At 47.7% G+C, this 121896-nt stretch overlaps 1 protein-coding gene across 6 annotated transcripts; it reads left to right on the forward strand.

Annotated features, from left to right (window-relative positions):
* The first annotated feature begins 15773 nt into the window (after window positions 1-15773).
* On the forward strand, window positions 15774-120603 carry Cracr2a (calcium release activated channel regulator 2A). 6 transcript variants are annotated; one of them, XM_040738163.1, is made up of 19 exons: window positions 15774-15994; window positions 30733-30959; window positions 58098-58347; window positions 61359-61470; window positions 62550-62736; window positions 65615-65761; window positions 78357-78447; window positions 82109-82204; window positions 84303-84490; window positions 89103-89174; window positions 92615-92660; window positions 94479-94585; window positions 97526-97859; window positions 104177-104309; window positions 107259-107340; window positions 107419-107533; window positions 115742-115843; window positions 117944-118020; window positions 119495-120603. In XM_040738163.1, exons 3-19 carry the CDS (start codon window positions 58132-58134, stop codon window positions 119577-119579), a joined length of 2190 nt encoding a protein of 729 aa, XP_040594097.1. In that variant the 5' UTR covers window positions 15774-15994; window positions 30733-30959; window positions 58098-58131; the 3' UTR covers window positions 119580-120603. The 6 variants fall into 6 exon arrangements, with proteins under 6 accessions (XP_040594097.1, XP_040594099.1, XP_040594100.1 ...); XM_040738164.1 differs by lacking the exons at window positions 15774-15994; window positions 30733-30959 and adding exons at window positions 55074-55234; window positions 55330-55515; XM_040738165.1 differs by lacking the exon at window positions 30733-30959.
* Window positions 120604-121896: the final 1293 nt, after the last annotated feature.

Genomic DNA, 121896 nt, shown 5'->3' on the forward strand with positions numbered 1-121896 from the left:
TCATCTTCCATCTTTCACTGATGCCTTCGGGAAAAGACATGTGCGTGTATATGGGTGTGCACGTGCACATACATACACAGGGTCACATGCATACACATGTACATGCACACACCCTCATGCACAAGGGGTCAGACATCAAGGATAAAGTAGACGTTGGTGTGTATTCAGCCAGGGCTCTCTCTCACCATGGTTCTTTATGAGGGAAAATGGGGCTAGGGATACATGAGCAATAAATATGTGTTTCTAATGTTTAACTCTGTTTTGGCTAAGAGCCAAGATTGTAGATAAGAATTGATTTCAGCTGGATTTATACCATCCCTAGCATCAAAGAGATTTCCTTTTAATGTTGCTGAAAAGGATTGGGCAAACCTGGCACGTGGCCCCAGAGATTCTGGCAGGGAAATGAAGTGTCCACAGAAATGGTAGACAGGTGGAAAGGGCATGGCCCAGGCAGGGCTGGCTGTAGCGAGGGTCAGTGTGGAGTGGCATAGGTCAGGAGGAGAGAGAAGAATTTGTGTCATTACCTTGTCAGGGGTGTATCTTCTCACTCTGAGTTTCCATATCTTCCAGGGATCATTCATTCTCTGAGTCCATAAGAAGCTGCAGCTTGATGTGGTTTGGGTAGGTTTTGGCTTTTCTTTTGTCTTGCGGATTTATTGAGATACACTTGCTATACCTTAAAATCTACCTATTGCAAGTGAGCAACTTGATGACTTCGAATACAGTTTTAGAGTTGGACAACCATGGTTACTATCCATTTTTATAACACTATCGTCCTAAAATCCCATTAGGTGTGTTCTCTTGAGGTGAACTGACTCCCCTTTCCTCCCCAGGTGGTCAGCAACCTTCCTTTCATCACTGTAAAGTGCCTTTTCTAGACACCGAACACACAGAGGATCATGCACACAGTAGAGCCTTTGAACTTGGCTGTGTAAGCAAACTTTGAAGTCAGTTGGTGTCCCACTATGTACCAGTGTTGCCCAATCAGATTGCACTAAATGTCTGGATCCATTTCCCCAGACATTTGCATTATTCCTAGTTATGCTACTGTGAACCCTCACACACAAGGTACTTTCATTCCTTTTGGACTGTTTTCCCCCAGTGAGATTTCTGGACCTCATTGTCCTGTGCATGTGTTCGTGCAGCTCTCTGCAGTGAACACAGTTATAACACGACTTGCGTTTGCGTCTCCTGATGAGTAATGCTGACTAACGCTCAGCACCTCCCCCAGAGTCTGGGCAGCTCCCTTATATTTTCTCTGATGAAGTGTTTGCTCAACTCTTTCATCCATTCTTAATCAGGCTATTTGTCATATCAAGTTTAAAACCTCTATTTACAATCTGGGTATAAATCCTCCCTTTCACGTACATTTTGTAAATATTTTATCTCAATCTATGGCCAGTCTCATTGTTTAATATGGGTTGGTTTTTGAAGCACAGAGGCTTTTAAATTTAATTAAGTGCAATATATCAGGATTTGTAAGGTTTTCATGGCTCTTGTTTATGGATCCATAGAGATTATATAAGATTCCAACAAGATTTTCCTCCTAGAAGTGTCACAGTTGGAGTTGTGGTCTAATTTTTACTGTGTGAGGTAACTCATCTCCATACTGCCCATCCTGCTTCCTCCATGTATATCTGGTGACTCCACCTTTCTTCTCAGAGTTTTCTCTGCCCGGAAGTCCCGCCTATACCCTCTGCTTAGCTATTGGCTGCTCAGCTTTTTATTGTACCAATCACGGCAATACATCTTCACACAGTGTACAAATATCCCATGACAAGATCATGAGCATGCAGCAACACAATTCACTGAAAGTTGATGTCTTAATCATGTGACGTCGTCTAGTCTGTGACCTGTGTGTCTTAATTTATGAATCTGACCCTGCCCCTCATTTCCATTTCCCTTCGATAGTTCCTTATGGTGGACACACAGACTTCAGGTTTAGGCGTTTCTTCTTCTCCATAGCACCCATTCAGTGAGGTGAATCTCCCCACCATTGATTTCTTTCACCACACCCTTCAAATTTTGATTAAGTTGCATTTAATTTTGATTTAATTAAAATATTTACTTTTTCTGTGTGTGTTCCTCTTTTGTATGTTTGGAGTGTTTCCTTCCCCCCCGCCCCGTTATTGATTTCTAATTTGATACCATTGTGGTAAGAACATACTTTGGTATGATTTTTTTTATCCTTTTAAATTTGTTATGGTTTGTTTATAGGTCTAGAATGTGTTCTGTTGTGGGAAGGGTTCCATAGGAGCTTGAAAATAATGGACATTTTACTGTTGCTGGATGAAATAGTCTATAAATGTCAATTAGACTCAGTTGATTAATGGTGCTATTCTGCTTGCTGTGTCCTTATTGATTTTCTGCTTGTGGGACCTCAATCATTGAAGGGTGGGTGCTGACATCTGCAGCCACAACAGTGAGTGTGTTTATTTCTCCTTTTAGTTCTATCAGTCTGGGCCTCGCTATTTTGACACTCTGATGTCAAGTGCATGCAGCAGGGCCTGAACAATCCTTCATTCTATCATTGTCATTCTCATCATACTCCTGTTAATCTTTCATATTTTGTAGTTCACTTTGCATATATCAGTATAATTACTGCACCTCTCTTTTGCTTGGTGCTATCTGGTATCTCTTTACTCTTTAATCTATCTGTGCCTTTAAAGTCAGTTTCTTATAGATGTATAGTCAGGTCTCCTCTCTGTCTCTCTGTCTCTGTCTCTCTCTCTCTCCTCATTGTGACAATCTCTTGTCATTTATATATCCAGACCATTTACATTTAAAATCAGATCAATTCCAACCTCAAGTATAACTTTCTCTTACTTTGTTCATCGGTTCAATGTCTCTTTTCTAAAATTTCCTCCTTTTCTGCCTTCTCTGGTTCACAATGATCATTCTTTGTGATTCTATTTCCTTTTCTGTGTTAGCATACCAAGTGTCTTTGAAAGTATGCTGCCATGATCACTAGGACTATCTGGTGCCTAGTCCAGATAGTGGGAATATACCAAATGTGCCCAGTCACTCTGAGGGCCCTTAAGGTATAGACCTGAAGAACCTGTGAAGGAAGCCACCAATAAAAATGTGAAAAATGCTGGAGATATGATTCAGTGTTCAAGAGCACTGGCTGCTTCCAGAGGACCCAGATTTGGTTCTCGGCACCCCCATGGCTCTTACAAACATCTGTAGCTCCTGTTCTAGAAGCTCCAATGCCCTCTTTTGGTCTCCACAGGTATGTGGCACACAGACACACATGCATACAAAGCACCCATACACATAAAATAGAAAGGAAGAAAAGGTATATCCTTGAACAGTACTCCAGTTTGCTTTCTATTGCTGTGATAAAGACCATGACCAAAAGCAACTTGAAAAGGAAAGGGTTTATTTCAGTTTGCATGCCTCAAGTACAGTTTGCCACTTTGGAAGGCAGCGCAGGGACTGAAACAGAGGTCATGGAGAAACATGGCTTACTAGCTTGCTCCCTATGGTTTGCTCAGTCTGCATCTTACACAACCCCCTCACCCAGAGGAGGCACTGCTCACTATAGTCTAGGCCTCTCACATCAATTATTAATTGATAAGATGCCCCATAGGCTTGTCTATAGGCCAATTTTATGGGGGACTATTCTCAATTGATGTTCCCTCTTCCAATATAACTCTAACTTGTGTCAGTGTGGTGATATGTTGTTTATGATTTATTAAAGCCACTGGAGATTAAAACAGCAAAGCAGCCATACTAGTTAGACACAGAAGTCAGGCAGCAGTGGCACACACCTTTAATCCCAGCACTCAGGAGACAGGAAGACGGATCTCTCTGAGTTCAATACCACCCTGGCCTGCACAAGAGTGAAGAGAAACAGAGCTCATGCCGGTAATTCCAGCACTAGGGAGGTGGAGACAGGAGTGATATGGTTGGCCAGAGAAAGGAATATAAGGTGGGAGGAGACAGGAACTGAGAGCTTTTGCCTCTGAGGAGTCATGGAGACAGGATTGCCATTTCAGCTGGGTAGAGGTAAGATCTACTGGCTTGGCTGCTTTGTTTCTCTGATCTTCAGTTTGAAGCTTGAACCCCAGTATCTGTCTCTTGATCTTTATTTATCATGTTACATGTCAGCTTGAGAAACAAACAAACAAAACTAACCAAGATGGCTAGGAGATGGAAACAATCTAAATGCTAAATGTCCTTCAACAGATAAATGGATAATACAATGTGGTGAATATAACCAAAGGAATACTATTCATCTATAAAGAAGAACAAAATCGTGAAATTTGCAAGTAAATGAATGGAACTAGAAAGTACTATACTGAATGAGATAACCCAGATCCAAAACCACAAACACTACATTTTATCTCCTATATTTATACCTCTTTTTTTTAGCTCTTAATCCTCAGATGTGAATATATCACCTGGAGTAATCTCTGAAACAAGTGAGTTAAAGAAGACCATTGGGGTCAAAGGAACTCTAAAGAAAGATTTAGCAGGTGCTGTGGAGGACATGGGCAAATGTATAAATGTCTTATGAGGTGACTCTTGTGGGAAGTCACCTGTTCAGTTTTTGACTACCTAGGAATGTCTTTACTTTGCCTTCATTATGAAAGATCATTTGGCTGGATATAAAATATTGGTTGACAGGTATTTTTTAAAACTAGTTCGAAAATGAATGTCATGTTCCCACACCCTTGTTTTGGAACCGATTCATTTGTATAGTTTCTATCTTTTTATTGAAATCTTACTCACTGCTTTAATACTCTCCCTACAACTTAAGTAGAGTTTTCATTAGCTCTGGAACATATCTACCAAGGTTGCTTTCCAGAGTTTACCTGCTAACCCAACATCTAGTGACATTCAGAGGTGGTTTCTGGTGCATGTTTGATTTTCTCCTGAACACAGTTGTATATTTTTTTGCATGGCTTGTACTTGGAAACTGTGTGTTGTACATATTACATTAAAGCCACCATGGATTTACACGTTCTCTTGAGTGGCAATGGTGTCCTGTGTGCTTGTATATTAACTTGTTTGACCAAGACCTCAGTCTTCCACCTCAGCAATATGAGTCTGTGGATGTGGAGGTATTGTGGGGCAATGTCCCATGAGATAAACCCTTCATCTTGGAGCAAATTTCATTAAGAGGCAGGTTGTTTTAAGGGGAGCTAAAAGCATTCCATCTTATATTTTGTTAAACTCTAGAAGTAAACAATTCAAAGGCCTCAGGAAGTTCCTGAGACTGACCAGATTCACTTGGGTCCTGTCTACCCCACCCCCACCCCCTGCCAGTTAAGCTACCTAGGAGGGCTGCTCTCAAATTTGATGATGTGCTTGTCTGCTGTGCTTTCTACTCCAGGTTTCCCATCTCGGGAGCTGCCACCACAGTAAGGTGGTCTTTTGATGACACAGTGTCTTTGAGTCATTTCTGTTCTTCTAACTAACCCCTTATTCATGCTCATACAAGTAACCCCAATAAAATACTGGTTTGTGAAGATGGACTTTGGTGGTACCCTCACTTTGGCCTGTTGTAGGCTCAATGTCTGGGGTGAGTAGGTGTTTATTCACATTCTTCCTGGGGAACAAGGTTACACATACACTCCAATGCTTGATTTCTTTATTTTTAATTCTGGTAATCTAATGTCACCACTTGTCTGCCTAGAGGCTTTTCAAGTAAGACTCCCAGTCCCTGCTGGTGGATCTGTAAGTGACCTGAAGAATCCCTGTAGTTTGTAGACCCTTCCACCAAGGCTGCCTTTGTTTCTAGTTTCCTCTGGGGTCTCTAAGCTCCTGTACATGGATGGCCATCCCCTGGCCAGGGTGCTTAGGCTGCTCCTGTCTGTATAATAGGTGCACACAAACTTGAGCTAGCCCATGACACTCCAGGATTTTATCATCCCCACCAGGGCTGCTTCACGTACCCTGATAAAAACTTACCAGGCACCTGGCCAGGGGTGGTCGTGCAGTTTCTGACTAGAGGAGCCACTGGCCCTATCTGTCTCCTGCTTCTAAGGTTGCCTCTTAAACTAGCATACAAATCAAGTGAGAGTGTCTACTAGTGGCCAGAGGCCTTGATGACCTGCCTTGTCCGGGTGAGCTATCAGACCACAGCGCTGGAGAGAGGAGTGGGGATGAACTAGGAATACTGCAGATTCACACTGATTTCACTCTAAATGCAGAAATCCCCATGAGAAATCACATCTCAGCTTTTGCCTGCCACCAGTCAATTTCCAGAACAGCATGGTTGTTCTTGGCAGTTTTGAGCAAGTATTGTTAATAAGAAAGCAGCTTATTAACCTCTTGTCTCTCTGATACCAGCAGCTGTTCTCTGAGCTGGGTCTTCTGACCCAGAGGGTGTGTGGGAGGGGAGGGGCTCTGGGCAGAGCACTTCCTAGTCCAGACTCTGTCACCTATAGCTCTCTCTCCAGTCCACTCTGGGACAGGAACTTTCTGCATTTCCTTCCATTTTGAACATGTTAATGCCTGACACAGCTCAGCACCAGCTGAACTCTACACGGTTGATCTCCAAATTAACCAGGGTCTGGAGAGATGACTCAAGGACTCACTGCTCTTTCAGAAGACTAGAATTTCCTCAGCATTCACATTGCAGGCTCACAGCTGCCTATAAGTTCAGCTCCAGGAGACAGCGCTCTCTTCTGGTCTTTACAGGCAATAGTGCTCTCTTCTGGTCCTTATGGGCAACTGTGCGTGCACACACACACACACACACACACACACACACACACAACTGTAATAAATATTTAGAAAATTAATCAATCCTACATTTTCCAGGGTCCCGGTATCATTTCTACCAAAATGTTGTGCCCAAGGAAGATAATGTGAGCAGGTTCCTCCTAAAGTGAGGCAATGGAGCGTATGGCTCAGGTAGAATGAAGAGAGAACATTGTTTTTCCTTTCTTCTGTTTCTTCATCCTCCTCCCTGACCTCTGCATTCTCCCTCCTCAATTTGAGAGTCCTGACTGTGAAACAGACACTGGACAAGTTGTTTTTTATGTGACGTGTCTCATTTGCTTTTCACTTAACAGATAGTCACACCCTGCCTTAGAGAGATTTTATAGATGAGGAATTTGAAGAAACTTCCTGGATCATTTAAAGCTAAATACATATTAAATCTCCACCTATCAGGCTGGAGGATTGACTCAATGGGTAGAGGTGCTTGCCCTCTAAGCCCGATAACCTGAGTTTGGTCACCAGAAACCAACAGAAAAGTAAAAGGGAAGAACTAACTTCACTAAGCTGCTTTCTACGTGTTCTCTCTCTCTCTCTCTCTCTCTCTCTCTCTGTCTCTCTGTCTCTCTCTGTCTCTCTGTCTCTCTCTCTCAAGCCATTTTAAACACTTACCATCTCTCAACCTCCTACCATGCCACAGCCACCCAGTGAACAGCTTAGATGTGTGGTGGATGTGATCATATCTTGGTCAGGACTGGGATTAGGGAAACTCCCCTGGTTGTGAGATCCCAGGAACATCTTCTGTCTTCTTGTAGTAGGCAAGACAGAGCTGCATCTATCACTACACTATCACTATTCGGGTAGATATGGCAGGGAGGTCCGTTTAGGCAGAGATAAACCAGGTTAGCAAGTCATTGTTACTGGAAAATTCTGCTGGGCTCTGTATAGCCTGCTTGTGGGAGAGTAGTGAGAAGCTCACATGGGCAGGCTCTTGAGTGTCATCCTAAAAACACAGAAGCTATAGCCATGGAAAGGTGTTTGTTGTTCTCGGAAGAGGTATGCCTTGGGCTGGGCTTTCCAGTGTCATCATTTGGCAGCTATGCTTAGGCTGGAGGGCTAGGTAGAGGAGAGACCCAAAGTGGAAGGCCAACGTCATAGTCAAAGTGAGGGCATGAGAGTCTAAGCTGTGGTTGTGCTTAGGAGAGGCAGCTGTGAGCTATAAAGATGAAGGCATTGCAGAGGAGGCTCACTGCACTCAGGACAGGATGCATTTGCACAGGCTTTGGAAGTAGCAGTAAAATTCTGCCCTAATGCTGATGTTTTCTATATTCTTAGCTTTTTTTTTTTTTTTTTTTGGTTTTTACGAGACAGGGTTTCTCTGTATTGTCGGAGGCTATTGGTCCAGCCCAGCCTCGAACTCACAGAGATCCGCCTGCCTCTGCCTCCCGAGTGCTGGGATTAAAGGCGTGTGCCACCACCGCCCGGGTATTCTTAGCTTTTTTTGTGGTGTCTCAATTGTTTGTCCTAGAAATAATATCAAGCAGATGTTGTTTTGATCATTTTTGTATTCTAGTGAGTCAAGAGATAGCTGTAGATTTTCTAAATAGATCAATTAATTTGTATTTTATCTTTTTTAACTCCAAGTTGTTAGACAGGATAATTTTTTATGCCTAAAATCTATTATTGGCTGAGTGTACCAATTTAGAAATACCAGTTCTTGTTTTCTTAAAACCACTGATGGTTCCTGACTTAACAATAGAGAAATTAAACAATTTGGGGCTACTCCATGATGCCATCGCCAGCAACTTCTCTTCATCTTCATTTCTTCTGGGAGTTGGATGGCCCCACCAGACTCTAGGCTTGAAGACGTTCGGTGACATATATCACCCTCTACTTGCTGTGATTCTTGTTTCCCTGTTTATTACATGAAAAGTCAGAGGATCACGGCTGGATTTAGGTGTCTTGTACCTCTTCTGAGACCATTTATTTACTTTAGTGTGTGTGTGTGTGTCCGGTGAGTTTATGTGCACCACATGCATGCAGGTGCCCATAGGGGTCACAAGAAAGCGGTGGTTGCCCTGGGGCTGGAGGTACAGGCGATTTGTGAGCTATGTGATGTGGGTGCTGGATGTTGAATCTGGTTCCTCTGGAAGAGCAACAAGTACTATTAATTGCTGGCCCATGTCTACAGTCCTGGATTTTGGGTTTTATTTAAATATATGTGCATATATAAGAAAGCAAAATTAGTAAAAATTTGTGTGTTCTTCCATTCCTCAAATATTTTGTGAACTGCCGGCTGCTAGAGATGAGTCACATATTTCACCCACGACTCTGTCTCTACTCTTCTTTGCTTCTGTGGCAATGTATTGTGAATCTTGGGTTATGTTTTGTTTATTAGCAGATTTGGTTTCTTTAGAGAACAGCATGATACCATGATTTCACACACACACACACACACACACACACACACACACACACCTTCCTCTACTTCAGAAATATGAGCTTCATAATTTTGTGGCAGAAAAAAAGAAGAATCCATGTCAGAGAGTTCCCACACAGGTAGCACCATTTGGGGTGGAGGTAGAAGAAAATTGTATTAATCAGACTGCTCATAACTGTGACAATTACATGACGCAAGCAACTTTGGGGGAGAGAAGGTTTATTTTGGCTATGGTTTCTGACTTTGTTAATCCTAGGCTCATGATGAATGGCTATTCTCCTGATGGCAGAGAGGAAGTAAAGGGAAAATGACAGAAAGAAGCCAGGGACAGGATGTCCCCAGTGACCTGCTTTCTATCCCTGGGTTGTATCTCCTAAAGTTTACAAAACCTGCCAAGATATCACCAGGTAGGGATGAAACCCTAAACATGTTGACCTTTTTGGGACACAGCACATCAAAACCATAATAAAAGCCACGCATCCAGGCATGACTACCACGGGCTGGCATTTATTGGTTGAGTTACTTGGGGCCATCACTCTTCTGTGTTGTTCAGGATTGGCTCTGTGACTCCTGTTAGGCTTTGTAACTTGTGGTGGTTTGAAAGAAAATGGTCCTCAAAGGGAGTGGCACTGTTAGGTGTGGCTTTGTTGGAGGAAGTATGTCAATGTGGGGATAGGTTTTGTGGTCTCCTGTGTTCAAGCTATTCCCAGTGTCACAGGCCATTTCCTGTTGCCTTCTGATCAAGAGGCAGCCAGCATGCTGTCATGCTCCCCACCATGATGATAATGGACTGCACCTCTAGCTCTGTAAGTTAGCCACCCCAGTTAAATGTTTTCCTTATAAGACTTGCCATGGTTCTGGTGTCTCTTCACAGCAGTAGAAACCCTGACTAAACTATAACTCCCCAGCTCCATCTGAGTGACACAACGTCTGACTGCTGGCTGGAAAGTAGAAAACCGCTGGCCATGTCTTGCTTGCCTGGCTTCTGGAGGATTCCTGATTTGAGACTCCCATAAAGGGATGCCAAGTCTGGGAAAGAACTTCAAGGAGGGCCTCCATTCCTATCTTGTTCCTTCAGAACAGCTATGATGAGCATGTAGCCTGACTTCCTCGCATCATTTCATACAAAATCCCACCATGTCCCTGGTGGAGAAAGCCAGAGGATGTGAAGACAGGATTGCGTACTGGAGCTTTCAGCAGCCGTTGGGCGGGGCTCTGAGAAGTGGGGCTGTGCTTCTGCATGGAGCCGGGAGAGCTCATACGGAAAGATCTGTTCGTTTTCTTTGGCCTCCGCCTGATGGGGAAACAATTGTAGCCTCTTCTGATAAGGGCAAGAGCTCTCAGAGGGATTTCTGCACTGGGACAGCTGGTCTTTCTGCTTTTCCTTTGAGAGGACCAAGAAATAGGAACTGAGTGAGAAAATCCAAGCCAGAGCTTCCAGAAAGAATGCTACTACGAAGCCGAAAGACTCAGGCAGAGGTTAGTATATATGTCTGTAGGGGAATCCCTATGCCTTTCAAGCCCACATACACCCCCACCAACTCCCCCTCCCCCATTGGGTAGCCTAGTTATGGCTTGGACATGGTTGGAGTGTGTCTTTGAAGGCCCATGCAATAAAAGGTTGGTCCTGTGTGGCGATGCTGTGAGGCAGCAAAGCCTTTAGGAGACAGCCCAATGAAAGATTGCTAGCTCATCCATTGGGAGAGCCTCTAATAGAGAAATGAGGGTAACTTTCACATCAGACCACAGTTTGAGTCCTAGACAGGTGGTTGTTCAAAACAGAGCATGCCTGGCCTCTTAATTTCTCCTCACACCATTCACCATATTGTTTTGTATCTGGGAGTCCCTTACAGAGCTAAGCAGACTCTTGAGCCTCTAATACTGTGAACCAATAAGCCTCTTTTCTGGCCAATGCCCCCAGCCTTAGGTATTTTGTTCCAGCAACAACAAAAACAGAAAAACCCAATCAGACTAAGACACACCTTCCTGAACTCCAGAGGAGAAAACAGCTTATGCTACAAGTGCCTAAATGTCACTTATTCTGATAGTCCACACAGAACCCCTTCCTATTACCTAGTTTCCTGTAACCCAGAGAAGAGAGGAATCACTATTCAGGATTTCCATCGACCTACTTCCACTACCTGGTTCTCTATGCTCATCCATCATTATTTTCTGCCCAGTTTCTGAGATCTAGGGCTCCCCCACCTCACCTGTGCTCTCTAGTCCTTCTTGCCTATTCTTGACCTTGGGTCACGGGCATTTGCTCCCTCTCCATCCCTTCTTGCTGCACTAGATTCCTAGCCTCAGTCTGGGAACATCTGAGAGCCTCTCCATGGTTCTCATCATTTTCAGCACCCCCCCCCAAACAAAAGTGAAGACAAGCGACAAGCAACAAAGCCCCTATTCTTGACTGACCTTCAGACTCCCGGGACTTGCCCCATGCGTCTACCCGTTCTGCACTCACTAACTGATGACTCAAATGCCTGCTAGATGTCATGCATGTAGGTCAGCAGGATGCAAATCCGTCCCCAAACACCCACATGTCCTTTGCATGAATAGCTCACTAGCTTTGTCTGTCACTTGCTTTTCATCATGGATGACTTTCACTGTCCTTTTCCTGAAGTTGGCTGGGTCTGACTAGGCAGAGACAACAATAGGCCAACAGGAGTTTGAAAAAGCAAGGAAGGCAGGGAAAGAGACACATTGAAAGAGTAGGGCTTCAAGAATACACATGTTCTGGGTATTCCTATTATTGCCAAGACATGGCCATGGGCTGCAAGGCTGTTGGGGTTATAGTTGCTGTTTAGGGCTACAGTTTCCCCCTGGACAAGAACCAAGGCTGTTCTTCTAACATAGAGAGAGTGTGCATGACTGGCTAGCAGCTGGGAAGGTTACAGAGCTGGAGAGCATTGTCTGGATAAGTCTTACATGGCCAGGTCCCTCTCCTAACTCCACATTTCCTGCCTTCCCATACTGCACGGCACTGGTCAGCCCTGTGGCAGACTTCTTGCAATGCTGAATGATTTGAAGGAGAAGGCCACACTCAGAATCAGCTACCTAATTTGCGTGGTCCAGTGTGGAACAAGGATTGTTCAAAAACAATTAAGATCATCCAAGAAATTGATAGCAGAAAATTAGATCAAGCAAGTCCTTTTTTTTTCCAGACAGGGTTTCTCTGTATTGTTTTGGAGGCTGTCCTGGAACTCACTCTGTAAACCAGGCTGGACTCGAACTCACAGAGATCCACCTACCTCTGCCTCCTGAGTGCTGGGATTAAAGGTGTGCGCCACCAACGCCCGGCAAGCATCAAGTCCTTCTAATTACAAGCCCTACATATGAGTGCATAGGTCACACTCCAATAAAGCTGGCCTTGCTTGGGCCTTATTTGCCACCTAGGGGATACCAAGTAAAGAATAAAAACCATTAAAGTTGGTCAACCTTGGATCATGAAGGCTGTATCATCATGGAGAATGGGGAATCAAGGATCCTGATCTTTCTTGCATTCAAGCCCGGATACATAGCATAGGTCCAGCCCTGCTGCATCTCAGTTTCCTGTCTATACACAGGTGAGCCACCTTCCCTCCATCTCTTCTCAGCTGTGGGAAGAGAAAGAGTGTCCAGTGCACCAGCTGACCTTTGGCTTATTCTCAGGCTGCTTCTGGGAAGTTCTAGAAAGGAATCATGTCTGCAAATTGTAGATATCACCATAAAGGCACAGTTGGTGTTTTGTCATGAAGTGTCCATGAGATGGAATAGACCAACATCCCCAAATGACAGCCATGTTTCTGTTATTAGACAGGATGTCATTAGATAGACTAAGTGCTACTAGACACAGCTCCAAGGGGACAGGAAGCAGAATGGTGTCAGATACAGGAGCACATGGGATTAGGCGAGAAAAATCAGGGAATAGCAGTTCCCTATTGTACGTAAAGAATGCAAAGGGACAAGTCAGGGACCCGGTTAGGGGACCATCCCTAGGAAGGCGTGTTCACGTTAAGATAACATATTTTTCCATCCCAGAATTCCTATCCCTCACTGTAGGCCCTACCAGTTAAGCCAACTTGACGTTCATTTGACTGGGTCTGCCACCTTTCAAGGGTAACTACTTCTTTTTCTTCTCTTCTGTGTTTTTTTCATTCAGATGCTGATAGAACCCAAGGATGCTTTGTACCTCCTTGCTCTTTTTCTAAAGCTGCCCCTCCCCAGCCATGGGCTTCCTGCTGCCATGTAGCCGACCACTATGGCAGCTTACAGTCTCCATTTTCTTCTGGGCAACTGCAACATTTACAGCTTGCCTGCCCTGGAGCTTTCCTACGCACTGCGATAAACTGTCCTCAAGTTTCTGTTTATGTCACTTTTAAATTCTCTTAGAGGGGAGACGAAGAACCCCAGGAAGGGACTCCTAGTTTCCCCAGTGTTGCATGGTGGCTCTGCTGGGACTCCCGGAGAGTCCTTTTTTTAATTGGCAGAGAAAACTGAACATGTTCCTGTAGACCTAGATGACATCAACTAGTCACAGCCAGTCTAAGCCTGTTATTCCACCTGGGAGGCGATAACTGACCATGACAAAAGTCACCAGCAAGAAAGGAGAACTTGACATTTTCTTCTAGACCAGCTACCATTCTAAACCCTCTTAAAAGACATTTGCTGGGATGCCTAAAACACCCTCTTTAACATTTATTTTATTTTTACTTTTAGGATTTTTATACATGAAGACTATATTTAATCTTTTCCACCCCACACTCCTTCTACTCCAGCTCTTCTCATGTCCCCAAAAGTCCCTCTCGACTTATGACCGAGTCTTCTTTGATTATTGTTGTATAGTGCACTTATCCACACACACACACACATACATATAAATACAACCTGCTGAGTTCATTCAGTGCTGTTTACATGTTCATGTGTTTAGGACTGACCACTTGGTGTTGGATAGGTAACATATCAGGGAACTTGTCTTAAAGAAGACTCATTTTCCCTATCTCTATAGATATTAATTGCCTGTAGCTCTTTATCTATGGGTAGGGCCTTGTGAGGCTGCCTACATCCATGTTGGGATGTCAACTGATGTCATTGTGCCGCCTTGTTTGGGTGACCATGGATGCAGATTCCTGTCATATATAGAAGAGAATGTTTTGCAGCAGACATCCTGGTCCTCTGGCTCTTCCAATCCCTCTTCCCTTCCGTGATGTGTCCTGAGCTTTAGACACTGGATCAGAAAGTCCATGATGAAGAAACTACTGCCCTGTTAGCCATCCCCTGACAAGAGGTTCAATAACTTGCCAAGGTTGTAGCTGCCAAGACGGAGCTCACATCTGTGGGCTTCAGTCTGTGCTCTTGACTGCTAGAGTCTTTACCAATTAACCAACTAAAATCTCATGAAACTGAGAGGTGAATGACTGCCATCCGGTGGGATGGCTGTACACATGGAAGGCAACCCAGCCCTGCAAAGTACGGAGTGTTAATCACAAGGATGACCATGGCCTTAGGTGCTTCTGACTTGATATCTCGGCCTCAGTTTTCTTTATAGAATGGGAATGAGATGGCTTTGCAGTCACTTCTTGTCTTGGGTTCTGATGAAGAAAGGGCCTCCTTTTTAGGTATAGCTGATAAACAAGAGCAAACTATCCATTTGGCACAACCTAGAGACTCAGGTTTGCTACCTAGCTGTCCAACCCTCACACTTATATGTCATATCGCCCCTTCCCAACACTGGGGGCCAACAAACAGACACACTCCAGAACATGGAAGAGGAAGTCAGAGCATAGAGGGAGAGATTCCAAGGAAGGCAAAGGAAGGGGTTAGAGGATGCTGGTCACTTCTGAAACTCCTGAGATAGGGGACGGTGAGCTAGCCGCTGATTGGCTGCAAAAAGAAAGGATAGATTGTGGTAATTTGTGCCAAAGAGTGTGTGTTTCTGTCTGTTTGTGATCTGGGTTTAGAGTGTGTTTTTATGTGTGCAGAGCAGGGGTACTAATGTATAAACTTGCTAGGGGAGAACACCTAGAAGGGACTAAGCCTTCTACTGAGGGAGGTATCTGGAAAAGGGCTTCAAGTTGGCATTTCAGGGAGCCTGGATGAGCAGGATTCCAACACGAAGAGAAGGAAGCAGAGGGGCATTCTAGGCAAAGACAGAGGTCTCTACAGCCAGAAAGGGCAAGCAGTGTTTGCAACAGGTAGCATTCCTAGTGCTGCATTGTGTGTTTGAGCGTCACCAGGGTGGAGGCTGGAAGACGAGCTTGTGGCTTGGGAGAGTTCAGGGAACCTTGTGGACCAGGCTGAGGGGTTATCCTTTAGCATGGAAGCCTTTGAAGATTCACTGAGTGCTTTGTTAAAAAGCACTCGTTGCATGGGATTTAATTATACAAGTATTCTAGTCCACTGTAGAATACATAAGAAAGGCAGGCAAGCATCAAGAACAAAATCCCTTCGGTTTCTATGTGCAGAGAAAGCAGCTGGAGCTGGTTTTTCAGCAGTGAAAGTGCTTTGTTCTGTGAGTTCACAAAGCTCAGACTGGAGCCTGGCTTTTTGTGCTAAGAGAGGCTCTGGAGACAGAACCCCCTGGCTCCTTGAGCAAGAGCCCTTGAAGGACTAGCTGAGGGAGGGCACAGGAAGCCCAGGGCTCTACGCTATCAGCAGTGGCCCCGCCTTCGCCACCTAGGCTGCAGGCAGTGGCAGTCACACGTTACTTTTCTGGGCTGGGACCCCACCGTGGTACAGATCCTGGAGCCTGTGGAGCCAAGAGCTGCTAGGACTGGACCAGGCTCGCAGCCTGGTGGCGGGGAAGGGACAGTGGGACAGGTCCGACTGGCCGGTGGATTTCCGACAGCTGTGAGTCAAGAAGGCAGGGGACAGCTTGGACACATGCACTAGACACCCAGCCAGGTAAAGGGAGGAAGGTCTTGGGAGGCCTTGCCCCGGCCCCTCTGCTGGGTTCAGAGGCCAAGTCGTTTCCTTCCTGCTGAGCAGTGAAGCCCATGGAGATCACGGGAAAGGCTGGCCCCGGGCTGCATTGCCACAGAGACAGGCACCTCAGCCTTGACTTCCCCAGGACTGGTTCGACTCCTTTCACCCAGTTAGACTTTCTGCCTTGCACTCTAAAGAGGAATTATAGGAACCCAGGAGCACTAGGGTTTAGAAAGAACCCCCGGGGAACCCTCCAGACATCCCCAGACTCTGCTTTACAGAGGAACCAGAGGCTCAGAGTGATAAAGTGACTAGAAACCCACACCGCTGCCTGACTGGAGGAGGTGCTGGGAGCCCACGTGGGCCGGCACAGGGCTGAAAACCTCAGAGACAGCTAAAAAAAGACGGGGGAAGAAAAGGAAAGGAAAGGAAAGGAAAGAAGAGGAGAGAAGGGAAGGGAAAAGAGAAAGAGAACTTTCTAGAGTAGAGGGAGAGGTCAGACAGTGGGTGGCTCCTGGGGCTTAGTTTCCTCCCGCTGTGGTCTGACTATGTGACTCAGGGGGCCTGAGCTGCCTCTGGCCCAGGGGTGTGTGTGTGTGTGCGTGTGAGCACACACAGGTGCACCACACCCTGGTGTACCAGAATATGGTGACTTCTACCCTTGATTGTGGCAAAGTCTCAGCATCCATATGTCTAGCCTCAAACTTCAGAGTCCCAGGGTGGGATTTGCCATTTGCCTCTATGGAGGAAATCAGGAATCCCTAAAGCTTTAGCCTTTGACTTTGTCAGGCTGGAAGTGTCAATGAGTGGGTGACACAGAGGTGACAGGTCAGGAGGGAGAAACTGACTGGCACATAAGGTGGTAAGTCCCCCGTCTCTGGAAGAAGCCAGTGCAGTGTGCAGCCAGGACAGCTGTCCCGTATGAAGACAAGAGTTTGGTTTGAGGGCCCAGGTTCATGACCTTCTTCCGGTGGAATGAACATGCATGTCTTCCTGGGTAACAGTCACAAATTTTTGTTTGGGGATGCTGAAACAGAGATGTGACCTCTGAGGTCCCTTGGCCTCGAGGTGATATTATACTGTGAATGCTCCCCAAGGCTGAGACTGCAAATGCCAGCATGCCTGTCTGTCTGTTTTTACATGAGTGCTGAGGCTGGAAGTCAGGTCCTCATGCTTGGATGGCAAGCACTTTAGCAACAGAACAAGTTCTGTGTGTTTGTGTGTGCATGCGCATGTGCACGCGCTCGCACGCAAGTGGGAGGGGCATCTAGAGGAGGGAGGGCCGCTCCTTCTGGAAAGTGTGGGACTGGCATGACAAGCTGGATATGGTCCTTAGTCCAGATCTTGAGGAGGAGGCTGAGTCTGGATGCTTCAGGGAGAGGGGCACCTGAGTTAAGTCTTGGAGGTTGTGCTGAGGAACCAGGAGAAGTAATGACAAGTGCTGTGCATTGGCTGGGGCAGAGGGCAGAGGGCAGGGGCAGAGGGCAGAGGGCACGGGGTAGGGAGCAGGGGGTCTTGAGTGTCCAGGGAATCTGAGTTCTGTGATAAGTCCTATGGTCCTGGGCTCAGAAACACATGGCATCTGTGGCCATTCTAGATGGAAGCCACTGCTCCTTGAGGTGACAAGAGACCTGGGAAGGTGACTGTGTGAACTGAGCAGGGCTGGTGGGAATGCAGAGTAAGGCACTGTGCACCATCAGAGATGTGAAAGTGGTAGATGGGACTCAATAACCCTGTTTAATCGTCCCAACAACAACCCCCTTACATCAGCATTGCCCCATACTGTAGGAGAAGAATCTAAGAGTCATAAAAGGTTAAGCAGTTTGTTCGAGGTCACATGGCAAACACGTGGAGACAGGGATCTGAGACCCACTCCAGTAACCAAGTAAGTCAGTGACAGCGTGTCAGGACCCAGACACTTAAGACTAGGAGCGGTGAGGGGGAGCGTGTGAGATGTTTCCAAAGGTGAAAGCACTTGCTGTTGAGCCTGGTGTCCTGAATTCCATCTCTGAAACCTATGTGGCAGAAGAAGGGAACTAACTCCTGAAATTTATTTTCTGTCCACATACATGCTTAAATGTTAAAGAAAAGAAAAGAAAAAGAAAGGAATTAGGAAGGAAGGAGATCTGAGAAGATAAAGACTCGATCCCAGTCTTGGGTACAGAGGGAGCCGGGTCAGCTTGTCAGCCCAGCCTGTAGGCAAGCCCAGCCTTGGGACAAGAACTCAGGGAACGCTTGCGACAGTTGCATGGCTTGCTGTTGGGAGCCTGCAGGCTGCTGGGGCACTGGCATGGTGGCCTGGAGAAGGTTGGCAGGGGGTGAGGGTGTCAGGTAGAGTGTCTGGGGACTCAGCGTTAGTCATCGAGTACCCAGCACCCTTTGCTTTTCTCCACACAGAAAGATTACAGTGCTCAGCGGATTCCTTAGGGAGAATTACTTCTGTTTATCATAGTTTTCCAGAGCCTGGTTCCCTCCAATGTTGCCCTATAAAAGGACTAGATATACGGTTGCAGAATATTAGGAGTTACTGTGTGAGCAGCGGAGCAGAGTCACAGCATTGACCAGAAGGACAGATGGGGAAACTGAAAGTTTAGAGAGCTGGTCTTTGGTCAGTTGTCAATGACTGACAGAAATGGGTCTAGACCCTGTGGCTTCCAGCTCTCAGGTTTTGCCTTCTCCTCCTCCACAGGCAGATGACTGTGTTAGATAGACAGCAGCCTGCAGGCCACCACACAGCCCAGGGCAGTGAGCAGACAGCTCCAGCACCAGGGGGACCACTTACAGCTGGTGTCCTCTTTTCTTCAGCTCATAAACAGACACACACCACACACACATACACACACACACACCACACATACATACACACACACCACACATACACACACACACACACACCACGCATACACACACACACACATACACCACACATACATACACACACACCACATACACATACACACACACCACACACACACACACCACACACACCACACATACACACACACCACACACACCACACATACACCACACATACATACACACACACACCACACACACATACACACACCACACACACACACACCACACACACACACACACACACACACCACACATACATACACACACACCACACACACACACACACACACACACACACACACACACACATACACACACATACACACACACACCACACACACATACACACACATACACACACACACACACACATACACACACCACACACACACATACACACACCACACACACCACACATACACACACACCACACACACCACACATACACACACACACACACACACCACACATACACACACACACACACACACCACACATACACACACACACCACACATACACACACATACACCACACACACACCACACATACACACACACATACACACACACACACCACACACACACTACACATACACACACACACACACATACACACACATACACCATACACACATACACCACACACACACACACACACACACACCACACACACACACACATACACACCCCACAGTACATCGTCTTTCCAGTGTTCATATCACTTCTTTGACCTCCCACAGTCTTGTTTCTTCTAAGAGTAGTTTGACAAGCCAGTTTACTGAGAGAGCTTCAACCTGGTCTGTTTGAGTGTATGGGATCAGGAAGCCCCAGAAAGACAAAGCATGCGCATGGACTCGCAGAGCCCACAGCACAGACGGAGGAGAAGCCCAAAATGAGTGACTGTGGGAGCAGAAGGAAAGGCCAAGTGGGGAGGAAAAAGAAGCAAGACTTAAGAGAGTTCATGATGTGGACAGCTGCAGAGCCGTCTCTGGGGACATGCATGTTAGAAAGCTGGGGTCCCTGTCGCGCAGGAAGCAGATGGATAGCCAGGTCGACATAATGAGTACAAGGACAAGGCAACTTTATGGAGTACTGTCCAAACTATGTCACTTTGTGGTGGCAGGGAGAACACGGAGGAGAATGTAAATCCTGCCACTCAGATGGTCCTCATGACAACCGTGCCCAGGATGTCACAGGTGCGTCCTAGGGACTTTCTGGCTATTTCTTGGCCGAAGCTTCAACACACTCTATGGAATAAAGCCTCTTTTCTGTTTTGCAGCAAACTTAGATGGGGAAGAGGGAGGACACTCTCTGTCCACTTGGTCCTTCCTCCTCTGTCTCTTCGCTTGGCGATGGTGGAGGCAGGGTTCAGAGCCAGGCAAACTGACTCTTTTAGAGCCCTTGTCATAAGCAGGGTTTTCCCCGCTGGGACTTTAGAGTCACCCTCTGGGCTTTGTCCCCCGCCCCTCAGCTGCTCTGAATGGCTTCTTTCAGGTGACTTCTCCTGTGGCCACAGGAGGAAGCACATGGCAGGCCTCATGCTCTGCCAGCTTCACACTTGTGCAGAACAGTTGACCTTGGCCATCAGCCTGCTCCGTTCCGGCCTTGTTAGTGAGGTGTCCTGTCAGACTCGGGTACTGAGGGCTGAGGCAGGTAGACTGGACTCTTGAAGAGGGAGTCCCGAAGGTCCTTTCCTGCCTGGGCGAAGTCACATGTGGGTGCCCCTTGCTGCGTGGAGAGCATAAGACTTTCTCTCGTGGCAAGTTCTTCTTCAGAGAGTGTGTTCCCTATGTCCATTTGTTTTGGCACCCTGCCCTGGCTTCCGCAGAAGGCTGGCGGGACACTTTCTTCCCTTGCTGCTTGTTGACACATCCTGGACAGGTGACTCAGGGAGGGATCTACTGGTAGGGAGGAGTTCAGGGCTGTGGAGCCAGACGCCGGCATACTCTAGCACACCCACACACTTCTAGCAGATTCTGAGAAGTAGTAGCAAGCTCCAATATCCAAGGTTGCTATTGGCACATATCTGGGTCAAGGATCACTCCAAAATGGGGTTTACCTAGGATGGATCAAGAAGGAGACCAGGTCCAAGAGTTGTGGGAGGGCAGGCATATCAGCTGGTTTTCTGTTGGTTGTAATGTAACACCAGACTGTGTAAGTCTGAGAAAAACAAAGGTTTATTCTGGCTTATCATTCTGGAGGTCGCAAGCCCAAGGTTCACAGGCCCCACTGGTTCTGTGTCAGACTAAAGACTTCTCACTGCTGTGACAAAATACCCTACAGAGGCAATTTGAGGAAGGCAGGGTTTGTTTTTGCTCCCACTTTGGGGGTACAGTCCATCATGGCAAGCATTGTAGCAAGAACAGATCTAGCTATGGCAGCAGGAGAGGAGGCAGCTGGTCCTATTTCTAACATTAGACTTGATTCAAGATCCCACCCTCTTGCTAGCTATGGTGGTACACACCTGTCATTGCAAGTACTCAGGAGACTGAGGCAGGGGGATCCCGAATTTGAAGTCAGCCTGGGCCACATAAAAAGTTCAAGACAAACCTAAGCTACACAGTGTGATCTTGTCTCAAAATGGACAGAACAAAACAAGACAAAACAATCGCAACACACACACACACACACACACACACACACACACACACACAGCTGGGATGCTTAGTGTGCAGCCTTTGCCCAGCACACACAATGCAGGCCCTGGCTTCAGCTCCAGCAGCAGCCCAGTGTATGTGTGGTAGATTCCATCTTCTTTTTATCTCTCAGTGCGGATTAAATTTCAGCACTTGAAATCTTGGAAGGCAACAGGTCAGTGTATACCTAAACTACAGCCATGGAGATAGTACTTTATCCAGCTGTGAGACCGGTGGGCTCAGCATCCTGATTCATGCTCCTAGTGCCCTCCTGGATCTGTGGTTTCTGTGCCCTGCCAGAGTTAGCCAGAGAAGGGACATGGGTAAGGCTTGGCATGGGAGCTGCAGGTGCACCAGGACCCACTTGGCTTCCAGTGGGAAGTCCCTCCTTCAAGAAGATGCACTGTGGTTCTGACCAGGCTGCTGCCTTTGTTCCTCTTTTTAACTAACTCTCAGGAGCACCTAGGAAAATAGGAGACGGGCTACAATGGCTCAATTACCAGTGCAGGCAAGAGGAAAATCTCCCATTACCTGCAAGATTGGTTTATTTTCACTTTATTTACTTTAGAGATTGCTTGGTGTGGAGCCCTGGGTCAATTTGGATCCAGTCAGTGTTCTAGTCTATGGATGGAGCTGTCGTCTTTCTCAGTGATGGAAAGGAAGGCCTGTAGGTGCGGGTGGTGGGAGGGAACCGTCTTTGCCCCACAGCTGGAGGTTGGATGCAGAAAATGCCCCACTCTTGGCTCAGAGTTTGATGGAACTACACTCATCCGGTCCTTAGGAAACCCTGAGTTAGGCACTATGGTTATTGCCACCTTACACAAGCAGGGGCTGGGACACAGAGAGGTGGAATACATTTCCCAAGGTCACACAGCTAATAAGGGACTGAGCTGGGATTTGAACTCAGTCAGCTCAGCTCCAAGGCCATTTCCCCAATCTTTCTTTTGTCTACCTTCTCTGAATGCTTAACTTAGGACCAGTTCTGATTTTAACCAGCCACGTGTCCTCAGCACTGGCCCACTAGAACCAAGTTCCTTCCTCCTCGGTGAAATGAGGAAGGTCCCCTGCCTGTCTATCTCAAAAGCTCTGCCCAGGGATTGGAACAGCATGGTGACCAAGGCTCCCTGTGATGGCTTTACCTGTTCAAGGTTTTCTGTTGAACTCCGTGGCCTGGGTGCACTCTGTCCCTTGCTGGGTCTTCCCCGTGTCAGCATTGGTCCCAGGTTCTCCGGAAGGCAGGGACGAAGGCGGCTACCTCTCTAGCACGTGTGCTACTGACTCAGTTCTTGCATTCAATAGATGAATCCAAGGGAGACACAACTCAGACTGCAAACTCAGAGATTTTTGTTTGTGATAGGCAAGTGAATGGGGCATGTCCCCGGAGCTTTCAGAGGTGTGCACCTAGAAGGATGGGCAGCCTCCGGCAGAGGGCAAGTGGAGGGTGATCAAGGAATAACCTGTGGGCAATGCAGAACTTCATGAGAAATGCCGGGTCAGCAGGCAAGGAGTTTCGTAGATACTTAGTGTTTCTCTTGGAGTGTCCCTGGAGGGGAGCATGCCCCGCCCCCCCCCCACTTGCACGGGCTGGTTTCCAGCAGAGCTCTCCACTGAGCCAGGGAACTTTAATTTAATGCTGTAGCATTAGTGTAGGGGCAGTGGGAGATGCTCTGGAGCTCTGGGAGTCAGGGTGGCTTCTAGAGTACCAAAGGCCATGGCTGTCAACCTTCCCACCAGGGACAGCTCAGGCCTTCCCTGTGGCCACAGCAGGTTTTACCCTTCTGGGAACACAAAGGCATGAGGGAAATCCACAGGAATGGTTGGACATGCTGGACTTGCTTCCTGTGGTGGTGTTTTACACTTGGCCTTGTTCTGGGCAGGACTGACCCATCAGAGGCTTTCTTCCCAAGGTGAGGTTTTGTGGTGACAGAGACAGCAGCCAGGGTTCCCGGATGAGGGATGAGCACCAGGCAGAAAAGCAGTGAGGGGACCAGGTTCTCAGGAGTTTAATTTCTGTGGGTGGAGCCATTTGAAAGGGGAGAGGCTACCTGGAAGGGTCCACTGTTCTTCACAAGGACCCTTGTGTCTTTCTGTGGTGTTGTGGCCTGACTGGCTTTCTAGGAGATGGACTGACTGACAGTCATCCTCAGTAAAGCTATCCAAGCACTCAGGGGAGGGTGCAGGAGGGTTCTTGAGTTTGAGGCCAGCCTGGTCTACATATCAACGTGTATGGGAGGGAAGACAAAGAAAGAGTTGGCAGTGAGATCTCACGTCGGCCAGATGGCGACCGTGGGACACGAGACCTTTGGTGCTGTGTCTCTCCTGACTGACACCTCCTTCCCACAGACCTGCCCTTACACTGTTTGCTTTCATCTCTTTGGTTGGCTGGGGGCTGGGATTTGTTTTGTTTGTTTGTTTTTGTTTAAAAATTGCATATGTAACATAAAATTTACCTTTATAACTAGGGTATTCACATTTCAAACTCTTAGGGTTGTGTTTAACACTGGCTGTGGGATTGGATGTCCCTGTCTGAAATGGTGTCTTAGTCTCCCTCCTTGGGGCCGGGACTTACTCTGGGTTCTCTGATTCCCCCTCATTGGTCTAGACAGTGTTGTTATTATATAAAACCAACATAACTGTCTTCCTGGGCACATTAGCATCTACCCAAAATATTCTTCCAGATGATGGATTGGGGTATATATCATGTGAACCATGTTCCATTAAGATTCACAACTGGAGCCTTGAGCCAAAAGGATTTGCTTAAAAATAGCTTAATTATATGCCATAGATAAGCTCCTAATGGAATTTACCAAACTACTAAATTAAGCTTTTCCACTAATCACAAGCATATTATACAAGCGTGAGCTTAGCTTTGACTATAGTACCCCTCCAGGCCTCTGGAGAATTGCTGGATCTTTCCTGGTATGCAGAGGCTGGGTCACCGTCCCTCTTCCTGTTCTCAAATATGGCTGGTTGGCTTTTCTGCCATCTCTTCCTATCTTGCTGTAGTTGAAGTCCAAATTTGCTCAGGTAAAAGCTGTCTATTCCCAGAGTGTGTCCCGACCACAAATGCTACCAGCTCTATCTACTTCCTGTGACTCCTCAAGGCTCTCTCTCTAGCCTCTTCATCTTCTGGGATGTGTCCTTCAGCCCACTTCCTGCTTCTTGCCATGACCTCTCCATTGACCACACCACCCCTGCTGTGTTGCCCAGAACTCAGGTTCTAGGAGTTCAACTTGGCTTGGACTGAGCCCCAGGGTTCTGACTTCATAGTGCAGCTTAGGTCTCCCCACGTCAGTAGGGGAAGTCACCAGACATCCAGTAGACCTTCACAGTTCTATGCCCAGGACAAGGCCGTGTGTCGTGTCAGCGTGTCTTAGCATCCTCATTTCACCAATGAGCACAGCAAGCCTCAGAGAAGTTAAACAGGATCTGGATTCCTACATTCAGACTGGTGGGATATCTACACCGCAGGCACCTGGCCTGTGCCACTGATCCCCCGAGACAGCCTGGCTCCCTCCAGGGGAAAGGGAGCCCGCAAGGTCTTCTTTGGACAGCAGGCTCTCTGCTGACTTCCTTCCTCTCTTCTCTGGTGACAGTCACGCTACAGGGCCTAAGCCAGCTGTTTATACTCCAGCCCTGGCTTAGGTCCATAAATGCGGCCAGTTAACTTTCTCTGCCCCAGTCTCTCTTGCACGGACATTCACTTGGTGCAGCTACCCACTGGGGCTCTATCTGCAGACTGTGAAATGTCTGGGGCTGGGCTATCCCAGAGAGGCCCTAGAAAGAACATAGTAATGCCTACAGCTGACTGATCTGTTGTTTCTCAGGGGGCACCCTGCCCAGTGTTTGTGTGATACCCAGTGCGTGGCTGATGGTGCTTGGCCTATAAACTCCAGGAAGACTTCCGAAGCCCTCAGCTGGGCTCCTGAGGGAGAGCTCTCATTTTCTGGTCTCTGACATAAACTCAGCTTTAAGCCATGTTTCCTGCCCTCCTGTCTGGTCCCAATCGCATTGCATACAGCAATGTTATGGGAGTCTCAATGCTGTTGCCTCACGACTTGGGCCCACAGAAGACTGAAGTGGGCAGGTGGGCAGGTGGGCAGGTGGGCAGGTGGGCAGGTGGGCAGGTGGGCAGGTAAGTCCTAGGACCCACCAGTAGCACAAGGTGCTGGCAAGAAGAACCTGCCGAAGCCTGGCTTCACCACTCACTCTCTGGGGGTCTCAGGCACCTCAGTTGTAAAACAATGGTCCTTCATGTCTCTGAGGGAGACTGTGAAGATGTAGTTATGCATTGGCAATGGGAAAGTCTTTAACCAAGATAAAGCCTTTTAATTAGTCAAGGTTTTATTTGGATTGGTCGTATAGTCCAGGCTGGTCTAGAATTTGAAACCCTACTGCTTCAGGACTCCCAGTCTCCAGGATTGCAGGAATGTGCTGTTATGCATCTTGTCAGCCTTTAAAATAAGAGTCATTTATCTTACTCTGCTGACTTGTAGTGCCCAGCCACTCTATGCTGGGTCGCAGTAATGATCTGTGTGTTAAGACAGGCCAGTCAGTGCTGGCTCAGTCCTCAATGGCTTTTGTGACCTGCAGAGTCCAGCAAGGGCGGTGAGGCTCGGTTACTGCCTCATAGCCCAGAACTCCCAGGCTGACAAATCAGGACTCTCGGAAGGAAGAGGTCCAGGCTCTCTGGAACCCTGGGCTGTTTCCACCCGCACCAACTGAGATGCTGGTAAAACAGAGAGGGAGTTCTGCAGAGTTCAGAAACAAGGTTGTAACAATGAGCTTGGTGTGTCCCGACAGCCAGAGCCTGCCCTCCTTTCGCAAATATTTGTTGAGGGGTGTGGAGGGTGAAGGCCACAATGCAGGATAGAAAAGAGGGGTTCCAGGGAGTGCATGTGAATGGTCGGATACCTGTGCACCTGACCGGATGTAGATGCCAGTCAGACCTGTCCTCTTGGTGCTCACCCTGTGCAAAGCTCTGTACTCTGAAGGGAAAGCAGAGGCTCGAGCAGCATAGCCACTCACTTAAGGTCGCAGGGTGACTTAGTTACTACTGTGACACAATACTTGACCAAAACTACTGTAGGAAGGAAAGGTATATTGTGGCTGTATGGATTTTACTTGTACAGGGATGCCTAGAGGCCCATTAAACTAGGGATTTTAGAATCTGTCAGGCTGGCACCACTAAGGATCACACACAGCTAGTAAGTGGGAATCAGAATCCAAGTCTAGGCACAACAGCTGCAGAGCCCACTTCAGCCACAGTGTACATGGTGAAAGTGATGTTCCCTACGATGCTGTCTGCTGCTCACGCTGCCATTACCAGGCTCTGCGTTTCCATTTTTATAGCAAAACACAGGTTTTAAACACTAGGTCTAATATAGTCAACCATGCATTTAGCATTTCAAATGAAATTATGGCAGTGGAAACATGTAGTCTCCTGAGCTGTAAAATGCTCTACAAATAAGATCAAATTATTATGTCTAATGTACGATAAGATGGTTTGCCCAAGGTCATGGGGACATCAAATGGTATTGCCAGGGTGTCAGCTCTGGTTGGTACCGCAGGGCAAATGACAGAACCAAGAAGCCTGTGCTGACCTTTATTGTCCCTTCCTGTTGCTCGGGCTTTTTTCTTCCTTTAAGCTCTTAATGAAGCTGAGAGTTACGCCATGGGTAGGGGTGAGGGTGGTGGTGGTGGTGGTCTCTCAGGATGGGGTTGTGGCGGTTGAGCTGGAGGCAGAGCTTCGGGGCAGGTGGGTGGAGAGAAGAGGCTGGACTACACGGGGAGTGGGCCAGTAAGGATTTTATAACCCTATAAAACCCAGGCAATGTGTTATAAAAACAAAAAAAAACAAAAAGCAGAGTTAAACCGGAATTCAGGGTTCATTCCTCCGGTGTATACATATACAGATGCAAATATTCTTAGTAAAGAAAACAGAGGTTTGTTGGTTTAAAAGATCCAAGGACTGAACCTGGACCTGTGGAAGGTGTGCGAGCACTGGGCTCCACAGCAGACGCGTGATACGAAGGGCTGCAAAGCAGACACAGTCTTTGCTGAGAATCATATAGCGCTTGTTGGCTTATTCATTCACTTTCAAAGGGATTCGCTTTCCAGATCAGAAGCTGCGCGGGGACTGTTCCGTGTGTTTGCTTTATTTATTCTTCACAACGTCCTTCTGTGTCTGGCACCATTGTGTGTGTTTTTCAGATGAAGAAATATACACTTTGAGACATGAAGTAACTTGGCTCCAGTTCCCCGGACAGTAGGAGATGCAGCGAGATAAAGATATATCTTAAAGCAAATCTGCCATTTCCTCAAGACACGCAGAAGAAAGCCTTTTCGTTTTCTCTGTTCTTAATCTCTCAGATCTTCCATTTAGGTCTTCTCTCTTCCTCTTTGAAATACATTTCAGAAACTTTCCTCTGACGAGGGCTGCGCTTGGCAGTTTTCGTTCTCGCTCCTGGCTAATGCCATTGTTTCTTTGTTCTGAGGGGGTACAGTCTTTACATGTTGGAGGTGTTTCACCCTGCTCTTCTGGAATGTTTGCTGCTGATGAGAAGCAAGCTACTCAAATGTGACCCACTGTAAAGTAACTAAACCTCCGTGCTCTTTTTTTTTTTTTTTTTTTTTGGTTTTTACGAGACAGGGTTTCTCTGTATTGTTTTGAAGGCTGTCAGTCCAGGCCAGCCTCGAACTCACAGAGATCCGCCTGCCTCTGCCTCCCGAGTGCTGGGATTAAAGGTGTGCGCCACCAACACCACTGCTCCGTGCTCTTTTTAAACCATCCTATTGGGAGTGTAGGGTGCTCAGTGGGTAAAGAGTGAGGATCCAGGTCAGCTCTCTAGGACTCTGTAGCAGTGCGAGCCAGTAATCGCAGCACGAGAGTGTGGGGGCAGGGAGAGCCAAAGGGATCCAGAGGCCTCCATGGTCAGTCGGTCTAGCCAATCAGAGAGCACAGGTCATTGAGACAGTCCTTGTCTCAAAAATGTTACCTGCTTTCCACTACTTAACAAGCTTTCTTTACTCTTAAGCAGTTCAGTATCCCTGGCCTAGAGAATGGTGCTTCCCACAATGCACTGGGTCTTCTTCTATCAGTTAACAATCAAAACACAGAGATGCCCATTCAGGCTGTCATCTAAGGTGACTTTAGGTTGACATTTAAAACTAACCATTGCAAGGACTGGAAGGATGGCTCAGCAGTTAAAAAGGGTAAATATTGTTCTTTCAGAGGACCTGAGATAGGTTCCCAGCAACCATGTAGATAGCTCAACACCTGTAACTCCAGCTCCAGGGGAATGTGACACTTCCGGTCTCTGTAGGCACTTGTATTCCTGTGCACATAACTATATACATACAAATAATTAACAACAATGGAAACACCTCACCATCACAGACAGGAAGTGGGGCTGCGGGGCAAAACCCTCAGGGTCCACACACAGTGACCGACTTCCTCCAGCCAGGTCCCACCTCCTAAAGTTTCCACAACCCCTTGAAAGAGTGTCACCCTCCGAGGACCAAGTGTTCCAACCCACGAGTCTATGGGAGGGGGCCATGCAAACCATAACAGACACGTGATTGGGGAGCATTTAAAATGCTCTCGATTAGTTGTTTTGAAATGCCAAGGCAGTTATTATCAGCTCTAATTGTCCTGCTGTGTTGGCATTCAAAGTAACAGTGTGGAAAACTGCAACATGACTGGAGGTATGAAGAAGAGAGTCACGTGTCACTCAGCTTTCCATTACTGTAACAGATATGCGTGCACGAGTGTACAAGTGCATGTGTGTGCATGAGTGTACAATGCCTGTATGTGCATGCGTGTATAAGTGCATGTGTGTATGAGTGTACAAGTGCATTTGTGTGCATGAGTGTACAAGTGCATATATGTGCATGAGTGTACAAGTGCATGTGTGTGCATGAGTGTACAATGCCTGTATGTGCATGAGTGTACAAGTGCATGTGTGTGCATGAGTGTACAAGTGCATGTGTGTGCATGAGTGTACAATGCCTGTATGTGCATGAGTGTACAATGCCTGTATGTGCATGAGTGTATAAGTGCATGTGTGTGCATGAGTGTACAAGTGCATGTGTGTGCATGAGTGTACAAGTGCATGTGTGTGCATGAGTGTACAAGTACATGTGTGTGCATGTGTGTGTATGTGGAGACCAGAGGGTGTGTGTGTGTGTGTGTGTGTGTATTTCACAATTACTTTATTCCCCTATCAGTGGACATGGAGGTTGTTTCCTGTCTTGGTTGTTGATTAAAGTGCTTCAAATTATCAAGAAAATGCAGAAATATATTTAAATCATTGGATTTTTAAAACATTTGTCTAAATATTTCTATTCTTTAATTTTGAATGATCTTCCTGCTATCTTCAAATCTTCATTTTTGAGTCCCTGGAATCCAGAGAGGAAAAATATAATATATCAGAAGAGGTATAAAACATAAATAATGGAAATTAAACACATTGTAGGGTGTACCATTATATGGACAGAAAAAACAAAAAACACAAAAAGTGGGCCTCAAAACTGGGAAAGGACTGAGGACCCTGAAAAGAAGGAAAGGAACAGAGATCGTGTGATATTGAAGTCTGGGGATGCCATAATCAGTATCACATGTTTGAGAGTCTGGAATGATCTTAATGTATACATTACTTAGGATAATCTTAGCTGCATGTTATCCCCCCAAAAAACCAACTCAATGAATTGAAATGATAGTAGTTACTACATAGACAGCAAGAAGTCTGAGGAAGGTGAATGGGAGTGTCGGTCTGGTCAGTGACTCAGTGATACCGTTAGGATTGTGGTTTCTTCCATTCTGCTCTCATGCTTCTGCCTCTTGGTCACAATGTGGCTGCAGGATTCCAGCTTAATGTATGAGATCACACCACCATCGGACGAAGGATGCCTGGGACTCCCGGGTAGCCTTCTTATGTCTCATGCTAGGAGAATAGGTCAGGGGCTCCCCAACCTTGTCGACAGCCAGGGCCTTGCTTGTTTTCGCGGGCTGAGGCTCTGGGGCAGGTGGTGAGGTTGCCACAGGACAGACTGAGAAAAGAGGAAGGAATGGCTGGAACTGCATAGGAAGCAGAACTGTCTCATCCAAAGCCTGCTCCAGGATGAATGTTCAGCTGCTCCAAGACCTGTTCTGCCCTGACAGTCAATGGTGAATTTCTCAAAGTCAAAGCAAGGATCTCTTCTGTCCATTCTACCCACAGGCCATGCACTGACCTCAGCTGTCCATCAGGAGGCTGGCACTGAGCCACCAGCTGCTTATCAAGGGCGGGACAGTGGTGACGTGCCACTCTTCCTATATGAGCCCAGCTTGGACCTCTGGTGGACGCTTGACACAGCCACATTTTCCCCAGGACAGTGTCTCTGGAGGACTCTGGGAGAAGCAGGGTTCTGGGCCCTGGGATTCAGAAGGAGCTCCGAAAGAGTCCAGGCAAGTGTGCATGTGGGTGTGAGGTTGTTCCTGGGAAATATGGGACTTCCTGGATATCAGGTATGCTAAAAGCTGGGCCGAATAAATGTTCTGTATGATGATAACGAGATCTCTTCTCAATCTCCCTCTCCCTCCCTCTCCCTCTCCCTCTCCCTCTCTCTCTCTCTCTCTCTCTCTCTCTCTCTCTCTCTCTCTCTCTCTCTCTCTCTCTCCTGTCAACTCTAAAGTGTGTTTCTGAGTCACCTAGTGCTACAAATGGGTCATCACCCACCCCAAGTCCTATATTCTCCACCAGCAAAAGGGGTGGGTAGACTTGGACCAAGGACAGCAGATAATGGCCATAGGCTGGGTGTTCCCAGGATATAGAAATTGGAAGACAGCCTGGAATCTTAAAGTATGCCCAGAAGACCTGGCAAATGTTCCTCTACAGGCACAGGTTTTGGGAGCAGCTAAAATAAGAGTCAATGGGAGGGGGAACCCATGAGGGGACAGCATAGTGGCAGGCAGTTGAGAGTGGCTTCTGGGATATCCCCTGGTGGGGCAAGAACACATGAGATAAGACTCAATTGCCCCTCATGATTTTGTTGTATTTTATGTCTCCCTAGAAGCTTCCATCAGAATGTCACCTGCTTCAGAGCAGTCATGAACTATTTTATTTCTCCTCTAAGTCTCCACAATTGCAATATTCAATCACGGTTTCTTGAGGCGCTCCTATAAAACAATCTGACCAGTCACGATTCTAGCGTTTCCCTTCACAGTGTTGTCATCAGTCTCTGTTGAGAACAGGCTAAGATGTGGCAGTGTCAGGCCTGAGGTCACTCTGAGGTCGACTTTCCTAGGGCTGTTGTAAGGAAACACAAGCCGGGTGATTCATAACACAAACATCCGGTCCCCCAGAGTTGGTGGCTGAGAGTTGGACATCAAGGTGCCTGGCAGGCTCTCGCTCCCTCTTTGGTGTGTGAGGCCCCTCCTGCCTCTCCGTATTTATTGGCCATCTCCACCAAGATCAGATATCCCACAGCTTGCAGCCATATTGCTCCAATTGTCTCTGTCCCACACAGCACTCTAGAACCCATGTGTCCTTTCTTGGGACAGCTCATTAGAATGCAGTCATGTTTGCTTTGGGGCCCCTGCCCCTCCAGCATGGCCTCATCTTAACTGATCGCACACACAAACTACTTTCTAAATGACATTGTGTTGTGAGGTACTGGGGCTTCACTAGAACCTTTTGTATGGTCAAAATTTACCCCAATAACATTAGTTTGTTCAGTATGATGAGGACATAAGGAGGGGAAAGGGATAAATGTCAACTGTGTCCCTTTGTGCTGCCTCGAAGTGTGAGGGACAAGTAAGGGCCTCTACTCCCGACAAGGTCTAGAGAAGTGTGCTGTGGCTGGGGTCCAGGGTACTACCCCACAATGCCACGCTCAAGAAGAGAAACTGTACCTTCCTGTCACTTCCCATGTCATAGGACAAGTAGGGCAGGGACCATGCAGAAAAGGACAAGGCAGCCTTAAATGTTGAGGGACGCTTGGAAACACCACCTGCCCAGCGCTGGGGATCTTAGAAGTCCCCACTGTCTTGGGGAGTTGAGTCTTGGCAGAACTGAAAATATCTCCCCTAGGAGGCTATGGACGGGTCCCTCATCCCTGGGAGACAAGAGCAACCTGATGCTCCCCAAGCCTGAATCTCAGTCCCTCTGCTCCCATCTTTGTTCCCCGACATCTGAGAAGCCCTCAGTCCTGAGGCCACCAGGCTATCAGAAGCCTGGCTGTGTGTTCTCTCATGCTGAGTATTCATTTCCAGGCCTACTGGTTTAAAATCAAGTTATTCCAGAAGGTTGTTAGTGAGATGCTGCCCCTGCTTCATTTACACATCCTGACCTGTCCTTTTAGTAGTTTCTTATGCACCCTTCCAGATCTGCTTTTTAAAATCTGTGTGTGTGTGTGTGTGTGTGTGTGTGTGTGTATCACAGTGCACAAGTGCAGCCCAGCTCTCTCCTTCAACCATAGGGGTCCTGGGGATCAAACTCAAGTCATCAGGCTTTGTAGCAGGCATCTTTGCCCCAGGCTGGTGTCAAACTCATCGTCCTCCTGCCTCAGCTTGCCCAGTGTTCTGTCCATTTCCTCGCTGTAGAGCCATACATAGCAGATGGCCCACACTTCTAAACCTCACCTTTTCCCCTTAACTCATCCTCATTTCTTCCCATGCAGCTTTCTCAGGGTCCTCCATTTGTTGAGACAGTGTCTCATGTAGCCCAGGCTGACTTTGAGCTCACTCACTATATAGCCAAGAATGACATTGCATGCTGGGATTATAGATGTGTATCTCCTGGTCATCAAACCCAGGGCTTTGGACAACCCTCAGCAATCGAGCCACATCTCTAGCTGGGAGATTCCCCATGTGTAGCACCCCATTGTAGGACAGCTGACAGGGAATTTTAAGTCATTTAGTGTCATAGGTAATGCTGGCCTGAGCTCACTGCCATTTTGTGTCTTAACATGTCTGAGTTACCTTTGAAGTAGTCAAAGGACCCAGAATTTAGCTTCTAATACCACGCTAGCAGCTGGCAGGCCCAGATACCAGCTGTCTCTACAAGTAATCCTAGCCTAGCTTCCTACTTCCAACTGACATCTTCCCCAACGCCTCTTCCAGTGTCTCATGGTTGGACCTGAGTGATGATGATGGCCTGTTGGCATCGCAGTAAGATTAAGAAGGAAAATTACCCTTAATGCTTACGTCATCCATAGAAGAAGATGAGAGCCAAGGAGGCTGATGTGTTCAGTTCAGAATGGGGAAGGCTAACTTCTCTGTAAATGGCACTCTATCTTATTTGACTAGCTGGGCCATTTCTTTCTTTGTCTTAAACCTCGAGCTTGCTTTGTGTTGTGAGGTCCATTCCTCCATCTCAAAGGCAGAAGGGAAGGAACTGGGCTGCCTGGTTGTTCTAACATTGTCTGGGTAGTGGCTTAGTAACTAGCAATAAAAAATGGGTAAAACTACGTGTGAGTTATTTTTCTCTCCGCTGCAATCAAATAGCATAGAGGCAGGAGGGTTTATTTGGCTCCCTGTGGGGAAGGCATGGGGGTGGCTTTTATCATTGGTGGTGGGAGCCTGCAGCATGACTTGCTGCTGCCATCTCAGTGCACCAGGAAGCAGAGAGCTTCGGCCCGGATACCCTTTATAAATCACAATCCCCTAGCTCTACCACCCTATATCTGTCAGCAAAGCCCCACATCTAAAAGATTCCAGAACCCTCCAAAGCAGTATCACCAGCTAGGGAAAAAGCATTCAAACTCACTAGCTTGCGGAGTGCAACCAGAATCTCATGTGTGGTGATATTAGGTAAGGACACAGCCCCAGAGAAGAAGTTTCACCACCATCCATAGCTCCTTTGGACCCCAAACATAGATATTGAGCAACCTCTTCATGCCAGGCCCTGCTGGTTTGAGAGATAAGATGAAAGAGTTACATCCTGATGCCTACAGCTCTTTTAGGACGGAGTAGCAGCAAACTGCAGTGTTACTAGGTAAATGTGTCAGCTCGTTCTTGAAACAAAAGAAATCACCCCACAGTCAGGAAGCTGGCAGTTCCTGACTTTCTTGAATCTTCACCATTCTTTCTTTCTTCTTCTTCTTCTTTTTTTTAAACAATGCCTGATGCAGGAAGGAAGTGGGGGCCCGGAAGGGGAGGATGTGCGCTAAGGTGTTGAGCCATCCTGCCCACAATTCTGATGTCTGGCCATGACAACGGCCAGATGGGCTGAGCCTGGTTTCAGTTTTTCAGATCCCTTCTCTAGCCTGTGAGCCAGGTGGCCTCCTCGTTGGACATTCACGTCTTCCCAATGAAGGTAATGAAACCAGGCAGCCACTGGGCAGAGGACGGGAGGGTCAGGACCAGAAGGCATGACTGATGGGTCGCAGTATTCTGCAACATCCTCAGAGGTGGGATCTTCAGACTTGCAGGCCTGAGCTGCTCGTTGCTTTCGTGGCTTTGTACTGATGCTACTCCCACCCTCCACGGCCCCCAGTTTGCATTCGGTGTTATCCTGAGTAACTGAGTTTTGCTTTGAGCTGATTTTTTCTCCGAGTGCGTCTGTAACAAACCACACCAGCCTGCAGGCAGAGCGGGAGGGGAAGGAGCCTGCCGTTTCTCAGACAATGCTCTGGTCTGTGGTCACAGCTGGTGCTGGCAGGGACACTGTAGAAATGAAGGTGCTGAAACAGCTTGCTGAGGTCTCCTGCTTCAGATGAAGGAAAAATTTAAAAGTACTTGTGGTGGGTTGAAAAGGACAACAGACTCCTGGTGGGGTCCAGACAAACGGCATTTCTAGTGACTGTCTCTGTGCTGATCTCCATGTGGTAACTCGAGATGTGTCCTGTACCCTTCCTGTCCTGAAGGAACTAGTGATGGGAAGGGAACCAAAATACATAGCTTACTCAACCCTTTCCAGCTTTGCTCCTTAGAGAAATTAGCTGTAGTCCTAATGAGGTCAGTGCTGCCCCCTAGAGGACAGAGTCTAAGTTGTCAGAGAAATTATACCCGAAGCCATAATTTTGCTAGAAGTATAAATGGCATACGGGTAAAGTCTTGAGGTGGTGTGGATCCTTTCCCCTTTCATGCAATCTGTCTATCTGTCTATATTAGAGCATTTCCAAACACTCAGTGAACTGCAAGGCCTCAGTGTAGCGTGCACTTCCTGTGAAAGCAGGAAGTCACCCATTGGTTTCAGCATTGGGGTGGAGGTGCTTCGGAAGTTGTTAGGGTCAGAGTTTGGGCTCTTGCAGTGACACAGCTTGTCCACGTGTCCCCCTATAAGACAACAAAGAGACAAATGAGGAGAAAACTCAGTGGAATAAGTGTTTGAGAGCCTGAGTTTAATCCCCAGTATTCACAGAGGAAAGCTGGGTGGGGTAGCAGCTGCGTGTAATCCCGGGGAGATAAAGACTAGCAGATCCTGGGGAGGGGAGCTCACCCGGCAGCCAGCCTATCCTAGTCAGTGAGCCCCAGGTCCCACTGAGAGCTCTTGGTTCCTCGACATTCACCTCAAGGGGCTGGGGAGGTAGCTTGGTTGGGAGGATTGCCCAGCACACTTAAGACCCTGGGTTCCATTGCCAGCCATGCTCGAGACCCCACGTGGTGATGCATGTTTATAATTGGAAGGCAGAGGAGGGGGGCTCAGAAGTTGAAGATTATCCTTGGCCGCATGACAACCTCGAGGACAGTCTGAGATTCATAAGATACTGTCTCAAGAAAAAAAAATCATCCTGGGACCCTGCCAAACCCCTCCCACCTCTACGTCTCTCTCTACACTTTTGTTAAAGAGAATGGTAAAGGTTGTGCTGTGTCTCCATCATTTGAATGAGACTTTCAGATTGGGGTGTGTGTGTCGTGGCCTGCGCCACATCACAGCATAGCCCCTCCTTGCGGCGCTGTGCTTGTATAAGAGGCCTCGCCCATGCACATGAGTAACGCCCTCCTTCGCTTTCTCCCCTTTTCCATTTGTAGTCGGTTTTGGTCATCCGTGCTTCCGTTAAAGCTGTTTCCTTCTTCCTCTCCTCACACACAGGCTGAAAAGGGATTTGTCATCCCTTAGCCTTACGCTGGAAAAACACATCCTGGGCCTCCTACACGGACCTGTTACTCACCTTTACTTCCTATGGGAAGCCATTGGTCTTCCATTCAGTTTAATGTGTCCATTGTCAGGCCGTGTTTGCACTGACTGCTCGGTCATACGACTCAGGGCAGTCATTGTGACCATCTTCATATTGGCTTACATGCCATTAAAAATTGTGAATTTGGGGGCTGGAGAGATGGCTCAGCACCTAAGTGCTCTGGCTGTTCTTCCAGAGGACATGGGTTCAATTCCCAGTACCCACATAGTGAGCCACAACCACCTGTAACTTCAGTCTCAGGGATCTGACACTCTTTTCTGGCTCTATGGGCTTGTGGTACACAGACATCTGTGCAGGTAAAACACCTATACACATAAAAATAAACAATACAGCTTTTTAAAAAATACTGAAAGTTGTGGGGTGATGGGGGAAGTCCTTCTGTGTATATGCTTATCTTATTGGTTGCTGAATAAAGCACTGTTGGCTAGTAGGGAAGCAAGGTAGATGGGACTAAGAGTCAAGGAGGATTCTGGGAAAGAGAGGCACAGAATTACGATGTAGGACGCTGGAGAATTAAGAGGTCCGTAACCTTTCTCTGGTAAGAGACATGGAAATACTCAGATTAGCAATTATAGGTTAAATATTAAGTCAGAGCTAGCCAATAAGAAATCATAGCGAACAGCTGACAGCTCCATAATTAATATAGTGTCTTGTCGAGGGAAGTCCTGTGCATTTGTCAATAAAGTACTGTTGAGCCTATAGGGAACCAAGATAGGAGGGACTAGGAGTCCAGGAGAACTCTGGGAAGGAGAAACACAGGGAGTCGAGATGTAACGCCATTGGGGTAGGAAGCCCGGAAACCTCTCCGGTAAGAGACATACTTAGATTAACAATTATGGGGTAATTACTTAAGTCAGAGCTAGCCAGTTAGAAACAAGCAAGGCCAACAGCTTCATAATTAATATAGCCTCCTGTGTGTTTATTTGGGACTGATGCAGATCTGGAACCAGGCGGGCGGGAAGGCTCCTCTCAAGAGTGTCTTGTGTGTTATTTGGGGGCTGGAACTGCAGCAGGGCCCAGGCAGCTGGAGAGAAGACTACACGTTACAGTGGGGTTTTCCCCCTTTAAAACTACAGTTACAGCTAAATGATACAGATAGTGGAGCTAGTTCATCTAGAAATCTTATTCCAGGAGGTAGAATGTGAGTGCTTCCAAATATTTGCCATGGAGATGAAGCACTTGGGATACCATAGCATTAAAGGGTCTCTAAGGTTGGGAACATCTGTGTGGAACTGTAGCTGATTGCCTGAAGTTGCGTGACTGAGCCCTTGACTTTCTGGTGCTCAGTCAGATCGTGAAGCAGCATGTATAGTCCACTGTCCCACACTGGCTCTTTCGTGAATGTGGGCAGATCATTATGTCCCACCCTCTGAAGGTCTGTTGACACTTGCAGCATCATTGGGAGGGTCTGCTGTTGAAGTAAACCCTGCATCCCTTCCTGCAGACTTCTCCAAAGGGATCATTGCATACCGTCTTCAGGCCACCAGTCTGGACTGAGAACAGTTAACCTAGAAGTGTGCCTAGTTAATGATCAGCCAGTTTCTCATGTGTGGAGGCATCTCCAGGATGCAGGAGTCAGCTCCATGCCTTGCTTTCTGCCGACTTACACAACGTAACTTTCATTAATGATGCCCAAGAAGCAGAGTCCTCCCTGATTCCAAGGCTGGCTCAGCAGGAGAGGAGCTGAGAGGCTTCCAGACGGCCATACAGGAACTCACAGACTGCATTAGTGGATCTTGTATGTGACTCCCAGACCTGATTTGGAACAGTGAGCTCAGAAAGGGCCAGTAGTGTGGGAGCAGAAATGTCACCTGAGGATGATTCTGTTTTCTAAATGTATCTGGCAAGAAGCATCTAGGGACAGCAATGTCTTGACTAGGGGAAGGGGCAGGGCCTGGTTAAGTTTTGGGGGGGTTGGGGAAGGAGAGTAACAGATGAGTTATTCTTAGTATCTAGTTGTGAGCTTTGTTGACATTTGATGACCCATTGTCCTTGAAATGAACAGATGACATAGGAATACATTTGTTTCATTTTGTAAGAATAATGATTTTACAGAGGGAGAGCTCTTTCTTCCCTGAATGGATGAGATCATTTGATATTGCCAGGTAGATCTCCTTCCCCTAATGATTCTCTGACTCTGCCTTTGTTTTCATGCTGTATATGTATGTGTGTGCATGTTTGAGCATGTGTGTGTGTGTGTGTGTATTTGTGTGTGTCTGTGCATGTGTGTATGTGTGTGTGTATTTGTGTGTGTCTGTGCGTGTGTGTGTGTGTGTGTGTGTCTGTGTGTGTGTGTGTGTGTGTGTGTGTGTGTCTAAATCTTGGTTCTTGTCTGTGAGAAACAACATGCAATGTTTGCCTTTCTTTTCTGTCTCCCATTTCCCTCTGCTCCCATTCCCTTTAGACTCTTTCCTCCCCTGGTATGGTCCCTGCCTATGTGCTTATCTTATTCAGATCCTGCATATGAGAGAACACAGGCAGTCTTTTGTCCTATTTAACAGCATAATGATCTCTATGTCCATTCATTGACCTGCATGTGACAATTCTGTTCCCTATGGCAGAATAAACTCCACCATGCAGACATACCACACTATGATTGTCACTTTATCTGTTGTTGACCAGCATTTAGACTGATTCCATATCTTCATCTTCACCATTGTGACTAATTCTGCAGTAAACATAGATGTGAACATGTCTCTGTGGTACCCTGGTACAGAGTCCTCCAGGTATGTTCCCAGGAGTGGTATGGCTGGATCATGTGACAGTTTGGTTTTAGTTGGGTTTATCCTGTCTTAATGTTGAGAGAGATGCTGGACACAGACTAGAAAGAAGCTGTGGGACTTGAAGACTAGTTTTGGAATCCCCTAGATGGGAAAGGGGTGAGGGAGAGACCGTCTGGACATTATCTTGCTTCTGGAAATCCTATCACCATTCTAGCCCATTAGGTTGGGTAAGGAGAAGAGCCTGCCCCATGAGACTGTGATCTGGGGCTGAGATTAGGAACGGGGATAGAGCCAAAACCAACACAAGGATCATTGTCGCTATTGCTAGCCCCTCCTGGGGCACTTTCCCTAGAAACAACTGAGCAATAATGATGTCTCCGTCCTGCTTGGCAAAACTAGGGAGCATCTCCAGAGTGGCTGGATGGGTAGATAAAGGCATACTAAAAGATTCTCTGAGTCATGGAGAGAAAAATGACCTCCAAGGAAAGGGCATGGCAGACTCCAGACACTGATTGTTCCTTTAGGCTCAGCCACAAGAAACCCCACTGGGAGCCAGACAGACAGATCTGGGGCCTCAGAGGGCTCAGAGTCCAGCAACAAGACTCGGAGGTCAGGATGCACCATGGATCACTTAATCAGCGTGAGCAGAAATACTGAGGAGGGTGCATGGCCCTCCATGCACAAGAACATACAACCAAAGACCTGGAGCAATGTGAAGATCCTGTTGTCCAGCCCAAGCCAATCACAGGTGAAATCCAAAGCTCAGAGCAGGGAAAAAATCATCAAAGGTGGCCTGGGCTAGTTTGTGAATGATATGGGAACAGAAGCCACTTCTATACCACCCCACCCCATCCCAATCTTGTTTTCATTGGAGCCTGGGAAGGGTTGACATATGTAGTGAGGGCCAGCTGTATCAGCATCTTCATGGATTTCTTTAGACCAAGAGGCTTTTAATGAGGAATATAATGGATAGGAGAGGTGGATACTGGTCATAGCCTGCCTACATGACCACAGTCCTGTATTCGTATAGGCAGGAGCTATTCTAAGTAAAGGGTTAGTCCCCTGTGTTGTCATCAGAGATAGTAAGCATGCACAATGCAGTTGCTAAGAAACTGGTCAGCTCTCAGCCACAGCAGAACACTATACCTCCCAGCCCCGTTCCTTGCTTCCGTTCTCTTAGTGTCTGTGCTGGTCTATGTTAGGGCTTCTTAAATGTTTATCCTCATGAGCTATTTTCACCTGAGATATTTATATGTGATCTGGGCTTATAGATATATAAAATAAGAATACAAATGAATATTCACTAGTAGTAAACCATAATAAAATTTATTTTAAAACAATTATTTGATAGCATAATCTTTCTATTTGTTAAAGAGGAGAGAGATTTTGCATACCAGTAAGGCAGCTGTGTGTGTTTGTTTTTACACAAAAAGTTGTAAAAGTTTACACAAAATATTGACTGAATATTTGACACTGTACCTTTAATCAATATTTTGACTTTAACCAATACTAAAAATGCTGTGTCTATAAATACACAGTAAAAAGTAGCAGAAATATGTTTAGGGTGCTTTAAGAAGTCATTGGAAAGTCTGTCCTAATTCCAGGCCAAAATTCATTTTTAAATGAAACTCAAGTCAGCAATTCAAACACCAATTAAAATTTTGTTACTTCCTAGTTAGTGTGTGTGTGTGGTGTGGTATGGTGTGTGTGTGTGTGTGTGTGTGTGTGTGTGTGTGACATCATGTGTATGGAGATCAGAGGACAAGTTTCCAGAGTCCTTTCTTTTACTGTATGAGTCCAGAGGACTGAAGTCAGGCAGTAAGGCTTGGCGGCAGACACCTTGTCCTTCTGAGCCTTGTCCTTCACCAGCCCTGAACACGAGTTTCTAAAACCAGGCGTATAACACGGCACAATTTAGAGCGATAATGATTTAACATTAAGGAATGTGATAGGAAGAGCCTTGGTTTCCCACAATTAAATCATCGTGTTTCTATGGGACGAGAAAGTGCTGCATGTGTAGTTCGTGACGTGCAGTGGTCTGTCATCCGAGCTGAGATGTTCGGGTTGCATGCTTCAGGGTTGTCTGGTGTGATGGTGTGCACGGCACATAGTGCACTCATTCTGTGTTCAGAGACCAAGGTGGCTCAGAAGTCATGCCACGTAGCATGGACAAGCACTGACGCATAACACTTTGGATTCATTGCATGTTTGGTTTTTGAATTAATTGTTGGTCATTGTGTGTTCAGAAACCTGTTAACTGTTACCAAATTTCTCACGACCCCCAAGCTCCATTACCCAATCCTATGCAAGGCTGCAGCCCACATTTAAGAAGCTAGAGTCCAGTTCCTAGATCTAGATTGTGGCTCTGTGCTGGTCTGGTCTCTGCTTTCCTCGCCTTACCTCAAGCTTCCATACGGCCTTCAGAATGCTCAGGACTCTCTGATGACTGTCTGTGTGGCCCTGGGCATGTTACCTAACAGTTCAGAGCATAGAGTGAGGATGAAGATGGACAGTATCCCACAGAGTCTGTCAAGGCAGCTAAGGTGTCTGGCTTAATGCCTGCAGTATGCTCCCATATGAACTCCCATTCTGAAACCCACTCTACAAGTAAAGGAGTAGTCCTGTTAGAATTCAAAGAATCCAGGAGCTCACTGAGGTCTGCATGTGCTACTCACTGTGCTGGGAACCGGGCTTCTAAAGGTAAATGACCCTCAGATGTAAACAACCAAGTGTAACATAAGTGGAAGCAATGACCTTAACAAGAAATGCAAAGGCTGTGAGAATAAGCTGCCAGGCCACTTGGCACAGGCCAGAACCTGACTCTCTGGACCCATTCCCACCCCTCCACTCCATCCTGGGATGACGCCAATCATCCGCTTCCATTGTCCTGATTACATCCTACGCTTCTCCCATCCTCCTGCCTCCTTCTCACTCCTCTGACCTGACTTGCCCTCCTCGTCTTCTGTATGCCCACCCCTACTTCCCAGCTGAAGCCATTACCCTCATCGTTGTCCGTTATTATCTGTCCTAATTTATTTTGAAAATTTTTATCATAAAAGTAATAAATGTGTATATAAAACAGGAAAGAAGAAAGGACCCCCATAAGCCCAGTAAGCAGATAAACACCACTCACCCTGATTTTCTTCTGTTCTTTTTTTCAGTCTCTCTCTCCCTCCTTCCTTTCCTCCCTCCCTCCCTTCCTCCCTCCCTCTGACTGGTTTCGGTTTCTCATGTACATTTATTTTAACTGGGCTGTAAGGTACTGAGACCAGAAAATGCCCATGTGCCGGTGGCTTCATGCTGCCATTACTGAACACAACTTCTTGAACCTGGAGTCCCTTTATAATGGCTGATAGGAAGCCTCCAGGTGAACTTGCTTGGCTTTGAAACCTACTTAATTCCTGCTGGGAAGACACTCTCTGAATCTGAGAACCAGGAAGACCTGGCCAGTCAACCCTGCTACAGAGTGGTTTAGGAGAGGGACCTGATCTAGCAGCTGACTGGGTCCTGGCCTGGGGTGAAGTGGATTCTAGATCCTGTTCAGATTCTCCTAAAATGCAGTCCCAGTTGCTGCCATGCTCTGGTCTTGCTTTAGGGCAACACAGTTGATCTTGGCCACTTTAATCCCCTGTAATAAAAAGCGCTTCTGAGTTCCACCCAGAGGGGAGCAGTGAGGTTTTGATACAAACTCTTGTTTAGACTACAACTCAAAAGGCTCTGGGGCTAGGCCCAGAAAGAGAAATAATGGCCGTTTTCCTAAAAGCTCAGTGTGAGTTGCCGAGAACAGGGCCAGGAGGGAAACTCACACTCCGGCCACAGGGGAAAGGGAAGGAAAGTGAAAAGGATAAGCCTCAGGAGACCTCCCAGGACCCTTTAAGTCACAGGTGGAGATGGAGAGGCAGGCTGGGATACGCTGCTGGGTTTCTGTCCTTTGAGACAGAATGTAGGGAATCCCCCAGTAAGGCTGGCATGGTGTGGGAAGCAGCCGCAGCGTGATGAGCCAATTTGCTGTCTGAGTTTATTATTTGGGTGTGACAGGATGTTTGTAATTCATAGGTCTCTTCCCCGTCCCCCCACCCCCTTGAAAAGGAATGTGACCTCGTGGAGGCCATTTGTAGGCAGAGTTTTCCCGTCCCGCGGCTGCTTCCCAAATAACCACAGAAGAGTCTTATTATTAATTATAAATGTTCAGCCAATAGCCCAGGCTTATTACTAACAACTTAACCCATTTCTACTCACTGATCTATGTACTGCCACGTGGCTCATGGCTTTGTCTGTCTTTCCGCATGTCTCGCTTCCTCTGCGTCCCTGGCTACTCCACTGACAATGCCCTTCTTTCTCCCAACAGTCTCAGTTTGGCCATGCTGCCTCTACTTCCTGCCTGGCTACTGGTCAATCAGTTATTTAGTAACCATTGAGAGTAATATATATTCACAGTGTACAGAAGAGTTATCCCATAGCAGCCATTTCTAGAATTCGATATCTAGGAAAGTTTGTGAGGGTCAAGAAAAACTCATGAGGTTTTGACTTCTGATAAAAGATGTGGGAGATCAATTCGAAGTGAAGACTACCTGGAAACGAACAAATCACTGATTTGGGTTGGTGCTGAGAAGCCTCTTGTTTTTGGAGCAATGGAGAGCAAAGAGGGGAGAAGATGGAGAAGAGGGAGAAGAGGGAGGAGATGAAGAAGGAAGAAGAGGGAGAAGAAGAGGGAGAAGAGGAAGAAGAGGGAGAAGAGGAAGAAGAAGAGGAAGAAGAGGGAGAAGAAGGAGAAGAGGAAGAAGAGGGAGAAGAAGAAGGAGGAAGAGGAAGAAGAGGGAGAAGAGGAAGAAGAGGGAGAAGAGGGAGAAGAAGGAGAAGAAGAGGGAGAAGAGGAAGAAGGGGGAAGAGGAGAAGAGGAGAAGAGGAGGAAGAGGGAAAGGACAGTGTTTGCAGCTTACACACCATTGAGAAGAAGTGAAGGGTGGAGTCTAGTGACTCCCTGGTCACCAGAGAGGACAGGAGGAGTTGGGAGCCCAGCACCTTGCCTAAGGTCAGGACTGAATTCAGTACCCACGTGGCAGCTAGCAATTGTTAGCCACTACAGTTCCAGGCGGCACTTTCTACCCTCCCTGGGCACTGCATAGACATGGTGCATAGATCTTCATGCAGGCAAAACATCCGCTCATAAAATAAAAATAAATCTCGAAAAGTTGAAAACCATAGCAATGCACTTAGCACCTGGTGACCACCAAGAATGCGGCAGGCCCCTGGCCGAGGGCTCCACATGGTGACCACCAAGAATGCGGCAGGCCCCTGGCCGAGGGCTCCACATGGTGACCACCAAGAATGCGGCAGGCCCCTGGCCGAGGGCTCCACACGGGGTTTGCTTGATTACCTTCACCGTGACTTCACCATGGAGGCGGTGTTTTGTACATGTTCAGAGACTAAAGCAATCTAAAGATCACCGCTGTGGGCCCCGCACATGCTGCCCTAGTACTTAAACCTAAGGCTGCTTAGATTCAAAGCCCTGTGTTATTTGAACAAAGAAAACATAACAATGCCCACTGGAGGGGGCACATGGGAGCTGAGCACAGGCTCTCAAGCCTCTGTGTAAGGCTCTCGTCACTCATTTGAAGGCCACTCTGCCAAGCTGGAAGGGCTTGAAGATAAACATGTCACGTGAGAGGGTCCAGGTGAGACATCTGCAGTGACAGACCTAGCCTTCCACCAGCTGTCAGCCAGGAGCTGCAACTGCAGGCATGTTTTTATTGCAAATGAGATAGTGCAATCTTTGAAAGTCATATGAGAGTGTTGGTGTACTGCAGATAAGACGGTAACTCATAAATGATGAGTGTAAATGGCAGACATCTTTGTGGACCCTAAAATGCCATATGAAAGTTTTCTGGTTATCAGTGTTGACATTATTCAACTAATGATGTGTACAGGGTGTTCACCGTAGTCTGGATTACAGAGACACTCCCTGGAAAAACTAATAGCACCTGAAGGATATATTGTGAGCCAAATTATGTGCCCCAACTGGACCAGAGCACCAGGAAAGTCCTAGGGGGTGTTTGTGGAGGTACTTTAGGACAAGCTCAGTGTGCAGGGCCCTGACTAGCCAGATATCTTCAGCGCTGGCCACCCTGCCCAGTGTGGACACCCGGCTTCATGTTCAGCCTTGAGCAGTCTGAGTGTTTCAGAGCACAGATGGAAGGTACTTAGCAACCTGAAGACAAGCCCAGGACAGGTAAGAGGCCAGAAATCTAGTCACCACCATCTGGAAAAGAAAGGGATCACTCCCGAGGCAAGCTCCCAGGCATGGTTCATTCCCTTTCTAAATAGGATCCCTCCCAGGAACATCCAAATCTGGGTCTAGGGAGACTGCTCAGGGGGTAAAGCACTTGCTGTGCAAGCGTGAGGTTCTGAGTTCTGACCCCAGTGGTGAGTACTTGCAATCCCAGTGCTGGGATGCAGAGGCAGGAGGCTCCCTGGGGTTCACTGGCCATCCAGCCTAGCCAAATCTGTGAGCTCCAGGATCAATGAGAAACCTTGTCTGGAGAAAACGAAACGTTTGAGGGGCAATTAAGAAAGATGCCTGATGTCACCCTCCAACCTTCTTGCACACACACACACACACACACACACACACGCATCCACATGCCACACCCACACTGACACCCACACTAGACAAATATGAGCAGGATAGAACACCTGCATCCATCCCTTTCTAAAGTTGGGCGTTGAGCCCCACCTCCTCCTCCAAAGATGGCTCTGACATTTCAGCCACCAGCTGTCACCCCCCCCACACACACACCCTTGGCATCCTGCCCTATAGAACTGCTGTGTCATCCAGCCAGCCATTGAAGCTCCTTCATGGTGATTTTGCTAGCTGGCTCTGTCATCACTGGTTGTGCCCACCCCTCCCCCAATTCCTAGCCTTCTGTGACCTCTCCAGGAGATAATCATATACAGACTTGGAACACCTCTCAATGCCTGGGTGGTAGCCCACCTTGTTCCAAAGATGGGAAAGGGGGCCATTTCCTTATTAGAAATGCACACCCTGTTTGTAACTAACTTTTTATTTTGCTGGGCCCACCATCTCTTCTTTTAGAACATGCGTCTTTTGAGAATCAGGCTGGTCTCTGGCACTCTCAGTCTCCACTTCTGAGCATCTGTCTGACCTCTCTTGGCTGTAATCAGGGACAATGTCTGGCTGGATCCTAAGTGAATGGCTCCTGTCCCTCCCCAATCCTGCCTCTCCTGATGTTGGCTGCTTGCACACGGCCTTGTCCTTTTCTTTTACTTGAGCAATTCCAAGTTACTGCAGTGAATGGGAGTTGGCAGGTTGGGGGAAAGATGCATTCAGTAAGTGCAAGTGTGACTGAATCCGAGGTAGGAGCCCAGAGGAGGGGGCTAGGTCCTGGGGTATCCTGTTGGCTGCTTCTGGCACAGACAGTTTAGGGAAGAAAGGCCTTATTTTGGCTCACTCTTTCAGAGGATTCAGTGCACAGCTGCTTGTCTCATACTCTCCAGAACATATCACGGTGACAGGAACACGAAGTGGTAGGGACTTTATGGTGGACAGCAAGCAAAGCTAGACTGAGAGAGAGAGAGAGAGAGAGAGAGAGAGAGAGAGAGAGAGAGAGAGAGAGGAGGACATGGAGGAGGTGGAGGAGGAGGAGGAAGAGGTGGAGGAAGAGGAGGAAGAGGACGACGACGAGGAGGAGGAGGAGGAGGAGGAAAAGGCGAGCAGGGTCAAGATATCACCAAGGACATGCCCAAGTGAGTGACTTCCTCTCTGTAGACACCACCTCCTAAAGTTCTCAGGATATTTCATATTCAAACCATAGCAGGTGCTCAGTAGCTCCCAGAAGGCTCCAGCTACAAATAGAAGCAAGGTCAGTTACAAGCAGTCTGTAGAATAATGGAACACACACTGGCCTAGAAGAAAGGGACTTGAGAATCCTCTTCACCCACTAAGACTTGTGTCTTATGTAACCTTGAAAAGGCCTTGTAAGTCTCAAAGGGCATGTCTTTGTGAAATTGCTTCATAAACCTGGAAATGGCATCACCCTGCAGTCTGGCCTCTGCCTACTGGGTTGAAATGTGTTTCTTACTCACTTAAGTTAGAGAGGTCAATATTGTTATTTACAAAGATGTTTTTCTCCCCGTTTCGTAAATATAGTAATAGACTGTAATAAAAAATGAGAAAATATAGCACACTGGTTCTCAACCTTCCTAATGCCGTGAACCTTTAATACAATTCCTCATGTTGTGGTGACATGCCTTCCCCAAGCTATAAAGTTGTTTTCATTGCTACTTCATAACTATAATTTAGCTACTGTTATGAACTGTAATGTAAATATCTGACGTGCAGGACATCTGATATTGGAACCCTGTGAAACTGTTGTTCAACTCCCAAAGGAGTCAGGACCCCCAATTTGAGCACCGCTGATATAGAAGACAATCAGAAAAGCCTCTTTAAGATTTCCAGCTAGACAGAGCACCGCCATACTAAGAGCTGATGCCTAACTAGCGGAACTAGGCCACTAGGGTCTGTACTGGGCTTGTATTTTATCTGCAGTCCTCTCTGTCTCTCTCCCTCTGCCCACCTTGTCCTCCCTGTCACCAATACAGCCTCCGCAGGGCCCAGAAGCAAGAGATCTGGCTAACCACAGGCTGAAAACTCTGAAACCTCGAGCCAAAAAAATCTTTCCTCCTTCAGGGACTGAATAGCCAACCAAGAAGCACAGCTATTAACATCTGGCATATATGGCCTTTGTCATGGAAGCACTTGAGGTGTCTGCAGCTGGGAACAGGGCAGGGCAGCATTTTCCCTCAGTCCTCCCACTACCCTGGCTTTGCTGAGGGCTGCTGGTGGGAACCAGCATAAGAGGAAGCCTCCCCACTGTGGTTGCTGGCAGAATCCTGGACTCAGTGAGCACCCAGTAGGTGTCTTGGAAGAAGAATGCCCCCCCCATCGCTTTTCACTGACTATGCTTATCGAGTGTGTGTACTTATTGCTTGTCCCTCCCCATGGTGTGTGCGTGCTAAAGTCACCTGCTGCTGACTCCTGGCATGGGGACGGTGGCCTCACACAGAACTGGGAGCACTGGATGAGTGTTTGCCTCACTTGGATTGGGTGCATGAGTTCCAGAGAAGCCGGAGTCTTCGATGCTATCCATCCGGTCTCCCAGATCTAGCTGCAGCTTGAGCTCTGGCTTCAGTGTAAAGAACGAAAGCTAATCCCATCTCTTATTGCTCCTTCAACATTTCAGGTATGCTATCAGTCCATGCTGCCTAGCACGGTGGCCAAGATATACTGCAACAGTCTTTCTTGGTTCAGTCTATCCACTCTAACCCCATGCCTTCCCTGTTCCAAAGCCTATTCCTCTTTCTAGCACTATTTTAGTCTACTTTCTGTTACCCTAACAAAATACCCATGGCTGGGTACTGTTTGAAGAAAAGATGTGGATGTAGACCATTACCCGCAACTGGATCATACATAGCATCCTGGAGAGATTGCTCATGAGAGTAAGAGATCACATAGCAAGACAGGAAGCAGAAAGCAGTTCAGGGTTTGGGCTTTGGCTTTTGCTTTTGTGAGAACTAACACCAGTCCAAGGGTCTTGCTTCCAGTCAACTCCCATTAGGCACCACTTCAAGGTCTCCCCACCTCAATATTGGCACACTGTGGACCCAGTTTCCAAAGTACAGGCTCTTGGGTTTCAACCACAACCAAATCACAGTGAATCCTTTTTAGTGGGCTTTCTTGTAAACCCCACTGCATCTCTGAATTAGGCAGGCCCATGGATCTGGCTGCAGTCTGCATCTTGCCTTCGAGGTGAACTTTGGTGCTGTGGGTAGCATCAGCAGAAGGCAGTAATTTCAGGAGGATTTGCAGAGAACTGCATCTTCTGGCATGGCATGGACCCCAACAGGCCGGGCTAGGGCTGCTAAGCAGGCTTCCCAGGGAAGTACCCTCACCTTCCCCCTTCTTCTCTACAACTTGGAAGAGGGGGACTAGGCCCATTTCCCTCTGGGATTTTGCATCCTGCTCGGAGGGGCATTTTCTATCACCCTTTCCCTAGGTGCAATAAAGCCCCTTCCACTGGATCTCCAGTGACAAAGTGTGATTGAGTTCTTATGGGGCTTTAAATGGGATTCAAGCCACCAGTAGCAAAAGACCCTCCCTGTGTGAGGAGCTGCCCTTTATCAGTCACCAGTCACCAGGGCTGAGAGCTCCAGGTAAGCAAGCGACAACAGGCCTAGAGGTTTCCCCTGTCCTCAAGGCTCTCAGCCATAGACCATGAGCATACATACCACTGCCATTGCTGCTTTAGTAAAGTTACACGGGGAGTGGTTCTAAACCCACCACAGATGCTACACTCCATGGATGTCCAAGCCATGGCAGAACATGCTGTGATACTTCTGTGTAACCGCAACACTGTCTCTCAAAGGCTGCAAAGCATGCATAGAAGAGTAATGAGGACGAATGCTGTGCAAATGATCATTAGACTGCACTGTGTAGTTGGAAGTTTTTCTCTGTCTCACCCAGTCCCACTGGACTGGTTTCTCTCCCGCCTACCGGGTACCCCCGGCCGCTTATGAAATAACACTCTGAGGCTTACTATCGATTGCAATTGTTTGGCCAATGGTTCAGACATATTACTGGCTAGCTCTCTCTTATAAATTAACCTGATTCTATTCATCATGTATTGTCATGAGGCTGTGACTTACTGGTGATACTCCAGCATGTTACTCCTTCGGCAGCTACATGATGTCTCCCCAGCCCTGACTTCCTTTTCTCTGCACCTTTGTTTGGATTTTCTGCCTAGCTGCATTTTGTCTGGCCATTGACCAAAACAGCTTTATTCATCAACCATTAAAAGCAATGCATATTTGCAGCATACAGAAGGACATCCCTATCAGCCTTGTTTAAGGAATAATAACAAAAGTGCCTCTACATGCTCAGCACAGACATTATTTAATATTGTTACTCACTGGTCAGTTGACTATGCTGAGGGGTAGCCTTGTGATCTAGAGAACTGATTCCATTCCTAGTGGATCAGTAGTGAGATCTTAGGCTTGGAAAACTGAACACACCAGGCTATGTTGATGCTGGGATTAACTGAACTAAGACCTTCGAAGCTACTGGAATGGAGAGAGCTATTTTGCATATGGGAGGATGAGCTATTTTCTTGTGAGAGGATGTGAAGGACCAGGGGGCAGAATGCTACAAACTGAATTACAACTGTGTCTTCCAAATTTCCTGCGATGAACCTGACTCCCAGTATAAATGGCAATAAGAAAGGGGGCCTCTGAGAAGCATCGAGCTCAGAAGGGCTACCCACAGAGATGGCATTGATGGCCTCATGAGAGGCTCAAGAAAACTCTCCAGTCCCCTCTGATGTGTGAGTGCCAGTATAAGAAGCCAGTATCTGCCACCGGAAGAGGGATAACACCAGAACTAAGCCATGATGGTGCCTAGCCTTGGATTTCCCTGATTCAAGGAACAAATAAGGAATGAGTTTCTAATGTTCATTGTCTACTCAACCCATGACATTCTTGTTATAGACGGGAGCCAAGTCATTAAATCCTAGTAGGACTTAGCATAGACAAAGGGGAAGGAAGTGTCAGAAGAGAGAAAGACAGAGACAGAGGCAGAGACAGAAAGAGATCACAAAACTGAAGAGGGAGCTGGAGACCATGCAGGGTGCAGCCTCTTTCACAGTGACTACTCTGAGGAAATGGACCCATTCCTGTTACAGTCAACCCACTCCCAAGGGATGAGCGCTAACCACTTTACCAGTCATCACCTTTCACTAGTACTTCAGCCCGTGAACCTTTGGGGCAAGAACTACATCCAAACTGGGGGATGCTCTTTAGTTCAATTTTACATCTGGTCATAAAATTCACAGTTGCAAGGCTGGAGAGATACTCATGAGTTAAAACCATGTCCTGCTCTGCAGATGACCAGAGCTACTCAGTTCCCAGCACCCACATCTGGCAGCTCATGATTTCCTGTAACTTCGCCTCCAGGGTTTCAGGTGCCGTTTTCTGGCCTCAGTAGACACATGTACTCACACACACAGAGACACAGACACAGACACAGATACAGATACAGACACACACACACACAGACACAGATACACAGACACACAGACACATACACAGATACAGACATAGACACAGACACAGATACAGACACACACACACAGACACACACACAGATACAGACATAGACACAGACACAGATACAGACACACACACAGAGACACACACATAGACACAGATACAGACACACACACAGATATAGACACAGACACACACACACAGACACACATATAAAGTTTCTTCAAAGTAGCAGTTATCTTCTCTTCTATGCTGACTATATACCAAGTATTGTGATGGTCACAACAATTCTGCAAAGTAAAATCTCATAGTTCCATATGACAGGGAGAGAAAAACTGAGATGTTAAAGAGGATGGAGCTTTGAATCCACGGTCCGCCACTAAAATGATTACTTAAGCTCCCGGAAGCAGGATTTGGAGGCACTGCTCTGAACCTGGTGCTGACAGGGCGAACCAAATTAAATGAAAGCTCCTGTGACAGCATTATTTGCCCATTTGGATGATCTCCATGACAACCGGCTTTTCTTAAACATTTACTAATACCTTCTGATTCAGAAGTTGGGTAATTGAGAGCTGCCCGACAACGGGAGTCAATCATTGTGTCCTACATGGTGGACAAAGAACAGGCCCCATGCAAGTTGCCCTGTGACTTCCTGATGTGCACCATGGTCCACACCTGCTGTCTCCTACCCCACCAATAAACAAACAGACAAACAAATAAACAAATGTAACAAAGACCGGCAAATGACCCAAGCCAGAGTTAAACTGTGTGGAGAATTATTGGGGAAAGCTTCATTTGGGGTAGCACCTTGGAGGTCTCATCAGACCACGTGTGACTCTCGTCACATCCTCTGTCCCCTTATTTGTGTCTCATTCCCTTGAGACAGTGTAAACTCATCAAGGACACAACACTCTTTTTTATTATTTTAAGTATGTTTTTATTTAAATTAGAAACATGCATGCTTCAAATGTCAATCCTGGCTCCCCCTTCTCCCTCCACCAGCCCCACCCACACCACTCCCTCCACCAATCCCCACATCATTCCCCAAGGAGGGTAAGGCCCTCCTTGGGGGTATCTCCAGAGTCTGTCATTTCATCCAGGGCAGGACCTAGGCCTTTCCCCATGTGTTCAGGTTGAGAGAGCATCCCTCCATGTGGAGTGGGCTCCCAAAGTTCATTTGTATGCCGTGGTGAACACTAGTCTACTACCCAAAGCCCCAGAGATTTCTGAGGCCTCCTCACTGACACTACATTCATGGAGTCTGGATCAGTCCCCTGTTGGCCTCTTACTCATCGGTCTGGGACACAACACTCTTGAAATCCTCTCTCCTTCTTCCACGGCACCTACCTGGTTTGATGGTGTCCCCATGGCTCGGGAGAGAGACTTGAAGACTTCTTTGAGAAACAGTTGGGGCATCATGATACAAAAGAAAACAGAGGCTTTGTGAGCCCAAAGCTGGGATTTGAGGGCATAGGGCTGAAAGGTCACTGAAGGCTTGGAAAAGAATGATTTAGAGCTATGAGAATCTAGGAGCATGCATTCTGTAGCAAATATGCAAAATGCTCCTGAGTGCTCAGGCAGGATAGCTGTCCTGGCATGGACTCACAGAAGCCCAGCCCTAGAGGGGTATTTCCGTGTGGGTGCTTTCGAGAAGGAATATGCCCAGGAGAGTCCAATAAGAGGGAGGGGAGCAGGCTGCAGAGGGCAAGAAGCCAAAGCGAGAACTGGGACAAGGTTCCAGCCTCTGGTCTTGCCAAGTGTTCAGGAGTACAGCTCACAGCCTTTGCCCTCACCAAGACAAGGGTGGGTCACCAGTTGAAAGCCCTTTAGAAGCGCTGAGGAAACTTTCAGGCATTTTGGCCTTGCCTCTGTTAATCAAATAGCCCCAGGAGCCTGAATCTGCTTTATGAGAAGTGCAGGTGCAGGCAATGAGAAGTGAGAGCACCCAGGAGCCCAGCCATGGCACACAGATGTTCCAGAGTGTCTGAGTGGAGCATCAGTCATGACACATCCATTACTGTGGGCCTGGGGTCTTCACCACGATCAGCTGCGCCACACTGACGTAAAGCCATGGAAAGCCACGGTCTGTGCGTGGTCTCATCTCTGAAGCAGAAACCCTCTGCCTTTTCTTGTTTTCATCACAGTGTGTTTGCAAAATCAAAAGGCAGGGTATGTAGAATCCTGTTGACAAGATGTTATGCAAAGCCAGGAGCTGAGAGTCCCTTTCCCTCATCAACCTGGAGTCTGTATTAGTTCCTGTCTCGCAGGCATCAGAACTGACAGCCTTTGAAAAGAGTTTGTTCACATTAGGAAGAAAGCAGCCACTCTTCTAATGTTGATAAATTTTGCAGCAGTTTCTTTAATATATACCAGCCGCCTTGAAACACATCTAATTAAGCAGCAGATAGCTTACTGGGACTGCACTTGGCTTTGATGTGCTCATCAGGGTTGGGAGGGAAGTATTGGGAAGCTAATCATAATAGGACTAGCTCTTATAAAATGCCTTTTATCTTCAAAGTGGTTTACAACCACTAATTATTAGAGGAATTAGGGTGAATAGCAACCATCTTGGTGAGACCTGAAGCCATTAGCTGGGGTCTTTAATGTATCATATAATAGTTCAGGGGAGCGTGGAGGGGGGTGTTTAATAACAGCTGTCCAAACCTGGAAGAATTATTTCATAGAGGTAAGACAGCTGTTCCGTGTCTCCCTGGAGGCTAGAACATGGAAATTGGACCTAATTTGCGGAGAAAGGATGCTGACTGGAGGATTGCATAAGCTACAGCTGGCTGCCAGAGGGAAGATGGTCTTATCAAAGGTGGCTGTAGACACATGACCCTTTTGGGGGCTGGTCCCTTCCTGGTGGTCTGGTGTGGGTGAGGTCACGTCACCGTGTTCCATCCATCTGGAGAGTCTGTGTTAGACTAATGACCTTTGATTTTTTTTCTTCATGAGCTTGCTCTCTGTCCCTCTCTCTGTCATATGAGAGGGGACGAAATGAAAGCCCATGAAGATATCTGTGACTGAATGAGAAATGAGAACCTTCCTCCCGTAGTCGTGGACACTTAAACCCTTGCTCCCCAGGTCCTCAGTTGGTGGCACTGTTTGGGAGGTTTAGGAAATGCAGCCTTGATGGAGGAAGTATGTCACTTCGTCACTCCGAGATTAACAAGCCTTCACTGCTTCTGGCTCTCTCTCTCTCTCTCTCTCTCTCTCTCTCTCTCTCTCTCTCTCTCTCTCTCTCTCTCTCTCTCTCTCTCTCTCTCTCTCTCTCTCTCTCGTGCTTACGATTCAGGACCTGAGCTCTCGGCATCTCGATCCAGCTGTCACCCCCGCCTCTTTCTACCTTGCCTCCCCACCATGGTGGATTCTGGAATCGTAAGTGAAAATAAACTCTCCCTTCTTTAAATTGCCATTTTATACCAGCAACAGAAAAGTTACTAATTTATATACTATTATATATGTGTGTACATATTAATACGTGTGTGTGTGTGTGTGTGTGTGTGTGTTTCATTAGTTTGACTTACTAAAATACAACTGAGGTGGAGGAAGCCAGTTTGATTTCAACAACATATGCCACAAATCTGTTCTCTCTCTAGATGATAATTTTTATCCCCAGCACTGCTTGCCCTGTTTCCTGCATTTTACAGACGGGAAAATAAATTGTGAAGGTGTCACCTAACTCATTGATGGGGGCAGGATTTGAACCTGGGACAACTTGGCTCTCCCCATTCTGCTGTGCCACCTCCCAGAAACTCAGGTGTGATTGTCACTTCACCCTTAATTCTCTCCCCAGCCAAGAGCAGGGAGAATGAATGCGTAGTCTGTCATTTGACAAGAACTGTCTGCTTTCAGCCACGTCACCTCTGAGCTTATCATTGAGAACCCCACTGCACATGGGGTTCTCCTCCCACTGAAACCTGGATTGTTCAAGAGATTTGAATTGCTCTCAGGGATCCTTTGGAGCTTTGATCTTCTAGCTGCAGAAGGGACTCAAGAGGAAACCAGGTGACTTAGTGGCCACCTTCAAGTTGGCAGCAGGTACAGTGGGAGAGAAGTAGCCACTGAAGCCAGATTAAGAGAGAAATTCGCTTTAACCCCCCCAGGAGGGATTTGGGTTTGATCTACAAACTTTCTGATTGCACAGTTAAGCTGTTAGAATTCCTCTGGATAACAGAAATCTTCCTAGAAATGTTTAAGGACTGGATAATTTCCATCTGCATGTGGAGTGGTCTTATGGGATTGTTCTGGAGGAGAAGAGTGGCTCAGAAAGTCAGCGACAGGCAGGAACAAAGTGTGATCAGCTGGGGGATGTGTCTCAGGGGGATGTGCTTAGCATGGCATGGTCCTGGGTTTTGTCTTCAGTCCGGAGGAAAGAGGGAGGGAGGGACGGAGGCTGGAAGGCAGGAAGGAGGGTGGAACTTAGCCTGTCTTTTTGTGACTGTACTGTCTGTTGATCTAATGAAAAAAAATCTTTTAATTGCAAGCATTACTATTGTGTGTGCCTGTGTGTGTACAAATGCCTCTATATGAGTATAAAGGTCAGAGGACAGATTTAAGGAGTCAGATTTTCCTTTCTACCTTTACCTTGGTCCTGGAAATTAAATTTGGGTCACCAGACTTGCATGACAAGTGCATTGACCCACGGAACCATCTTACCAACCCCTCTAACAGCAAATCTTGGAGACAAGAACCCTGTCTGCCTCCAAGGTCAAGGCTTCCTTGGGCTCTCTCCAGGTGGAGGCAGCTGAGCTGAGAACAGGCATTCTCCTTTGCTTTGGGATGGAAGCAGCAATGTTTCCACTGTTTTGTCTCCTGCTGCCTTTGGAAAACCCAACAAGCTGTGCAAAGATTTCAAGTCAAGCCAGGCTCCTCAGGGGAAGGGAAAGACGACTGGACAACAGAAGATAAGTAGCCTTTCCCAGGAGCTCTGCCCTATTTCTGTGTGTTTAGGGCAGAGATTCTCAACCTTAGGGTCAAATATCAGATGTCCTGCATATCAGATATCCTCTATGATACACAACAGCAGTAGAATTACAGTTGCAAAGTAGCAATGAAGTGATTTTATGGGTGGGGGGTTACCACAACATTTGGAACTGCACAGTCTGGAGGTTTCCACTGGGAAATCACTTATGTTCAGTCATTTTTCTACTTGAAAGAGTTAAATGTCAAAGGGTTCTGGGTTAAACACAGCAGATTGAGGCTTGTGATCCAGAGCCACAGCTGACCCAGGTTCTGTTCCCAGCAGCTCACAACATCTGTAACTTCAGTTCTAGGGGATCCAATGCTCTCTTCTGGCCTCTATGGGCACTACACAAATATGATTTACAGACATACATTTAGACAAAACAATCTTACACATGAAACTGCATTTTCATATACATATGCAATAGACTAGGCTATATTGTTTAGGCCTGAGGGGGAAGAAGAAATGTAGTGGTCCCAGTACAATCGTAATTCTTCATCTTCCTCCTCCTCCTTCTCAATACACTTGTAGATTTGTGTGACTATACATAAGTACATACATATATGTGTATGATGTGTGTGTGTGTGTGTGTGTGCGCCCATGAATGCAGTCAGTCTTCCATACATGGAGGCTCTGTATCCAACTGTACATGGGTGTGCTTTGAGCAGTTGTAAGTTTTTTCTCTAGAATATATAGTGTAAGAACTGTTTACATCACACTTACACTGTGGCAGACATTCCATCTCCAGATGGCATGTGGTTGGAGACAGGTGTGGTGATGCACATGGAAGACTGAGGCAGGAGGATCACAAACATGAGGTCAGCTTGGGTCACACCATGAGGCCCTGTCTTGCATAAATAAATAAAAATATATGGTAGGATATGCATGAGTTATATATAAGTACAGCCCATTTTGTATAAGGAACTTAAGCACTCAGGGATTTTTGAGCAGAGTGAGGAATATGGAGCAATCTCTCGGGGACTGAGAGACCACTATGGATCAATGAATAAGTTAACAGATCCGTGAGTTTGTCATGGATTCACACGTTGCACTCAGGAAATAAAGGCAGTGATCATATCTGTCCACATCCCAGATCTCCCTTTTCTCATCCCTCCTCATCCTTTATCGCCTTTCTGTCCTGCTTGTTTCCATTTTCCATAAATGTGATCAAAATAATGACAAACTTGGACAACAGCTGTCAACGAATCTCTGTAAGTGAATCACGTGACGTGCATTCTTCCTTGGCTTCTTGTGTGACTATTTTGAAATCTGTCCATTTTTGTTACTCAAGATCCAGTTCATTGCCCATTTTTTTCTGAGTAGCTTCTGATGTGCTCACACACTACAATTTGTGTGTCCAATCATCTCCGTTGGTCTTGTGTAGCTATTTAAGTTTGGAGAGTGTAGGGCACCCTCTAGCCCAACCTTTTCAATCTCCATGTGTTTCTCCCCTCTCTCCTGATTCTCTCTCATTTGACAGACAGGCTGATCTCTCAGCTATCCCTGTAAAGCACACTGGTCCTGAGCCCTGATAATTAGAGTTGGCTGCTAAGAGAAGTCAGGACATGCCAGTGACTCCATATTTCTCCCTTCCTGCTCCTTTTTGGTCTTTCTCCACCCTAATCATACACTTCTCTTTCCCACCTCCCCTGTTCAGGTTCTGAAGAGCCACAGAGAAATCTACAGGTCTGATGGCCACCCCCAAGGGAAGGGAAGACTCCAGCTCCGAGATACCAGGTCATGGGTGGCAAAAGAGTGGCGCCTGCGCAGAGCGTCTGGACCACCCCGAGAGGTTGGAGGCAGAGGAGCAGGTGCCAGACCAGGTTGTCATGTGGAGGAAAGCACAGGAATTCTTCCAGACATGTGACTCTGAGGGCAAAGGCTTCATTGCCAGGACGGACATGCAGGTGAGAGGAGTCCCCGCTTTGAGCTTCACATGGGCTACCGCCGCCAGTACGTACTGTGTACAGATCCTGGTCTCTGTTCAGCTAATACCTCTTGCCTGCTGTTGGGCTGTATGCCTTCCCTGGTTCTACCCCAAGACTACAGGACATGGTGGTAGTCGCATGGCGGGCTTACTATATACCACATGGGTTTGAGGATGTGGCTCACCTGATAGAGTACCTATCTAGCTAGCAGTGATGAAGCCCGAAGTTTAATCTCCAGCACCACATAAATCTACATGAATGGGGTGTTGTGGCACATGCCTGTAAATCTAGCGACATAGGAGGTTGAGGCAGGACTGTTGGCTCAAACCCAATGGGTAGCTCAGTGAGATCTTGTCTCAAAAATAAAGTTAGAAGGAGATGGGGATGTAGTTCAATGTTGGAGCACTTACCTAGCATCTCAAAGGCTGCTAGTTCAAGTCCTAGTACTGAAAAAAAGTCACTTATGAAATGACCTTTAAATTTTATACAATTTCTTATGTGTCACTTGTTTTGTCTTTTTTTTCCCTAGCCACTTAAAAATGTAAAAACCATTCTTACTTCACTGACCATACAGACCTAGGCAATGACAGGGTTAGCATTAGGAGTATCATGCATAGGACACTGCTGCCTTGTTCCTCCATCCCTGTGTCCTCTAAGCCTCTCCCTACAATGAAATGGTTCATTCCCAGAGGTTGAGAAGGCCCAGTCTATACCAACCAACCTCCTAAAGCCAAGGACATCGCAGTCTGTCATGGGATGGAGACAGATACAGGCTCAACTCTCCCAATGATGCTCAGAATAGCTGAGCCACACCACAGGCAAGAAACAGGTCTGGTCAGACTGCTGTGGACACCCAAAGGAAGAGGGTGTGTGCACTTCTGGCCTTAAAGATGGCTCTCTTCCAGCTTCTTCTCCAATGTGAGTGTCACTCGAGCATGGGTGAACTGTGTAACCTCATGCTCGGTGAAGGTGGCTGAGCCTGTCTGAAGACCCTTCTCTGGTTCACACATCTGCAAACTTAGTATGGCGCCCATGTGTTCATGTGCACACAGGCAGGTGTAGAGGGTGAAAAGCCGCTTGAGGGTCCTGCTGACCTTGGAGTCTCCTTCCTGATCCTTTTCCAGCTAAAATATAATGGAAACTATCAATTTTCTGCCAGATCCAGCAACCTGAAGCTCACTAGAAAGGGAAGAAATCTAATCCCGAAGAAAGCACTGGGATCTGGCTGTGATAGGAGCCAGGGAAGTTTTATCCTACCTCTAGGAGGGGATTTCTTTCATTTCCAATGGAGCAAATAAGTTTCCTACTTGCAAGACCAACACTCCCCCACCCTGAATTCTCTTCCTGTGGTTCTTGCCACAGCTGGTTTATGGACTGTTGATGTCTGCTAGAGTCTTTGCACGCACTTTCCCTCTCCTTCCTTTCTTGAAAAACTTACTCATATCTAATTCAGTTCTTCCAAATGGCTTTCCCATTAGCCTCTCTTCCCACTTGGTAACATGTGCTAAATGCCAGTGTTAATGCACAGACCAGCCAAATGATGTTTTATGGTTCATGAGCTGAAAGACCACGAGCCAAGCGCTGCCCATGTGTGTCATGGGCTGTCACACCTGCCGACTCTGACTGTCCACATCTCTTGAGTCCCTTCCTGCAAACCCCTATGCTTGCTGGTTAAGGCTGTCAGTCACTGGCACGGGAGTGGCTTGTGCAGCCGGCTCTTGAGTTCCTGAGGAGAAGGCAGGCCAGCTCTGAGAGGTAACAAGTCTCTTGGGGCTCCTCACTTGGAGATGGGTTGTTAGGTACAGGAGGACTCTTGCTTTGGCCTGGGGCCATTTCGCACCAGACAGACAGATGCTAGTGGGAAGTGTCAACAGCTCAGCTACCTCGTTCCTCATGCTGTCAGTGGGTGCATGCTCTAAATCTCCAAGGCCCTCCCCAGCGACCTACCTCCACCAGCTAGATCTCACAACTTCCTGAAACAACACCATCAGTTAAGGAACTAAGTGTTGAATCCCGTGAACTTGTGGGAGACATTCAAACCAGAGCCAAAGGGGACAGTTGTGTGACACTGTGTGCATGTGGTCACTTGAAGTTAGGAGAGGATTTACCCAACATCCTCGGGGCTAAAGAACCAAATCTGTCCACAACTGCTTACGAGAGTAGTGCGGGGCCCTGGGACAGAAGACCTCCACTAAGGGAGACCCACATAATAGGGGAGGTAGCATGGATGAGGAAAGGGGGTACCCAGAGGAAAAGACCATGATGCAATGCCATCAAACCTGGCTTGTCGGGGTGGCTGTGTGAACCCGTCTCTTCCTCTCTCTGTCCTTTCCCGCTATTATTCATTTATTTTTGTACTAAGGGACATACCTGGGGCCTTGTGCAGGCTACATAAGTTCTCTACAATTCAGCTACATCCTCAGCCTGTTTTTACTTTTGATTTTGAAACACAATCTGACAAAGTTTACCCAGGCTGGCCTTGAACTTGGCATCCTCCTGCCTCAGCCTCCCAAGTAGCTAGGATTACAGGCCTGCGGCACCAGGCCCCTAATACCCCTCCTGCTTTGACTGAGTGGTTTCCAGATGCCGGACATTGTGTCCTACCTTCCCATCTGTGGTCTCACTTGGATTCAGAGCACCACATCCTCTAGGAATCTATCTAGAGCTGCTCAGTCCTTGTCAGTGCTAAGAGTGCCAGCTTTGAAGTCAGACCTGCAGTTGACTCCTTGGCTATATGACTCTGGGGCTGGCAATTTAGCTTTAAATGTCATCTTTAAAATGGGAATAATAATGAGAGTTCAATGCAAACTGATACACACATACATATGTTTCTTTATAAATCATAAAGATGCATTTGTTGGCACCCATCAAAGGGTCCCTGCAGAAATATGAAAGGGAGGACAGTGTTTGTGGCTTTGGCAGGCCTAAGCTAAGCTCTAGACCCCCGTGGCCATCAACACGCTGACGAGTGTGATCTGGATTGCTCTCAGAGGTTGCATAAGGAGCTGCCGCTAAGTCTGGAGGAACTGGAACATGTGTTTGATGCCCTGGATGCTGATGGTAACGGCTTTCTGACCCCAGAGGAGTTCACCACTGGATTCAGTAAGTTCTAATGGGTGCTGTGGACAGGGCCGGAAGCCTCCCCGCAGCTGTGTGACACATATTCCTGTTCCCTCCACCTCTTTAGGACTCTGTCTCCAGAGCTTCTCTGCTCTTCCCTTGGAGGTGCAGAGACAGAAGTTAAGAGAGAAGATTATTGGGCTCTTTTCATAAGCCTGCCTTGACTGTTCATACCATGGCATCCTCTGTGCCCATGGACTGTCACTGGGCTCGCATGTGGGAACTCGCATGTGGCAGATTTAGCATCAACAGGAAGCTGTGTCAGGATTTTCAGCCCCATCTTTCCAGCCTTGATAGACAAAATAAGCAAGCAAAGGTGTGTGATAACAGGATAGCTCAGCCTAAGTCCAGCTAAGAGGTGGCAGCTATCAGGGAAATTCCTAGGTTTGAATAGTACAGTCATTCTCAAGGTCCTAGGAGGAAAGAGAACTAAGATCTGGGAGTATGATAAAGAAGCCAGATCCTACCTCCAGATGAGATGAAGCAGCAGGCCAGTTTCTCCAACTCTCTGCTTCCTGCAAAGGTCCGTGTTATTTCCTTAAACAAATTGGATGCCTTTCCTGACCTCCTGGAGCTTTACATTGACTTGAGAGGATGGAACACATTGCTGTCATGGCAGCTGGCATGAACATCGAGAAAGTTGCCTATACATGTCCGGAGGTGCTGACGGTGGGGACAGCAAGGCAGAAAGAGGAAAAGATATGCTTTTCTTCTTCTTCTTTTTCTTTGGTGGTAGTACGTGGGCTTGAACCCAGAGCCTTGGTTATACTAGACAAATGCTCTACCACTGAGCTACATCCTCCAAAGACATATGCTCTACACCTCATTTTAGAGATCCACAGAGTTGTCAGCCTACTTCCCAGACACTATCTCAGTCTCTGGTATCTCTGTGAGAATGCAAATGGAGTATAATCTCCAGATGCAGCGACCATGATCTTTGCTATAGAGGGACCCTTTTCGCCTCTTTAGAGCAAACTTTGCAGGATTCCCAGGAAAAGAAGAAGCCAAGTCCTTCCGGGATTAGGAAGTCTAATGCAAGTCCTTTCTCTCTATTCTCCTAGGCCACTTCTGCTTTGGTCAAAGTAGCCAAAGGGAGGAGGAAGCTGGCAAGCAGGTGGCCGGCCAGCTCCAAGAGGAGAAGGTGTACCAGTCTAGGGGGAATGACGGTGTGGAAGGCACCGAGCATGACGAGGAAGCACAGTTCCAGGTGCTGATGGATAGACTTGGAGCCCAGAAGGTTTTGGAAGAGTAAGTCCATGCTGGGCTCTGCCCAGTCCTACTCACCCCTCTCCTACGCTCTCCACCATCCTCACTTCCTGCTGTTTATGTCATCATCGCAGACCTTGGGTGCCCCGTGTCAGAGATGGCTTGGATATGTGTCCATGCAGGCTGGGAATGGTTTAATGATTGGAGGGAGAGTCATGCCTTCAGGAAGGGAAGGGCTCAGGCTGGCAAGTGATCCGGCAAGGGCAGCAGAGAAGCGTCCTGTTCATAAAAGATCAGTTTCGTGTCAGGGGAGAGAAAGGCTGGTGAAAGTGTGTGTCAGGCAGGAAGGAGCCAGGCTGAGGCCCAGGAGGGAGTCTGGCTGGTGGAGGAGGATGGGTAGGAAGTAAAACTTGCTACCAGCAGCAGGGCAGGAAGGTGGGCTGTGAATAACCCAGAATGAGTCTCAGGACATAGGCAGGCACTGGGGGAGCTCACTAGTCAGACTCGTGACTCAGCTTCTCCTAGGACAAGAGGCTAGAGGCCAGTTACCACTGCCAGCGACTCCATAAAAGCCTCCTGCTGTAAGAAGAGGAGGAAGAGGGCAGTGCCAAAAGCAGGCCACTGTCACAAATAGCAGGGACTATCAGCCACCTTCCTGAAGGACTCTCAAGTCAGTGCTCACTAGATGTCACACTGAGATTTTTTTTTACTCTTTTGGTCTTTGAGAGCCTGCTACTCAGCTCTCAGATAAATCACACAGTCTTATTCTTTCTTATGAATAACCGGACTTGGCTTATTTCTAGTCAGCTTTTCTTAAATTATTCTATCTTTGCCTCTGGGATTTTACATTTCTATATTTCTGTATATCTTTTCTTTCCTTACTTTGTGGCTGGCTGTGTTGCTGGATGGCTGGCCCCTTGAATTTTCCTCTTCTCCTTTTCTCATTCCTTGATCTTCTCTTCATAGATTTCTCCCCCTGCCAGCCCTACCTATCCTTTCTCCTGCCTTGCTGTTGGTCATTCAGATCTTTATTAGACCAATCGGGTGTTTTAGACAGGCAAAGCAACACAGCTTTACTGAGTTAAACAAATGCAACATAAAGGAATGTAACACATCTTTGCATCATTAAATATTACAGAGCATAGACAAATGTAACACATCTTTAATATTTCACAACAATGAGGACCATGTCGAATGCCCATGTAGAACTGATATAAAATGTAATGCCTGAAAGATGGTTTCTAGAATGGCTTATAAAGGGCAGCAGAGAAGTCAGTGACAGCTCCCTTCCTCACTGACGAGTTCACTCTGTAACCTGAGGGCATCTGTTCATGATAGCATAACCCCAGACAAGAAGCATAGCAGGTTGGAATGGTTTCAGAGCTGTCTATTGCTCAACAGAGCACGTGTGGGTTATTATAGAAGTACAGAGGTGGACTGGTTGACTTTGTTGGACCTCTCTAACCAATACTGCTTAGTGGTACCACAAGAAGTAGCATCCAGAAGTGGGCATCCAGACACACAGCTTTTCTTTGATTTTACTAATGAATGGGCTATGACTTTTCATCACAAGTTGAAAGATTTGGCCTGCGTTCATTTCTTTCATGTTGCTGTGGCCTGATGGAAATAACATAAGAGAAGGAAGATTCGTTTTGCCTGGTGACTTCAGAGGGTTTCAGCCCGTCATGGCAGCGAAAGCATGGATGGAGGACTGATGGATAGACGGGTGGGCAGGTGATTGGACGGTCTCAGTGAATAGGCAGATGTTTGAATGGGCTAGAAGCAAGAAAGGATGGAAATGAAGGACCAAGGGGAGGAAGAAGAGAAGGATGAGTGGGATTGGGAGGTAATCGTTCACTAAGTGGAAGCGGATTCAGCCAGCTGTAGTTGTTTCTGTTGGATACAGGGAGTCATATCTGCGCCATGAGAACACTACTGACATGACCCGACCCAACATCACTTCTGAGCAAATCTTCTGAAATGTAGTGTTTACAATGGTCTGGACGATTTTCTTCTTTATCCTGAGAGTGCCTGGCCCTGCTCTCTGATCATATTGGCTTTAGGATTTAATGGGGGATAAGTCAGATTTGTGCTTTGTGTACTTCAATCACAGCTGCAAATATTTGAGTGCGGAAAGGGAGAGTGAGGCTCACACCTGCAGCTCCCCACATTGTCTTCTTGGTGACTGGCTCATCATGGCCTGTCCCTCTGCTGCTCCTTTAGGTGAATAGTCACCCCAACAAACCTGTATCTGGGTGATTCTTGTGACCTGTCACTCCACCCCTTCCCTGCACACCTCAGAGCCCGACTTCCCACTTGTCTGTCTGTGTCTCCACATCCTTCAGACTCACCCTTTCCCTTCCTTTCCCTGCCAGCCCCTCCCAGTGCCACCAGGCCCCAGTGGGGTGCTTCGTATTTGCCCTCTGTCTCTCAATTACATTCTACCATCCGTACGACAGCATGTCTACCTCTCAGCAGTGAGGACACCCTCCCCGGGGGTGACAGTCTCTCTCCAGCTCTCAAGTTGGCCCTACCCAACCGCCTCCAGCCCCCTCTCACTACTCAGATGCTGGCAGGACATTGCCATGCACACTCAGTGTGTCCAATCGATCATGAGCATCGCAGAGGAAGGAAGCAGGTCAGGGAGACATCAGCACAGGAGGAGTCAGGCTGCTGGGCATGAGCCTGCACTGTCATTGCACCAGGGAATGGCCGTGGCACGCCACAGCTGCATCTCAGGTCGTAGTGAGGATGAAGGCAGGCAGTGCGCAGCAAACACTCTGTGCCATAAACTCTCGCTGTTGCTATTTTTAAGGTGGCTGGGACGGTGTTTCCAGCTGTTCACTCCCCTGTCTGGAACCCCCGTGTTTCCCACAGGACCTCACTTACCCACCTCTCGTTAATGTCTTGTCCCTCCCAGTGAAAGTGACGTCAGGCAGCTGTGGCTGCAGCTGAAGAAGGATGAACCTCACCTGCTGTCCAACTTCGAAGACCTCCTCACCACAATCTTTGCTCAGCTCCAAGAAGCCCACGAGCAGAAGAATGAACTGGAGTGTGCCCTCAGAAAGTAGGTGCCCATCTCTGCCCGTACCGGATGTGCTCTTCCTCTTGTCTTTTTCATAGGCTCATTAAAGGATGCTTCTTTGTCACTATCCCAGAGAGGGTCAGAGTGCCATGGCTAGCATGGTGTATCTGCTTCTCAGTCCCAGCTCACCCTTATTAAGCACCCTCTGTTTGCTGCAAGCTATTCTAGATGCTTTATGCACACTATCTCATTTGATAGGAACTATCCACTATCACCCACATTCACAGATGAGAAAATAAGACTCAGAAAGTAACATGCCCAAGAATGCACAGCTTGTAAGTGGTGGAGGCAGGATTCAGGGATGGATATAGTCCAGAGCCCCAGACAGGAAGAGAAGAACACTCCACCTGTAGGCAGTAAGGCCCTAGCACACTTGTATTTGAACACGGTGGATGTCAAGAGAACATCTAGAAAGCAAGTGATAAAAATTAGTTTTCTTCCTGACCCCAGCACTGATAGCTTGGTTGAATGGAGTCACAGCAAAGACAGGTGCCCCCCCACAGGGAGATGCTTAACTTGTTCCCTAAGGGTGATTGCTACCTAAATATTTGGAGGGGCACTTGGCCTGCCTGACTCATGCTGTCACAGACAGGGCCTCCTCTGCTGGCCCCACTCCTGCAGGGAAAGGCAATCTTGCCATGCTGCAGGGCCTCTTAGCCTGGCAACCATCTGAGAGTGGCTGCAGGAAATGCTCAGGCCCTAATTGAGTGATTGCTTTTAACATTCTTGAGATGAAAGTTGAGGGCACTCTTGGCCACATGTTCAAATCCATCTCATTCCCTTCTTGGCCATCCCCTGCCTATAGCCCCGCTGGCCGAGGCTGATAATGGCTGGCTCCTGGAGTTGGAGGGTGGCAGGAGGGGCTCTGATGTCTGCCAGTCTCACCCAGGGGGACTCTCTGGCCGCAGGACCAGAGAGCTTCAGGTAGTAGAAGACCCATACAGGACAGAGGAAGAACTGGAGTTCTTGCCCGGGTCTGGCCACTTACAAGCTGTGTGACTAGGAGCGACTTGCTTTACTTCTCTGTGAATGGGCTTTGTGTTGCCAGCATGTGTGAATGTGTTGAGAGTTTTTCAGACCTTTTCCGATTGTGACCTACCATAAAGAAGAAATGCATTGTCTTTGCATTACCTGCTCATTTGTATGTATGCTGAAAGCCAAGTTTCCTAAGACGGCTCACACTTGTGTCTCCTGGGACAATGAGATTTTCTATTAGAGACTTCTAAAAGTCTCATTTATCCTATTAAAAAAATCGGTCACGCCTTGTCAGTGGGCCAGATGGTCTGTAAGGCACCATGTGATCCATAACCTTGGCAGCTCAGAAATGAGACAAGAAACTGGAAATGGGGTGTTGAGCTCCTAAATGGTCTGCCCGCAGATGACACAAGGTGAGGCTTCAAGCTTGGAACCTGTTAGGGGAGGGTGTGTCCAAGCTTTGAAGCAGGAAGTAGGTCCAGAGAAGGGAAGGGTTTTAGAAGGAAGATGGAGCCAGAGCCTCCTGGAATCCTGCTGAGCTGCCAGAATGTGTTTCCAACTCTGCCAGGCTCCAGTCCAGGGCAGGTGAGACATTTCATTCCATCTGAAATGATCGCCTGTCACAGAGGCTGGAAGTGACAAAAACAAGTCACGGCTGCTCTGTCCCCTCGACGTTTCCAACCCTGGACTGACTGACACATGTGTTACCAGTGGGTAGCATTTAATTAGCACTTCCTCTATGCCAGGCTCTGAGTTAGTCACCGTCCCTGAGGAGTGCACGGTCACTCCAACCGGGCAGATTTGGGAAAGCCCTGCCCAACACTGACCAGGAAACCCTGACTGAAGCTTGGGGCAGTATGGCCGCAGGCATAGATGGTTTCTGCTTCTTCTTCTCTTTGTAGGTTTCACAGCTTGCTTCTTCCTCCATTGGGGCCCAGAGAAAATGGGGCTGACTCCTGGGGTAGTTCGGTCTTCCTCTGGCTGGTTGAGGCACACGTTCCCCGTTCTCAGCTCCACAGGCTGGACTGGAAGCCTTGGGTTGTAGCTTTGCTACAGTGACTGGAAAGTGTCCTCTCTGCCTCACATCCTTTCACAGGTTGTGGGAGGGAGAGGATGCCCCTGGAAGAGGGCATGCTCAGGAAAGCACTGACAACAGAGGGCAACCCCAGAGTGTGCCAGGGTGTTGTTAGAAACCAGGGCCTGCCTCTCCTTGTTGCCATGGATATAGTTGAAATAGACGTGTCTAGAAGCATCCATCTCTTACGGTGTTTGCGTATCCATTGGGAAGCTGACATCAGTCCCAGGAGGCTGGGTGAAAGATGATCAAATGCAAGAGCCCGGGCCCTGCCTAGTGTTCAGTGAGAACTACTTCCTCTGGGCCTCGCTTTTCTCTGAGGATGTGGGTGTGCCATGATACCTCAGCTGCTGTGTTTCTGGAAACTGAGGGAACTGTGCATTCTAGCATAAGGGGTTCACTGGCAAGAAGCCCGTGATTAGGAAAGAAAGGCTGATTTGGGCTCATGGTTGGAGGACCTACAGTTAATTATTGGGAAGGAATGACTGAGTAGGTGAGCAATGACTTATTCTCAGCTCAGTAGACCAGGAAACGTACACTCACACACACACACACACACACACACACACACACACACACACACACAGGTATGGGGTCAGGAAGGGAAGGAGGGAAGGCAAAGAACCAAATCCAAAACGTGTAAGTCTGTAACCCCTAAGACTCATCTCCTAGCCCTCCACATCCACCTAGCCACACCTCCTAAAGGACCTACAGTGCTACCAGCTGGGTTTCAAACCCACAAGCTTGTGGGGGCATTTTATAACCATAACATAGTGAGAGCTATAGATTGTTAGCTGTGTGGGAGAATTTCTAGCTGCCGGAATTAGGAAGTTCCTGGCCGTGGAAAGAGTTCTCTGCACTCACCCTTTTCTGGAAACAGAAAGAAGCTAGCAGTCTCTAAAGGACATGGAGCAATGAGGCTAGTGGAGCTTCGTGGGTTCAGATAGGTTTGTGAGTCATGGGGATGTCAGGATCCCATCTCAGGGTGTCTAGGCCACTTGACTGTGGGTAAGAATTTGAAGTCTATGTTTTTTACTTTTATTTTTAACCAGGCTGAGAATATGTCATATTTTCCTGGGGAAGACCTTAAGCTTCCTGAATGTCAGAGGCCAGCAAGGCTGACCTGCCAGTCTGGCTCAGGCTCATCCCTGTAGTTCCATGGTCTGGCTTCCTAATTTGCATCAGTGGAAACCACATTTGTGTTTGATGGGCCCCATGTCTGCCCTCTGTCCCTGGCCTCAATTCCTCATCTACCTGGGCTCCCCTTGTCCATCTAAAGCCCTGAGTGGCCTCCTCAAGCTTCAGAAAGGGGCAGTGATAGGGACAGCCTATATTATACAGCAGGACAGGCACCGATGGAACAGCCAGCGCTCACCCTCCAATCACCGTTTTTCCTGGCACAGAGCTCCAGCAGCCGGAAAACTTTAGCAGGGGAGGGAAGCCATCGTGCCCTTGGCCTCAACTCCAGTAGAACGTGTTTTGTACATGTCAGGTGGCCCTTACATGCCACAGGTGCTCACTGCCTTCTGGAAGTTCTTAGTTGGTGGCTCACAAATATTCACTTGTGTTGGAATAGACAGAGGACATACAGTGAATCACAGAGTCCTAGACCCCTCTCCCAGGGGGACTAAACATGTAGGTCTCAGTGACCGGTCTGAGCATAGGTGTGGCAGTGAATCCAGGTGGCTGTGAAACAGGCAGGGTGCAGATCACTCATTGAAGCATGTTACTCTAGTTTATTTTTCCAGAAGGCATCGCCCCCCATACCCAAAAAGGTCACAGCCTTTGAAAAAAGGTCAGTCTGAATCCATGCAGCTCCAGATAGCTTCGTCATTCTATGGCCCTCAGAGACTGCTAGTTTCTTTTTATTTCCAGCCCACGAAAGCTATAATCTAAGATGCCCCTCTAATCTGCATGTCTGGTCATGTGCATTTGTTGTGGTAGGGGATTCTTGGCAGTGCCTGGCTTAATGAAATGCAGGAGTTTTATGGGCATGATGTGATCAGAGGCAGAGACGCATTGTTGCCCCGTGAACAAATTGAAAGGTGATGGCTGTTTGTCCTCTGTGCATGCCACAGCCGTAATTTGCAGACCTGCCCCATGAAAAGTGGTTTGCTTTCGGGGATGAAGCAATACTGCAGAGGCAGTTTACACAGGTAGCTGAATCAATTAAGAAGCATCTATGTGGGTGTCCACTGCCAATCTTACCCCTCCGCAGAACTTTCCTTCCATTCATCTGTACTCTAACACACCGAGAATAGCCTCAAAGGACAGTGAAAAACCTTAACCAGGTTTTTTTGTTTTTCTGTTGAGAGACTGAAGTTACTTGACAAAGACAGTAGGGGGCAGTGGTGAGTCTCCAGACACAAACCTGGCTGCTGGAGGACCTGCTTCCTTTTATTTTTTGCCTCAGGAATTCTCCAGCTGAAGGTCATCACCTGTGGTGGGAGGTGCATTGCCGGGTGTTTGGAGAAGGGCATCAAGGCTCTTCCACCTTCTGTCTGTCCATCCAGTGCCCTGCTGTGCAGTTGGTCCCCACACGTCACTCTTTTCACTTCCCCTGGGTCAGATTCCAGGTCGACTGGGGAATGCTGAAAATCCTTGAGACAAATGTACAGTATCAGTTTCACACTGAGGCTTCTTGAGGGACTCGTCCCAGGGTGGTAGGCAGTGGGGGAACTGTGACCCCTCCCGCCCCCACCCTGCGTCAGAGCCTGGCCCCTTCTCTTTTCCCTGAGCCTTACACACCTGCCCATTCCTGTTTTCACATATAAGCAAAACAGTTCAGGTTGGAAATACATGAACTCCCTTTAAACAAATGTTTTAAATTATTTTTATTATTAGAGAGTGAGTAGCTGCGTGTCACAGTGTGTGTGTGTGTGTGTGTGTGTGTGTGTGTGTGTGTGTAGGTCAGAAGACAACTTCCAGGAACCACTCTTCTGTGTCTACTTAGATTCACAGGATTGAACACAGGGTCACCCGGCTTGTGAGTCAAGTGTTTTTACCCACTGGCTGTATATACTCCGGGAGTTTTTACCCACTGGCTGTATATACTCCGGGAGTTTTTACCCTGCATCTGCAATGGGGAGGGGCTCACTGTCTTTGCACCCACACTTTGTCAGTCCGCAAACCAGGAGCTCAAACCACACCCACTCCCAGTGAGACATGACGTCAGAATGACAGCTGTCCTAGGCCAAGAGCAGATTCTGAGACTGCCTGGAGCTCATGATGAGGCATGTCCAAAATACAGAGCATTGCCACATCTCTCTGAGTTCAAGGCCACACTTTCACTTAGAAAAGGGAGAAGCTGTTTAGTCTTTGGATGTTTAGTCTTTAGTACACCCTTGCCTAGAAGAGATTCAGCTGGTGGACTAAATGGCTTCAGAGACCTTTTGAAACCCCCACACCTTTAAGAAAAGGCTGGGGAGAGAGGGAGCAGGAACACCGTGTTTTGACCTGTCTTTGCAGTGTCCATGCCAGGGAGCCTGGGTCTGCATGCTGCTAACTGGAGCCCCACAGGGTACTGAGTGCTAATGCTTTCTTTCCTGTAGCTCCTTCATCTTCGAGGTGAAAGCACTTTGTGAAGGTTAATTAAGTTTCACAGTCCCTGTGGGAGGATGGCAGGGTAAGTTATTGCTAACTACACCTCACCTTTGAGTTTTTACAAATGATCTTAGAAAGGCCCGAAGCCTGGAACTTACACTGAAGTCTGGGTTTCTTCACGTCCTTCTCACATGTCCTATCCTTAGCCCTCATTTGCCTAATGTCACACACACAGACACAGATATACACATAAGTACACATGCATACACAGAAAACATACAGACACATACATAGACACACATACACAGAGAAACGTACATGTACATACCCACACTCTCACAGATACAGACACATACACACATGCACACAGCTACACACATACATGCATACATACACACTCATATCCATACACAGATATACACATGAATACATACTCGTATACACACAGACACAATACACATACACAGAGAAACATACATGCGTGTCCACAGTCACAGGCACAGACACACTCATCTTCACACACACAGATATGCACATAGATACACTCCTACACATACAGAGAAACACACCTGCACATATCCATGCTCACACACACACACACACAGATGCAGACAGACATACACACATGCGTATAGATACACACAGACATACACGCAGCACCAGTGGTAATCCTGCAGGACAGAATATTTGCCACAGTCAGACATCTCGGGTGACGTCATCCTCTGACTTAACACCGGGATTTCCAGCCTGCCTTCTTCAGATCCTTCCCTGCCCTTACTGCATCATCAGTCTGCGACAGTGGCCGCCCCCCCCCCGCCTGTCTATCTTTCCTAGACTCAGGCAGGAAATTCTACCCCGCTCCCCGCCAGCAGAGCAGGCAGCTCTCTCCACTTCTCCCGGTCCGGACTCTAAGGTCACAGAGTGACAGCCGGCCAGAGCCCATGGAGAGACTATGGGATTTCTTTGATGGTACATTTCTCCCTGGTCCTTCCTCTCTGTACCACAGTGGCTTTGGACTTGGTGTTCTAAGAGTCTAGATTCCCGGTGTGCAGAGTAGAGCTTGTCTAAATGGTTCTACCCATAGCGGCACTTAAGGAAGGACGTAGTCAGCACTGTAATGTTGGAGGTGATGTGAACTCTGAATATTTACTCTTCCAGCCAAGCCTCTGCAGCGCAGCTTTTATCCCCCCTCAGTGGCTCACCACACCCACACGCAGCCTTTCTCTTCCCGTGTATATTGATGTGTGGTTCCCCTCCCGTTTCCACTGGTTGATGCCAAAAGAATCTAAGGAGTGGTGACTCTCAAAATGGGGTCCCAGGGATTTTATTTAACTAGAATTTATTAGCTACGCTCTGCCTATGACCTGTTCTAGGTATCTTCACAGGCAATATCTTTAACCTCACGTTAACCTCATTAACACCATTAACTGTCACAACTTCATTCTGATTTTTCAGGTGTATAAACTTGGGGATTACTGGTGTGATGTGATTTGGCCAAGGCCAGAAGACTTTTAGATGTCAGAGCCAGGCCTCCCAGTTGTTGGTCTAATGAACCGTAATGCTAGCACAGCTGTCTCAGTAACTGGGCTCTCGCCTGAGCTATCACAGTGCCTTCAACAGCATGACCCAATCATTGCAGGGGTTTCCGTAAAGGAGAGTACATGTTAGTGTTCATGACGGCTGCTGATTCTTAATGGCTACTTTACCACACTTCCATCTGTCTCACTGAGAACTCCTACCCCCTTTCCTGTCCTCTCTTCTGTCTCCTCCTCCTGAAATGACTGGTAGCGAACAGGATAAGTGGACATTTCTGGGGTTGGGTGGGGCAGAGAGTGTCTTAGGAATGGCTAGGAGAAGGGCCATTGGCTAGTTATGACCACACAGTAGCATAAATAAAAGAAGGCAAGAAGGTCTACTTTATAGCAATATAAAATTCCACCCGGAAAGAAGACTCAGAGCTTGGGAGGCTAAAGTAGGAGGACAGCCCTGAATGTGAGGTCATCCTGGGCTACAGAGCAAGACATTGTCTCAAACCAAACACACACACACACACACACACACACACACACACACACACACACAAGTACTCCCCCCTGAGATTCTAAATATATAAACCTTAATGCACCAAGTAATATACCAGTAATGTATACAAGGAGAAACCTGCAGAAAAAAATAATTAGATTAAAAAAATAGACTTTCCAAAGGTGAGAATTACCTCAGATTTGACATATTAGTCAGACAAAAATGCATTAAAGGCAAGCAGTAAAAGATGGGAAGCATTTCAAACCATCTAGCAGCAAGCTGAAGAATGAACGTAAAATCATGCACCTTCAAAAGAGAATATGTATTCTTCTCACGGAAGTTATAAAAATTAACAATGTTTTTGGCTACAGACAGAAGGTTAATAGATTCCAAACCATAAACACTTTCCCAGTGTATTCTGGACTATTTTACTATAACACCATAAAACAAGAAACAAAAAGTTGGTATATCTTAAAAAACATTCTTCTGGGGTTAGGGTATAGCTTGTAGTAAGGTACTTAGGCAGGATGTGCAAGAACCTGGGTTCAACCCCCATGCCCCCCATGAGAGGGAGAGGGAAAGAGAGAGAGAGAGAAAAACAACCCACAAAAGCTTAATAAGGTGGGAGGGAGCTAACGGGGAGGAAGTGAAAGTAACCAATGCATTACATTCATAATGAGGTCATCAAAGAAATAAATTTAATTATTAAAACAACTCTGATAAACCAAGTCATTAAAACAAACATCATGGTTAATTTAGCTTATATTTTCAACAGAGGCTAAATGTGAAACGTCAATAAAACACAGAGGTCATTGAGGACACTGGATGGCCAAGTGGGATTCATTAACATAATGTCCATAAACATGGCATCTAACAGAATGACACTTGGGTATTCTCCTGTGTCCAAAACACAGAGGCAGAGACTGGGGAGTCAGAATTTAACAGCGCTGGTGTTAAAGGGAAAACATCACATAGAGTTTTGAAGTTTTAACTGACAAAACCATCAGTTGTCATGTGGCTGCCAAGCAAAGCTAATGCGGATTTTCTGCTGCATGAATAGACAGATACCCGTGCCTTATAGCGCAAGGGAGGCAATAGTCGGTGCCGCTCTGAAATGTTGTACTCCGCACTGGACATTTGGTTTGGGGCTCCAGTGGCCTGATTAAGTCTGTTCAAAGAGGTCTGGGGGCGGGAGGCTTACAAATGAGATTGTATGTAAAAAATGGTGGGAGGAAGAGAAAGGTGTGTCCTGATCCAAGACATCCCCTTGAACTTGAAGCTGTTCTCAAATTCATGGAGGGATTTTATGTAGAATGTCGTGGCCATGGGAACACAGATTTCCATAACTCATACTATTCCAAAGAACACAGGACTAGAAAGATGGTCAGTCCCCAGCCACAGAAAGTGTAAGCAGTATGAATAACGTGATGTGAACAGCAGCAAGAGTCATCTTTTGAAGATTTATTATTTTTATTGCATAGTATATGTGCACACACATGTACATCACATTCACACAGATACCCTAGAAGGTGGGAATTGGATCCCCTGAACCTGTGTTACAGGCTGTTGTTAACCATATGGTATCACTGCAGTGCTCTTAACTGCTAGGCCATCTCTAACCCCATGGAAGGGATTTTAATACCAACATGAAGTAGAATTCTTCAATTCATTGGAATCCACTATTCCTTCACTACGGTCTGTTGGCATCTGAGTTTGATATCCAAACTGTAAAGTGGGTTGTTGCAGGTGCTCAGCATTAACCTCTTGAATCCAGGAGGTTAGTATATTATTATATTATTGTTAATGTAAAGGTCTGGGGATTCACAACTGAACTGTCCCTAGTGAAACCCACATGGATCAGGACTATTTACAATCCCATGTAAAACGGTCAAACGAAGGCACAAGGTATCCGAGGAGTTGCGACAACTCATCAGTCAGCGAGGGTGGAAAGACACGTAGACCCCCTCAGAGAACACTTCAAAGACTGTGTTTGTGTATGCTATGCAGTAGGTGTGAGTTTGGAATCACAGCAACTGAGACGCACAGAATCAGCAGACGCCACAGGCCATCTCTTGACTCTGACTCTCTGACTGCAGAATACAGCACACCTGGCTGGGCTGCTGCTCCACACATGCGCAGATCTTTGGGGAGCGGCTCTGGCCATTACAGCACTCACAGCTACTGTGGAGCTCCCACAGATGCTCACTCTGCAGCTCCTGATATGCCCGGCCAGAGCCTCTGATGGACTCTACCGATGGGAGCTTGTAGCAACTAAGCCTTTTCTTCAACTTCTGATGCTCTTCCAAACCCCACCCCTTTATCCATAAAAAGGAGTACTTCCTCCTGTCTTTGTCCCCTGGCTCCTGATCCTGATGCTAAGAATAAATGATTCCATGTGTGTATAAGGACATTGTGGTCCTGGATGATTTTTGCACTCACTTTCTCCTTGGTCCATCCTAAGAATGTTAGAGCAGGGGCTACTTGAAAGGGAGGACAGTTGCTCAAGGTCACAATGAAGAGACAAGCAGGCTTAGAGATACCTTATTGAAAATAGCACCTTCATGTTCCCATCCCCTGAGACTTGGTGTGTTCTGACTTAGGAGGATCATGCTGTCATGGGGCCCGCAGAGATCTCCCAGGATACTTAAGTCCAGAGTGGTCTGGATGGGTCCAGCATCACTGGTGTCCATTGAAGTCCCAGGGCTTCTTTGCAATAGAGCCAGCTTTTGAAAAGGAGAGCTACCATCGGGTACTGCAAAGGAGGGCTAGCATCGGGTACTATGCAAAGGAGGGCTAGCACTGGATATTAATCAAAGGAGGGCTAGCACTGGGTATTAATCAAAGGAGGGCTAGCACTGGGTACTAGTCAGAGACTGTCTGCTTTCACTTCATTTATCTCATAATGGCTATAAAATGAGTTAATTCACGACAGGCAAACTGTCGTGTGAGCATGGAAAAATCATCAAGAGTATTAATTTAATCAAGTAAAACTTAGAGCAAAATTAATATAACACATTTAATGGTATCATAGAATTAATGCCCGGCATGGCCATTAGGCATAGATGGTAAACAGCTTATATGAATGACTCTAATTAGAATTACTTTAGCAGAGCCAAATCAATTTTTAAGTTGCTCTCGTCCCACTTTATTGGTTCTCTGTATTTATATAGTTGTGTTTTGCTGCTTGAAGTTTTTCTTGATGCCATTTGCCATCCAGCGTCTGGGCTGTTTCGAATGTGTAAAGATGATTCAGGGCCCAAGAGAAAACACCTTGGTTCCTTTGAACCGTGTCTACTCTGGACCCCGAGCTGCCCCTATTTCACAACATAGTCCTTTTCTTCCTGCTTTCCCTCCACAGTTTTATTTCTGTTGTGATGGGTTAGCTGAGGGAGAAATCTGTCACTTCCAAGAAGAGATGCCTTACTCTGTCCAGAGGAAACTTGACATTCCTAGGATGTGGAGCAAACTCATAGACAGCCCTGGACTGTGAAATCAGGAGCAACTGGCATCTCCTGCCAAACGTGCCCTGAAACCACCATGCAATTGCTTCAAGTTTTTGGGTCCCAGGGGAGAGCTGTGACCTGGAATTCAGGGTCTGAGATGATGACCCTGACCATTGTCTCTCATTCAGGTTCTTTGGTTTGGGTCCAATGCGTAGATTCTGAGAGCTGGAAGGAACCCTTGTTGCTTGATAAGTACATGTGGTGAAGCCATCTCCCCCCCAGCAGAGGTAAGAGCAGTGACTGGGCCATGGCAAAGTCGGGGGCAGTGCAGGAAGCCTGGGCTGAGATCAGAGTCCCAAGTGGACCTGGGTAAAGGGATGGAAGGCTTTAAATTTCGTTCAGTAACTTCTTAGAGCTGACATCGAGGGCTGCTTCCTCCATTAATAATGTAGTCACCCATGAAGGTCAGAGTCGGTTTGCCATCTTGGAGTTTAGAGTGCCAAGTGACAATTTGTGTGTGTGTGTGTGTGTGTGTGTGTGTGTGTGTGTGTGTGTGTGCATTATGTATTTAAAATGGTTCTTGAGAGCCACACCACCAAGCTGGGGTTCTTTCTGCAACAGGGGGAAAGTGTGGGAGGTAGGGACCAGACAGAGAGAAAAAGAAAGTCTCAATGCATAACAAGAGAAAGGTTACGAAAATGTGGGCTCTGTTGGTGAAGTGCTTGCCTTGAAAGTACCAGGATCTACCTGAGTTCCATCCTCAGGACCCACACTTTAAAAAATCCAGGCACAGTGGCATGTGCTTATCCCACTACTCGTGTCCTGAGGGTTCCTAGAGTGGGAGAGGATGCTGAGAGTCAGAGCAGGAATAGGTCATCTCAGTGTCACCATCAGTCATTAACCGGAGCCACCTGTCTCCTGCTGTGCATCTGTGGCCCTTTACCTGGGACGGCACAAAGCCCTGTCCTTTGCATCAGGCCACTGTCATCACAAAATCTTTGTGAATGGCATGGACTTAAGCTCACAATTGCACGAGGGCCCTCTGTTGGCACAGTGTCAGGGTTGATATAGAGAAGCAGAGACTACATCCAGACTGGAAATAGGACCCACCAAGACACTGGGCAGCAAGGAATCCCTACAGGGAATGACTTCAGACTGTCTACCTGCAGAGGCATCAGAGGGAATAGGGATGGAGAGTGCAGGAGGCCAGGGCTCAGGGCTGGAGTAAAGCAGAGTCCAGGAAGAGATCTGGGGCAGCTTCACTAGGGAGTGCATGGGTGGTCTGCAGTGGTCTGGAAGACAGCGGAGCGTCCAAGTTACCGTTTACCAGCTGGCCTCTGTGAGCTGCAGCCCTGTGTGGTTAGTCAACCCGAGAGACTGATCCTGAAGCCTGGGCTGGCCTGAAGAAGGCAGTCCCTCAACCACCCACATCCCCAGGGACTCATCTCCAGGAACTGTTACTGTAGGATAAGTGGATCTTGGGAAGGACCCTGTCAGCTTCTCCTTTTGTCACCTCCAGGAAAATTGCGGCTTATGATGAAGAAATCCAGCATCTCTATGAGGAGATGGAACAGCAGATCAAAAGCGAAAGGGAGCAGTTCCTCCTAAAAGTGAGTGTTGCACTCCTGGCCTGGCACTGGGGTATGGCTGCTTGGCTCGTGGACTCTGAACACCTTACCCCATTAAGATCCCAGCACACTCCTGTGACTGTCTTCTTTTGCACTAATGTTCAAGCCATTTATCACCTTCAAGCAAAATATACAGTGTGCTTATTTATTTTTATTCCACATTGTCTGCCCCTACTACCATGTAAGTTCATTTACTTACTAATCCAACCTCAGTTTCTAGACAAGCCTGGACTGTAAGAGATGCCCCACAGGTATTTGCTCAAGTGGTATGTGAGTGAGGAGGTGGGCGCATGGGGGTGTGGGTGGATGAACTGACAGAAAAGAAGGGAGAACAGGAGGGAGGGAGCCAGGGATGAGAAAGGAGGGATGGATAGAGGGATGGATGGATGAAGAAAGATAAATGGATGGATTGTCGGTGTATGGATAGGAAAGGAGACAAAAGGGAGAGCAAGAAGGAAATGAGGAAGGAAGGAAGGAAGGAAGGAAGGAAGGAAGGAAGGAAGGAAGAAAAGGAAGAAAGGAAGGAAGGAAGGTGGGATGGATGGATTACAGAGCATGCTTTTGCAGCTAAAGCAACCTGTACATTGGGTATCATCACTCAGTAGAGTCCTGCACGTATATAACAGGCCCATCAAAGCACACCAGCCCATTTCATTCTGCAAGCAGCAGCCCCAGAGGAGACAGTAGAAACCAGGCTGTCCACATTTCCTCTTAAACAACTAGAAAATACAATCACCAAGACAAATCAAGACCACCATCTTCAGCACTGGGAGAGAAAATGTGGCACTTGCACCCCGTGTTCCTGGTGTACCCACATTCCTAATGTACCCTGTTCCTGGCATACCCCTTCCCAGTGTACCCTGCTTCTGTTGCAGCCATGTTCCTGGCATACCCCTGCTCCTAAGGCACCCTGGTTCTAGGGTATCCCCTATTCCTGGTGCACCTTGTTCCTAATGAACCCCTTGTCCTCAGTGTGTTCCTATTCCCAGGGCATCCTATTCTTCGTGCACACCATGTTCCTAGCATACCCCTGTCCCCAGCGTACCCCTGTTCTGGCGCACCTCCTTCCCGGTGCTCTCCTGTTACTACACCTTTCCAGCCTTTGATGTTTTATTTGGAGGTGAGGACTGGTAAGCAGAGGTCCCTCTCCTCTACCAAGCCCAAGCTAAGCAAGATCTGTTTTGGTGCATCCTATTTGAAAAACCAAAAACGGAAACTCAGGAAACTCTGTTCTCCCTCCTGCAATTGTCTCCCTCACTCTGTGAGTTCTCAGCAAAAGGCTGCTGGTCTTGGCTGGCAGCCTCTGCCGCCTCTCAGCGCTAAGCCCAGGCTATTGTCTCAGGCTCTTCACTTGATCCAGATTTCAATTTTCCACTGCTTTGGATTATCCACACCACTGCTCCACTTATAATCACAGATGCTATTCACACTGCAGGAAAATCAGAATGCCTTCCAGAAATAGCTGGCCAGAGCCCATGGAGCCTTGCCAGTATTACCAGACCACCCCTATCGTCCCTCGGTGCTTTGAGGCCTTCTGAGTGCTCCAGTGTTCAGAGAAACTGGATGTGGATGTGGATGTGGCAAACAGAATTCACACACGTCCATCATCAGACCTAAAATAGCTTCCAACAACAGCAGTTCCCCCACCTCTACAATAGGAAAGCCACCCCCCCTTCATCCCTGTGACAGGCTGCACAGAGGAGACAAGCTCCGAGGACATTTTGTCCCCTCTGCCCAGGTCATGGCTGTAGCCAAGGTATGCTTCCAGAAAAAAAAAGGGTGGGCTCAGGCATGGGGGCTGGGAGTGAGCAGAGGTTGTGGGAAGCAATGAAGAACAAGTTAGCATCATCTCAGAGGATCTGGCTCTGGTGCTGTGTCCTCTTCCTGCCTCTCCTTTCTCAGTTCTACATACCAGGCCCAGAGAGCTTCAACTTTTGCTGTGAACACGAAAGCTCCAAGGATGGCTTTGGCAGTGCCACTAAGCGATTAGATGCAGACTTTCACTGGTCCTGGAGTTAGGATAAGGATGCTGCTGTCTGTGACATCACATAAAAGGCCAGAGCCTCTGACCAGAGTTTGGATGCTGGCCATACCCATATCAGTATATTTGATCATGAGAAAAATACCCACTCCAGACTGGGAGATGCCTACAATGATGTCCCAACAGGGTCAATATCATACTCCATGTGCCCTGTGGGAATGGGTTCCTCAGCACGGGATTCAGAAACCAATAGCTATTCCAGCATATTTCATGGGGCCTTGCTCTGTGAAATGTGGCTGAGCAAAGTAACTTGGTTCCTTGCAGCTGACTTTCTTCTGACAAAGGTGAGGGCCGAGACTAAGTGGACCCCATGGGGGTCATTGCACATGGTTCAGAAGAGGATGGGCACAGGTCCTCCTGTATCTTCTCTGCTCATAGATCTGTTTGGATGTGAGCAAAGGAGCTGGTAACATCACCAGAAGAGGCATGAGCCTTTAGGCAAAGGTGGCCAAAGGTTTGAGAGCTAGGAGCAACTGTTTTCTGCCAGATGTGGTAGCCAGGACCCCTGTAGTTATCCAATGTAGCGCCTCATAGCTGGCCCGTCTCAAAGACATGTCTCTGCCATGGGCTATTCTGGGGCCTTCAGTAACTCCTGGTGTGTGTGTGTGTGTGTGTGTGTGTGTGTGTGTGTGTGTGTGTGCAGTTCATTCAGTAGCTTGTCCCTACCTTGCCATAGGTGGACACAGCTGGGGTGGTGGAGCCGTGCTGCGAGCAAAGGGCTATTGGCTTCCATTCTGCTGAAATCCAGAAACATGAAGGGAGTAAGATGAACAGTGCAGGGACTCAACCCCAAATTTCCTCCTCCTGGCTCTGCTGGGCATGGCCTGCCTCTGCCACCCCATACCATCTGGGACACTACAGCCAGACAACACCACATCTGTGCCCTCAGGACTTGGTAGCTTTGTGTGGAGAAGCCCAGTCTGGGCTGTGAGGTCAATAGGGTGTTGAATGCAGGACAGAGACATCAGGAGGAACACGGCCCGGGAATCCTGAGTCATGGTGGATGAGCAGAGAGCGCTCCCATCTTCTAGGAGGCCGGAGTAATGCCCTTGGGGAGGTGGCGCTTGCGTAAACCTCTCTGGATAACACACACAGGCTCTTCCGGGTATGAATTCTTTGACTCATCTCAGCCTTCTCTAAGTTTTAAATGCACTGTGCCCTGAGCTACTGTGGTTTAAGGGACCAGAGAGTGTCCAGGGTGAACTAGAATCTCCAAGTTGGAGGCCGTCTTAGATATTTATAGATGGGAGGTTGGCCAATGAGTCAGACTTGGCCTCCTCCTCGCCCTGTCCCGTTCCACCAATGGCTGTCCTTAGGTCATTGTGTTGGGTGGGGAAGCACGGTAAGGCCCTGCCGCAGGATGTGGCCATGTGCACTTTTTCTGCCTTATCTCTGAGCATCAGCTTGGTCTCATGGGTCCTCCGTGGTGGGGTAAGCGGGTCACTGAAGCCTGGGATTTCAGGAGGATTTGTGCCCCAGCTTGCCCAGTTGATGAAGGAGTTCAAGTGCATACTTCCAAGGCTGTAAGCCAGGTGTGAAGCGTGTAGGACCCACCGTCTTCTCTTCCGGGACCCACTGTCGTCTTCTCCTCCGGCTTGGCAGGACACGGAGAGGTTCCAGGCCCGCAGTAGGGAGCTGGAAAAGAAGCTGAGCGCCAAGGAGCAGGAGCTGGAGCGTCTTCTCCAGAAGCAGAGCAGGGTAGGTTACTGCGCAGACTCAGTGGCCCCTCAGCCGGGTCAACTCACCTTTGCCTCTGCCCCACCCCCTTGGCCACGCCCGCACGGATTTTAAACTTGCCCTGAGAAGACCCGTGTGTCTGCATGTGTCTTCATTTAAAGTCACCACAAGGTGGATATGTTGATATATGCGTGTAATCACACCGCTGGTGACGCTGAGGCAGGAGGTTTGTGAGTTCCAGGACAGCCTTGTGGGCATAGTTCAAAGTGCAGCCTGGGCTTTAGAGTGAGATCCTGTATCAAAATGCTAAAACTACTTTAAATGTTTTAAAATTTAAATGTAAGACCAAGTCACAAATGACCCTAGATGAAGCCACAATTGTGTGTTAAACCTAGAAAAGTTCCCATGCGTCACCCAATCCCCAGGGATCTGAGTAATTATGGATGTTAAACCTTGAAGTTGGATCAGGCATCCTGCAGAAAAAAGGAGGGACCCGAGGGAGTACAGAGACACTTGTGAGACACTGGTGCTTTAGGGGGAGTACAGACACAGCTGTCATCTTCCGCAAAGCTGAGGACAACCCTAGCTGGAAAAGGCTCCTTAAAGAACTGCCCACCTGAGTATAGAAATGGAATAATGAGTTTAAGTACTGTAAAAATAAAATGTGATCCCCCAAATTGACCTTGATAATATTCTAATAAATGTTTAATGGACAAAACAGAAAAAAAAGAACTGCCCACGTGCCTGGACAGAGTCCAATGACTTCCTCTGGGACACAGCTAGATGCAAACACAGGTCACTCCCCACTCAGTGCTTGGACAGAGAAATGGATTGAGTGGCACACTCTGCAAGGTGTCAGCTGTGCCTAGAGCTAAGGACACCTGGATCATGGTGCCAGGTTGCCAGGCAGCCTTGCTCAGCAGCCTCCTCAGGAAAGCAAGAAGTCACGGCAGGGGTGGGGGGGCAATGTACACAGGACACATGACAGGATGGATGACATGGAGCCACTGGCCTCCAGTCTCAGTCTGCTTGGTCCTGGAAGAAATCCAGCCCTCGACAGTCCCCAGACACATGGCTTTCCTAGGATCAGAGAAGACTATTTTTAACAATATGCAAACATAAGCTTGAAGATTCCCCCTGCTGAAGCTGGGACTGTTGCCCCTACTGATCGATAAGCTTTAGGTCTAGGCCTCTTCTTTGTAGCAAGAGGCTGCAAACCCTGGTAGCTGCCTTTCCAGTTTCCATCCTCAGTCATACCTGGCTTCACTCCTCTCTGTTAGGCATTAAATTCATAGCAGTTACATTTATCCCTCAAATGAATGATTGCCACTGCATTTAATTACTGCACGCTTGCCTAATAGAACAGGAGCCTCACGAGAGGCTTACGACATTCCTTGTGGCTGCTCTTCCCCCCTCACTGGCCACATTCACGAAGCTAAATTTATTACCATCTATTTGCCTTGGCGTGCTGCTTTGTCTGGGGAGGGTTGGAAGCCCCACAAAGCCTACTCACTAGCTGAGGAGAGCTGAAGTGATCAACATGCACATTTTTAAATTGCTTTAGGGATGCAAGAAAAAGCGTGGGGTCTGTTTGACCTGGTTTGGTTAGTTTTTTGTTTCTGTTTTTTTCAGAATCGCCAAAGTCCATGGGACTCACTCAGGCAAAGCTGTCTCTTAGATTAAGGGAACTAGGCTCCTGTAGCTGAGAGGAGAGAGGAGATGGATAAATTTCCTACCTGTGTTCATGCCAGGGAAGGTGGCTTTATGATGAGTGGCCACTTAACTGTTCTCTGTCCTCATCAGGGACCAAGGCAACGACACTGACTTCGAGGACAAAAGGGACGTTTCCTGCCCATGTTGCCTTTGGAGGGAAGACACGGGTCATCTGTAGAATTTTCCTCGCTAGCAATCCCATAGAATGAGCCACCCCAGGCCTATCTAGCAGTCCCATGTGGAGACTGGAAGGACAGAATGTGCTATGAATGTCACTCCTGCCTGCAGAAATGTCTGCACACATGTGATGGAGCAGAACAGTGCTTACTTCGGCTTGAAGGCAGTATGGAGCTGAGCCAGCAATGGCCCTGGCCCTGCTCATCCTTCCTCTGTCCCCTCTTTGCAGCTGGAAGGCCAGTGCACAGCTCTGCACAATGACAAACATGAAACCAAGGCTGAGAACACCAAGCTGAGACTCACCAACCAGGAGCTGGCCCGCGAGCTGGAGCGCACCTCCCAAGAACTCCAGGAGGCACAGCAGCAGCTGGAGAGCCTCCAGAGAGAGGCCTGTGAGCTGCAGCAGGAGAAGGAGATGTGAGTCCAGTCCCAGTCACTGTGGGCTGCTCTGCTGTGTCCTGGGGACCAGGATCTTTTCTTTCCAAAGACCTGTTTCCTGGCCTGTGTGTGAAATGGAGAGTTAGGTTCTTACTCGCTGAGATCCCTTTCTCTCCCTCCTCTTTTCTTCTTTCTTTCTCCAGCAGAGTTTCACTGTGTAGCTCAGATTGGCCTTGATCTTATCATTCTCCAGCATCATTCTCTTGAGTTCTGGGGTGACAGGAACAACCCCCAACACACACACACACACACACACACACACACACACACACATACACACACACCTGATTTTCTTTGAGACCTCTAACCTTCTTCCAAGGATCTGAGACTACTAAGCAAAGCAGTGCTGTGCTAGGCATGGCCAGAGGTTCACAAGAAATAGTCCTTGTCCTAGTTGCTTCCTGTTGTGCTAAAACACGGACCAAAAGCAACCGGGAGTGGAAAGAGTTTATTTGGCTTACGGGGTACAGTCTATCATCAAGAGAAACCAATGCAGGAACTCGAGGCAGGAACCCTGGAGGCGGGAACTGAACCATAGAACATGGGAGCATGCTGCTTACTGAATTATTTTGCAGCTCAGGGTCAACATGTTTCTTAAATAGCCCAGGTCCGTCTGCTAAGGACAATACTGCCCACAGTGGGCTGGGCCCTCATACATCTATTAGTAATCAAGAAAATGGCCCACAGACATGCCCATGGGCCAATCAGTGGAAGCAATTCTTCAACTGAAGTTCCCTCTTCCTAGGTATGTCAAGGTGGCAATCAGAATTAGTCATCAAGGCCCTGGTCTCTGGAAATGTATTATGCATATAGAAAGACTGGCTATTCTACCCACACGTAAGGAGGCAACCCGAGCAGAGGCTGAAGGAGGAGAGGGCCCTTGGTACCCGTTGAAGTCTAGAGACCAGAAACCTCAGGCAAATGAGAGTGGAAAGTCTTCAGATAATGCGACTGATGGGTGACAGGGCTCTGGAATCATGACTCAATCCCTAGCCATCTTTTTTCCAGCAGTATTCCTCTGAGAAGACTGTCTGAGCCCACAAGGAAGCCCCACATCTCTCAATATTTAGCTTCCTGTTCACTGATCTTAGTGCCTAGCCATTGTGCTCAGGCAGCTAGACAGAGGCAGAGCCATGCCCGACAGCAAACTGAGTGAGTCTTGGCCTACAGTGGAGGGGATGATGCCAAAGTAGCCCTTCACCTCTGGTGACCTTAGATTTTTTAGAATAAAGGACTCTGAGACCAGGCAAGGGTCTCTCTAATTTATTTGGTCATCCATTTATCTACATCCTCACTGATATCCTCACCTGACAAATGGTCATTGCAAATTATTCCATGCTAGGTACCTTGGGCCTTCAACACATCTTACCAAGGTCAAGAACTTAACCTCATCCCATTTGAACACACTGTATCCTTATGTGGCTGGCATATTGTCAGTCTGATTGATGGGTAAATGAAGTCCCAGATGTTAAATGCATACCTACTAACACCCCAGAGGATAATGAGCCTCCAGACACTCCCATTCACAGCTAAGGCCTCATTCGCTCACTCTTCACCTCTTTACAAACACACCCATTCTGCCAGAGATCGTTGTGTGCTTGAAAGGGTACCAGCGGTCTGGTTTCAGGGCCTGAGACGATAGGCTGACCAGCACTAAGGCTCTGCACATCCTAAGTGCCTTTGTTCAGAGTGAAAGCCCCCACTATGTGAGTGCCAGCAAGATTCTGGAACATAGAGTACATCCAAAATGCTCCCACCATTCTGTTCCCGTGTGAAGTCAGAACCCTTTGGGATGAATTGTCTGGATGACAGGGACAAACTGTGTTTGGCCTTGGAATGTCACTCTAATAAGGCATCTCAAATTGTAAGATTAACTAAATGACTCCCAAGAAGCTGACTTAGGGCAGAGCCCAGCCCCCATGCCAGTGCTTTGGACTGCTAGTGTTGGGGGGACCATGTGTTTCATCTCCAACAGGCTGAGTCGGCTCTTCCTGTCTGAGAATAGGGTGCCAAGGCAAAGGCACCTAACTCTATGACAGAATTAGGGAGTCAGGCACTTCAAAATGCAACCAAGCTCTCAAAACTGCAAACAACTGAAGGCAGAAACATCAAGACAGTGAAGGGAAACAAACATTTGTGCAGAGCATGACAGCTGAGCATAGGAAATTGGAAGCTTTCCCACGTCTTATCTTCATTAACGAAGCGATCTCTGAAAAGATGGAGGCAGGGGCGTGAGGAGGAAATGAACTAGGAGTGTCTTATGGATGTGATGGGCCCATGAGAGTCTTCCCCACCCAGAGAAGCCAGGGGAGAATGCAAGAGCTCTGGAGAATGGAGACTCAGACCAACACCAGTGACAGCACTGTAAGGCTCCCATTCACTGCCTTCACTGTTACTCGGGAATATTGGTGTCTCAGAAAAGCCACATGGACAGCTAAGATTAGGCCAAGGTCCAAAGCTCCTTCTACCACTGTTTCTGGTGTCTTTGTGGTGCAGTGTTGCTTCGGAGCTGCTGGGAGGGGGTAAGGAGCAGACAGGGAGTAAACAGACACACTCATTTATCAGCAAGCTTTCCAAATGGACAAAATTAATTTTCCCATTCTCTGAAAACACTGAAGGTAGGAAAACTAGATTTGGGGATGAGATTAAAAAAACCTCTCAAGCGGTGAGATAACACAAAAATGAAGGGCAGCTGAAAAGCTGCCCCTCTGAGCTGATTTTTAATTAACTTTTATCTCAAAGATATAGTTTAAGACAAGATACAAAAGAATGATTCCCCAAGAGAAGTCTGTCTCCTTCCATGACCCCTGTCTCCTGTGGATCCTGGAGTCTGCTATGCATGAGCAAATGCATCCTCATGTGCACACACACACACACACACACACACATGAACACATTTGCACAGACATAAGCACATGCATACACACAAATTCACACACACTGGTAAGCACACACTTATACACATGCACACATAAATACACATGCATGAACATAAGCATGCACACGCACACACATACACTTACACAAACACTTTCCTTTACAGACTGGTAGCAAGTCAGACATATGGACTTGTTTTGCCTTTTTCACTTAACAACATATTTTGTAGAATGTTCCATAGCTCATCTCTTTCCTAAAAACAAAGCCAACAGCAACTCCCTGAGGGAAACTACCAACTTCCTCCCAAGGATTATAACAAAAGGCAGCTGGTCCTCTCCTTCCCAGTCTGCTATCACTCAGGGAGAAGTGACCTCAAGCTCAGAGGGTCATAAAAGTATAGTCAGTCAAAAATCCAAGAGTCACTGCTTAAAGATACGCTTTGGTTAACACACAAAAACTGTGCTGGATATATCTGTATGTGTGCATATGTGTGTATTCTGAATTTTGATCACCAAAGAAACATGTGTTCACTGGACAGACAGATGAAAATGTATTTGCATAAATGCTCTCTCTCTCTCTCCCTCTGTCTCTCTCTCCCTCTGTCTCTGTCTCTGTCTCTCTCTCTCTGTGTGTGTGTGTGTGTGTGTGTGTGTGTGTGTGTGTGTATGTGTGTGTGTGTGTCCTGGTGCTGTACACAGAGGCAGAGAAGACTCAAATAGCATGAGACGTATAAACTGCCTTCTCAGTCAAACACTTAAGACACAGAGCTTGGCTCTGCAATGAGTTCCTGCCAGCAGCAGGTGACAACTTCTCTGCTGTCCCTGCCAGACAGCAATAGGAGCTGTGTAAGAGAGCCTCCTGAGCTGGGCACAGCCAGGACCCATGCAGGAGCACGCAAAGGCTGTATGTGTCGTGCTAAGCAGAGCAGAGTCCCAGACAGGGGCCCAGGGACCCAGTTTATATAATGGGAAATACACTGTTTTCCCTTAAGTTGAAATTAAATATAATTGGTAATAAAATGTGAGGAATTCACATCTCTGCAGGAGCCGGCAGAGTTGTGTTGCTTAATTAGGCTTGTCTGAGGTGAACTTAGAATTTGATTCAGTCTGTTATGGTCGTCGGGTGACTTTGTAATTATTCTGTAAAGAAGAAGAAAGGAAAGACACAGATGACGCTTAAGGGCTGATGTTACTAGGCGCTTAGTGGGAGGGTCCCTAGGCGGATGCTGATGTCAGCTGCTCAGTAATGACATTTGAAAGGTGGAAGAGGGGGGACTGTCCTCACAACCCAGTAAGCACAGTCAGATGGAAAGGGACAAATTTATCAGGCTGTTGGGTACTTTCTGCCAGAGAACCACAATGCTGTGGAAATGGGAACTCTGGGGCATTGGTGGTGAGATGGGAGAGTCGCTTGAATTCTATGCCGAGGTTCAGAGCCCAGTGGCACAGATAAGGCACAGTTGTGAACTTAAGTCCAGTGCTGCCCATTCTGTCATTTTCTCTCCCTCCCTCTCTCCCTCTGTCTCTCCCTCTCTCCCTCCCTCCCTCCCTCTGTCTCTCCCTCCCTCCCTCCCTCCCTCTGTCTCTCCCTCTCTCCCTCCCTCCCTCCCTCCCTCCCTCCCTGGGATGTGCATTTACTTGTGAGATGGTAGCTGAGCCCCCTCTTCTCTTCATCATGCCTGCCACTCACCGGGCTGTGTCTGCCTCCTCCTCAGAGAAGTGTACCGAGTGACAGAGAGTCTGCAGAGGGAGAAGTCTGGCCTCCTGAAGCAGCTGGATTTCCTAAGGTGGGTCTGTCTGGGACTTTTTCCCTGCCTGTACTCTGGAATAACACTAACTCCAAGTGTAATAGTATTTTCTCATCAGGACCGCCAGCCCACAAATAATGACATGGAGACATTCACTATGAAAGCTCCGCCTTAGCTTAGGCTTATTCCTAGCTAGTTCTTAGGATTTAAATTAGCCTGTATTTTTTTTAATCTACATCCTTCACGAGGCACATTATCTCATCTCTGTGCTGCCCATCCTGCTTCCTCTGTGTCTGGCTGGTGACCCCCTTTCTTCTTCCCAGAGTTCTCTCTCTTTGCTCAGAAGTCCTGCTTATAGTTTCCTGCCTAGCCATTGGTCATTCGGTTTTTTATTATACCACTAACAGCAATATCTCTTCACACGGTGTACAAGTATCCCACAGCAATCAAGGGTGCCCACCTTTCCCCAGTCACCAGCATATTGTTTGGACCACTGAGTCCTTCCCACTTGGGGATCTGGAGTCATTGATGTGGCTTCCTCCACAGTTTATCCCTCTTTGTGTCAGGATCTGCCTCGTTCTTGGTGTCCTCCTGGGACAGTTCATGATCCTTGGCTGAGAAGGAGTATGTCTGAACAGGCAGCTATTCTATGGCAAGTATACAATCTTGGCTCCAACAAAAGCATTGAGTCTGTCAGGTAGTGGTGAATTCTGGAATCATCCAAGAGCATCTTGTTATTAGAGAAATAAAATCCATGTCTGGATGCTCTTACCTCAGTCACAGAATGAGTAAATGAATCACACATAGGCTAAGAAAGGAGTTTCCCCAGCTTCTAAAACCCCCTGAAGTAAACTCAAAGTTCACTACCAAGAAAAGCAAACACAGAAGGGAGAGTGGAAGTTGGGGGTTTTCTAGGTTTTCTATAGGCTGTGCCTGCCACCTGCTGATGGCCTCATGGAGAGGAGTGATGACAGAGGACTCTGGGTCCTCATTTTCAAAGTGCAAGTGGTTTCGAATCACTTTCCGGTATGTATGAAGAGTCTTGGGTCTCTTTTTGTGGCAGCAAGGTGAGGCCAGTGTCTTATGTATTTAGTGGTGAAGAATTCAAAAAGTCACCTGTGTTTGAGATGTGCTCTGCTTAGAATAAGAAGAACCAGACCTCCCTGGTTGAGAGACAGAAGGGGTCCCAAGTGGCCATGTTCTGCTCCACTAGAAGGCCTTTGTTCTCAGGAGGTTTTAGGAAGAGAACAAGATGCCTAAGGACATTGTTTTATTCATTCGTTTTTTAAACTTGTTTTTCTTCATTCTATTGTGCTTAGAAAAAAAAATAATGGAGGGATAGACCACAGACCAAAGGGAATGAATAGAAATAAGTGCCCATGACACAGATGTCCATGAGTCTTTCTCTTGGAGGTCAGCATTTGTGAGGTTCCAATGCACACACCTGAAGCCTTCCAGTGCTATCGCATGGTTACTACAACGCGATAAGCAGATGTGAAGAAAGAGGCATGACCGATTTCCCCATCTGTGAAATCATCAAGGATTCAGGAGAGAGAGAGACTGTGGGGGTGGGGTGGGGGGCAGTTGGAATGTGAGGTGCTAGTGAGACAAAGACCATGGTTGGAGTGTAAGTCATGACTTCCTTCACCTCTGCCCCTGTTCCTGCACAGAATATATAAACAAAACAGAAAACACGCGTTGCCATGAAAGGGTGAGCTTGAAGGCCTTCTAAACCCTCATTCAGGTTACCAGCTTACTGCTTAGCTGGCAGGAGGGTCAGTCCTTCAAGCTTGAGCAGCTCACTTCGCCATTGTCTGGGTTTACCTTCCATACCCCTTCCCCAGACTTGTTCCAAAGGCCTGGATGTCATTGAAAACAATAAGGCACACTGTCAGTGTTCTCTTCAAGAGGGATGGCATTGCAGGCCCTGTATCTTGGCTGTGATTCCTTGGGACAACCTGAACTCTGATCCTACAGGGCACAGTGAACTTAACGAAGTGCTGGGCCCACAGTCACATCCAGAAGATCACTGTATTGTGATTGGTGCTGGACCACAGCTGAACCCGCTCAGAAGTATGGACTGGCTCGTGGTCACCACGAGTGAACGCACAATCATAGACCTGAGCTGAGATAAGGGACGGGGCCATGGGGCTCTCCCTCTTGCCTCAACAGAAGAACCTTTAGTTATTTGTGTCTAGTGCACCACACAAACACCCCACCCTGAGTGTGTTCAGGTCACCACTCTGAACTCTCACTAAATCTTCAGGAATCTCCACTTACTACCTTCCCACTTAGTCTCCTGCTTCAGAAACAGCCAAAATGAGTTCACGGTGCTTGCTCCATGTTGACAGCCCCCATGTCTCTAACTCTGTGGATGTGGTGTGAGCTCCCAGTGTGTGCTCCTAGCAAAGGCTACCCCCATGCTATCCCTGTCCCCAGCTGGAGTTCTCAAAAGATTCGGTCCTGTCTTGATCTGTTGGCTTTCACTCTGCCCCATCTTTCCGGTCTCAGTGCTCCAGTCTGGCTTTCTCCCCCACAGTTCCACCCAAAATGTCCTCACCCATGTCACCAATGATTTCTACTTCTTCAAAAATATCAGTCCATTCTCAGAGCCGCACCCTTGTCTCTGACAGTCTGTTCTCAGCAGAACTTCCAAGGGGATCCTCTCAGTGCTAGGATCAGCCCATGACACTCTCTGCAGGACATCCCACCCCACCCAAACAACAATCAGTGCTTTCTTGTCTTGTTTGGAGTGACTATCAAAGCTTTTACTGTGGTCCAGGAAGCTGTGATTAGTCAAGACTTGGTCCATCCACCGTTCTCCGACCTCATCTCTTTGGGTGCCCTGTGTCCATCCTTTCTGTCTCTCCCACACATGAATCAGCACAGTTAAGTCTTTGCCTTGCTCAACCATCTGCCCAAATACTCTTTCTTCAGACACCTGGCCAGATCCCCTCCCTCCCTAGGGTTTGTTGCCTTACCAGCCAGGGCTTCCCTGACCATTGGGGTTGAAATGCTTGGCACTCTCTGGTTCTCCTTTTCCCATGACCCAACTTTAGTTTCTCAGTAGTCCTCACCTCCAACCCTAACATACGCTTCCTGAGTCCCGAACTTTGTGGCTGTCCACTCATGCATCCTTGATGCTGAACAAAGTTTGGTAAGCAACTCATATTCCACTGGTGTTCATGAACAGATGAACTGGGCAGAGAAGGAGCCCACCAGAAGGGGGATATGCCATCCTTCCCCCCAAGTGAGAGAGGCTGAGTGTTCCTCAAGGGCATTGTGTGCCACAAGAACACTCAGTCTTATCCCCCTGCCTCTGAGCAGATTTACACACGAACTCTCCTCTGTCCATAGTCACATCCCTGGACCTTCCATCTCAGCCTTTCTCCTCCACCCATCTGGCTGGCTAATGGGACGCCACTGGACCTGTCAACTGCAGAGTCCGTGTTTGAATGGCTTTCCCTTCCTATCCACAGGGAGAGGAACAAACATCTCCGGGATGAACGGGACATAAATTTTCAGGTAAATGGTTGACCAGTGCTCTCTTTGGACAGGGGCAGAATTAGATAAGGCCCAGGGGCAATCTGATCCATGCCAGGACCGATCAAGACTGCCCTGACACTTACGGTGTGTTGGGTCCTGTCTATGTGGGCAGGATGAAAGTGTAAGATACTAGGCAACTATAAAAAGGTAACAACCACATACAAATTTTCTGTAAAGGAAAATGCCTTCCTCTTGGCACAATCAGACTCAAATGTTTGGAAAAGCCACACATTTCTTGGATGCAAAAGTTACAGTTCCATCCGTGAGATGGCACAGTTGAAATGTCCTCATCACCTGGAGCAAAACATTCAGTTTGTTCTTTCGTTTAAATTTTTATCTCCTGATGAAAACCTCAAACTTTATGCCGTCAGAAACAAATTTACAATGCGCACATAGCTATTTGCCCAGTTGATCTTGTGTACAACCTTTTCTCCACTCTATACAGATCCCCTCCTCTCCTGTGCCTGAGCACAGTGCTGCGTATTTTCCCAAATAGTGTGACAATCACAGGGCTTCACGGTGCGGCACCCTGAAGAGCCCCTAGAATTCTGCACCTCCTTCTTCACCTCCCTTTTAAGACAGCACACATAGGAGTCTCCGAAGGGGCAGGGCCACTCGATAGGACTTCCTAATTGTAAGATTATCAGGCCGTGAACTTGTGTGTCCCTGGAGAAGGCGTTGGCTGAGCAGTAACCTCAACACGGTCAGCCTCTGAAGGTTGGTGTGCCTTGCATTAGGCTCTGCCTGGTTTATGCTGCTATCCCAAGGGTCCTAGTCAACACCACTTCTTTGCTATCACCAGCCAACAGGAATCGTCTCAGCTGCCCATATGTGTGTACTATCAGAGCAAGCCTTAAGCCTACACTTGTTTGTCTGATAGTGATAACGAGTATAATTGTTTTAGAAGAAATACTGATTTCTTTTAAAGTCTCAACCAAATGCTATCTTTATTCCTTCACCTGCCAAACATCATTCTGTTTTGAAAGAGAGGAGGTGGAGGGAAGAGCATTAGGAGGAAATCAAAGAAAAGGCATAGAGCCCAATTGATGCAGAATAGTAATTGAAGATTTGCCTGGAATCATTAAAGCCATGTCCTCAGGGCTGCTGGGGGCTCAGCAGTTCCTCCTCACTTATGAGTTCACCGGAAGCATGGGGTGGCTGATTAAGGCAGCCCTCTTCGTGTGACCTGGCACCCTATGTCTCCTGGATGACACCTGTTCCAGAGTCTTGGCAAAAGGGTTCTGAGCCCTGCTCCTCTCAAGGTCTGTGTTACAGATATCTGGCGTGTCCACCCACATCCAGTCTGCTCCACAGAGGCTAGTGAGGGTATGATGAGCAGAGCCAGGAGCTAACTGCCCCTCTGGACAGTTCCATAGCTCAATACCTCATGGGCTTTGGGGGCAAGAGAGATTAGAGCCACAAGGAAGACCGTGACTCAAAATACAGGAGCTTTTGGACCCTGTAAATATTTTCCTATGCAGTAAATACCTTTGTCTTCTTTTTTGGTCTCTTGCAAATTGCCAGTATTACTGTGACAAATAACACAGGAGGCCCAGGCTCTCCACTCTGTATTCCCTTCTCTAAGTGGATTTCTGGAAAGGAGACAGAGGAATCCTAGTTGGGAGTGGGGTGGGGTGGAAAAGCAGGGCAGTGGGCGACTGAACAGGGCAGGGGAGGCCAGGGAAGCCTGCCCTGCTTCTCTCATTTAGAGTCCTGTCTAGAGCCTTCCCTCACTTCTGCTCAAGCATCGAGACGGATCCACAGGCGTGGATCTCAGGCCGTTTTGTGTTTCTGCAGAAAGATAAGGCGGCCAAGGCAAACACAGCTGCTTCCAAGGCAAGCAGGAAGCAGAGATCTGGCTCTGTGATCGGCAAATATGTGGATGGCAGGGAAATCCCCAGGAGGTAAGTCATCAGCCACAAGTCATCAGCCACGGGCCCTGCTTCCTCCACTCACTCATCTCACACCTTTTAGGAGCCTCCTCTGGGCCCACATTTACTGGTCTTTGAAGTGTGGCCCTACCAGGGAAGCCTGAGGTTACTCTCACTCGCTTGCCTTGAGTCTTGGAGGACATGGCCCTCTCTGTTGTGACATCCAAGCTGGGGGGGGGGGAGACTATGCAGAGCAAACCTGTAGGATAGACACTATCTCTGAGGCTATCCTGCCCTGCTGTGGGCCTGCAGAGAGAGTGAGGGCTGATGGGAACTGAGAGCAACTGAGAAAGGGAGGGGGTAAAGGAGAGGAGGAGGAGGAAGAAGAGGTGATCAGGGAGGGAATGATGGAAGGAGTGGCTGGACAGTGCTCTGTTTCTTGGATCCACTTCGTTGTTCTGGAATGTAATTATACTGACTGTGAGATGAATTAAATATCATATAGAATCACCATTAGCTGAAACTCTTTAGAGACAAAATTAAGGCTTGTGATTGACAGCATCCTAATGGCTCATATTTAACTAACTCAAAGACAACGTATTGTGTTGCTGTTGGAGGGACATGAATTGAGCTTGAATATGCAAAGGGTTGGCTGCTGCTCATCTACACACACAAGCCAGTTCCCACACCCCTCCTCTTTTGAACAGGTGCTCCATCCACATGGATGGACACAGAGAGGTCAGAGCAGCCTCTCCCTCCAGTATCAGACTGAGGGAGCAGATGTGCAAGCATGGACTGAAAATACATATAAAGTAAAAGTGTCTTTGGGACGGAAATGGGCTGATGAGGGGAACCCCTGGGTCAGATTGTCATGGATTATCTCTCAATAGCTCAACAATGGGGTATAGCCTGGAAGCCAAATTTCCACTCTAGTATTTGTTAGCCTGTTGGATTCTCAGAATCGAATGTATTTTAGATTGATTGACTTGACAGTCATTTGTAGATTGCCTACTTTTGCACCTGACACTCCTTCGTGACACCTCCATCATGCTCATTTAGTAGATAGGTATTGAGTGGCCACAATTTGTGAGGTCCGGTGCCAGTCACTGGAGCAGAGGTGTGCAGGATAGACCCTTCCCTCCTTCATGAGCTCACAGCCAAGTGGCAGAAATAGAAAATAATCCGCTAAACATCAAAGTGTGCGTTCTGAATTCCAATATCGATTTTGGCAAAAGCAGCTACTCTCTCTACTGCTGGCAGGAAGTGTTTGGTGGCAAAACAAAAATGAGCTTAGACATGCTAAGCTGAAGCCATTACAGAATGTCAACAGCACTTGAGATGTTCCCAAATAAAACACTTTTTCCAAGAAGAGCTTCATTTTAGGGCACACTTGAATAGTTATCTTTTCCTGGTTGAAAACCTTTAGGAAAATGTGTGTCATGTATGTGTGTCTGTCTACTTACATATGTATGTACATGTTCACAGTGAATATAAAAGCAGCTAAGAATGGACAAGGATACTGTGTTCTGAACCAGATGGTCAGGTAATGGACTCAGTAGCATACACAGGAAGGGTGTTGGACAAAAGCCAGTTAACCTGTTTCATAAGTAGAGAGGAAGGTGTTCGATTTGCTATAAATCTTTTACTCTCTATCCAAACCAATTCACTGGTGCTGGAAGTAAACACTGCCTTAATTTGTCCTTCAGAATCACAGCTAGCATCAGACAGTGATGGGTTCACTTTGGTTTCCCTTTTCCTTCCTATTGTCGGCCGTGGGAAGAATAAACACCCAGAGCCAGGGGTAAGGCTAGTGGCGCTTTTGTATTGCACTGTTTCTGCGTCCCTTGATTCCGTTCCTTTCTCCCTCTCTCCTTTGCACTCGTTGCCTCACTGGTTCCTCTGCAGCTCTCTCCACACATTCACATGCGTGTGCACACACACGTGTGTGTTCGTAGATCATGCCTGTTGCCTTTGAAATACTCTCACCTTGAACTGTTCACTAAGTCAGAGAAGGAGCCCAGTGTTCTGGAGACCTGTGCAGACTCCAAACCCTTGGGACATACAGCCCATGCTTCTTCCCATGCCCCAACTGCCCGGTTCCTCCCGCCTCCTACTGTCTTCTTTGCTCGTAGCACCCAAATGCTTCTAGAAGCAAGTATGTGCTAAAGTCTTGGAAGCCACCCGCTCCTCCCTCTATTTCAGGAACTCAGAAAGGGAAAGAGGAAGGAGAAGGGGATATATGTGCTTTCTGACCCAAGCGCATTCATAATGGCCTGCCGCTGAGTCAGGGGACATTGTCATGGATGTGAGGAGGTTCCCCACAGCGACAGTACTCCTACACCGCTAAGGGATGCTGTGTGGACAGGTGCTGTGTGAGAGTGCCCTGTGTGGGCGTGTGCTACGTGGTTATCCCTCTCATGTGTTCTCTTATATATGAGTAGGCTAGGTAGATGGACCCTGTTTTGTGGTGAGGGAACTGAGGTGTGAGGAGTTGATGTCCTTCCACAAGGACATGCAGTTAATGGGGGCAGTGGTGGCAGCTCAGTCCAAGCACCTTGTTCTCCCGGAGTGCTGTATCTCCAACCCTGCACACTCCTTTCTGCACTACCTTCTCCGTTAAGTAACCCAGGTCATAATAACATATCTGTGATGTTAGCTGCATTGGTCCTCCTCTTGGTGCAGTCACCACATGAGGACAGGGCCCTTATTTTTAGTTGATACCTGGTAATAATCTTCATCAGCATCTTCGTCACTGGCAGTGATAGTGGCAGTGGCAGCAATGGCGGCGGCAGCAGCATCAGGCGACGGCCCTAATGAGGCTGTCAAAAACATGAGCTGAGTGATGGGTCTGTTGTCTCCTCTCCTTCCCCAGAGCTCTCTCCAGTGCCGTCGGCAGGCAAGTATCTCTCTGCTTCCATATTGATATTTTACCATTTTCTCCTGCTCATCTTTCTCCGGCCCCCATCCTGATAGCCAGTCAGTGGAGGAGGATGAGACATTCGGCATCCCCAGGAGGAGAAACTCAGTGAGCCTGAGTGCCTATCTCCTGGCAGAGGAGGAGCTGGGAACTGGAGAGCCAGGGGCTGGGCTTCCACGTCGCCAGGCACTCCGCAGAATCATCTCCATTGAGGAAGACCCCCTGCCTCAGCTCCTGGAAGGTGGTTTTGAGAAGCCACTGAGCAAATGCCCAGAAGAAGAGGAGGTCTTTGACCAGGGGGCAGAAGGGCAAATCATGGCAGCCCCAGCCTTGGAACTCATCCCTACGTCTCCCCGAGGGCAGCCTGTCGGAAAAGAAGCCCTCTACAAGGTAGGGTTCAGGCAGTGCTACTGAGATCTGCCCCTCTATCTTTGAGCTCAGGAACCCCAAAGGACACCCAGAAGGCCAGGTGCAGTGGGCTTGGGGATTCACCAGATTCTGTGTCCCAAAGGTCACCTTCCCTTCCTTACACGTTTTCAGCTGAGCACCATAGAGACTCATTCATTTCAATAACTTCTCGTTAATTTCTCTTCCCCCATATTTCACTGTTGGGAGTGATCATTGTTATTTAAAAACCTCTTGTAAATATTGTCAGTCCTTTTTAAGACTAGTCTGTCCCCTCCCCAGATTCCTAATGAGTAAAACCTGGGCTCACAGGAATAGCTGATAGACAGGAATATTCATTATATGATGTCATCTCCAATGACAAGGAGAGGTTTTTAAACACCCCTGGTCCATGAGACCCCCTGACCTAAGACAGACTCAGCCTTCTCATGGATATCTCCACCCATGGTCTTCTTATTTGTACCTGTAAGGGCCCTAAAATATAAGGGTGACATCATAAAAAGCCATCTTAATACTCCCACTAAGATCCTAATAACTAACACCTACTGCCTATTCCTTTACCAACCCTCAGACCTACAGTCCAGACCCTTCTCCTTCATTAATAAAAAGTAAGGGTCACTGGATCTACTTATTGGAAGGCACTTCCCAAAACTCAGGTGCCTTCCCACAGATGGCCTGGTGCCAGAGAGATAACCCATGGCTTAACAATGCTAACACCTACATTCCCTGGTGAGATCTCCTGCTCTTTTGCTTATCAAAGGCTTCCTGCTCCTAACAGCCCCCTGCCTCACTTCCCAGCATCTCCGGTCTAACAACCTCCACGCCATGGCCCATACCACATTCCCCTATTTAAGCCTGTATTCCCCTATTTAAAACTTTCATTAAACGGCAGCTTGATCAGCCATGTTGTCTTGCTGTCCTCTTGTCTCTTGTCTCATTCATTCCAGGTTCCCGTGAGCTTGAACCCATTGTGCCCTGCTGGTCGGGGCATTTCACTCTCTCTCTCTTCTAACTCAGATCTGAAGCATTTATTAAACACCTGCTGGAGTCAGTGTCTGCTACAAGAGGTCATTTGGTATGGCTCTGTCAAGTGTGCATGCCTTCATCTTTCTATTGATCTCCTCAGGCTAAGCCTCTTCCGTTCCCCGGTGTCCCATGTACACTTTTCCCGGTGTGTTTCTGCACACCTCCACCTCCTCACTCAAATTTCCCTCTGAACTCTGGAAGGAGGGCAGTTCAAAGGTCATGGCGCTTGGTTTTTATTACCAAACACTCTCTAGAAGGGTGGTGCCTCTTCACCTTGTGGGAACTATGTCCCTCTGTTGGTTTGTAACTTGATCTTTGGAATAGGCCATCGAGTCCTTGGCCTCTACCCTGACCCTCCAAAACTTCTCTAGAAATGTCATGGCAGTGTACAAGGGGCACCTCCCTTGGGCAGCCCCCAGTCAGTGGTTCCTCTCTCCCCCCTGCACTCCTTTCCAAGTCCCTTCAATACATGGCCTACACTCACTTTCAGTGGGCACGGATAGGTCAATGTTAAAGTCATCCCAAGATGTCACCCAGTATCACAATATGCAGCCAGGAGGTCTGTAAGAGACAGGTCTAGAGGGAAAGACTGTGTTCCTTTATGTTGGGACCTGTCTTCACTGTGGTCTGATGGATAGGCCTGACAAAGGTTTTCCCCACTGCCAGAAGAAGTTGGAGCCCAGAGGGGAGAAGCAAAGGCAGCCTGCCTCCCTGCTGGAATCTTAGCACAAGGCTGCCCAGCACATGCCTCCTAAGCTGTGTGTTCTGTAACTACTCTTCTCTCACAGAGCACCCCCAAGACTCCTCACGAGGCTGTGCCACCATATTGATACAACAACAGAGAGAATAAATAGGGTCAGTTGTGAGGAAGGCTGCCCTGAGGCAGACCTCTGTGAGGCATAGATGAAGCCACCCTTCTGAAGAGTATCTGGTAATAGGAATCAAGTGTCTTAACCTTTCAACCTGCACTTCTTGTTTTTTTTTTAATTTAAATTAGAAACAAGCTTCTTTTACATGTCAATTCCAGTTCCCTTTCCCTCCCCTCCTCCCCTGGCCCCCACCAGTCCCCTATCCCATTCCCTTTCTGTTCCCCAGGGAGGGTGAGGCCTTCCACGGGGGATCTTCACAGTCTGTCATATCATAACGTGTCTTTGGGTTCCCAAAGCCCATTCGTGTACTAGGAATACATACTGATCCACTACCAGAGGCCCTGTAGATTGCCCAGACCTCCAAACTGACATCCATGTTCAGGGGGTCTGGAACAGTCCTATGCTGGTTTCCCAGCTATCAATCTGGGGTCCATGAGCTCCCCCTTGTTCAGGTCAGCTATTTCTGTGTGTCTCTCCAGGCTGGTCTTGACCCCTTTGCTTATCACTCCTCCCTCTCTGCAACTGAATTCCAGGAGTTCAGCTCATTGTTTAGCTGTGGGTGTCTACTTCTGCTTCCATCAGCTACTGGATGAAAGCTCTAGGGTGGCATATAAGGGAGTCGTCAATCTCATTATCTGGGAAAGGCATTTAAGGTAGTCCTTCACTATTGCTTAGATAGTTACTTGGGGTCATCCTTATAGATCTCTGGACAATTCCCTAGTGCCAGATTTCTCTTTAAACCTATGATGGCTCCCTTTACTATGGTGTCTCTTTTCTTGCTCTCCTCTATTCTCCCCTTGACTCAATCTTCCTGCTCCCTCATGTCCTCCTCTCCCCTCCTCTTCTCCCCTTCTCTTTCTCCTAACTCCCTTTCCCCTCCCCCCGTGCTCCCAATTAGATCAGTAGATCTACCATGTATGTCTCTCTTAGGGTCCTCCTTGTTTCCTAGCTTTTCTGGAGGTGTGGATTGTAGGCTGATAATCCTTTGCTCTATGTCTAAAATCCATATAAGAGTGAGTACATACCATGTTTGTCTTTTTGTGACTGTCATCCTGCACTTCTACTCCTAGTGAAAAGTCGAGGCTGTAAGTGCTGTTTAGAATAGAAGAACACTAAAAAATAAGGCTACTAAAGGGACTTAAATTATATTACAATAATTTAGAAGAACATTATAAGCCTGCTAAAAATTATGATTCCAAAAAATCTTTAGTGACTCAGAGGGATTTTTATTGTTATTAAATAACTATGATAACTGGAATAAATATACATAGGCATATATTTATTTCTCTAGTTCATTTAAATAAAACATTTTCTCATATATCTATAAAGACTGAAAATGCAAAAAATGTGAATAGTGACTGTCTCAGATTATAAGAAATTTTGGCTTTTCTTCTTACAACTCTGTATTTTCCAAGCTTAAAGATTAAAATATATGACTTAAAATTTTAAAAATTTATTTTATTTGCAAATGTGTTTAGGCACATGCATGCCACAGCGCATGTGTGGAGGTCAAGGGACACCTTGAGAGAGTCAGTTCTCTTTTTCCGCTGTGTGAGTCCCAGGGATAGAACCCAGGCTGACAGCCATGGTGGCAGGAGCCTTTACACTGAGCCATCTTGCCAGTGTATCATTTTTGCTTGGAGGTTTTCATTTTCTGACTTGGTTTCCAGGTGTTACTGTTGCTTGTTTGTCCATCCATCTGTTTTGTGGTGTTGGGGACAGAAACTCAGGGTCCCGTAGTAGAGTCAAACCCTTTATGTCTTAGTTACACCCTAGCCCTGCCTTTTAAGCATGTAATAGGGAAAGGACAATGACAGTACAGGTCCAGATGTGATAACCAGCCTTCCTTTACCTGTCTGACCCTACAATCCATCTTGGGGACAGATGGATTGTCCCCAAGGAAAGAGTGCAGGCTGAAGGACCTCCCTGTTCATGTGGATTAAGCTGCCTATATCTGGAACATTTGTGGCCTTATAGGTCGGTGCTTGAAAACCAGCGTTCTTTCAGGGAAGGGACAGGGCAACCATGGGGCAGAAGGTCAGGCAACCCCGCAATCACAGTCACGGCCACCATCTCTACCCTCCACCCTGGGTTTCCAATCCCACCTCTTTCCTGTGCCTGCTCTGCCACATGTTGCTTAAAAAACCATAGTTAGAGGCACCTAGACACAGGCAGGCAGAAGCCAGTGCCTTGTGTCTTCAATGGATAAAGAAAATAGGGCAGAGGGCACTGTATCTTAAATTCTAGTAGTTGACCTTAAATTCTTTCTAACAACTGCATTTTTCTCCCAAAGTCTATTGGTGGCTTTGCTTCGGAATTCAAGTTCTGCTAATGTCAGCTGTGCTTTGTTATAAATGTATGGCCCTTGCTCGACCAGATAAGCTAACTCCCTCAAATCCACTTTTAAATCCACCCCAAAGAGCCCGCCCTCTGATCGGCAGTGCTGAGCTGAGCTTGAAGGTAGGGCACGGGATGAGAGAGTCCACAGGAAGGAATGGCGCTCACACCAACTCCTGCTCGCTGTCTGTCCCAGAGAAAGTTCAGCCATCCGCATCACAGTCCCAGGTTGATGGCAGTCCTGTTCTGCCTTGTTCTCTGGGGCTCGATGAGCAGAGCAACGTGTGGAAGCCTGTGGAGACTTCGCACCTTCATGAGTGGAAGAGTGTCCTAGTTTGGATTCTGTTACCATGAATAAAAACAACAACAACACTGTCCAAAACCAACTGAAAGGGAAGAAAGAGTTTATTTTATCTTACAGCTTCCAGGTCATAGTCCATCAGTGAAGGAAGTCAGGACAGGAACCTAAGGAAGAGAAAGCTTACAGGCTTTCTCTCCATGGCTTGCTCAATTTCCTTTTTTACCACCTGTTCAGGGGTGGTGCTATCCACAGTGGACTGGGCTCTCCATGTCAATCATCAGTCAAGAACATGCCCCAGCCTTGCCTACGGGCCAGTCTGATGGAGACTGTTCCTCGATGGTTCCTTTTCCCAGACGAATCTAGCTTGTGTCAAGTTGACAAAAGCTAACCAGCACAAGGGTGGAAAATCACCACCTGGCTAATCCATGGCAGGTGTCTATGTGACAACCAGAGTTGGAGAGAGGCTACAAAGGCCATGAGCAGAGAGACTCAAGAAGGTCTCCATTCCACCCGGAGGCTATGCTCCTGGGGGACACATGGCTGTTGATACCTATTTACTATAGTCAGGGCATTTATGGCAAAGTAAAGAAATGATTCCAGCCAGTGAGAGAACTAATGGGCTAACTGGGGCTACTTACCTGAGCGTGAGTGAATAACACAAAGGCAGTTGTACCCCAGCAAGGGTGAGGACTCCAGAGAGCTGCACCATGGGAACCACTGCACAACTTGCAGGCACCTCCTCCAGAGAGTCTTCCAGTGAGCGTCCTCTTCCAGAGAGTCTCCTCCCCCAGACTAGTCCCTGTTTATGTGATCTTCAGGTGTCTGTGAATCTGGGAGCTTTAGCAATACCCTAAGTTTCTTGAGTCTTAGGAAGCATCTGGGGGGATGTTCAAAGTCATGGTCCCCAGCCCCGTTGTCTTCCATCTCTTTCCTCTTCCTTCTGAAGACTACCTTGTTGTCCCAGTGTGCTTCTCCATTGAGGTGATAAACACCATGACCAAAAGCAACTTGGGGAGGGAAGGGTTTATTTCACCTTCCAGCTCACAGTCATGGTGGGAAGTCAGAGCAGGAACACGAGGCAGGAACCAGAAAGCAGGAACTGAAGCAGAGGCCGTTGAAGAGTGCTGCTTATAGCTTTACTTCCCATGGCTGGCTCTGCCTGCTTTCTTGTAGCACCCAAGATCACCTTTGCCAGGGGCCGGGCACCATTCATAGTGAACTGAGCCCTCCCACACCAATCATTAATCAAGAAAATGCCCTACAGACTTCCCCACAGGCCAATCTGATGGAGGCATTTTCCCAAATGAAGTTCCTTCTTCCCAGATGACCCTATCTTATGTCACACTGACAAAACCAAAACAAACCCAGGACACTTGTCTTCCCCTGCCCCTATAGACAATTCTCCCTTCTCTCCAAACCCCTGCTTTCTGGAACCTTGACCCTTCTCACTCTCACTCCGTGCTCTGGGAACACCACACTCAGTAAATGTTTACATTCCTGACTCATCTACTCCATCAAGGGCCTGCCTGCTTGTCTCAGAGTCCCATCAGTCCTTGCACGTGAACTTGTATGAACGACTGCTATTTCTCCCAACAACCTCTTGTTCGTGCCAGAAGGAGCCCCATGCTCAAAGACCAGTGCTAGGTGTTTTCTGGGGGCAGAAGTGGCCTCCCTGGTGCCGGGATCTCAGTGGATAATAAAAGGTGACGTGGCAGCAGCAGGGGCTAGTGGTCATGCCCAGCAGGTGATCAGACTGTCTCCATCCACAGGAGGAAAGCATTCCCTCTACCCCAGACCGGCTCTTCAAGATCGTGTTTGTGGGTGACTCTGCTGTGGGGAAGACGTCCTTCCTAAGGAGGCTCTGTGAGGCCCGCTTCTCCCCAGGCATGGCTGCCACTGTGGGTGAGTCCGGTCCTCCGGGAGGAACTAAAGGACTTGTGGGAGGAATGGTGGCCCTGGCTGTTCGACAGTGGGCTAGGAGGAAAGAGGAGAAGCCCATCTCCCCACACTGTTAGGCGACTGTGCTCATGGTGTGGGTGGGGTGGGGTGGGGTGAGTGCTTCGTAGTTCCAGCCTTGTGTTTAGGGTGTTGAGATTGACAACAGTGGGTATGTGGTCTTTGGTCCTCTCTGTGAGCCCCCACCTACCCACCTAGTTTGTGCTACTTCTGCAAATAATCTTATGTGTGTATGTATGCAGGTATGTATTACTCGTGTGTGTGTGTGTGTGTGTGTGTGTGTGTGTGTGTGTGTGTGTGATAATACAAGTGTGAAGGTCAGAAGACAGTCTATGGAAGTTGGCTCTCTCCTTTCGCTGTGTGGATTCTGGCTATCAAACTTAGGTCATCAGGCTTAACAACAAGTACCTTTACCCAATGTGCCATATCCCTAGCCCTTTCCTGCTATTGGCCATTTAGCTCTTTATTAAACCAATCAGGTGTTTTATACAGATAAAGTAACATAGCTTCACAGAATTAAACAAATGCAACATAAAAGAATGCAGTGTATCTTTGCATCATTAGACAAATGTCCCACAGCATAAATAAATGTAACACATATTCAACTAATATTCCACAATACCACTCAGCAACAAACATTGGGATTTTCTTTAGGCTCACATCTGTCACTTGAGGTCACTTCCTGGTCTCTCACATTCCATGAGAAAATGGTGCGGAGAACCCTTGTGTCTGTCTACTCCACCTCAGGACCCTGCCTGCTTCTTCATGAACAGGTGTTTGGACCTCTGGGGATCTATAGATGCAACTGATGACTTTTGTGGAGCCCTGGAGCTGGAAAGACCCTTGGAAATGGTCTATTCACATCTAGCCAAATTGTGAGGGGACAGTCAGAGTGAGCATCAGAGACCAAACCTCGCTGGCAGCCAGGGTTCGTCTCCAGTGCTTAGGCCTACTTCTTCACATGGCTTCATAACCTCCCTGTTTTAATCACAGCCAGAACCCAAAAGCATGTCCTGATAGAATGCTTCCTCTTCTCTCTTGACCACCAGTGAGGTCCTCACCCTACATCCTGTAGGGAATACCCGAAGGTAAGGTCCTCCTGCAAGGCAACTTGTAGACATATCCCCTCCCCTCCCTTTCTTGCATGGTGACAGCCTGGCCTGTCTTCACCACAAAGATTGACATCACCTTTCAGGGACCCTTCAGTTCAACTCTAACCCATGCTACCTCCAAAGCACACTTCTAGTGACTGGTGATTTCTTTACTTCAACTGTTACATCTAATTGGGTTGCAAGTTGAAGGATATCTCAATGCCATCATGGAATGTTTCCCCAGAACTCAGAGATTATGAAATCCCAATTTAGTTCCTTCAAACCTCCATTCCCCTCAGCACACAAAGAACTGAATCTCTAAAACTGAGATGAAATGACATCATCAAGGTCATGCTGCCTGGTGTTGGCAGGGCACAGTCTCCTGGTGCTTGGACCTTTAGAGTTCCAGATTGTCTTAAAACATTTGTTCCAGGCTCTTTGTCCCCATAGTATTCTAATGCCTCTTTTGTTGAGCACTTGTCCTCCTGTCTGGGGTCTGTCACTGCAACATATCGTCACCTTATGTTGTCCTCGTGTTCTCTAGTTGCAAATCTGGCCTCTGAGGTCTAGCTGCCTGTCTGATGCTGTGAAAATGGAAAGAGATGCCTTTAAGTTCTGCAAACAGGAGCCATAAATAATAAGACTTTTAAAATCTTTATGCATTTTTAAACACATCTTAAGATCACAGGAGAGAAAAGGGTCTGTGAAAGGGGTCAAACCATGTCTAGAAGGCGATGTACAGTGTTCAACTCACGACCAGAGGGCCATGTGTAATATTCAACCCATGACCAGAGAGGACCATGTGAGTCTTATGATAGCTGTGATTGTGACCCAATACCAAAGTGTGAACTTACCTAAAACATTACCTGATTTTCTGTGTGTGGCTTGTGTGTGTGTGTGTGTGTGTGTGTGTGTGTGTGTGTGTGTGTAAACATGACCTTATGTCACACAAAATAAAACATAAGTATGCTTGCAACCACAGTACATACCTTGTTGTATTTAATGTGTGGTCCAAGATAATTATTCATCTTTCAACGTGGTTCAGAGAAGCTCTGAGACTGGAGAACCCTAGAAGACCCTGTGTTGAGATTTTTGGCTCTGAGGGCTGCACATGTCACTGACCTGCCCCTGCCCCTGCCCCTGTGGGTAGCCCAGCCCAGGGAGGGTTACAAACTGAAGATGTGATTGTAAATGGCCTCATGACGATTGAGAGTCCTAGACCCTTCTCAAGGGTGAATACTGCCTTTTCCCATTCTCCTACGTCTTCTTTGTTCTTTCTGCTATCTGCCAATCCCTCCCCGTGCTCCTCCATTTTTCTTCCTCTTTTTCAAACTCCTCTTCCACACACCTGGATTACCTGATAGGAATATTAAAGGATGCTTCATCCCCTCGGCATTTGGATTTAATAGGGACATTTTGAAAGTAGTTTCTCCAAAGGAAAGAATGAAAGGAGACAGCCACAGAGTAAGGACAGCATGGAACAAATGTGACAGTTGTCACACCAGTTAGGTAGTGATCTGCTCTTTTGTGCATAGGCCCGGACTTGACTTCATCCAGTGTCCTAGAGTAGGTACTTGATGGTATAGCAAGGACCCCATAGCTAAGATGGGTTCCGTGATGTCGTCAAGTCCTAGGGTCTGAAATATAACCAGAACTCAAGTCTCAGGCCTCCTGTGCAATGCTCAGTCCATTTTTCCACACTGCCCCACAGGCACTACTCCAGACAGGGAGGCATCATCTCCTGACTTGGAAGTGAGGGTGCCCATGACCAAGGCAGTTCTCACAGGCCTGTTTCATCTTGCAGGCATCGACTACCGAGTGAAGACAGTCACTGTGGACAATGCACGGGTGGCTCTGCAGCTGTGGGACACTGCTGGGCAGGAGAGGTGAGGTGCTGCACACCCAAGTCCCAGGCCAGGGCTCCCAAGGAGGGTATGCACCTGACGCTGGCTCTCCCATGGCAGATACCGCTGTGTCACTCAGCAGTTCTTCAGAAAGGCCGACGGCGTGGTTGTTATGTATGACCTCACAGCCAAGCAATCCTTCCTGTCCATTCGGCAGTGGCTGAGCAGCGTGGAGGTGAGCAACCACGTTCCTGGAAGATCTTGGGCTTGCCAGACTTCTCCCTGCTCCCTGACTCTCCCTTGCGGCCCTTGGCACATTCACAACTTCATCTCAGGCTCACATATCCATCCTGAACTCTTCCTCCCACTTGGCTCTGATGTCTGACTTCCCCCACCCAGCTCTGCCCCTCCGTCAGCATCACTCATCGGGACCATGCCCTTTGTCAGCTGCCCATCTGCATGAGTCCCATTACCAAGAACATTAAGGGACAGAATGTAAGCAGATTTAAGAGTTTCTAAGAGTGGCTTAACACAAATCATTTCTCAAAATTCCTGTCCCTAAAACACTTGCTGAATGTGAAGAACTAAAATTGAAATGCCATGGGTTGTCTTTTCACTGAGCTAATGAAAGCCGCAAATGGTACATGGGTATATCCCATTTGAACTTTGAAATTCATGACACAAGTCTTCTCCTAGTGTATCATCATCATCATCCTTCTCTCCCCATTTTTCCCTCCCTCCACCTCCTCTTCCTCCCTCCTTCTCATCCCATCATCATCATCATCATCATCATCATTCTACTCTTCCTTCCTCCCCCTTCTCTCCCTCCTCCCCCTCTTCCTCCCTCCTCTTTCTCCTATCATCATCATCATTCTACTCTTCCTTCCTCCCTTCTCTCCCTCCTCCCCCTCTTCCTCCCTCCTCTTTCTCCTATCATCATCATCATCTTTCCTTTTTCTTCTTCTCCTGTCCCTTCTCCTCCCCCACCCCTCCCCTTCCTCCTCATCTACTCTCTTTGTTGTTGGCAGCACCAGGAGAAACACTGCTGATGATCTAATCTGGTGGGTTTTTCGTCTCGTTGTCCTTGGAGTCCTAAAATCAGGCTGACATTCCCTAGAAAGTGAGGCAGGGCAGGGAAAGGTTTAGTGACCACGATTCAGGGTCCTACATTCTCTTTTCTCCGATGGTCACGATTCTCCTTTCTCCGTACTATCTGCTCATCTTTTCCCAGCTCTCTACATTGGAGGTCTACACACAATGCTGTTAGACAGCAGGGTTTCCATTTGAAAATGGTCAGTCTAGTGCCATCTAGTATAATCCCTCACATCTCAAGGTGAAGAAACTGAGTGGCAGCTTCTCCAAGTCTTTTCAATTCATTCTTCCCCTAGCCTCAGACATCCACACACATCCAAATTGGTACCTGAGCTGGCAAGTCTGGTATTGATGGAAGTGACAGAGGCAAACACGAGACTGTGTTCTCTGCTGTCACTGGGGGTGCCACTAGTCTCTAGACAGCAGGCTGAATCTGGTGAGCAGGAAGAAATTGTAGAAGATATCATTGCAGACTTGAGTATGAGAGTGGTCCTTCACACAGCTGAGCATGGTGTACCACTCCATGGTGGAGTGGGATCATCAGCTCTGTGAACAGGTGCTTAGGCAGGGACCTCACCTCACAGGAGCCTGGAGTCACCCATGGGCTTTGACACCAGGCTGAGGTGGTAAATTGTACATTGCTAACTTGGGATCTTCTCTGTGTGGGTGATTTGTAGTTTGAGTCTTGTCTTTTAAAACAAGTTTGACAGAAGGTGCTGATGAACTCTAAAGGAACTCTGAAGTGACAGTGCCTGAGCACCGGGCTCACCTGAACAACACTAAAGGCAAGGCCTTCCCTATAGATGGGCCAGCCCAGGGCCTGGAAATTAAAAAACAAACAAACCAAAACCAAAAACAAAAACAAAAACAAAAACAAAAATCCAGCTGCCCAGGCAGTTTGGTTTTTCAACCTTCATAGTTCCTACCACAAATAAGTGTTTCTCAAAGTCCTCCATACCTGGGAGTTTCCTGGGAGTCTTAAAAGACAGGCCCACTCACAGGTGCAGGCATATGAGATTCCAGATTTCTAACAACTTTGCAGGGAAGCCAGCGCAGTTATTCTACTCTCAGAATAGCAAGGCCCTGAGTTGTTTTTCAAAGCGCCCCTGAGCCCTGACCAAGACTTTTCTAAGCACAGGTCATGTGCCTAGCACTCACTGGACCCGAGAGGCTGTGCTAGGAAAGGTATCCAGTCCTGCAGCTCAGGGTTCAGGAGCAAATGTAGGAGGCCAAAGGGTTGGCTGTGTGTTGGAGGTGTGAGAAAGAAGCATCATAGATGCAATTATTCCCCCATTCTTGAAAAGCTAAGTCATTCTGCCTTGGCAACCAGCAATCAGAGGTGTCAGGTGATGGATTAAAACTTGACATCTAATTTGATCTGAGGGGAACTGAAAATAATAAGTACTTTATATTTGTGGAGAACCTTATTTTTTTTCAAAGAACTTGGAGCACTTTGCCAACTCCCTCGCCTGAAGAAGGAGGGTGGGGGGAGCTGTAATCACAGTCTTCAGGAGTTGAAGACTTGTTATTAACGGAATGGTGGCCAGCTGTTCCCAGTGCCCCCCCCCACTCCGGGCCACCTGATGTTCAGGAAACAGCGACTTAAACTCTGCTGTGTTTGCCATGAATGAGAAAGGTGTGGTCTTGAAGATTGTGTGGAGGAGATAGGTTCTCAGGGCAGGAGGTGCGGCTCCCTGGGAAAGCAGTTCTTACCTTCTCAGCCCAAACACTTCCTGGCCCTGACTCTTGGGCCAACTATTCACTGAGGGACAGGACCCTGTGCTGCTGTCCCCCCCCCCAATACTACAGTGCATAGCATTGAACTCCTGTAGTGGGGCAGGGCGGGGAGTGACAGAGCAAGCGTGTAAATGATCGGGCTTGAGGGTCCTTCCAGCTTAAAGGCTCTTAGAGACTTGTTATCTAAGAAAACATCTGGAGAGTTACTCTGGCTCTCATATTACAGGAAAAATACCTGGAGAAATTGTATGTGAAGAAGAGCCCACTTGGCTCATGGTTCAGGAGGACCAAGGGGCTGGCTTCTCTCTGCCAGGGCCATCTTAGTTATATTGCATCACGGTGGATGACACCATGGTGGGAGGCAGTGAGGAGACAAAGAGAAGTGGAGGGGCCAGGCTCGCTCTCTTTATGACAACCCTCTTACAGTAACTAACGAAGGTTGGGCATTGGTGGCGCACGCCTTTAATCCCAGCACTCGGGAGGCAGAGGCAGATGGATCTCTGTGAGTTCGAAGCCAGCCTGGTCTACAGAGCAAATTCCAGGACAGTCAAGGCCACAAGGAGAAACCCTATCTTGAAGAACAAAACAAAAGGGACTAGAGACTCACGAGAATTACCTCACTGCCTCCCAAGGATGCATGCCTCATGACCTGGTACCACATGCGAGGCCCTGTTTCCCCTTATTCATCACACCGAGAGCAGAGACAGTCCTGGGGGACCAGTCTCTCTGAACGGGAGCGTCCCGTGTGACGAAGTGGCTTTGCCGTCACAGTACCTCTCCTGCCTCCCCTCCTAGCCCTCACCACGCCAGGCAGCTCCACGATGCCTGCAAGCCCTGTTCAGAGGAGGCTTAGGCTTGGCCCAGTCACAGTCCGTGATGACTCAACGATGAGCTGTGAGTCCTTCCTGCATGCCCAGCCCACCACCTTCCCGTCACCTCTAGGGGAATGCATCTGAGCATTCAGTTTGGAGAAGAAAGCAGTTGGGCATGAGGCACATCATGTTAAGGCGTAGACAAACTAGATATGTGAAGTTCCCAGGGACTTGGGTCAGGCAGAGGTCACAGACCTGGGTACAGCAATTGGGTCTGGTGTGTTCCCCAAGTCTAGGCTGTAAATCTCCAATGTCTAGTCTACTTATTGAACTTCATGTCCAGATTCATTTTTATAATCATTCAGGTAACACCATATTGTAAGGCCTATGCATTAAGGAAGTAGAAAATGGATGGAAAGGTGAATCCATGTAGAACATTTCTGAGCTAAACAAGCAACAGTACACATGCACACATGTGTGCACATACATACACACCTCACTTTGGAGGACAAAGAGAAGAAGTGACTTGTCCAAAGTCACCCACAGTTTGTAGGTACAGTTAGAACCGGGGCCCTGGCACTGCCACCGTATCATGCTTCTTTCTTCATTCAGCCCTGATAGAATCTCCCAAAGCACAGGTACATTGGTCTCTTCTCCAGGCCTTGTTGCTCTAGTCTCCAAGAAGAACGATGCTTCATCTGGAGAGGTTCTGACCCACTTCCTTCTCCCTTACTGGTTGCAAGTGAAATCTCAGACAGTGACCTTTGTCCTTGGTGACAATGTACAGCAGGGAGCAAAAATAGCAGTTTGATTCCCCCCCCCATATTCCAAGTTGAACTTGAAGAGCTGACAGTTTAAAATGAACTATACAAATAAATCTTGTTTTGACTCATAGTCCAGGGGGTGGATAAATATGGAAACCCTCAAGATATAATTTTGCAGTCATTTTTTTCTTAGTATCACGGCATGCTTTAATGTGATGAGAAAAAATTTTTTCTGGCTCCAGAGAAATAGCAACATTCTCCCAGCTAAGTGCGTTTTCATGCCTCCAGCAAACAGATATTCACACAAACACATTCAAGTGTGTGTGTGTGTGTGTGTGTGCATGCATGCACACATACCACACATACCACATACACACACCACACATACCACACACACACATACCACACACACGTACACACACACTCCACACACCACACACACACTATACACATACACCATACACATACCCCATACCACATATGCACTACACACTATACACACACACATACCACAAATACCCACACCACACATACATACCACACATGCCCCACAAAACATACACCACACACATACCATTCACATACCCATATCACACACACACCACACCACACACCAAACACACACACACACACACACACACACACACACACACACACACACCAGCTTGACTCGGCAGCTGCGCACCTAGGGCTGAATGACAGTCCTCTGCTCTTAGTTGACAGCTCTTGTTCTGTAAAATTCAAGCTGGATGATCTTAAATTTCAACAAATCCATCTTCCATCACACTCAAATATAGAGAAAGGCAGCTATGGCAATCAAATGTGTAGAGAGACTTCTGTTAGAACATTCTAGAACAGAGACTATTTTAAGGATCAAAGACTAGCAATTCAGAGAACAGGAACTACTAGAGGACTCATCCAGAGGGAAGATGGCAGCACCCAGCCCCCTAAGGACAGATTGTGTGCCTGGCCAATGGGTTAAGAGCCATCCAACTGGCCTGTGGTGAATATTCTGGGATTCTAGAGCATTATCAAGAACGGAGGCGGCCGGGCGGTGGTGGCGCACGCCTTTAATCCCAGCACTCGGGAGACAGAGGCAGGCGGATCTCTGTGAGTTTGAGACCAGGCTGGACCGATAGCTTCCAAAACAATACAGAGAAACCCTGTCTCGTAAAAACCAAAAAAAAAAAAAAAAAAAAAAAAAGAACGGAGGCTAAGGGAGAGCTGTTCACCAAGTCTCCCAGGCTTAGTAGAAGTGCAGTGCATTTTGTACTTTCAAAAGGAGTTGTCGAGTGAAGGCATGGCTCAGTGGGAGAGTGCCAGCCTTGCATGGTAAAGGCCCTGCATTCCATTTCCAGCACCAAAATAATGATAATGAGAAGTGAGGATAAACTGAAATAATGATAAATCTAAGAGGAAAAGACTGACATCCAAGCAAACCCTCTCTACCGCTCTACAGGTGATGGGGCCGGGGTCATGAGGACTGCTGCTGTCACAGTCAGCACACCCTCTGGTCTGCGTGATCTCATTTATCTTGGAGCTGGGCCTTGTTCTCTGTTTTCATGGCAGCCCACAGAGGGGAAGTGAGTTGTCTGATGTGTTTGTGCGAGGAACGAGCATGTAAAAGATGAGGATGGGGTGCAGCTGGGAGCTTGGCTTGTTTTTCTGCTCTGTCTAAACTCTCCCCTTTCTCTGTCTAGGAATAGCTCTCAAAGAAGTCTGTCCTTCTCCCTGAGAGCACTGGTGTTTGCTCTGCAGAAGGTACATATCAGGCACAAGGCTTGGGCCCACCCCGTCCTACTCAGCCATTCAGGAAGTTGCAGCCATGACCTATTCCATCTACTAATAAAACCTGGGTTGGAGTTCTATGCCAAGATTTTAGGTCTGATGCTCATATTTTCAGAGTTTCCATGTCAAGAAATCCCACAAACCTTAGTCATTCCTCACACATAAGTCTACAAATATATCTTTCTCGTGTGCTCTAAACGGCAAGTCTTTTGGCCCAGTTCCCCAAATCCTCCTCTTTCCTTCCTTTTATGTGAAAAACTCTTTGCATAAGTACTTGGTTGCCTGTGCAGTCCAGATGGATCGGGGCATCCCCATGAACTAAACCTCGGCTAACAGGGAACCACAGCAGTCTGTATATGCTGTTAGCTGGTTTTCTCACTTGAGAATGATTGAAGGGTAGTACGATTTACTTATCAGCTACTTGTGTAATTTATTTTAGAGGGTCAGAAGACAGGCGACATCACCGTGAACACAAATCACACTCTTCCCAGTGGGTATCATTTCCAGAGCATTCTATTTAGTAACATACCAAGCCTCAGGCATTCCCTAGAAATATGAAGCTAGACAAAAAGTTCAGCGACTGATGGAGCCACATACCAATCATAGGTCTTGTTTCCTGGCTGCATAGGACTTTGTGGTCCTCGGAACCTGATGTCCCCACTTAGCAACTGAGAGTTACTTTCTCCCACTGAACTGCAGTGAAACATGAATGTGCAGATTAAGGAGACACGGGGGATTTGATGCTAGAGGTGACTACACTTAAGCTTCAGAACAGGGGTTCCAATCAGGGGCACAGTAGCCATTCCCATGAGATGCTGAGGGAAGGCAGTGAGACTCTTGGCAAAGTCATAACTTAGGCTTGTAAGTGTCTATCATCCCAGAGCCCCTCTATTTAGAAAAATATTTAGCTATGTTATAACTATTAGTTATCAAATTATGATTAAAAGCCCTTAATTAGATTGATGGCTGTGTGGAAAGCATGGGACTGACCCAGACCCCCTGCATGTAGGTGTCAGTGAAGAGGCCTAGGTAATCTATGAGGCCTTGGGTAGTATTTATCCCTGGGGTACAAATGGACTTTGAGTGCCCATCCCACAATGAGGGATGCTCTCTCAGCCTGGACTCTTGAAGGAGGGCCTAGACCCTACCCTGGATGGCATGACAGATTCTGGAGATCCACCATGGAGGGCCTCACCCTCCCTGGGGAACAGAGTGGAGATTGGGTTGGGGGTTGGGTGGCTTGGGGGGCCTGGTGGGGAGGGATGTGGAGGAGGGGAGGGAGAGGGAGTTGGGACTGACATGTGAAACAAACTTGTTTTTAACTTAAATAAAAAAAAAAGGAAGAGGGGGAAAAGCCCCTAATTAAGTATTTCACAAAGTAAAAACAACCACCTTCTTAAATGTAAACATTAATGTATTTACTCACTATATGACCAAGTGTCCCAGGCCCATTGTTCTGCCTCTGGGGACATACATGTAGCACTCCCTTTTTTTGCAGATAGGGCAGAGCCACCCCCAGGATATGGCTGGCATCCCACAGCCATTACAAGAACAAACACGGTGCCACCTTGCATGAAATCATCACTTCTGAACATAGAAGTGCAGCTGACAAGCACATAGCTCCTCCTTCAGTCAACCCTTCTTAGGAGATAAAGCTCGAAGTAGTGTGAGTCCTTAGTGCCTTCCCCCAGTTATCCTCCCAGCAGCCACTTAGGGAGTTCTTTGGCCCAGTATGATGATTCAGATTTGGATGTCCCCGCAGGGAGCTTGTGTGTCACAGAGGCTCAAGATGCTACCTTTCTCCTCAAAGCAACCACAGACCAGCTCCAACCTACACTGATGAATTTCCTAGGTTTGTTCTGCTTTGTTAGGGTGGTTTAGTCACTTGGTCGAGCCCTCAGTGGCACAGTACAAAGTCATAGAAAGAATGCACAATCCCTTGGTGTCCATGTGCCCACCCCCGTCCGGCTACCTCCTCTGCACGAGTGGGTAGTCAATGAGCTTCATACAAGAGCCAAAGAGGATGGTGAAAAGAGAAAGATGATTGCATGGCTGGGGGGAGGGGAAGGGAGAAACAGCCCCCACACACCCCCACACTCACTTTGCAGAAGCATGAAGAGTGGAGATGTTCAGGTGACACAAATCTCACTCTGTTGCATGAGTCTCGATCTTTCCAGGCAGCCCTATGAGCCCGCTGTCTGACATCATCCAGAGAGTCTTCTCTCAGTGGAGGGATGATCTGTTCTGCAGGAAGCTGTGGGAGACCGAATTCCTGTCCTGCTGCTGGGCAATAAACTTGACAATGAGAAGGAACGGGAAGTCCCCCGAGGCCTGGGAGAGCAACTCGCCAAGGTAAAAAACAAAACAAAAATATTTGCCTCTTTCTGGACAGGGACCCTCACCCCACTCAGTATTCAGGAATAAGCTCAAGAGCCTTGGTAGGAACTTCTGAAAGCCCTGTTGAAAGCAAGCAATTGAGCAAATGGGTATCTTGGCATCTTGGGAATGACTTGGAGCCTATATATTTGTAACTGCAAAGACAGGTGAGGTCATAAGGTAGAGCTGCTTGGGGGACACCAGGTAGGAGAACTGCCCTAAATCCTTTTATGTGGAACATGGAATTACAAGTTCTAAGGAAGCAGGAGACTGTTTCTTCTAATCTTGTCCCGATACCGGAATTCCACCGTCTGCATCTCCACTTGATCACCATTGAGACTGAAAACCTCACCATCCACCAGGCAGCAGTATGGACCACTTTGCTGCAGAATGTGTTTGACGTAAGATGTTTTTGACATAAGGAGCCTCAAGGCTGAGATCTGAAACTCAAGGGAGATGTTGGAATGCATCTATATAAGCATCAGCCATTGGGGCAGCAGAGCTCAGTGGAAAGTGGGGTGCAGAAGGGCTCCCCCTGTGCTCCTTTCTTGCCTCTGGTTTCATGGAGCTGTGTATCTGGGAGGAGTGATGCCCAGCGCCCAGTGATGTACAGCTCTTGAGCTATTTACTCAAAACAGGACTTAGCTTCAGAGCCTGAAATGAGCGCAGATGGCAAGAATCAACGTAGAGGAGGGTGAACAGTCCGACTGGTCACTGGGTACCGCCACACCTGACATCCAAATGCTTTTAGGATAGGAGGGGTTTTGTCTGTCGGTCTGTCTGTCTGTCTGTCTGTCTTGTTTTTTGCATTCCACCTAGCAAGAAATCTGCCTGGAATTGACATGAAGCTATTTGTGGACTTTTTCTCACTTCTAATAGATAGCCAAGTGTCTTTTTGAAGAGATATTAATGTATTTGATTACAGAGTGCTGTCCCAGACCCACTGAAGGTGTTATATAATACGTAGTATGTATGTATTACCTTTCTGAAATTAGAAACTTTGAGTTTCCAAATAATGTAGATAAAAATACTTCAGCTGAAGAATATAGTCCTGAATTACGATTATTATCCCATTTTCTTTTATGTTCTCCCTCTTTCATTGTTGATTCTATTTTTGTATTAAGACAGGGTTTCCTAAATCACAGGCTGATGTTGAACTCCATCTTTCTGCTTCTACCTTCAAGTGCTGGGACTCTGGATGTGTGCCAGCATGTCCTATTTGTGCAGTGCTGGGGACCACACTCAGGGCTTCATATGAGCTAGGCAGGGACTCTACCAAGTGAGCTATACCGCATGATCCACATAGTTTTTCATATTATCAATTGGTAAAAACCAAATAAGCATGCAGACGAGAGCTGAATGACTCACTCCAAGTGTGGTTGGTAGTGGTAGGGCGAGCCAGTTGAAGCTGGAAGACAAGTCGTGTGTTCCAGGGTTAGCTTCTGGGCCTTTCTGTTTGCACCTCCACCCTTGAAGTGGCTTCTCCTATAGCCTTCTCCAGAGTCAGCACTGGGCACAAAGCAGGAAGGTGTGAAGCGTGTAGAAGTGATCAGTGGACATGGGGTCCTTGGTCGAGAGCCCCCATACAGCACCACCTCTGCCTAACAAGTGATGCCCCATATACCTACGCTCACAGCCTGGGCAGCCAGGGTACAATCTTACTGGAGCGCCATGACATCTGTCCAAGGTCCACAGAGGAGCCACGTTCTGTATGTAACAGCAGCTCTAGAGTAGCCCTTCTTCTCATTAAGGGCCACATTGACTCAGTTTCCCTGCCTGGAAAACGGTAACAGCCTTGTCTACCCTGGCCTTTCCACCTGCTTCAGAGGCAGATGTGAACCTGATACAAGCGAGCATGCCCTTGTCTGTAGAGCCCTGTTGTCACAGCGTTGTTACAGTCTGCCGATAGCGCCACACAGAGTGAGCATCCATTAGGGGCCTAAGGAGAAAGAAGCCGGCTGGGTCGGGAGAGGAGGCAAGGCTGCAGGTAGGGGCAGAGGGCTCTCTCCTTGGTGTCCTCTGGTCCCCACAGTCCTCCAATTCCCTCTGCATGTCCTCTCTGCTCTGTGATTCCAGGAGAACAATCTGATCTTCTATGAATGCAGCGCCTTTTCGGGTCAAAACACCAAAGAGTCCCTGCTCCACCTGGCCAGGTAGGAAAGGCACCCAGCTAATGAAACACACTGCTGAGCCCAGCTGATGCCTGTCTGCCCTCCCCAGTCCCCGCTCAGGCCATATCTGAGCCCCTTTTCCTGTCCTCCTGAGCCCGAGGGCAGGCATAACTAGAACCTTATAGGGGAATGTTGGAAATCAATGCCAGCCTTCTGAGACAGTAGTGCAGGGAAGAAAAGGACTTGCCACCTCTGCTGTAGTCGGTCCCCTTCACTCTCAGAAGCTGCCATTTGCCCAGAAAAATGCACCTGCAAAATGTCCCATCAGAAGCCCCCCTTAGCACTGGCTGACTCTGCAGTGGGATCAGCTGAGAGTCATCTTCAGAACGAGTGGAGTTCACATTATGGGCTCTTGGTTGGAGAGTCAGGAACCAGAGAGAGATGGGACTGTGTAAAAGTGAAGCAAACAGGACTCCGTCATAAAGGCAGGAACGGGGAAAAGAACTGCAGAAAGACCCCAAGAGCCTGACCACACCAAAAACTAGGGAACTGAACAATACCAGGGGCCTTTTTAACATTCAAGCATCTGTCCATTCCTCCAGCCAACAAGTACTGAACATGGCCGTGTTACACTCACACTGGGGCATCTGACAGTATCTGACTCTGAGTAATTAAGACTCCAGAACATGTTTGCTATATATTAGAGAGGCTGTGGGTTATGGCTTATACTGAGGAGGAAAGTTCTAGGCATTGCTCTGCCACTGACTACATTGGGAACGTAAGAAAATCAGTCACCCTGGTTGGTAGTGATGCACGCCTTTAATCTCAGCACTCGGGAAGCAGAGACAAGCAGTTCTCTGTGAGTCTGAGGCCAGCCTGATCTACAATGTGAGGTTCCAGGACAGGCTCCAAAGCTACAGAGAAACCCTGTCTCGGGGTGCGGGGAGGGGCATCAGTCACACCTTCCCTGTCTAACTAACAGGGTGTGAAAATCAAAGGCGACACAGGAGGTGAGAGTGTCAGGAAAAGTGCAGAGGAAGGTCTTTTCTGTCATTGTCACCTCTCAACTCCTGCGTTTAACCTGCAGCCATGGCCACAGGTGCCATCTCTGCAGAGTTGACAACCAGGCATGAGCATTTGCTGAGCTTCAGACGTGTGTTTGTTACTGTGCTGGCTGTAGGGTCACCAAGATAAAGACACAGTCTCCATCCTTAAGCGAATGCATGTGACCCTGAGTGATGGAGTCACACAGTGAGGGATTAGCGTGCTGTTAGGGACAAAGGTTCACCAAGATGATCAAGGGTGGCTTGCCTGCCAGGTGTCATGACATGAAGGAAGAGTCCATGGTGGCTGAGCTCTCTGTCCTCATAATTATAGTCATGCATCTGTGTGGTAAGAGGTAGACTTTAAACACTGGTGCTCAGGTGAGGGCTGCCTGGTCCCCAGGCCAGCCCCCAGCCTAGCAGTTTCTCTGCTGCTGACACCGTCTCTTCCTCCCCCCCCCTCCACTGCCCAGGCTACTCAAAGAGCAAGAGGACACGGTGAGGAAGGACACCATTCAGGTTGGCCCCCCTGCCAAGAAGAAATCCTGTTGTGGCTGACAGTAGACCCTCTCCCTCGGTCCTAACCAGGCCCACCGTCATCTTCAGCCAGCATTCTCCAAAGACCAAGGTCACATAGCTGCTTGAACCAGCACTTGGGCTCCTATGCAGCAACACCTGGCAGGGCCTACCCTGCCTTGTCCTTGTTGATGGCTTGCCTCCCCTGATGGAAGGCAGCACCTGCAGCTGGAAGGCTGCCCTTTTCTCTATCTGAAGATTTCCCCCTTCTCATCTGTACCCCAGTACCCACTCCTCTCTCCTCCTGCCCCTCCTGCAATGTGGAAAGGAGCAGATGGGCTTTTCCAGAAAAGTCACCACATGCCTGCTCCACCCCCCTTCTCCTCTCTCCGTGCCCTCAAGAGTCTCTGCACGACGGTTGCCACGGCAACTGTGCAGGGGCAACTTGATGCTTCTTGAAGGCCGAAGATGTACCATTTGGGTGACGCTGGGGTAGCCTGTCTTGCTTGGCTCCTGCTCTCTAAAAACCAGAGAGCTGCTCTTGGCACACATGTCATGGACCTTGAGACACTGGAGTGTCTGCTCCCATTTCCGGGGTTCTCTCTGCTTCTTCCTGAGTTCCTGAATGACAGGCTTCACACCCTCTCCCAACAACCACTGCAGCCACTGGAGCTGTGCTCGGGGACTCTGCAGTGTGCTTCCTGACGAACCTCAACCCTGACTCCAGGGTGAACAGTGGGTGACAACTCCATGCCTGGAGTCACAAAACAGGCGTACCTCCTACTTAACTCTGACAAAGAAACCAAAAGAAAACCAAAAGGGAAAGCCATCCATGGCTAAAGATGGTGGCCATTTCTGGAGGGTCTAAGTAAGATATGTGTCACTGCATAAAGGGCGTTTTCTGTGGGTTTCTCCAAATACCTCTTTGGAAAATCACATTTGATTATTGACAGGGTGGATTGACAGGTATGGTGGGGGAGGGGGACCCAACACTAGGTCCATAATTAGTGGCCTCACTTTATTTCATTTTCCTTTATTCAGGGAGATTATACTCTTTTAAAATGCTGCTGCGATGTTGACATTTTCTGGTGCTTGAGAGGTGAGCTGCCTGTAGCTACTGGCTTCAGCAGGGGGCACTTGGCTTCAGGAATGACCTGTACCCTGAAAGGGCCCCTTCCCTGCTGCTGGTCAGCGCTCACTGTCTGGGTACTGGAGAGTCCATCCTTGCCGTGGACAGAAGACAGGATAAAAAGATCACAAAGATCCCTTTTGCAAGTGACTGACATTCCAAGTCTACAGCTAAAGAGGGGGGCACCAGCTCCAGGGAAGAAAGTGGGCAGCCCAACAGGTGAGGATCATTAAGAAGACAGATTATTAGGTACAACCCCACAAAACCAAATAAGCAAGGAGAAACAGTGAGCTAGTGTTCCTAGGCATGTTTTATGGCCTCTACCTCAGAACCCCCAAAGGACGGGAGCCCCTGCAATTATCAGGCATGTGCCCACCTGCTCTTGGCAGGCTTTTATCCTTTGTTGACCTAACATTTGCAGGGACCAGAGAGCTCATGGAGGATGCTTAACAGAATCCACCCCCAGGTGCCTTGAGGAGGTCCATGATCTCAGCAGGCCGGCTCCCACCCCTGACCCTACCCCATCAGTTAAAGATAGGATGGGTTATTTAAGGCTGGGCAACTTTCTGCTCAGGTACATAGGATTCCTTGTGATGACTCTGATGACATAGTCATTTACTGCATAGGCTGGCCCCAGACCTCAGTCTCAGACTGGAGACAACTCCCAAGAATTTCCTTTCCCTCACAAGGGTGATGGTGGGGGTTACATTTGTGGGTTGGAGCATGCAGAAAGGGCATGACATCCAGTCAGAGGCTCTCTCTCTCTCTCTCTCTCTCTCTCTCTCTCTCTCTCTCTCTCTCTCTCTCGTGTGTGTGTGTGTGTGTGTGTGTGTGTGTAGGGCAGGTAGAAGGGAGGATGACTATGGGGTGGGCAGCCAGCTCCTCTGTTTCTGAGCAGAGATGGAACTGGAATTCATAGAGCAAATGGGCTATGCCTGGGATCCTCTGGGTCCCCAGATGTCATAATGTCCAGCACTATGTCCCTACTAGGGCTACCATTCCTGTTCAAAAACAAAGTGCCTTGAAGGACTTGGAGGACAGAGGGAGAACGCTGGTGCCAAGCCTTTGGACATGTGGCAAGTTCCATGGTTCTTTAGAGGTCCAGGAGTAGGTGTTAACAAGGGCAGGGGGCCTAGATGCCACTTTCTTTAGCTCCACTGTAAAGGAAAGAGAAGAATGTAAGCTTCAGTGGGACTCTGAAAAGCCCCTTGTACCCAACTTTCAGATTCT

The sequence above is a fragment of the Mesocricetus auratus genome, unplaced genomic scaffold (genome assembly GCF_017639785.1).
Source record: "Mesocricetus auratus isolate SY011 unplaced genomic scaffold, BCM_Maur_2.0 Super-Scaffold_100676, whole genome shotgun sequence".
Taxonomy (NCBI): Eukaryota; Metazoa; Chordata; class Mammalia; order Rodentia; family Cricetidae; genus Mesocricetus; species Mesocricetus auratus.

Coding starts and splice junctions, on each gene's coding strand:
- Cracr2a (XM_040738163.1), top strand. CDS start 58,132: ATGGCCACCCCCAAGGGAAGGGAAGACTCCAGCTCCGAGATACCAGGT. Junction 107,534..115,741: donor AGTGGCTGAGCAGCGTGGAG/GTGAGCAACCAC, acceptor TCTGTTCTGCAG/GAAGCTGTGGGAGACCGAAT. Junction 118,021..119,494: donor TCCCTGCTCCACCTGGCCAG/GTAGGAAAGGCA, acceptor TCCACTGCCCAG/GCTACTCAAAGAGCAAGAGG.